We start from the raw sequence: 144,179 nt of genomic DNA, 5'->3' as shown, positions 1-144,179 counted from the left end.
TAACGCTCAATTGTAATTCGATTGATATCAAACGAGTTAAAAATGAATATATGTGATTTTAAAATAAACGGTGATTCGAAAATGAGTTCTATAAATTTTAGGCTTATTAAAAGTGTATTTAGGAACTATTGGTTAAGTTTTGACACTTTTTATATTTTACCCATAAATGAGAGGGACAGTTGATGTAATTTTTTATTTAATAAATTAATGATCGAATTTTACACCATAATGAACAAAATAAATAAATCTACTTAATTTAAAAATATGAAATTTTTCTGAACACTTTTATCCGCCACTAATTAACAGCGGAGTACGAAATCCAGTCCGTAAATGATATCCAAATTAATAATTCAAGGGAGGCTAGTGAGTGGCACATTTTTATTAAATTAATTATATTATAATTATAATTATTAATCATTAAGTTATATTATAATAAAAAATATGAAATGCATAGATATACATACAGGTAATCAACCACTTGTTTTCTATTTTTTTCTTTAAATCGACATCAAAACTATTCTAAATAACTGTATTCCTTTTAGAATTCAATCATCAACATCAATTATATTTTATATTTATATTTATATATAATATATACATATCATATATAGATACATAAATATGCATATATCATAAACCAATCATTCCATCTTAATTTTTCCCATCACCCCCACCTTTCCTCGCCACCTCTACACCATCCTCACCACCACCTCCGCCGGCTACCACCATGACTTCATCACTTTTGTTGAAACACCACCGGAGCCATAACCACCGTGAGCAACCTCCTTCACCTTTCATCTCTCTCTTTTCGTTTCTACTCAACAAACAATCATCATCACAACAATCCAAACCATTGGATTTTAGTTTGATTACAAACCCGAAACCGAAACACATCCGGTTCTTATATTTTTTTTCTTTTCTCCCGGGCACAAACCGTTGAACCCACATCATCTCACACGATCAAACTTTGGTCGATCAAAATGTCGGATCGGTTGCTGCTGCAGCTCGTGGGACTGCACTTGTGATACTTGCATTATTTTGATAAAACTGTTTAATTACTGAGTCGTGGTAATGAGCATGCGGAGATGCTGTTCCATAGGTTTAAAGAGGTAAGTTTGAATTACTGTGTATACGTGTATCTGAATGCTTGTATTGTTATTAGAAGTTTGTATTTATTAATGTTAATCGCATTATGCTACTTTTTTTTTATTAAAGTAGAGATTTATATATCTTTTGTGCAGCATGATGTTAGTGTCTTACTATATAGGGCGTTCATATGATCATATGCCTAGTTAAAAGGATGATTTAGTCTTTGTATAATAAATATTTTTTTTTTTGTATGTAGCAACTTTTACTTGAAACAAAGTGTGATAGACACTACACGTCTACACTTATTAATAATAAATACAACTACAATAAAATATGTCATGTTATATATCTAATTAAGTTACCACTTTCTAAACGTTTATTAGTGATTTTTATTTTAATATACATAATAATATAACTATAAAACTATAATTATTATTATAAATAATTTTAACAGATGATTATCATTAAAGAAAACACTCTGTAATACATTATTATACTAGTAATTAATCTTAATAATATTTAATCTACCATTTAATATAATAATAATAATAAAAAGTTGCACTCTCCATTTTATACGTTTAGGTGATAAGTAAGCCAAAACAAAAAAAAAGGGGCACATAAACAGATAAGACGTGATATGGGCCATTAAAGAAAACAAAATGTGACCAGGTAAATAATATGCTAGTAATATTTGTGGACTGTAAACCCAAAGTTAGTTGAACTGAGAAATAATAAAAGGCTATACTATATTGGACCTATGACTATTTTGGGCCCTTTAAAAAGATAGACCATGTGCTACTGCACAGATTGCACACCCTTAAAACTGGGCATGTATATATTTAAAATTGAAACTTAGTATAAAAACGATTTTTTTTAAATAATAAAAAAATAGTTATAACTCTTAATACGTAAAAATAACTTATAATAAACAAGTAAAAATATTATATTGGTAATATATAGAAACTTGTTTTATTATTTTATGATTGTCATAGTATTTAAAATATATTATTGATATAGGTTCGTGAATCCGAGGACAACCCTGCATTGTTCAATATAGTCATATGTATTTTTACTACAAAATACATTAGGTGAGTTTCATTTGCCTTTTTACCCTTTATATTTTTGGGCTGAGAATACATGCGAAATTTTTATAAATGTTTTACGAAATAGACACAAGTAATCGAAACTACATTATATGGTTGAATTATTGAAATCGAATATGCCCCTTTTTATATAGTCTGGTAATCTAAGAATTAGGGAACAGACACCCTAATTGACGCGAACTCTAAAGATAGATCTATCGGGCCCAACAAGCCCCATCCAAAGTACCGGATGCTTTAGTACTTCGAAATTTATATCATGTCCGAAGGAGGATCCCGGAATGATGGGGATATTCTTATATGCATATTGTGAATGTCGGTTACCAGGTGTTCAATCCATATGAATGATTATTTTGTCTCTATGTATGGGACGTATGTTCATGAGAAATGGAAATATGAAATCTTGTGGTCTATTAAAAGTTATGAAATGATTATTTATGATAAACTAATGTACTCACCAACCTTTTGGTTGACACTTGAAAGCATGTTTATTCTCAGGTACGAAAGAAATCTTCCGCTGTGCATTTGCTCATTTTAGAGATATTACTTGGAGTCATTCATGATATATTTCAAAAGACGTTGCATTCGAGTCGTTGAGTTCATCAAGATTATTATTAAGTCATTCATAGTTAGATATATTACAAAATGGTATGCATGTCGTCAACTTTCGATGTAATGAAAGATTGTCTTTTCAAAAACGAATGCAATGTTTGTAAAATGTATCATATAGAGGTCAAGTACCTCGCGATGTAATCAACTGTTGTGAATCGTTTATAATCGATATGGACTTCGTCTGGATGGATTAGGATGGGTCCTTTCAGTTGGTATCAGAGCGGTGGTCTTAGCGAACCAGGTCTTGCATTAGAGTGTCTAACTGATAGTTGTTTAGATACATTAGTGAGTCTGGACTTTGACCATGTCTGCATGTCAAAAGTTTTGCTTATCATCTAGTGTCGAAAATTAATTACTTATCATCCTTAAAGTCTAGACACGTCTTATTGCCTCTATTGCATAGACAGTGTATAGATAAATTCATATCTTAGCGTATTTGTTACTGTTACCTTTGACTGACAGCTTCCGTTGATTCCTCCGTAACTTATGGGATTTTAGTATTATATATGCATATGTAAATTATGTATTGCAGGGTACTAATCTACATCCTATAATCCATTTCTTATCGAAAAATCCTTCATCTGATCGTACGAGATGAATCCTGCAACCAGTTCGAGTCCCTCAGATTCTGATAGCTATTCCGATAGTTATTCCGACAGCTATTCCTACATAGATGTTCACCTAAGCTCTGAAGACAGCGTCATCGGCATGAATCAACCAATCAGCCATTATCAATTCATCTGATGGGTTCGTAATTGACTTAATTAATGGAAACACGCAGAAGGCAATCCCTTCCATCAACCGAATTCACCTCTTGACAATGAACCTGAAGCGTTTATCGGCGAACCTGTTCGAGACACCATTTTCAGTCTCATTTCCAGGGTAACTCGACAAGATTATATTCTATCCAAAATTCTGAACCCTATTCATCCGCTCGTTCCGACCGACAATCATCCTGGAGTAATAAGTCAACGAACTTCGCGCTCGAATAATCAATTCGGAGAATATGGTGCAAAATGTACTAGCTTCAGCAACATCACCGACACCAACAGTACAATCAATAACAGCACCAGTACCATCAACAATCCATGCTTCAATATCATCATATGTACTTTGAGTATGATCTTCGTTCTACGTATTGTTCTACCTCATTTATCTTCGTTCGACATGGCGAATATGTAATCTCTAAAGTTTTAGAGATTAGTTATTCTAGTTCCAACCGAAAAGCAAATGAGTTTAATATCATATTAACTCATTAAATCCATGAATACATCTGAAAAAAATATATATGTACATATGTTTTCATAAAGATTGTAATTAAAATTCTCTTATACAAACTGTTAATGGTGAAAATATTTTAACGGGTAGGTAATACCCGAGGACTATTTAAATTTCACATTAATAAGTTACATTGTACGTTCTTTGAATCTGATTCAACAGTCATATACTATCCTACTTACATCCACCAATATACAAATCCGTTCACCACAGAATAACCATATTCATCCAACTATATATTTGGATTTTGACCTATCAGAATCCAACAAGTGGCATAATGAAGAAATAATGGACACAATAAAAATTGGTTAGAAACAGATTAATTAACAATATGAAGTTCTATTAAGAATCCACGCTAACAAAATTCTAGCTAACTGATCCTAGCTAACTGTTAATTCCATATTACCATTTAATTATCGCAATTTATTTATCGCAGTTTGTTTATCGCAATTTACATCCTCGCAATTTTATTTATAGTCATTTAATTTCTGTTATTTACTTTACGCACTTTATTTATTGTTATTTAATTTCTGTTATTTATTGTACGCACTTCAATATCGGGACACGTATATAAAGTTTTGACATATCATATCGACGCATTTATATATATTATTTGGAATAACTATAGACACTCTATATGCAGTACTGAACGAGTTCTCTATACAGGGTTGAGGTTGATTCTACAATAATATATATAATTTGAGTTGTGATCGAGTCTGAGACGTATACGGGTCACGACACGTATTAATTAATTCGAAAATTATATATTGCTAACTGTGGACTATCAATTGAGGACCACCAACATTGGACAATTAAAATAAAATAAAATATTCATTATAACATATGAAACTAAATAATTCTTCAAGTTTGCCACTTGATTTCATCTTAAACCTCATTTGTATCTCGTCGATTACAATCTGCATTCAAACCTTTTATAATTCTTGAAAACACCTTAATCGATAGGATGAATCAACCGCACTTCATCTACGTAATTAAAGATTTATGTATATAGTATTGCATCTGAGAAACTCTCGACAACTAAGTAAAAGTTTAACACGTAGCCGTGTCAGATCCTTTGGCATTTATTAGCAAAAATAACTTTGCGATCCCTTTTCAAGGTAGCCAATTTTGTCACAGCTCCAGCAAGTCAACTTCGACTTTTCATTCGAAGTAGCCTTACTATAATCCTGATATATACGATTACCCTTTTGATACCGGAGAATTCTTTTATATTCCACCATATTACCAGCAGACATACCAGCAACCTCGTTACTTCTTGGCTTAAATCTCTCTGACAAATCATTATATTTATTCATTGAAACCCTATCATATACTCATCCGCATCTTGTGATGAGAACTGCCATACCAATTATCGAGAATCAGCAATCAGTACTTTGAAAACTCACAGCATATCTACATCAACAGTTATATGTATTACATTTATCTCTTAGAATTATGATCTCTCCTTCTGAAATTCTGAAAAGTACTCAGTCACAAATCAATACTCTGAATGTTGAAAAAGCTGAATGAAGCAGCAGAAACCATAGACAACCGTACACGACCATAATCATCGAAAGTTTGATGATAAAGAATAGTATGTTGGAAAAGCTCAGAAAAGTTGGAACTGGAAAACGGATTGAGCTAACCATGAAGGAGACCAAGGACAAATACAAGGACCATACCATATATTCAAAGAATCCAGGTAATTCTGGATCCGATGAAACCTTCAACGAATATCTTGCTCTGTACTCATGTTAAAATCTTGCGGAAAATCTTTCTACATCAACCATCGAACTTAGAAATTCCAAAATATCATCATCAATATCTTCGATATTTCTGAGGATATTTTCATAAATATTCTCGTCCGAAATTATATACCTCTTCGTGCTTCCTGTGTATCATTATATTGGAAACATTCAAGAGAAAATTTAGTATCGAAAAGCAGATTATGCGAAACTATGAAGAAAGTTGTGGAAAAATCACAAAGAATAAGTTTGACTTCAAAGAATCCAAATGATTCAATGTCTGCTAAAGTCTTTAGTGAATATCTTGCTCCTTACTCTAAACCTTTGCAGACAATAGTTTCTATCATCCGCTGATCTTAGATATTCCGAGATATTATTGTATCTTTCATTATAAATATCCTCCATATTTCTGGAGATATTTTTATAACTATTCTTATCTGAAATCATTAATCTCTTCGTGCTATCAATATTACATCATATAGAAACTGTTAGTTTCTATATTCTGTAAACTTTCGAGCTAAAAATATAAATGTTATTGAAGTAATGTTGGGAACTGATGCATGGGTTAGTATAATATAATGACACTTGATCAACGTGATTATATTACAGTAAGTCATGCTGAGTTTCAAATGGGACGTGATGATTCACAGATCCTAACGTCATCATGTGCCAAGTTACACGACTCTTACATTCTATCTAATCTCCAAACATATCGAGAACATATCTTCTTGATAAATCTATTTTTTTCAGGATATTCTGAAAATTTGACAAATCAAGATTGTGCCCTTACAATCTCCTTCTTAGAACATTAACTATGCTCATTCCGAAATTAATATTTACGAATTCTGCTGGACCATTATTCGCTTGATTTAAAGTCGGGAAAATAAAACAAAAGCATGAAGCTTCAAAATATCAATGGGGGTATAAATTACAGTAAATTGGAGAGAGTATTAACTATGGATGTCAATGATTATGGAAAGACAGAAGCAGAGACTTCGAAGTATAAGGGAAAATATAAAACCCAACAACAACGCATTACAAACCGTGGATAATAATACGAATAGCAATATAAATACATGGTATAATTGTGATGACCCGAAAATTTTTGACTTATTTAAACCAATTCTCTATACGATTTATTATTTTAACACGCTAAACAAAGTCTGTTAGATTGAGTCTCAAAATTTTAGAACTGTTTCATATATACAATTACCTTTGATTACTCTCGACGATTCATGAACAATTATATGTATGTATATATATATGTACAAGTAAAAACGACTTTCCTACTGTAAAACCCTATTTGCTACAGTAAAAATTACTTTGCTACAGTAAAACACAATTTGCTACAGTAAAACACTATTTGCTATAGTGAAACCGTATTTTGCTACAGTGCTACAGTGAAAACGAGTACAGTGATTTGCTACAGTGAAACACTATTTGCTACAGTAAAACACTATTTGCTACAGTAAACACTATTTGCTACAGTAACACACTATTTGCTACAGTAAACACTATTTGATGTCGACGAACTAGCAAACAAAAACAGAAAAGGCGGCCATGCGATCGCATGGCAAAAACACTGAAAACTCATGCGATCGCATGAGCTACAGTAAATCGAAAAGTACTATAAAAGGTCAGTTTTGCTCGACGAATTTTTCATAATAATTTCTTTACGTAAAATTTTATATTTATAATTATAATTATAATTATAATTTTAAGTTTAATAATAATAAAGTATATTCGAGGGTATTTTTAATTCGGGTTTCAAACCGTTTTAAAATAAGGAAATTTTGGGTATTGTTCGGGGTATTGTTCTTGAATCCAAGACCAACCATACAGTCGTCTACCATCATTACGTCTACGCAATTTGCCTACAATATTGAATCGCAATATTGAACTGTGAGTTATAGTCTCCCTTTTTAAATACTTTAAATATTTTTGGGCTGAGAATACATGCAATTTATTTTAAACGCAATAAGACACAAGTACATACAAAATTCTACACTGAGTTAAACCGAAAATCCCTTAGCTTTGGTAACTAGTAGCTGCCAGTACATAGGATATGGACTGGTGGGTGCGAATAATTGTATATGGATCCATAGGGCTTGACATCCCCGTCCGAGCTAGAGCGCTAGCCTTTTAACGGACGTATGTTATTTGAGTTTAAGACACGTTGGTTTGCGTGTATTAAAACGAATGGGGTAATTATCACTATAGCGTTAAGTTTAGTTACCAGGGTGCTCTGTTACGTAGAATCTATTGATAAACTTTTGATGAAATCTTGTGGTCTATCTTTATACATGTTTATGACTCGAGCAATTAAACCTATAACTCACCAACATTCGTGTTGACTTTTTAGCATGTTTTATTCTCAGGTCCTTAGAATGCTTCCGCTGTGATGTGCTTGTTGCCTGCATGGAGTCTCTCATGCTTTGTACAAAGTTTATTGCATTCAAAATAAAACTGCGTTGTGTAATAAATAATTGGACTGTGATGTCAACCTGTAAATTAAAGACTTATGTATTTCGGGGTTTTGCTTATACCTAAGCACTTGCCCACATGTTTATAACTTTCTATGTTTAGAAAGTCACTTATTTTAATGAATGCAATATTTTATCAAAACGTATCATATAGAGGTCAAAACCTCACTGTGGAATCAATGATTAACGTGCCGCGTCAATAGCGATTTTGACGGGTCGTTACAGTTGGTATCCGAGCTTGAGGTCATAGGGAACCAGAAATTACATTAGTGTATTTAACTGGTAATTGTTAGGATGCATTAGCGAGTCTGGACTATGACCATATCTGTTTTTACTGATTTTTGCTTATTATTTGGTCAAAAACATTATATGTGATATATTTATATGCTAACGTAATTGTTGTTTCAATTATGTGATAGATGACTTCCTCTAATCCTATCATTTTGTACGACTCGGAATCGGACACTGAATCTATTCTATCCACAACTGAAAAGGGCATTCCAATACCTATTAAAGAAGAAATTGTGTTAGCCGGGGAATCTCAACTCCCGGTAAACCCAGAGGAGGTTCCAGCTCCACCCAGCTTTAGTTTTTCGGAGCCACAGTATCGTTGGCATGGACCCATGATCCCTGGAGTAAACGAGGATCGCCCATTTCTAAACAAATATGGACATTGGTCCAGATATACCGCCGACGGGCGGGTTGTGCCGATTACGCCTGGCAGATTTCGGTTCATGACCACCGGTACATATTCTTGCAGTTCGTCATCATATTCTCCTACACATGACTCAGACAGTTCGTCATCAGACGAGATCAGTAAGGAGGAGGATTTCGCTAATGAAATAAAAGAGATCACTAAGGAGAAATTCCAACTTGCTATAGATAATAAAAACAACCACAATAATAAAATGTCCTTAATTATTAAAAAAGAACAGGACCATTCGATCCGTAACCACCCTTATTGTATTAAACCCACTGAGGCAACGGGTACCTCAAAACCCCAACTAAAAATAAAATACACTGCCAGAATGTATGTCGGACCATGTGCACACAAACAATTGGCAGAGAGAACCAAATGGGAAGAAGTTTCTGATAGTTTTGAATAAACGACCTCGCAACCATAAATCTTCCATGCGCTATTTTATTGCTTATGTGTGCTACTCTATCTTGTTATGTAAAATATGCCTATGTAAAATATCGGTATTGTATGGTATTGTATTATTTTGGTTTATTAATAATAAATGCATGGAATGATTATTTGTATTATTACTATTTCTTATTATTATTATTACATAATAATGTAATAACTCGCTATAATTTTTCATAGTGGAATATTATTAGGATTTTAGTAGTTAATTCCTTGTACTAGCTATTATGTATGAACTTAACGGGTAGGTAATGTAGTGACCCGAACTTTTCCATGTTTATATATATTAATTGAGATTGATATTTACATGATTAAATGTTTCCAACATGTTAAGCAATCAAACTTGTTAAGACTTGATTAATTGAAATATGTTTCATATAGACAATTGACCACCCAAGTTGACCGGTGATTCACGAACGTTAAAACTTGTAAAAACTATACGATGACATATATATGGTTATATATATAGTTAACATGTTTTTATTATAAGTATGTATCTCATTAGGTATTTTAACAATGAGTTATATACATAAAAATGAGACTATTAATTTAAGAAACTCGAAAACGATATATATAACGATTATCGTTATAACAACGTCTTACTAGGTACATATGAATCATATTAAGATATTGATACACTTGGTTAATTATGTTAAATGATAAGTAAATATATTATTAAGTGTATTAACAATGAAATACATATGTAAAAATAAGACTACTAACTTAATGATTTCGAAACGAGACATATATGTAACGATTATCGTTGTAACGACATTTAACTGTATATACATCATACTAAGATATATTATATATCATAATATCATGATAATATAATAATTTAACATCTCATTTATTATAATAAACAATGAGTTAACAACATTCAACAAGATCGTTAACCTAAAGGTTTCAAAACAACATTTACATGTAACGACTAACGATGACTTAACGACTCAGTTAAAATGTATATACATGTAGTGTTTTAATATGTATTTATACACTTTTGAAAGACTTCAATACACTTATCAAAATACTTCTACTTAACAAAAATGCTTACAATTACATCCTCGTTCAGTTTCATCAACAATTCTACTCGTATGCACCCGTATTCGTACTCGTACAATACACAGCTTTTAGATGTATGTACTATTGGTATATACACTCCAATGATCAGCTCTTAGCAGCCCATGTGAGTCACCTAACACATGTGGGAACCATCATTTGGCAACTAGCATGAAATATCTCATAAAATTACAAAAATATGAGTAATCATTCATGACTTATTTACATGAAAACAAAATTACATATCCTTTATATCTAATCCATACACCAACGACCAAAAACACCTACAAACACTTTCATTCTTCAATTTTCTTCATCTAATTGATCTCTCTCAAGTTCTATCTTCAAGTTCTAAGTGTTCTTCATAAATTCCAAAAGTTCTAGTTTCATAAAATCAAGAATACTTTCAAGTTTGCTAGCTCACTTCCAATCTTGTAAGGTGATCATCCAACCTCAAGAAATCTTTGTTTCTTACAGTAGGTTATCATTCTAATACAAGGTAATAATCATATTCAAACTTTGGTTCAATTTCTATAACTATAACAATCTTATTTCAAGTGATGATCTTACTTGAACTTGTTTTCGTGTCATGATTCTGCTTCAAGAACTTCGAGCCATCCAAGGATCCATTGAAGCTAGATCCATTTTTATCTTTTCCAGTAGGTTTATCCAAGGAACTTAAGGTAGTAATGATGTTCATAACATCATTTGATTCATACATATAAAGCTATCTTATTCGAAGGTTTAAACTTGTAATCACTAGAACATAGTTTAGTTAATTCTAAACTTGTTCGCAAACAAAAGTTAATCCTTCTAAATTGACTTTTAAAATTAACTACACACATGTTCTATATCTATATGATATGCTAACTTAATGATTTAAAACCTGGAAACACGAAACACACCGTAAAACCGGATTTACGTCGTCGTAGTAACACCGCGGGCTGTTTTTGGTTAGTTAATTAAAAACTATGATAAACTTTGATTTAAAAGTTGTTATTCTGAGAAAATGATTTTTATTATGAACATGAAACTATATCCAAAAATTATGGTTAAACTCAAAGTGGAAGTATGTTTTCTAAAATGGTCATCTAGACGTCGTTCTTTCGACTGAAATGACTACCTTTACAAAAACGACTTGTAACTTATTTTTACGACTATAAACCTATACTTTTCTGTTTAGATTCATAAAATAGAGTTCAATATGAAACCATAGCAATTTGATTCACTCAAAACGGATTTAAAATGAAGAAGTTATGGGTAAAACAAGATTGGATAATTTTTCTCATTTTAGCTACGTGAAAATTGGTAACAAATCTATTCCAACCATAACTTAATCAACTTGTATTGTATATTATGTAATCTTGAGATACCATAGACACGTATACAATGTTTCGACCTATCATGTCGACACATCTATATATATTTCGGAACAACCATAGACACTCTATATGTGAATGTTGGAGTTAGCTATACAGGGTTGAGGTTGATTCCAAAATATATATAGTTTGAGTTGTGATCAATACTGAGATACGTATACACTGGGTCGTGGATTGATTCAAGATAATATTTATCGATTTATTTCTGTACATCTAACTGTGGACAACTAGTTGTAGGTTACTAACGAGGACAGCTGACTTAATAAACTTAAAACATCAAAATATATTAAAAGTGTTGTAAATATATTTTGAACATACTTTGATATATATGTATATATTGTTATAGGTTCGTGAATCAACCAGTGGCCAAGTCTTACTTCCCGACGAAGTAAAAATCTGTGAAAGTGAGTTATAGTCCCACTTTTAAAATCTAATATTTTTGGGATGAGAATACATGCAGGTTTTATAAATGATTTACAAAATAGACACAAGTACGTGAAACTACATTCTATGGTTGAATTATCGAAATCGAATATGCCCCTTTTTATTAAGTCTGGTAATCTATGAATTAGGGAACAGACACCCTAATTGACGCGAATCCTAAAGATAGATCTATTGGGCCTAACAAACCCCATCCAAAGTACTGGATGCTTTAGTACTTCGAAATTTATATCATATCCGAAGGGTGTCCCGGAATGATGGGGATATTCTTATATATGCATCTTGTTAATGTCGGTTACCAGGTGTTCACCATATGAATGATTTTTATCTCTATGTATGGGATGTGTATTGAAATATGAAATCTTGTGGTCTATTATTATGATTTGATATATATAGGTTAAACCTATAACTCACCAACATTTTTGTTGACGTTTTAAGCATGTTTATTCTCAGGTGATTATTAAGAGCTTCCGCTGTCGCATACTTAAATAAGGACGAGATTTGGAGTCCATGCTTGTATGATATTGTGTAAAAACTGCATTCAAGAAACTTATTTTGTTGTAACATATTTGTATTGTAAACCATTATGTAATGGTCGTGTGTAAACAGGATATTTTAAATTATCATTATTTGATAATCTACGTAAAGCTTTTTAAAACCTTTATCTATGAAATAAAGGTTATGGTTTGTTTTAAAAATGAATGCAGTCTTTGAAAAACGTCTCATATAGAGGTCAAAACCTAGCAACGAAATCAATTAATATGGAACGTTTTTAGTCAATAAGAACGGGACATTTCAGTTGGTATCCGAGCGTTGGTCTTAGAGAACCAGAAAATTTGCATTAGTGTGTCTTATCGAGTTTGTTAGGATGCATTAGTGAGTCTGGACTTCGACCGTGTTTTCTTTAAAAATGATTGCTTAACATTTTTGTTGGAAACTATATATTTTTAACATATGAATATTATGTGATATATTAATCTCTTAACGTGTTTGATATTATGTGATAGATGTCTACCTCTAGAACAAGTCCCATTGACTCACCTAATAATAATGAAGAGTCAAATGTAAATTGGAATGATTTGTGGACTGATTCACAAGTTCCCGAAGAGGAACCGGAAGAAGAGTCGGAACCGGAAGAAGAATCGGAACCGGATGAAGAAATAGAACCGGTGGGGGAAATAATAAAACGGTTAAGTAAAAGAAAATCCTCAACCAACCGACCAAAGTTAATTATGGTCAATGGTGTTTCCGCCAAGGAAGCAAAATATTGGGAGGATTACCAATTCTCCGATGAATCGGATTCCGACGAGAATTCCGATGATGTTATAGAAATTACCCCAACTGAATTTAAAAAGACAAAAGAAAATAATAAGGGAAAGGGCATAAAAATAGAGAAATCTAATTCCAACCCCGATGAACTTTATATGTATCGTCAACCCCCGAAGTCCTTAAGTTGTAACAATGACCCGGGAACCTCTAAACCACCAGGTTTTTCTAAACCAATGTGGACAACGACGGCTCGTATTAGGGGAACATCATATATCCCTAGAAACTTGGCAAAACGAACCAAAACCGAAGAAGAAGAAACGAGCGAGTCGGAATAAGATAGTTGTATTCGTGTGGTGTAATATATGTAATATAGTGTTCTTATGCTTTATGATATATGTAAAAATTGCTTGTATTAATAAGTATTTTTTTATGAAACTAACTCTTGTCTATTTTACAGTTTAAAAACACAAAATGGATAGACAACCCAATATTTTAAGAGACCTACCCGGAGACATGATTGATGAAATCTTGTCTAGAGTCGGCCAGAATTCTTCGGCACAACTATTTAAGGCGAGATCAGTTTGTAAGACATTCGAAGAACGTTCCAAGAATGTCTTGGTTTATAAGAGACTTTCGTTTGAAAGATGGGGGATATCACATTGGGAAACCCATAAGTTACGATGTGTTTACTTTGACGCATATATTGCGGGGAACCCAAATGCTATTTTACGCAACGGGTTAAGAAATTATTTTGACTCAATATATCCGAATATTGGACTTCGTGATTTAGAAAAAGCGGCTAACATGCAACATAAAGAAGCATGTTATGCTTACGGATTAGTAATGTTCGCTTCTCACCAAAGTGAGAACAAGAACATCGGGCTACAACTATTAAACAAAACGTTTCCACAAGTGACGGAGTCGGTAATTGGGGTAAGAAATGAGGTTTTTAGATTATTACGGGACTGTTGGACATTACGTAACCCTCGTCCCTTTGATGACGTTACAACACGCTGTCTTATCAACGGCCATAACGGTTATGTTGCACAAGACCAAGGATGGGAAGTAGTCCTAGTAAAACCAGAATGCATGACTTGTTTCTGGACGTATGAATTACGTGTCTTTATTGCCTTTACCGAACGACTTGTGTACTAGCTAGAATTGTCTTCACAACTATCTTGTATCAAAGTTATTGTGTGCTATATTTCATGCTTTATGTAAAATAAGCGGTATTGTAAGTTTGTAAAATATTGTATAAAAGTTTGAACGCGAAATATTATTACAATCAGTTTTTCATATAGAATTGTAGTAGTTGAATTGTATATTAGCTACTAAGTATGAACTTAACGGGTATGTACTACCCGAATTTAAACTTATAAAACGCTAATATGAAGAAAAAGCTTTTATAAATGAGTTCATATTATGCTACGAAATACTATTAACTACTCTTAATATTCTGTATGATTAACTTGTTCCATTTAACTATTTTGAAGGAAATGGCACCGACTACTCGACACACCGTGAATATGAATGAAGAGGAATTCCGTACTTTTCTAGCTTCAAACATAGCCGCAGTACAGGCTGTGCTACATACCAACAATAACCTTGGATCTAGCAGTACAGGAAATCGTGTAGGATGCACCTACAAAGAATTCACTGCCTGCAAACCTTTGGAATTTGATGGAACCGAAGGACCGATCGGATTGAAACGGTGGACCGAGAAGGTTGAATCGGTGTTTGCCATAAGTAAGTGTACTGAAGAGGACAAAGTGAAGTACGCTACGCATACCTTCACAGGTTCTGCGTTAACATGGTGGAATACCTATCTAGAGCAAGTGGGACAAGATGATGCGTACGCACTACCGTGGTCAGCATTCAAGCACTTGATGAACGAGAAGTACCGTCCCAGAACCGAGGTCAATAAGCTCAAGACAGAACTTAGAGGGTTACGAACCCAAGGATTTGATATTACCACATACGAAAGACGATTCACAGAATTGTGCCTATTGTGTCCGGGAGCATTCGAAGATGAGGAAGAGAAGATCGACGCGTTTGTGAAAGGATTACCGGAAAGAATCCAAGAAGATATAAGTTCACACGAGCCCGCCTCCATACAACAGGCATGTAGAATGGCTCACAAACTAGTGAACCAGATTGAAGAAAGAATTAAAGAACAGACTGCTGAAGAGGCCAATGTGAAGCAAGTCAAAAGAAAGTGGGAGGAAAATGGTGATAAGAATCACCAATACAACAACAACAGCAATTACAACAATAATCGCAACAATTATCCCAACAATCGCAACATCAATCGCAACTACAACAAACGGCCCAACAACAACAACAACAGCAACTACAACAATCATCCCAACAACAATAATAACCGCAACAACAACAACAATCAGAAGCAGCTATGCCAAAGGTGTGAAAAGAATCACTCGGGGTTCTGCACCAAATTTTGCAACAAGTGTAAAAGAAATGGTCATAGCGCGGCGAAGTGTGAGGTCTACGGACCAGGGGTTAATAGAACGAAAGGAACAAATGGTGTCGGAACGAGTAATGGCGGAGCAAGTAGTGTCGGAGCAAGTTATGCCAATGTAGTTTGTTATAAATGTGGAAAACCAGGCCACATTATTAGAAATTGCCCGAAACAGGAGAACACGAATGGACAAGGCCGCGGAAGAGTTTTCAATATTAATGCGGCAGAGGCACAGGAAGACCCGGAGCTTGTTACGGGTACGTTTCTTATTGACAATAAATCTGCTTACGTTTTATTTGATTCGGGTGCGGATAGAAGCTATATGAGTAGAGATTTTTGTGCTAAATTAAGTTGTCCATTGACGCCTTTGGATAGTAAATTTTTACTCGAATTAGCAAATGGTAAATTAATTTCAGCAGATAATATATGTCGGAATCGAGAAATTAAACTGGTTAGCGAAACATTTAAGATTGATTTGATACCAGTAGAGTTAGGGAGTTTTGATGTGATAATCGGTATGGACTGGTTGAAAGAAGTGAAAGCAGAGATCGTCTGTTACAAAAATGCAATTCGCATTATACGAGAAAAAGGAAAACCCTTAATGGTGTACGGAGAAAAGGGCAACACGAAGCTACATCTTATTAGTAATTTGAAGGCACAAAAACTAATAAGAAAAGGTTGCTATGCTGTTCTAGCATACGTCGAGAAAGTACAAACTGAAGAAAAGAGCATCAATGATGTTCCCATTGCAAAAGAATTTCCCGATGTATTTCTGAAAGAATTACCGGGATTACCCCCACATCGATCCGTTGAATTTCAAATAGATCTTGTACCAGGAGCTGCACCAATAGCTCGTGCTCCTTACAGACTCGTACCCAGCGAGATGAAAGAACTGCAAAGCCAATTACAAGAACTTTTAGAGCGTGGTTTCATTCGACCAAGCACATCACCGTGGGGAGCTCCTGTTTTGTTTGTCAAGAAGAAAGATGGTACATTCAGGTTGTGTATCGACTACCGAGAGTTGAACAAACTTACCATCAAGAACCGCTACCCACTACCGAGAATCGACGACTTATTTGATCAACTACAAGGCTCGTCTGTTTATTCAAAGATTGACTTACGTTCCGGGTATCATCAAATGCGGGTGAAAGAAGATGATATTCCAAAGACTGCTTTCAGAACACGTTACGGTCATTACGAGTTTATGGTCATGCCGTTTGGTTTAACTAATGCACCAGCTGTGTTCATGGACCTTATGAACCGAGTGTGTGGACCATACCTTGACAAGTTTGTCATTGTTTTCATTGATGACATACTTATTTACTCAAAGAATGACCAAGAACACGGTGAACATTTGAGAAAGGTGTTAGAAGTATTGAGGAAGGAAGAATTGTACGCTAAGTTTTCAAAGTGTGCATTTTGGTTGGAAGAAGTTCAATTCCTCGGTCACATAGTGAACAAAGAAGGTATTAAGGTGGATCCGGCAAAGATAGAAACTGTTGAAAAGTGGGAAACCCCGAAAACTCCGAAACACATACGCCAGTTTTTAGGACTAGCTGGTTACTACAGAAGGTTCATCCAAGACTTTTCCAGAATAGCAAAACCCTTGACTGCATTAACGCATAAAGGGAAGAAATTTGAATGGAATGATGAACAAGAGAAAGCGTTTCAGTTATTGAAGAAAAAGCTAACTACGGCACCTATATTGTCATTGCCTGAAGGGAATGATGATTTTGTGATTTATTGTGATGCATCAAAGCAAGGTCTCGGTTGTGTATTAATGCAACGAACGAAGGTGATTGCTTATGCGTCTAGACAATTGAAGATTCACGAACAAAATTATACGACGCATGATTTGGAATTAGGCGCGGTTGTTTTTGCATTAAAGACTTGGAGGCACTACTTATATGGGGTCAAAAGTATTATATATACCGACCACAAAAGTCTTCAACACATATTTAATCAGAAACAACTGAATATGAGGCAGCGTAGGTGGATTGAATTATTGAATGATTACGACTTTGAGATTCGTTACCACCCGGGGAAGGCAAATGTGGTAGCCGATGCCTTGAGCAGGAAGGACAGAGAACCCATTCGAGTAAAATCTATGAATATAATGATTCATAATAACCTTACTACTCAAATAAAGGAGGCGCAACAAGGAGTTTTAAAAGAGGGAAATTTAAAGGATGAAATACCCAAAGGATCGGAGAAGCATCTTAATATTCAGGAAGACGGAACCCGGTATAGGGCTGAAAGGATTTGGGTACCAAAATTTGGAGATATGAGAGAAATGGTACTTAGAGAAGCTCATAAAACCAGATACTCAATACATCCTAGAACGGGGAAGATGTACAAGGATCTCAAGAAACATTTTTGGTGGCCGGGTATGAAAGCCGATGTTGCTAAATACGTAGGAGAATGTTTGACGTGTTCTAAGGTCAAAGCTGAGCATCAGAAACCATCAGGTCTACTTCAACAACCCGAAATCCCGGAATGGAAATGGGAAAACATTACCATGGATTTCATTACTAAATTGCCAAGGACTGCAAGTGGTTTTGATACTATTTGGGTAATAGTTGATCGTCTCACCAAATCAGCACACTTCCTGCCAATAAGAGAAGATGACAAGATGGAGAAGTTAGCACGACTGTATTTGAAAGAAGTCGTCTCCAGACATGGAATACCAATCTCTATTATCTCTGATAGGGATGGCAGATTTATTTCAAGATTCTGGCAGACATTACAGCAAGCATTAGGAACTCGTCTAGACATGAGTACTGCCTATCATCCACAAACTGATGGGCAGAGCGAAAGGACGATACAAACGCTTGAAGACATGCTACGAGCATGTGTTATTGATTTCGGAAACAGTTGGGATCGACATCTACCGTTAGCATAATTTTCCTACAACAACAGCTACCATTCAAGCATTGAGATGGCGCCGTTTGAAGCACTTTATGGTAGAAAGTGCAGGTCTCCGATTTGTTGGAGTGAAGTGGGGGATAGACAGATTACGGGTCCGGAGATTATACAAGAAACTACCGAGAAGATCATCCAAATTCAACAACGGTTGAAAACCGCCCAAAGTCGACAAAAGAGCTACGCTGACATTAAAAGAAAAGATATAGAATTTGAAATTGGAGAGATGGTCATGCTTACAGTTGCACCTTGGAAAGGCGTTGTTCGATTTGGTAAACGAGGGAAATTAAATCCAAGGTATATTGGACCATTCAAGATTATTGATCGTGTCGGACCAGTAGCTTACCGACTAGAGTTACCTCAACAACTCGCGGCTGTACATAACACTTTCCACGTCTCGAATTTAAAGAAATGTTTTGCTAAAGAAGATCTCACTATTCCATTAGATGAAATCCAAATCAACGAAAAACTTCAATTCATCGAAGAACCCGTCGAAATAATGGATCGTGAGGTTAAAAGACTTAAGCAAAACAAGATACCAATTTTTAAGGTTCGATGGAATGCTCGTAGAGGACCCGAGTTCACCTGGGAGTGTGAAGATCAGATGAAGAAGAAATACCCGCATCTATTTCCAGAAGATTCGTCAACACCTTCAACAGCTTAAAATTTCGGGACGAAATTTATTTAACGGGTAGGTACTGTAGTGACCCGAACTTTTCCATGTTTATATATATTAATTGAGATTGATATTTACATGATTAAATGTTTCCAACATGTTAAGCAATCAAACTTGTTAAGACTTGATTAATTGAAATATGTTTCATATAGACAATTGACCACCCAAGTTGACCGGTGATTCACGAACGTTAAAACTTGTAAAAACTATACGATGACATATATATGGTTATATATATAGTTAACATGTTTTTATTATAAGTATGTATCTCATTAGGTATTTTAACAATGAGTTATATACATAAAAATGAGACTATTAATTTAAGAAACTCGAAAACGATATATATAACGATTATCGTTATAACAACGTCTTACTAGGTACATATGAATCATATTAAGATATTGATACACTTGGTTAATTATGTTAAATGATAAGTAAATATATTATTAAGTGTATTAACAATGAAATACATATGTAAAAATAAGACTACTAACTTAATGATTTCGAAACGAGACATATATGTAACGATTATCGTTGTAACGACATTTAACTGTATATACATCATACTAAGATATATTATATATCATAATATCATGATAATATAATAATTTAACATCTCATTTATTATAATAAACAATGAGTTAACAACATTCAACAAGATCGTTAACCTAAAGGTTTCAAAACAACATTTACATGTAACGACTAACGATGACTTAACGACTCAGTTAAAATGTATATACATGTAGTGTTTTAATATGTATTTATACACTTTTGAAAGACTTCAATACACTTATCAAAATACTTCTACTTAACAAAAATGCTTACAATTACATCCTCGTTCAGTTTCATCAACAATTCTACTCGTATGCACCCGTATTCGTACTCGTACAATACACAGCTTTTAGATGTATGTACTATTGGTATATACACTCCAATGATCAGCTCTTAGTAGCCCATGTGAGTCACCTAACACATGTGGGAACCATCATTTGGCAACTAGCATGAAATATCTCATAAAATTACAAAAATATGAGTAATCATTCATGACTTATTTACATGAAAACAAAATTACATATCCTTTATATCTAATCCATACACCAACGACCAAAAACACCTACAAACACTTTCATTCTTCAATTTTCTTCATCTAATTGATCTCTCTCAAGTTCTATCTTCAAGTTCTAAGTGTTCTTCATAAATTCCAAAAGTTCTAGTTTCATAAAATCAAGAATACTTTCAAGTTTGCTAGCTCACTTCCAATCTTGTAAGGTGATCATCCAACCTCAAGAAATCTTTGTTTCTTACAGTAGGTTATCATTCTAATACAAGGTAATAATCATATTCAAACTTTGGTTCAATTTCTATAACTATAACAATCTTATTTCAAGTGATGATCTTACTTGAACTTGTTTTCGTGTCATGATTCTGCTTCAAGAACTTCGAGCCATCCAAGGATCCATTGAAGCTAGATCCATTTTTATCTTTTCCAGTAGGTTTATCCAAGGAACTTAAGGTAGTAATGATGTTCATAACATCATTTGATTCATACATATAAAGCTATCTTATTCGAAGGTTTAAACTTGTAATCACTAGAACATAGTTTAGTTAATTCTAAACTTGTTCGCAAACAAAAGTTAATCCTTCTAAATTGACTTTTAAAATTAACTACACACATGTTCTATATCTATATGATATGCTAACTTAATGATTTAAAACCTGGAAACACGAAACACACCGTAAAACCGGATTTACGTCGTCGTAGTAACACCGCGGGCTGTTTTTGGTTAGTTAATTAAAAACTATGATAAACTTTGATTTAAAAGTTGTTATTCTGAGAAAATGATTTTTATTATGAACATGAAACTATATCCAAAAATTATGGTTAAACTCAAAGTGGAAGTATGTTTTCTAAAATGGTCATCTAGACGTCGTTCTTTCGACTGAAATGACTACCTTTACAAAAACGACTTGAAACTTATTTTTACGACTATAAACCTATACTTTTCTGTTTAGATTCATAAAATAGAGTTCAATATGAAACCATAGCAATTTGATTCACTCAAAACGGATTTAAAATGAAGAAGTTATGGGTAAAACAAGATTGGATAATTTTTCTCATTTTAGCTACGTGAAAATTGGTAACAAATCTATTCCAACCATAACTTAATCAACTTGTATTGTATATTATGTAATCTTGAGATACCATAGACACGTATACAATGTTTCGACCTATCATGTCGACACATCTATATATATTTCGGAACAACCATAGACACTCTATATGTGAATGTTGGAGTTAGCTATACAGGGTTGAGGTTGATTCCAAAATATATATAGTTTGAGTTGTGATCAATACTGAGATACGTATACACTGGGTCGTGGATTGATTCAAGATAATATTTATCGATTTATTTCTGTACATCTAACTGTGGACAACTAGTTGTAGGTTACTAACGAGGACAGCTGACTTAATAAACTTAAAACATCAAAATATATTAAAAGTGTTGTAAATATATTTTGAACATACTTTGATATATATGTATATATTGTTATAGGTTCGTGAATCAACCAGTGGCCAAGTCTTACTTCCCGACGAAGTAAAAATCTGTGAAAGTGAGTTATAGTCCCACTTTTAAAATCTAATATTTTTGGGATGAGAATACATGCAGGTTTTATAAATGATTTACAAAATAGACACAAGTACGTGAAACTACATTCTATGGTTGAATTATCGAAATCGAATATGCCCCTTTTTATTAAGTCTGGTAATCTATGAATTAGGGAACAGACACCCTAATTGACGCGAATCCTAAAGATAGATCTATTGGGCCTAACAAACCCCATCCAAAGTACTGGATGCTTTAGTACTTCGAAATTTATATCATATCCGAAGGGTGTCCCGGAATGATGGGGATATTCTTATATATGCATCTTGTTAATGTCGGTTACCAGGTGTTCACCATATGAATGATTTTTATCTCTATGTATGGGATGTGTATTGAAATATGAAATCTTGTGGTCTATTATTATGATTTGATATATATAGGTTAAACCTATAACTCACCAACATTTTTGTTGACGTTTTAAGCATGTTTATTCTCAGGTGATTATTAAGAGCTTCCGCTGTCGCATACTTAAATAAGGACGAGATTTGGAGTCCATGCTTGTATGATATTGTGTAAAAACTGCATTCAAGAAACTTATTTTGTTGTAACATATTTGTATTGTAAACCATTATGTAATGGTCGTGTGTAAACAGGATATTTTAGATTATCATTATTTGATAATCTACGTAAAGCTTTTTAAAACCTTTATCTATGAAATAAAGGTTATGGTTTGTTTTAAAAATGAATGCAGTCTTTGAAAAACGTCTCATATAGAGGTCAAAACCTAGCAACGAAATCAATTAATATGGAACGTTTTTAGTCAATAAGAACGGGACATTTCAGGTAATACCCTAGAAATAATTATAAAATGCTAATAAGAAGAAAAGGCTTTTATAATAATCGGTTCATATTATTAATATGCTACGATTAACTATTGACAACTCATTTTACCTATAATATTCTATATGATTAAATTATATCTGTTGTGTTTATTGAAGAAACATGTCTCAAATGTCGGATGCTGAGTTTGAGCAACTAGTCGAGAAACGTGTGAATGAAAGAATTGCTGCAGCCGAGGCAGCAAAAGCAACAGCCGAAGCAGCAGCCAAAGCAGCAGCCGTAAACACAAACTCACGAAACGGATGCTCATACAAAACTTTTCAAGGATGCAAACCACAGACGTTTAGTGGAACCGAGGGACCAGTCGGTCTAACCCGATGGTTTGAAAAGATGGAGTCCGTTTTCAAAATCAGTAATTGTGCGAACGGAGACAAGTCAAAGTATGCTTCGTGCACATTGCAAGATGGTGCACTTACTTGGTGGAACAATTATGCTAAAGCAGAAGGAATAGATACGGCATATGATATCTCTTGGGAAGAACTGAAAAAGATGCTAATCGAGGAGTACTGTCCTCGAAACGAGATCAAAAAAATGGAATCTGAGTTACGTAATCTGAAGGTTATCGGCGCGAATCTCAATAACTATGAAAAGCTTTTCATGGAACTAGCCTTGTTGTGTCCCGAATTGGTGCCAAACGAGAAACGAAAGATAGAAATGTATATTGACGGTTTATCGATCAATATCAAAGGAAATGTTACATCGTCCAAACCGAATACGATGCAGGAAGCCATGACAATGGCACACCAACTCAGGGACCAGATCACAGAGAGTTCGATTAAGGCACCAATTACCGAAGTCAAGACAACTGAAGGAAAGAGGAAATGGGAAGACTATAAGGGCAAAAGTACTCACCTGAAGAAACAAGAAACTTTTAAAGGTAAACAAGATGGGGCAACTGCAAGTCCTAACTATAAGGGACCTCATCCGTTCTGCAAAAGGTGTTACACACATCATGCAGGCTATTGCCAAGTGGTCTGTGATAAGTGCAACAAGAAAGGACATGTGGCGAAAGATTGTTATGCCACCGTTTCTGAAGTAAAGACAAAATTGACCGATGTCAAGAAATGTTATGGATGCGGGAAGTCTGGTCACTTTATAAATCAATGCCCTGATAAGGAGAAGAACAAAGAACCCGCACGAGGGAGGGCATTTAATGTTAGTGCCAGTAAAGCACGAGAGGATCCTAATCTTGTCACGGGTACGTTTACCGTTAATAATCAACTAGCTTCTATTATGTTTGATACGGGTGCTGATAGAAGTTATATGTGTAAAGACTTTAGTTTTAAACTAAAATGTGCATCATTACCTCTAGACGATAAATATACTATTGAATTAGCTAATGGTAAACTGATAAAAGCCGATAAAATTTGCCATGGTTGCGAAATGAATCTCGCTGGTGAAACCTTCAAAATCGATTTGATACCCGTAGAATTAGGAAGTTTTGACGTAATCGTTGGCATGGACTGGATGTCCAAAACAAGAGCGGAAGTTGTTTACGCTGAAAAAGCAATCCGCATCCCTCGTAAGGATGAAACGTCATTAATGATTTATGGGGAGAAGAGCAACTCAAAGCTGAACTTTATCAGCTGTATGAAGGCCCAGAACCTTATAAGAAAAGGTTGTTATGCTATTCTGGCACATGTAAAGAAGATTGATACTGAAGAAAGAAGCATTAATGACATGCCGGTTGTAAGAGAATATCCCGGAGTATTTCCAGAAGAATTACCGGGGCTACCTCCACACAGATGTGTAGAATTCCAGATTGATCTCATACCAGGAGCTGCACCTGTAGCCCGATCTCCATATAGACTTGCACCTTCAGAAATGCAAGAATTACAAGACCAGTTGCAAGAATTATCGGACCGTGGATTTATTCATCCTAGTTTTTCACCTTGGGGTGCTCCTATTCTGTTCGTCAAGAAGAAGGATGGATCTATGAGAATGTGCATAGATTACAGAGAATTAAACAAATTAACGATCAAGAATCGGTACCCATTACCGAGGATTGATGATTTGTTTGATCAATTGCAAGGATCAAGTGTTTATTCTAAGATTGATCTACGCTCCGGATATCATCAACTGAGAGTGAAGGAAGAAGATGTTCCTAAAACCGCGTTCAGAACCCGTTACGGTCACTATGAGTTCCTAGTCATGCCTTTTGGATTAACTAATGCTCCAGCAGTATTCATGGATCTAATGAATCGCATCTGTAGACCGTATTTAGACAAATTTGTTATTGTTTTTATCGACGACATATTGATTTACTCGAAGAATAAGGAAGAACATGAGCAACACTTAAGACTGGTACTAGAGATACTCAAGAAAGAAGAATTGTACGCAAAATTTTCGAAGTGTGATTTCTGGTTATAAGAAGTACAATTTTTGGGCCATGTTGTCAGTAAACATGGAATTAAAGTTGACCCCGCCAAGATCGAAGCCATTAGTAAATGGGAAATCCCGAAGACTCCAACACAAATTCGCCAATTCTTAGGTCTTGCTGGTTACTACCGAAGATTCATTCAAGATTTCTCTAGAATCGCCAAACCCTTAACTGCATTGACTCAAAAGGGAAAGAAGTATGATTGGTCCACAGAACAGGAATCCTCATTCCAGTTATTAAAGAAGAAGTTAACGTCTGCACCCATTTTTGTCATTACCGGAAGGAAATGATGATTTCGTGATCTATTGTGATGCTTCACGCCAAGGTTTAGGATGTGTATTAATGCAACGCACAAAAGTCATCGCATATGCCTCACGACAACTAAAAATTCATGAAAAGAACTATACGACGCATGATTTAGAACTTGGAGCAGTAGTTTTTGCACTCAAAATATGGAGACACTATCTATATGGCACCAAGTGTACAGTGTACAATGACCATAAGAGTCTTCAGCATATTTTTGATCAAAAACAACTCAATATGAGGCAACGTTGCTGGGTAGAGTTGTTAAACGATTACGATTGTGAAATCCGTTACCACCCCGGAAAGGCTAATGTTGTAGCTGATGCCTTAAGTCGAAAAGAAAGAGTAAAACCTCTTAGGGTTCGAGCTTTGAATATTACAATTCGTACTGATCTCACAAAGCAAATTCAAGCAGCACAGTTAGAAGCTTTAAAAGAAGAAAACGAAAAAGGTGAAATGAGCAAAGGGTTAGAAAAACAACTTGAAGTAAAAGCCGATGGAACCCTGTATTTTGCTGGTAGGATATGGGTACCAAAACATGGTAACCTAAGGCAACTAGTACTGGATGAAGCACACAAAACGAGGTACTCAATTCACCCAGGAAACGGGAAAATGTACCACGATCTCAAGAAGTTTTATTGGTGGCCTAATATGAAGACAGAAATTGCTACTTATGTAAGCAAATGTTTGACGTGTGCAAAGGTCAAAGCTGAGCACCAAAAGCCGTCAGGATTACTGCAACAACCAGAAATTCCGCAGTGGAAATGGGAAAGAATAACCATGGATTTCATTACGAAATTTCCAAGGACTGCAAGTAGTCATGATACTATTTGGGTGATAGTTGATCGTCTAACTAAATCAGCTCACTTCTTACCAATAAAGGAGACAGACAGTATGGAGAAATTAGCATGCCTATATTTGAAGGAAGTAGTTTCCAGGCATGGTGTACCCATCTCCATCATATCTGATCGCGACACCCGATTCACATCACGTTTTTGGCAATCATTACAAAAAGCATTGGGAACTCGATTAGATATGAGCACCGCTTATCACCCACAGACAGATGGTTAAAGTGAAAGAACAATACAAACATTGGAAGACATGTTACGGGCATGCGTGATTGACTTTGGAACCAGTTGGGATCGACACTTACCGTTGGCAGAATTTTCATACAATAACAGCTATCATACGAGCATCAACGCAGCACCATTTGAAGCACTTTACGGTAGAAAGTGCAGATCTCCTATCTGTTGGAGTGAAGTAGGAGAAAGACAACTTACTGGACCAGAAATTATTCATGAAACCACCGAAAAGATCATTCAAATACAACAGCGATTGAAAACGGCCATGAGTCGCCAAAAGAGTTATGCTGATGTAAGAAGAAAACCGCTAGAATTTCAAGTGGGCGACAAAGTCATGTTGAAAGTGTCACCCTGGAAAGGCGTTGTACGATTCGGTAAACGAGGAAAGCTAAGTCCTAGGTACGTAGGACCCTTTGAAATCACCGAAAGAATTGGAGCAGTTGCTTATCGATTAAAGCTACCACAAGAACTTAGTAGTGTTCACGACACATTTCACGTGTCAAATTTGAAGAAATGTTTAGCTGAAGAGGATGTCGTAATTCCTCTTGATGAAATACGAATCAATGATAAACTCCATTTTGTCGAAGAACCTGTTAAAATCATGGACCGTGAGGTCAAACAATTAAAACAAAGCAAAATACCGATAGTTAGAGTTCGTTGGAACGCTAGACGAGGACCCGAGTTTACTTGGGAACGTGAAGATCAGATGAAGCAAAAGTATCCACATTTGTTCACTGATATCGCTCATGAAACAGGTACTACTCAAAATTTCGGGACGAAATTTTCTTTAAGGGGGAGGTACTGTGATGACCCGAAAATTTTTGACTTATTTAAACCAATTCTCTATACGATTTATTATTTTAACACGCTAAACAAAGTCTGTTAGATTGAGTCTCAAAATTTTAGAACTGTTTCATATATACAATTACCTTTGATTACTCTCGACGATTCATGAACAATTATATGTATGTATATATATATATATATGTACAAGTAAAAACGACTTTCCTACAGTAAAACCCTATTTGCTACAGTAAAAATTACTTTGCTACAGTAAAACACAATTTGCTACAGTAAAACACTATTTGCTATAGTGCAACCGTATTTTGCTACAGTGCTACAGTGAAAACGAGTACAGTGATTTGCTACAGTGAAACACTATTTGCTACAGTAAAACACTATTTGCTACAGTAAACACTATTTGCTACAGTAACACACTATTTGCTACAGTAAACACTATTTGATGTCGACGAACTAGCAAACAAAAACAGAAAAGGCAGCCATGCGATCGTATGGCAAAAACACTGAAAACTCATGCGATCGCATGAGCTACAGTAAATCGAAAAGTACTATAAAAGGTCAGTTTTGCTCGACGAATTTTTCATAATAATTTCTTTACGTAAAATTTTATATTTATAATTATAATTTTAATTTTAATTTTAAGTTTAATAATAATAAAGTATATTCGAGGGTATTTTTAATTCGGGTTTCAAACCGTTTTAAAATAAGGAAATTTTGGGTATTGTTCGGGGTATTGTTCTTGAATCCAAGACCAACCATACAGTCGTCTACCATCATTACGTCTACGCAATTTGCCTACAATATTGAATCGCAATATTGAACTGTGAGTTATAGTCTCCCTTTTTAAATACTTTAAATATTTTTGGGCTGAGAATACATGCAATTTATTTTAAACGCAATAAGACACAAGTACATACAAAATTCTACACTGAGTTAAACCGAAAATCCCTTAGCTTTGGTAACTAGTAGCTGCCAGTACATAGGATATGGACTGGTGGGCGCGAATAATTGTATATGGATCCATAGGGCTTGACATCCACGTCCGAGCTAGAGCGCTAGCCTTTTAACGGACGTATGTTATTTGAGTTTAAGACACGTTGGTTTGCGTGTATTAAAACAAATGGGGTAATTATCACTATAGCGTTAAGTTTAGTTACCAGGGTGCTCTGTTACGTAGAATCTATTGATAAACTTTTGATGAAATCTTGTGGTCTATCTTTATACATGTTTATGACTCGAGCAATTAAACCTATAACTCACCAACATTCGTGTTGACTTTTTAGCATGTTTTATTCTCAGGTCCTTAGAATGCTTCCGCTGTGATGTGCTTGTTGCCTGCATGGAGTCTCTCATGCTTTGTACAAAGTTTATTGCATTCAAAATAAAACTGCGTTGTGTAATAAATAATTGGACTGTGATGTCAACCTGTAAATTAAAGACTTATGTATTTCGGGGTTTTGCTTATACCTAAGCACTTGCCCACATGTTTATAACTTTCTATGTTTAGAAAGTCACTTATTTTAATGAATGCAATATTTTATCAAAACGTATCATATAGAGGTCAAAACCTCACTGTGGAATCAATGATTAACGTGCCGCGTCAATAGCGATTTTGACGGGTCGTTACAATAATTAAGAATAGTATCACCCCAAGGTAATAGTAGAAGTAAACAGATCTTTCTGGTGGAAGATTGAAAAGAAGGATGACAGAATTGATAATTGGGAAAATATCAAGGATTAGAACTTGATTAAACATTTTCATAATCTTTTGGATGTATGAACTAAGAAAGAAAGTATATGAATAGTGAGGATAATGGAACGGAAGAGTTTAATTTATAATGGAAATATTAGACAGATTAATCGAGGCAGATCACCGTATTTAATTATAGAGATCTTAATCTCCTTATTCGCCGAAGAATCAAATCTCTCAGATTTCGAAGATTTTCTTTAAATCCCTTGAATTTCGGAAATCAACCGTGACTACGACACTGGTTAAGTTGAACCTGCATTTACTTATTTCACTCTTTTGTGATAGCTTCACTCGTACTCTTCACAAAAATAAAATTGCTTTATCTATATTACTTGATGATGATAAAACTCTAAATTTCAGCATGTGTGTGTCATGAAAACATACTTATTGTCATCCATGACCATTTCACTCAAATTTCGGGACGAAATTTCTTTAACGGGTAGGTACTGTGACGACCCGGAAATTTCCGACCGAATTTAAACTTAATCTTTGAATGATTTCGACATGCTAAGCAAAGTCTATTTAATTGAATCTCAAAATGCTTGAACTATTTTTCATGAATTCATTGACCCTCGACTGCTCTCGACGATTCACGAATCACTATTTATAAATAGATACATATATATTTAAATATATGAATTTGAAATATAAATTGAAGTATCGTATGACGTAATTGTTAGAACTAATAATGTAAAATAAAATAATATATAATAACTATTATTTAAAAGGTATCTATATATGTAAATGAAGTATATTGAATATATATATATATATATATATATATATATATATATATATATATATATATATATTTTCGAATTTATTTTATAATCGACAGTAACGCTCAATTGTAATTCGATCGATATCAAACGAGTTAAAAATGAATATATGTGATTTTAAAATAAACGGTGATTCGAAAATGAGTTCTATAAATTTTAGGCTTATTAAAAGTGTATTTAGGAACTATTGGTTAAGTTTTGACACTTTTTATATTTTACCCATAAATGAGAGGGACAGTTGATGTAATTTTTTATTTAATAAATTAATGATCAAATTTTACACCATAATGAACAAAATAAATAAATCTACTTAATTTATAAATATGAAATTTTTCTGAACACTTTTATCCGCCACTAATTAACAGCGGAGTACGAAATCCAGTCCGTAAATGATATCCAAATTAATAATTCAAGGGTGGCTAGTGAGTGGTGTAGTGACCCGAACTTTTCCATGTTTATATATATTAATTGAGATTGATATTTACATGATTAAATGTTTCCAACATGTTAAGCAATCAAACTTGTTAAGACTTGATTAATTGAAATATGTTTCATATAGACAATTGACCACCCAAGTTGACCGGTGATTCACGAACGTTAAAACTTGTAAAAACTATATGATGAAATATATATGGATATATATATAGTTAACATGATACTATGATAAGTAAACATATCATTAAGTATATTAACAATGAACTACATATGTAAAAACAAGACTACTAACTTAATGATTTTTAAACGAGACATATATGTAACGATTATCGTTGTAAAGACATTTAATGTATATATATCATATTAAGAGATATTCATACATGATAATATCATGATAATATAATAATTTAAAATCTCATTTGATATTATAAACATTGGGTTAACAATATTTAACAAGATCGTTAACCTAAAGGTTTCAAAACAACACTTACATGTAACGACTAACGATGACTTAACGACTCAGTTAAAATGTATATACATGTAGTGTTTTAATATGTATTTATACACTTTTGAAAGACTTCAATACACTTATCAAAATACTTCTACTTAACAAAAATGCTTACAATTACATCCTCGTTCAGTTTCATCAACAATTCTACTCGTATGCACCCGTATTCGTACTCGTACAATACACAGCTTTTAGATGTATGTACTATTGGTATATACACTCCAATGATCAGCTCTTAGCAGCCCATGTGAGTCACCTAACACATGTGGGAACCATGATTTGGCAACTAGCATGAAATATCTCATAAAATTACAAAAATATGAGTAATCATTCATGACTTATTTACATGAAAAACACCTACAAACACTTTCATTCTTCAATTTTATTCATCTAATTGATCTCTCTCAAGTTCTATCTTCAAGTTCTAAGTGTTCTTCATATATTCTACAAGTTCTAGTTACATAAAATCAAGAATACTTTCAAGTTTGCTAGCTCACTTCCAATCTTGTAAGGTGATCATCCAACCTCAAGAAATCTTTGTTTCTTACAGTAGGTTATCATTCTAATACAAGGTAATAATCATATTCAAACTTTGGTTCAATTTCTATAACTATAACAATCTTATTTCAAGTGATGATCTTACTTGAACTTGTTTTCGTGTCATGATTCTGCTTCAAGAACTTCGAGCCATCCAAGGATCCGTTGAAGCTAGATCCATTTTTCTCTTTTCCAGTAGGTTTATCCAAGGAACTTAAGGTAGTAATGATGTTCATAACATCATTCGATTCATACATATAAAGCTATCTTATTCGAAGGTTTAAACTTGTAATCACTAGAACATAGTTTAGTTAATTCTAAACTTGTTCGCAAACAAAAGTTAATCCTTCTAACTTGACTTTTAAAATCAACTAAACACATGTTCTATATCTATATGATATGCTAACTTAATGATTTAAAACCTGGAAACACGAAAAACACCGTAAAACCGGATTTACGCCGTCGTAGTAACACCGCGGGCTGTTTTGGGTTAGTTAATTAAAAACTATGATAAACTTTGATTTAAAAGTTGTTATTCTGAGAAAATGATTTTTATTATGAACATGAAACTATATCCAAAAATTATGGTTAAACTCAAAGTGGAAGTATGTTTTCTAAAATGGTCATCTAGACGTTGTTCTTTCGACTGAAATGACTACCTTTACAAAAATGACTTGTAACTTATTTTTCCGACTATAAACCTATACTTTTTCTGTTTAGATTCATAAAATAGAGTTCAATATGAAACCATAGCAATTTGATTCACTCAAAACGGATTTAAAATGAAGAAGTTATGGGTAAAACAAGATTGGATAATTTTTCTCATTTTAGCTACGTGAAAATTGGTAACAAATCTATTCCAACCATAACTTAATCAACTTGTATTGTATATTATGTAATCTTGAGATACCATAGACACGTATACAATGTTTCGACCTATCATGTCGACACATCTATATATATTTCGGAACAACCATAGACACTCTATATGTGAATGTTGGAGTTAGCTATACAGGGTTGAGGTTGATTCCAAAATATATATAGTTTGAGTTGTGATCAATACTGAGATACGTATACACTGGGTCGTGGATTGATTCAAGATAATATTTATCGATTTATTTCTGTACATCTAACTGTGGACAACTAGTTGTAGGTTACTAACGAGGACAGCTGACTTAATAAACTTAAAACATCAAAATATATTAAAAGTGTTGTAAATATATTTTGAACATACTTTGATATATATGTATATATTGTTATAGGTTCGTGAATCAACCAGTGGCCAAGTCTTACTTCCCGACGAAGTAAAAATCTGTGAAAGTGAGTTATAGTCCCACTTTTAAAATCTAATATTTTTGGGATGAGAATATGTAATGACCCGCACTTTTTCGATCGTTCTATACTTATAAGATTAATATTTATATAAATTAAACCTTACCAACATGATAAGCAATCCAAATTGTTGAGATTTATGTCTCTGAAAAGAGTTTTACACAACGTTTGACCGTCTAGTTTGACCGATGATATCACGAACTATACAATATATGATAATTATACGTTTGTGTATATATATGTATATATACATATTTAACATGATTAATGAATGTTTTAATACCTCATTTTGTATTAATAACAATAAGTTATAAGTATGTTTTGAAACTACTAACTTAAGTTTTCAAAACGATAACCATACGTAACGTTATTTGACATAAATACTTATAATCTATAATGTTTATACATATATCGTATAAGTAATGTATTTAATCACTTTTAAGGACTTAAATACATAAAACCATATAAGTGTATTCACAAAAGATAGCTATATTTGAATCCTCATTCCATTTTTCACAAAATTTCTATACGTATATCTAGAGTATAAGTACTCGTATCATACCTAACTCCTATACGTATTTACTATTGGTATATACACATCAAATCACCACCTAACTAGCCCTTGTTACTGCCCTAAGGTAGAGGTAATTGCTTTTGTATGATTGTTTGACAAATACACAAGATTACAAGCTAAAAATTTTGTCCTTGCCCCCCCATATCACGTTTTTAAAGGGTCTTCATGGATCCTCATTTTGATTCATTTTAACTTCAATTATCTTAGCTAAAACACACACTCTTTCTTAACCTTTAAACTCCATAATCATCCAGCAAGTTACCAAGAAGATCTAGCCATAAAAACCTTACTTAATCACCATAAGAAAACTCTTACAACAACACTTCAAGAAATCCTTCCAAGAACACAAACTTACTTCTAATCTTTCATCCAATTCCATCACCCTTTTGGTTCTAGCTTTTTACTCCTCTTTTACAGCAACCTTGTCCAAGGAACTTGAGGTAGTAACTATGTTCATAACCTTATTCGATTCATATATATAGCTATCTTATTTTGTGGTATAAAATTTTAACAACAAGAACATAGTTTGAATGTTTTCAAACTTGTTTGCAAACTAAATAGATCATTCTAACTTAACTTTTAAAATACTTCAAGACCTGTAATATATCTTAAATATATGCTAATTTAACAAGGTTTAACTTGGTTTTTCAAAGAACACCTTAAAAACTGTTTTTACGACGTCGGAGTGTAACCGGGGGCTGTTTTGGGTTGGATAATTAAAAACCATCTTAAACTTTGAATTGGAGGTTTATTTTCTGGAAAAATGATTTTTACTATGAATATGTTAACGCATAAAAATTTTATGATTTAACTCAAAGTATAAGTATTTTTAGAAAAATAATCATTTAAAGTTGTTTACATGATGGAAAATGATTAACTTCATAAGTTTCACCAAAGTTTGACCTATGACCTGTGATATCGAATGCAAACTAAGGTATTTACAGTTCATATTCTTAAAGAGGGACTCGATCCAAGGAAGTGGCAAGTTGAACCAACGAAAACGGAGTTGTAACGAAGAAACTATGACCAAAACGAAATCGGATATCCAAGACTAATTTAGCTACGTAATTAATTGGAAAAAAATTAAATAAATCACATCTTTCTAAAATAACATGATATTTTATATATATGTACTCATAATTTAATTTTATATGGTTCAGGATCACCCGTAAACAATACGAGAAGATTAATCATAAGATCCCATGATTGTACGCAACACGTCATTTGACAACACCGGTACTTTATGTACGCAACACGTCATTTGACAACACCGGTACCGTGGGTCAAGATTAATCTCGACCAATACATATACGATGGGGTTTTTATTTATTTCATTGGGGGTTTATTAATCACCTAAAAATGAACCATTTAAAATTGAATTACTAACATCGAACTGCTAACTACGGACTAAGGAATTATTAAAAGTATTATAAGTATATATATGTGACGATTGTTTAAAAAGAAAAGGTATTGATATATTATATATGGTTAGGTTTGTGATATCAATCGGAGACCAAGTCAAAATTACATATCTTCAAGACGAAAGTGAGTATATAGTCCCACTTTTAAACTCTAAGTATTTCGGGATGAGAATACATGTATTTTATGTTTTACGATATGGACACAAGTAACTGAAAAATATATTCTACGTTGAGTTGTACCACTGGCATACTTCCCTGTAGCTTGGTAACTACTATTTACAGCGGTATTGTAAACGCGAATCCTGTTGATAGATCTATCGGGCCTGACAACCCCAACCGGACTGGACGACCAGTATTCAACGGTTGCACAGTACTTCGTTTCGGTGACTACACTTGGTACGGTGTAGTAAGATTTCATAATAAAGGGAATATGCGACGTGATTAAATGTTAAGTATGGTTACCAAGTGCTCAACCACTTAGAATATTTTTATTAAAACGTTTATATATGAAATCTTGTGGTCTATATATATATTGCTGCCGGCATTAAACCTATATCTCACCAACTTTATGTTGACGTTTTAAACATGTCTATTCTCAGGTGATAATTAGAAGCTTCCGCTGCAACATGTTGAATTTAAACAAGATCTTGAGTATGCATATTTGTGTCAAAAATAAAACTGCATATCGGAGGATTTGTAATGTAAAATATGCTAGAAATCGTATTGTTATCATCACATATAAAGTTTGTAAGTCTAAGATTATCGCTAAACGATAATCATCTTTTTATTGTCTAAAGCTTGTATTAAAATAAGAGTTATGGTTTGTAATGTAAAATAAATGCAGTTGTTCTTTTAAAAATGTCGCATATAGAGGTCAATACCTTGCAATTAAATCATACGTTATCTAACTCGTTCTTATGGTTAAGGACGGGTTATGACATGTGGTATCAGAGCGAGGTTGTCTTAGCGAACCAGGTTTGCATTAGTGTGTCTAACTGATAAGTCGTTAGGATACATTAGTAAGTCTGGACTTTGACCGGATCTGATTTAACAACCATTGCTTATCATTGTTGGTTAAAATTTATATGTAAATATTATGTAGTACTAATGGGTTAGTTGTTGTGTGATAGATGTCGGGCTCAAAACTTGTTATCACATTCAGCGACTCCGAACCAGAATCTTCAGATGGTGTTCCAGTCATTAACCTATCCGATGACGAAAATAATATCTTTGGGGAAGACTCACAAATTCCGGATGAACCGACTATAGAGAACCCGGAAAGTGAACCCGAGGAGGAAAGTGAACCCGAGGAGGAAAGTGAACCCGAGGAAGAAATACAGGAAATTACGAAAGACAAGTTCGAATTAGGAAAGAAACGAAAGGCTAATGAATTAGAAAATTCAAATCCCGAGTTTAGTGAGGATGATGTGGCACCAAATCCACTAAACACTACCACCCCTATTCCCGCTATTCCTATTCGTTCTATCCCGGCATCCAGTTCTTCAGCCCCACAGCCAAAATATAGGCAGACAGCCAGGATAAGCGTTAAGCGATTCTTTGAACCTAAACGTCCTAGAAAATAGACCAAACGATACGCTGCCATATTAAACCATGGGATCATATAATGTTTTGTATAATATTATTAGTGTGGTTTGCTTAATGTTCGATGTAAGATAAGCATATGTAAAATAGTGAAGTGTGAAATGCAATAATTTTCCATGGTTAAGTATTATTTAGATGGTAGTAATTGATTCTGTACTAAGCTATTAAGTATGGACATTAACGGGTAGGTACTACCCTAGATATAATTATAAAAATCTAATAAGAAGAAAAGGCTTTTATAATAATACCTGGTTCATATTATTAATAAGCTATAATGTACTGTAAATATACACTACATCTATAATATTCCATGTGAATAATTATTTTCTTTTCATTCTTATAGAAGAATATGGCGCGATTGAACCGAATGACGGAACAAGAAATCCAGGAACTCATCAATCAGCGAGTGAACGACAGAATGTTATGGGTCGAGGCTGCAAGAGGTGCTGCAGTTAACCCAAATCCTCGTGTGGGGTGCACTTACAAAACTTTTCAAGCTTGCAAGCCCTCATCATTCAGTGGAACAGAAGGACCGATCGGTTTAACCCGATGGATAGAAAAGATGGAGACTGTGTTTAAAATCAGTGGTTGTGTTGAAAAGGACATGACCAAGTATGCATCATGCACTTTACAAGATAGTGTACTCACGTGGTGGAAAAATTATGTGAAGGCTGTAGGAGGAGATGTAGCTTATGATACTCCATGGGAAGAATTCAAAACAATGTTAATCAACGAATATTGTCCAAGGAACGAGGTTAGGAAGTTGGAAGATGAGTTACGAAGTCTGAAGGTTATTGGTACTGAAATCACCAACTACAATCAGCGATTCATGGAATTAGTTTTGCTATGTCCTGAATTGGTTCCAACCGAAGAACGGAAGATTGAAATGTACAAAGATGGTTTGCCCAAAAAGGTCAAGGCAAATGTTACAGCATCGAAACCTAAGACAATTCATGAAGCTATAACCATGGCAAACGAGCTAATGGATCAGGTCATCATGGATAAGAAAGTATCCAATACTAATGTGAAGGTATCAGGTAACAAAAGAAAGTGGAATGGAAATTATGATCGAGGTAACCAACAACAATCTTTTAAGAAACAAGAAAACACGCAAGGTACGGGTAGTGGTTTAAGCTTTGGTTATAAAGGACAAAATCCTTTATGCAACCGATGCCACAAACATCACTCTGGTTACTGTAATGTGGTATGCAACAAATGTAATCGAAAGGGTCATCTTGCTGAAGATTGTAGGGCTCTCGTTACAAATAAAAATGGTACCAAGACTCCTGCCACCAATGCAAATAGAACTGCTTTGGCTACCATTACTTGTTTTGGGTGTGGAAAACAAGGTCACTATAAGAGCCAGTGCCCGAATCCAGAGAAGAATATCGGACCTGCACGTGGGAGAGCATTTGTTATTAATGCTAGAGAGGCATGTGAAGACCCGGAGCTTGTTACGGGTACGTTTACCATTAATAACTTATCCGCATCTATTATATTTGATACTGGTGCTGATAGAAGTTATGTGTGTAGAGACTTTCACGCTAAATTGAATTGTTCATCATTACCTCTAGATGCTAAGTACATGATTGAGTTAGCTAATGGTAAACTAATTAAAGCCGATAAAATTTGCCGTGATTGTAAAATAAATTTAGCCGGAGAAACATTTAAGATTGATTTGATACCCGTAGAATTAGGAAGTTTTGATGTAATAATCGGCATGGACTGGATGTCCAAAATAGGAGCTGAAGTTGTGTGCGCCAAGAAGGCAATTCACATTCCTCGTAAGGATAAAACGCCAGTAATGATTTATGGAGAGAAGGGTAACTCAAAGCTAAAACTCATTAGTTATTTGAAAGCTCAAAAGTGCTTGAAGAAAGGGTGCTATGCTATCTTAGCACATGTTAATAAAGTCAAAAAGAAATAAAAAGAGAAGTGCATCAATGACGTGCCTGTGGCAAGAGATTTTCCTGAAGTATTTCCGGAAGAGTTGCCGGGATTACCTCCATTTAGATCTGTAGAATTTCAAATAGATCTTGTACCAGGAGCTGCACCGGTTGCCCGTGCTCCATATAGACTTGCACCGTCCGAGTTAAAAGAACTTCAGAGTCAGTTAAAAGAATTACTGGATCGTGGATTCATACGACCAAGTACTTCACCGTGGGGAGCTCCAATTTTATTCGTCAAGAAGAAAGACGGATCTTTCCGAATATGTATAGATTATCGTGAATTAAATAAGTTAACTATCAAGAATCGGTATCCACTACCGAGAATTGACGACTTATTTGATCAACTCCAAGGATCATGTGTGTACTCGAAAATTGACCTAAGATCGGGCTATCATCAATTACGTGTCAAAGAAGAAGATATACCGAAAACTGCTTTTCGGACACGCTACGGTCATTACGAATTTTTGGTCATGCCGTTTGGATTGACGAATGCGCCAGCTGTATTCATGGACGTCATGAATCGAGTTTGTAGTCCATATCTAGATAAGTTTGTTATCGTTTTCATTGATGATATTCTTATCTATTCCAAGAGTGAGCAAGAGCATGAGCAGCATTTAAGGTTGATATTAGAGTTGTTAAGAAAAGAACAGCTATATGCTAAATTTTCTAAATGTGCTTTCTGGTTGAAAGAAGTGCAATTTCTTGGCCACGTTGTTAGTAGCAAAGGAATTCAGGTTGATCCAGCAAAAATTGAAGCCATTGAAAAATGGGAGACTCCTAAGACACCAATGCAGATACGCCAATTTTTGGGTTTAGCCGGTTATTATAGAAGGTTTATTCAAGATTTTTCCCGAATAGCTAAGCCGTTGACAGCGTTAATGCAAAAAGGGAAGAAATATGAATGGACTTCTGAGCAGGAGAGTGCATTTCAGTTACTGAAAAAGAAGTTGACTACGGCGCCTATTTTATCGTTACCAGAAGGGAACGATGATTTTGAAATATATTGTGACGCTTCGCGATAAGGTTTTGGTTGCGTTCTTATGCAACGAAAGAAAGTTATTGCATACGCATCCCGACAATTGAAGATTCACGAGCGGAATTATACGACGCATGATCTAGAACTGGGAGCAGTCGTGTTTGCATTGAAGATATGGAGACACTACTTGTATGGGGTTAAATGCACTGTGTTTACTGATCATAAAAGCCTTCAACATATTTTCGATCAAAAACAGCTGAACATGAGGCAACGTAGGTGGGTTGAGTTAATAAATGACTATGATTGTGAAATTCGTTATCATCCCGGGAAAGCAAACGTGGTGGCCGACGCTCTAAGCAGAAAGGAACAAGAACCAATTCGAGTACGAGCGATGAACATAAAAATTCGCATGAATCTCAACTCACAAATCAAAGAAGTTCAACGAGAAGCACTTACTAAAGAAAATATAGGAAATGAAATAATGAAGAAGTATGAGAAGCAACTCGTTATGCGGGAAGATGGAATTCGATATTTTGCAAATCGTATTTGGGTACCGAAGTTGGGTGGATTAAGGAAGTTGATATTGAACGAGGCACATAAGACAAGATATTCGATACATCCTGGAGTTGGAAAGATGTACCAAGATCTTAAGACGCATTATTTGTGGCCTAATTTGAAGACAGACGTTGCAACATATGTTGGGGAATGTTTAACTTGTTCCAAAGTCAAAGCAGAACACCAGAAGCCGTCAGGGTTACTTCAACAACCAGAAATCCCAGAATGGAAATGGGATGGTATTACCATGGATTTCATCACGAAGTTACCAAAGACTGCCTGGGGATACGACACCATTTGGGTGATTGTTGATCGTCTCACCAAGTCTGCACATTTCTTGCCTATAAAGGAAACGGATAGAATGGAGAAACTATTACGATTGTATATAAAGGAAGTTGTTTCAAGGCATGGAATACCTATTTCCATTATATCCGATCGTGATAGTAGATTTACATCAAAGTTCTGGCAATCACTACAGGAGGCACTAGGAACTCGTTTGGATATGAGTACCGCATATCATCCGCAAACGGACGGGCAGAGTGAAAGAACAATTCAGACTCTTGAAGACATGCTCAGGGCATGTGTGATCGATTTTGGAAACGGATGGGATAAGTATCTACCATTAGCAGAATTCTCGTATAATAATAGTTATCATGCGAGCATTAAAGCTGCACCATTCGAAGCATTGTACGGAAGGAAGTTTAGATCTCCTATCTGTTGGAATGAAGTAGGAGATCGACAATTAACTGGTCCCGAGATTATACATGAAACTACTGAAAAGATAGTACAAATCAAGGAGAGATTGAAAACAGCCCGTAGTCGCCAAAAGAGCTACGCCGATGTTCGAAGGAAACCATTAGAGTTTCAGATCGGTGACATGGTTATGTTAAAGGTGTCACCGTGGAAAGGAGTAATACGCTTCGGAAAAAGGGGTAAACTAAACCCAAGATATGTAGGCCCGTTCAAGATTATCGAACGCATTGGACCGGTAGCTTATCGACTCGAGTTACCACAACAACTCACCGGAGTACATAATACATTTCACGTCTCAAACCTTAAGAAGTGTCTTGCAAAGGAAGATCTTACCATTCCTCTTGAAGAAATCCATGTCGACGAGAAACTACAATTCATCGAAGAACCAATCGAAATCATGGATCGTGAAGTTAAACGGCTCAAGCAGAGCAACATACCGATCGTTAAGGTTTGTTGGAATGCTCGAAGGGGTCCCGAGTTTACTTGGGAACGAGAGGATCAAATGAAACAAAAATATCCACACTTGTTTTCCGATGACGCAAAATAGGTACAATTTTAAAATTTCGGGACGAAATTTATTTAACGGGTAGGTGCTGTAATGACCCGCACTTTTTCGATCGTTCTATACTTATAAGATTAATATTTATATAAATTAAACCTTACCAACATGATAAGCAATCCAAATTGTTGAGATTTATGTCTCCGAAAAGAGTTTTACACAACGTTTGACCGTCTAGTTTGACCGATGATATCACGAACTATACAATATATGATAATTATACGTTTGTGTATATATATGTATATATACATATTTAACATGATTAATGAATGTTTTAATACCTCATTTTGTATTAATAACAATAAGTTATAAGTATGTTTTGAAACTACTAACTTAAGTTTTCAAAACGATAACCATACGTAACGTTATTTGACATAAATACTTATAATCTATAATGTTTATACATATATCGTATAAGTAATGTATTTAATCACTTTTAAGGACTTAAATACATAAAACCATATAAGTGTATTCACAAAAGATAGCTATATTTGAATCCTCATTCCATTTTTCACAAAATTTCTATACGTATATCTAGAGTATAAGTACTCGTATCATACCTAGCTCCTATACGTATTTACTATTGGTATATACACATCAAATCACCACCTAACTAGCCCTTGTTACTGCCCTAAGGTAGAGGTAATTGCTTTTGTATGATTGTTTGACAAATACACAAGATTACAAGCTAAAAATTTTGTCCTTGCCCCCCCATATCACGTTTTTAAAGGGTCTTCATGGATCCTCATTTTGATTCATTTTAACTTCAATTATCTTAGCTAAAACACACACTCTTTCTTAACCTTTAAACTCCATAATCATCCAGCAAGTTACCAAGAAGATCTAGCCATAAAAACCTTACTTAATCACCATAAGAAAACTCTTACAACAACACTTCAAGAAATCCTTCCAAGAACACAAACTTACTTCTAATCTTTCATCCAATTCCATCACCCTTTTGGTTCTAGCTTTTTACTCCTCTTTTACAGCAACCTTGTCCAAGGAACTTGAGGTAGTAACTATGTTCATAACCTTATTCGATTCATATATATATAGCTATCTTATTTTGTGGTATAAAATTTTAACAACAAGAACATAGTTTGAATGTTTTCAAACTTGTTTGCAAACTAAATAGATCATTCTAACTTAACTTTTAAAATACTTCAAGACCTGTAATATATCTTAAATATATGCTAATTTAACAAGGTTTAACTTGGTTTTTCAAAGAACACCTTAAAAACTGTTTTTACGACGTCGGAGTGTAACCGGGGGCTGTTTTGGGTTGGATAATTAAAAACCATCTTAAACTTTGAATTGGAGGTTTATTTTCTGGAAAAATGATTTTTACTATGAATATGTTAACGCATAAAAATTTTATGATTTAACTCAAAGTATAAGTATTTTTAGAAAAATAATCATTTAAGGTTGTTTACATGATGGAAAATGATTAACTTCATAAGTTTCACCAAAGTTTGACCTATGACCTGTGATTTTGAATGCAAACTAAGGTATTTACAGTTCATATTCTTAAAGAGGGACTCGATCCAAGGAAGTGGCAAGTTGAACCAACGAAAACGGAGTTGTAACGAAGAAACTATGACCAAAACGAAATCGGATATCCAAGACTAATTTAGCTACGTGATTAATTGGAAAAAAATTAAATAAATCACATCTTTCTAAAATAACATGATATTTTATATATATGTACTCATAATTTAATTTTATATGGTTCAGGATCACCCGTAAACAATACGAGAAGATTAATCATAAGATCCCATGATTGTACGCAACACGTCATTTGACAACACCGGTACTTTATGTACGCAACACGTCATTTGACAACACCGGTACCGTGGTCAAGATTAATCTCGACCAATACATATACGATGGGGTTTTTATTTATTTCATTGGGGGTTTATTAATCACCTAAAAATGAACCATTTAAAATTGAATTACTAACATCGAACTGCTAACTACGGACTAAGGAATTATTAAAAGTATTATAAATATATATATGTGACGATTGTTTAAAAAGAAAAGGTATTGATATATTATATATGGTTAGGTTTGTGATATCAATCGGAGACCAAGTCAAAATTACATATCTTCAAGACGAAAGTGAGTATATAGTCCCACTTTTAAACTCTAAGTATTTCGGGATGAGAATACATGTATTTTATGTTTTACGATATGGACACAAGTAACTGAAAAATATATTCTACGTTGAGTTGTACCACTGGCATACTTCCCTGTAGCTTGGTAACTACTATTTACAGCGGTATTGTAAACGCGAATCCTGTTGATAGATCTATCGGGCCTGACAACCCCAACCGGACTGGACGACCAGTATTCAATGGTTGCACAGTACTTCGTTTCGGTGACTACACTTGGTACGGTGTAGTAAGATTTCATAATAAAGGGAATATGCGACGTGATTAAATGTTAAGTATGGTTACCAAGTGCTCAACCACTTAGAATATTTTTATTAAAACGTTTATATATGAAATCTTGTGGTCTATATATATATTGCTGCCGGCATTAAACCTATATCTCACCAACTTTATGTTGACGTTTTAAACATGTCTATTCTCAGGTGATAATTAGAAGCTTCCGCTGCAACATGTTGAATTTAAACAAGATCTTGAGTATGCATATTTGTGTCAAAAATAAAACTGCATATCGGAGGATTTGTAATGTAAAATATGCTAGAAATCGTATTGTTATCATCACATGTAAAGTTTGTAAGTCTAAGATTATCGCTAAACGATAATCATCTTTTTATTGTCTAAAGCTTGTATTAAAATAAGAGTTATGGTTTGTAATGTAAAATAAATGCAGTTGTTCTTTTAAAAATGTCGCATATAGAGGTCAATACCTCGCAATGAAATCATACGTTATCTAACTCGTTCTTATGGTTAAGGACGGGTTATGACAGAATACATGCAGGTTTTATAAATGATTTACAAAATAGACACAAGTACGTGAAACTACATTCTATGGTTGAATTATCGAAATCGAATATGCCCCTTTTATTAAGTCTGGTAATCTAAGAATTAGGGAACAGACACCCTAATTGACGCGAATCCTAAAGATAGATCTATCGGGCCCAACAAGCCCCATCCAAAGTACCGGATGCTTTAGTACTTCGAAATTTATATCATATCCGAAGGGTGTCCCGGAATGATGGGGATATTCTTATATATGCATCTTGTTAATGTCGGTTACCAGGTGTTCACCATATGAATGATTTTTATCTCTATGTATGGGATGTGTATTGAAATATGAAATCTTGTGGTCTATTATTATGATTTGATATATATAGGTTAAACCTATAACTCACCAACATTTTTGTTGACGTTTTAAGCATGTTTATTCTCAGGTGATTATTAAGAGCTTCCGCTGTCGCATACTTAAATAAGGACGAGATTTGGAGTCCATGCTTGTATGATATTGTGTAAAAACTGCATTCAAGAAACTTATTTTGTTGTAACATATTTGTATTGTAAACCATTATGTAATGGTCGTGTGTAAACAGGATATTTTAGATTATCATTATTTGATAATCTACGTAAAGTTTTTTTTAAAACCTTTATCTATGAAATAAAGGTTATGGTTGTTTTAAAAATGAATGCAGTCTTTGAAAAACGTCTCATATAGAGGTCAAAACCTCGCAACGAAATCAATTAATATGGAACGTTTTTAATCTATAAGAACGGGACATTTCAGTTGGTATCCGAGCGTTGGTCTTAGAGAACCAGAATTTTGCATTAGTGTGTCTTATCGAGTTTGTTAGGATGCATTAGTGAGTCTGGACTTCGACCGTGTTTACTTGAAAAATGATTGCTTAACAAATTTTGTTGGAAACTATATATTTTTAACATGTGAATATTATGTGATATATTAATCTCTTAACGCGTTTGATATTATGTGATAGATGTCTACCTCTAGAACAAGTCCCATTGGCTCACCTAATAATAATGAAGAGTCAAATGTAAATTGGAATGATTCGTGGACTGATTCACAAGTTCCCGAAGAGGAACCGGGAGAAGAGTCAGAACCGGAAGAAGAATCGGAACCGGATGAAGAAATAGAACCGGTGGGGGAGATAATAAAACGGTTAAGTAAAAGAAAATCCTCAACCAACCGACCAAGGTTAATTATGGTCAATGGTGTTTCCGCCAAGGAAGCAAAATATTGGGAGGATTACCAATTCTCCGATGAATCGGATTCCGACGAGAATTCCGATGATGTTATAGAAATTACCCCAACTGAATTTAAAAAGGCAAAAGAAAATAATAAGGGAAAGGGCATAAAAATAGAGAAATCTAATTCCAACCCCGATGAACTTTATATGTATCGTCAACCCCCGAAGTCCTTAAGTTGTAACAATGAGCCGGGAACCTCTAAACCACCAGGTTTTTCTAAACCAATGTGGAAAATAACGGCTCGTATTAGGGGAACATCATATATCCCTAGAAACTTGGCAAAACGAACCAAAACTGAAGAAGAAGAAACAAGCGAGTCGGAATAAGATAGTTGTATTCGTGTGGTGTAATATATGTAATATAGTGTGCTTATGCTTTATGATATATGTAAAAATTGCTTGTATTAATAAGTATATTTTTTTTTTAATCTAACTCTTGTCTATTTTACAGTATAAAAACACAAAATGGATAGACAACCCAATATTTTAAGAGACCTACCCGGAGACATGATTGATGAAATCTTGTCTAGAGTCGGTCAGAATTCTTCGGCACAACTATTTAAGGCGAGATCAGTTTGTAAGACATTCGAAGAACTTTCCAAGAATGCCTTGGTTTATAAAAGGCTTTCGTTCGAAAGATGGGGGATATCACATTGGGAAATCCATAAGTTACGATGTGTTTACTTTGACGCATATATTGCGGGGAACCCAAATGCTATTTTACGCAATGGGTTAAGAAATTATTTTGACTCAATATATCCGAATATTGGACTTCGTGATTTAGAAAAAGCGGCTAACATGCAACATAAAGAAGCATGTTATGCTTACGGATTAGTAATGTTCGCTTCTCACCAAAGTGAGAACAAGAACATCGGGCTACAACTATTAAACAAAACGTTTCCACAAGTGACGGAGTCGGTAATTGGGGTAAGAAATGAGGTTTTTAGATTGTTACGGGACTGTTGGACATTACGTAACCCTCGTCCCTTTGACGACGTTACAACACGCTGTCTTATCAATGGCCATAACGGTTATGTTCCACAAAACCAAGGATGGGAAGTAGTCCTAGTAAAACCAGAATGCATGACTTGTTTCTGGACGTATGAATTACGTGTCTTTATTGCCTTTGCTGAACGACTTGTGTACTAGCTAGAATTATCTTCACAACTATCTTGTATCAAAGTTATTGTGTGCTATATTTCATGCTTTATGTAAAATAAGCGGTATTGTAAGTTTGTAAAATATTGTATAAAAGTTTGAACGCGAAATATTATTATAATCAGTTTTTCATATAGAATTGTAGTAGTTGAATTGTATATTAGCTACTAAGTATGAACTTGACGGGTAGGTACTACCCGAATTTAAACTTATTAAACGCTAATATGAAGAAAAAGCTTTTATAAATGAGTTCATATTATGCTACGAAATACTATTAACTACTCTTAATATTCTGTATGATTAACTTGTTCCATTTGACTATTTTGAAGGAAATGGCACCGACTACTCGACACACCGTGAATATGAATGAAGAAGAATTCCGTACTTTTGTAGCTTCAAACATAGCCGCAGTACAGGCTGCGCTACATACCAACAATAACCTTGGATCTAGCAGTACAGGAAATCGTGTAGGATGCACCTACAAAGAATTCACTGCCTGCAAACCTTTGGAATTTGATGGAACCGAAGGACCGATCGGATTGAAACGGTGGACCGAGAAGGTCGAATCGGTGTTTGCCATAAGTAAGTGTACTGAAGAGGACAAAGTGAAGTACGCTACGCATACCTTCACAGGTTCTGCGTTAACATGGTGGAATACCTATCTAGAACAAGTGGGACAAGACGATGCGTACGCACTACCGTGGTCAGCATTCAAGCACTTGATGAACGAGAAGTACCGTCCCAGAACCGAGGTCAATAAGCTCAAGACAGAACTTAGAGGGTTACGAACCCAAGGATTTGATATTACCACGTACGAAAGACGATTCACAGAATTGTGCCTATTGTGTCCGGGAGCATTCGAAGATGAGGAAGAGAAGATCGACGCGTTTGTGAAAGGATTACCGGAAAGAATCCAAGAAGATATAAGTTCACACGAGCCCGCCTCCATACAACAGGCATGTAGAATGGCTCACAAACTAGTGAACCAGATTGAAGAAAGAATTAAAGAACAGACTGCTGAAGAGGCCAATGTGAAGCAAGTCAAAAGAAAGTGGGAGGAAAACGGTGATAAGAATCACCAATACAACAACAACAGCAATTACAACAATAATCGCAATAATTATCCCAACAATCGCAACATCAATCGCAACTACAACAAACGGCCCAACAACAACAACAACAACAACAACTACAACAATCATCCTAACAACAATAATAACCGCAACAACAACAACAATCAGAAGCAGCTATGCCAAAGGTGTGAAAAGTATCACTCGGGGTTCTGCACTAAATTTTGCAACAAGTGTAAAAGAAATGGTCATAGCGCGGCGAAGTGTGAGGTCTACGGACCAGGGGTTAATAGAACGAAAGGAACAAATGGTGTCGGAACGAGTAATGGCGGAGCAAGTAGTGTCGGAGCAAGTTATGCCAATGTAGTTTGTTATAAATGTGGAAAACCGGGCCACATTATAAGAAATTGCCCGAACCAGGAGAACACGAATGGACAAGGCCGCGGAAGAGTTTTCAATATTAATGTGGCAGAGGCACAGAAAGACCCGGAGCTTGTTACGGGTACGTTTCTTATTGACAATAAATCTGCTTACGTTTTATTTGATTCGGGTGCGGATAGAAGCTATATGAGTAGAGATTTTTGTGCTAAATTAAGTTGTCCATTGACGCCTTTGGATAGTAAATTTTTACTCGAATTAGCAAATGGTAAATTAATTTCAGCAGATAATATATGTCGGAATCGAGAAATTAAACTGGTTAGCGAAACATTTAAGATTGATTTGATACCAGTAGAGTTAGGGAGTTTTGATGTGATAATCGGTATGGACTGGTTGAAAGAAGTGAAAGCAGAGATCGTTTGTTACAAAAATGCAATTCGCATTATACGAGAAAAAGGAAAACCCTTAATGGTGTACGGAGAAAAGGGCAACACGAAGCTACATCTTATTAGTAATTTGAAGGCACAAAAACTAATAAGAAAAGGTTGCTATGCTGTTCTAGCACACGTCGAGAAAGTACAAACTGAAGAAAAGAGCATCAATGATGTTCCCATTGCAAAAGAATTTCCCGATGTATTTCCGAAAGAATTACCGGGATTACCCCCACATCGATCCGTTGAATTTCAAATAGATCTTGTACCAGGAGCTGCACCAATAGCTCGTGCTCCTTACAGACTCGCACCCAGCGAGATGAAAGAACTGCAAAGCTAATTACAAGAACTTTTAGAGCGTGGTTTCATTCGACCAAGCACATCACCGTGGGGAGCTCCTGTTTTGTTTGTCAAGAAGAAAGATGGTACATTCAGGTTGTGTATCGACTACCGAGAGTTGAACAAACTTACCATCAAGAACCGCTACCCACTACCGAGAATCGACGACTTATTTGATCAACTACAAGGCTCGTCTGTTTATTCAAAGATTGACTTACGTTCCGGGTATCATCAAATGCGGGTGAAAGAAGATGATATTCTAAAGACTGCTTTCAGAACACGTTACGGTCATTACGAGTTTATGGTCATGCCGTTTGGTTTAACTAATGCACCAGCTGTGTTCATGGACCTTATGAACCGAGTGTGTGGACCATACCTTGACAAGTTTGTCATTGTTTTCATTGATGACATACTTATTTACTCAAAGAATGACCAAGAACACGGTGAACATTTGAGAAAGGTGTTAGAAGTATTGAGGAAGGAAGAATTGTACGCTAAGTTTTCAAAGTGTGCATTTTGGTTGGAAGAAGTTCAATTCCTCGGTCACATAGTGAACAAAGAAGGTATTAAGGTGGATCCGGCAAAGATAGAAACTGTTGAAAAGTGGGAAACCCCGAAAACTCCGAAACACATACGCCAGTTTTTAGGACTAGCTGGTTACTACAGAAGGTTCATCCAAGACTTTTCCAGAATAGCAAAACCCTTGACTGCATTAACGCATAAAGGGAAGAAATTTGAATGGAATGATGAACAAGAGAAAGCATTTCAGTTATTGAAGAAAAAGCTAACTACGGCACCTATATTGTCATTGCCTGAAGGTAATGATAATTTTGTGATTTATTGTGACGCATCAAAGCAAGGTCTCGGTTGTGTATTAATGCAACGAACGAAGGTGATTGCTTATGCGTCTAGACAATTGAAGATTCACGAACAAAATTATACGACGCATGATTTGGAATTAGGTGCGGTTGTTTTTGCATTAAAGACTTGGAGGCACTACTTATATGGGGTCAAAAGTATTATATATACCGACCACAAAAGTCTTCAACACATATTTAATCAGAAACAACTGAATATGAGGCAGCGTAGGTGGATTGAATTATTGAATGATTACGACTTTGATATTCGTTACCACTCAGGGAAGGCAAATGTGGTAGCCGATGCCTTGAGCAGGAAGGACAGAGAACCCATTCGAGTAAAATCTATGAATATAATGATTCATAATAACCTTACTACTCAAATAAAGGAGGCGCAACAAGGAGTTTTAAAAAAGGGAAATTTAAAGGATGAAATACCCAAAGGATCGGAGAAGCATCTTAATATTCGGGAAGACGGAACCCGGTATAGGGCTGAAAGGATTTGGGTACCAAAATTTGGAGATATGAGAGAAATGGTACTTAGAGAAGCTCATAAAACCAGATACTCAATACATCCTGGAACGGGGAAGATGTACAAGGATCTCAAGAAACATTTTTGGTGGCCGGGTATGAAAGCCGATGTTGCTAAATACGTAGGAGAATGTTTGACGTGTTCTAAGGTCAAAGCTGAGCATCAGAAACCATCAGGTCTACTTCAAAAACCCGAAATCCCAGAATGGAAATGGGAAAACATTACCATGGATTTCATCACTAAATTGCCAAGGACTGCAAGTGGTTTTGATACTATTTGGGTAATAGTGGATCGTCTCACCAAATCAGCACACTTCCTGCCAATAAGAGAAGATGACAAGATGGAGAAGTTAGCACGACTGTATTTGAAGGAAGTCGTCTCCAGACATGGAATACCAATCTCTATTATCTCTGATAGGGATGGCAGATTTATTTCAAGATTCTGGCAGACATTACAACAAGCATTAGGAACTCGTCTAGACATGAGTACTGCCTATCATCCACAAACTGATGGGCAGAGCGAAAGAACGATACAAACGCTTGAAGACATGCTATGAGCATGTGTTATTGATTTCGGAAACAGTTGGGATCGACATCTACCGTTAGCAGAATTTTCCTACAACAACAGCTACCATTCAAGCATTGAGATGGCGCCATTTGAAGCACTTTATGGTAGAAAGTGCAGGTCTCCGATTTGTTGGAGTGAAGTGGGGGATAGACAGATTACGGGTCCGGAGATTATACAAGAAACTACCGAGAAGATCATCCAAATTCAACAACGGTTGAAAACCGCCCAAAGTCGACAAAAGAGCTACGCTGACATTAAAAGAAAAGATATAGAATTTGAAATTGGAGAGATGGTCATGCTTAAAGTTGCACCTTGGAAAGGCATTGTTCGATTTGGTAAACGAGGGAAATTAAATCCAAGGTATATTGGACCATTCAAGATTATTGATCGTGTCGGACCAGTAGCTTACCGACTTGAGTTACCTCAACAACTCGCGGCTGTACATAACACTTTCCACGTCTCGAATTTGAAGAAATGTTTTGCTAAAGAAGATCTCACTATTCCGTTAGATGAAATCCAAATCAACGAAAAACTCCAATTCATCGAAGAACCCGTCGAAATAATGGATCGTGAGGTTAAAAGACTTAAGCAAAACAAGATACCAATTGTTAAGGTTCGATGGAATGCTTGTAGAGGACCCGAGTTCACCTGGGAGCGTGAAGATCAGATGAAGAAGAAATACCCGCATCTATTTCCAGAAGATTCGTCAACACCTTCAACAGCTTAAAATTTCGGGACGAAATTTATTTAACGGGTAGGTACTGTAGTGACCCGAACTTTTCCATGTTTATATATATTAATTGAGATTGATATTTACATGATTAAATGTTTCCAACATGTTAAGCAATCAAACTTGTTAAGACTTGATTAATTGAAATATGTTTCATATAGACAATTGACCACCCAAGTTGACCGGTGATTCACGAACGTTAAAACTTGTAAAAACTATATGATGAAATATATATATGGATATATATATAGTTAACATGATACTATGATAAGTAAACATATCATTAAGTATATTAACAATGAACTACATATGTAAAAACAAGACTACTAACTTAATGATTTTTAAACGAGACATATATGTAACGATTATCGTTGTAAAGACATTTAATGTATATATATCATATTAAGAGATATTCATACATGATAATATCATGATAATATAATAATTTAAAATCTCATTTGATATTATAAACATTGGGTTAACAACATTTAACAAGATCGTTAACCTAAAGGTTTCAAAACAACACTTACATGTAACGACTAACGATGACTTAACGACTCAGTTAAAATGTATATACATGTAGTGTTTTAATATGTATTTATACACTTTTGAAAGACTTCAATACACTTATCAAAATACTTCTACTTAACAAAAATGCTTACAATTACATCCTCGTTCAGTTTCATCAACAATTCTACTCGTATGCACCCGTATTCGTACTCGTACAATACACAGCTTTTAGATGTATGTACTATTGGTATATACACTCCAATGATCAGCTCTTAGCAGCCCATGTGAGTCACCTAACACATGTGGGAACCATCATTTGGCAACTAGCATGAAATATCTCATAAAATTACAAAAATATGAGTAATCATTCATGACTTATTTACATGAAAACAAAATTACATATCCTTTATATCTAATCCATACACCAACGACCAAAAACACCTACAAACACTTTCATTCTTCAATTTTATTCATCTAATTTATCTCTCTCAAGTTCTATCTTCAAGTTCTAAGTGTTCTTCATATATTCTACAAGTTCTAGTTACATAAAATCAAGAATACTTTCAAGTTTGCTAGCTCACTTCCAATCTTGTAAGGTGATCATCCAACCTCAAGAAATCTTTGTTTCTTACAGTAGGTTATCATTCTAATACAAGGTAATAATCATATTCAAACTTTGGTTCAATTTCTATAACTATAACAATCTTATTTCAAGTGATGATCTTACTTGAACTTGTTTTCGTGTCATGATTCTGCTTCAAGAACTTCGAGCCATCCAAGGATCCGTTGAAGCTAGATCCATTTTTCTCTTTTCCAGTAGGTTTATCCAAGGAACTTAAGGTAGTAATGATGTTCATAACATCATTCGATTCATACATATAAAGCTATCTTATTCGAAGGTTTAAACTTGTAATCACTAGAACATAGTTTAGTTAATTCTAAACTTGTTCGCAAACAAAAGTTAATCCTTCTAACTTGACTTTTAAAATCAACTAAACACATGTTCTATATCTATATGATATGATAACTTAATGATTTAAAACCTGGAAACACGAAAAACACCGTAAAACCGGATTTACGCCGTCGTAGTAACACCGCGGGCTGTTTTGGGTTAGTTAATTAAAAACTATGATAAACTTTGATTTAAAAGTTGTTATTCTGAGAAAATGATTTTTATTATGAACATGAAACTATATCCAAAAATTATGGTTAAACTCAAAGTGGAAGTATGTTTTCTAAAATGGTCATCTAGACGTCGTTCTTTCGACTGAAATGACTACCTTTACAAAAACGACTTGTAACTTATTTTTCCGACTATAAACCTATACTTTTTCTGTTTAGATTCATAAAATAGAGTTCAATATGAAACCATAGCAATTTTATTCACTCAAAACGGATTTAAAATGAAGAAGTTATGGGTAAAACAAGATTGGATAATTTTTCTCATTTTAGCTACGTGAAAATTGGTAACAAATCTATTCCAACCATAACTTAATCAACTTGTATTGTATATTATGTAATCTTGAGATACCATAGACACGTATACAATGTTTCGACCTATCATGTCGACACATCTATATATATTTCGGAACAACCATAGACACTCTATATGTGAATGTTGGAGTTAGCTATACAGGGTTGAGGTTGATTCCAAAATATATATAGTTTGAGTTGTGATCAATACTGAGATACGTATACACTGGGTCGTGGATTGATTCAAGATAATATTTATCGATTTATTTCTGTACATCTAACTGTGGACAACTAGTTGTAGGTTACTAACGAGGACAGCTGACTTAATAAACTTAAAACATCAAAATATATTAAAAGTGTTGTAAATATATTTTGAACATACTTTGATATATATGTATATATTGTTATAGGTTCGTGAATCAACCAGTGGCCAAGTCTTACTTTCCGACGAAGTAAAAATCTGTAAAAGTGAGTTATAGTCCCACTTTTAAAATCTAATATTTTTGGGATGAGAATACATGCAGGTTTTATAAATGATTTACAAAATAGACACAAGTACGTGAAACTACATTCTATGGTTGAATTATCGAAATCGAATATGCCCCTTTTTATTAAGTCTGGTAATCTAAGAATTAGGGAACAGACACCCTAATTGACGCGAATCCTAAAGATAGATCTATCGGGCCCAACAAGCCCCATCCAAAGTACCGGATGCTTTAGTACTTCGAAATTTATATCATATCCGAAGGGTGTCCCGGAATGATGGGGATATTCTTATATATGCATCTTGTTAATGTCGGTTACCAGGTGTTCACCATATGAATGATTTTTATCTCTATGTATGGGATGTGTATTGAAATATGAAATCTTGTGGTCTATTATTATGATTTGATATATATAGGTTAAACCTATAACTCACCAACATTTTTGTTGACGTTTTAAGCATGTTTATTCTCAGGTGATTATTAAGAGCTTCCGCTGTCGCATACTTAAATAAGGACGAGATTTGGAGTCCATGCTTGTATGATATTGTGTAAAAACTGCATTCAAGAAACTTATTTTGTTGTAACATATTTGTATTGTAAACCATTATGTAATGGTCGTGTGTAAACAGGATATTTTAGATTATCATTATTTGATAATCTACGTAAAGTTTTTTTTAAAACCTTTATCTATGAAATAAAGGTTATGGTTGTTTTAAAAATGAATGCAGTCTTTGAAAAACGTCTCATATAGAGGTCAAAACCTCGCAACGAAATCAATTAATATGGAACGTTTTTAATCTATAAGAACGGGACATTTCAAGTGGCACGTTTTTATTAAATTAATTATATTATAATTATTATTATTAATCATTAAGTTATATTATAATAAAAAATATGAAATGCATAGATATACATACAGGTAATCAACCACTTGTTTTCTATTTTTTTCTTTAAATCGACATCAAAACTATTCTAAATAACTGTATTCCTTTTAGAATTCAATCATCAACATCAATTATATTTTATATTTATATTTATATATAATATATACATATCATATATAGATACATAAATATGCATATATCATAAACCAATCATTCCATCTTAATTTTTCCCATCACCCCCACCTTTCCTCGCCACCTCTACACCATCCTCACCACCACCTCCGCCGGCTACCACCATGACTTCATCACTTTTGTTGAAACACCACAGGAGCCATAACCACCGTGAGCAACCTCCTTCACCTTTCATCTCTCTCTTTTCTTTTCTACTCAACAAACAATCATCATCACAACAATCAAAACCATTGGATTTTAGTTTAATTACAAACCCGAAACCGAAACACATCCGGTTCTTATATTTTTTTCTTTTCTCCCGGGCACAAACTGTTGAACCCACATCATCTCACACGATCAAACTTTGGTCGATCAAAATGTCAGATCGGTTGCTGCTGCAGCCCGTGGGACTGCACTTGTGATACTTGCATTATTTTGATAAAACTGTTTAATTACTGAGTCGTGGTAATGAGCATGCGGAGATGCTGTTCCATAGGTTTAAAGAGGTAAGTTTGAATTACTGTGTATACGTGTATCTGAATGCTTGTATTGTTATTAGAAGTTTGTATTTATTAATGTTAATCGCATTATGCTACTTTTTTTTATTAAAGTAGAGATTTATATATCTTTTGTGCAGCATGATGTTAGTGTCTTACTATATAGGACGTTCATATGATCATATGCCTAGTTAAAAGGATGATTTAGTCTTTGTATAATAAATATTTTTTTTTTGTATGTAGCAACTTTTACTCGAAACAAAGTGTGATAGACACTACACGTCTACACTTATTAATAATAAATACAACTACAATAAAATATGTCATGTTATATATCTAATTAAGTTACCACTTTCTAAACGTTTATTAGTGATTTTTATTTTAATATACATAATAATATAACTATAAAACTATAATTATTATTATAAATAATTTTAACAGATGATTATCATTAAAGAAAACACTCTGTAATACATTATTATACTAGTAATTAATCTTAATAATATTTAATCTACCATTTAATATAATAATAATAAAAAAAAGTTGCACTCTCCATTTTATACGTTTAGGTGATAAGTAAGCCAAAAAAAAAAGGGGCACATAAACAGATAAGACGTGATATGGGCCATTAAAAAAAAATGTGACCAGGTAAATAATATGCTAGTAATATTTGTGGACTGTAAACCCAAAGTTAGTTGAACTGAGAAATAATAAAAGGCTATACTATATTGGACCTATGACTATTTTGAGCCCTTTAAAAAGATAGACCATGTGCTACTGCACAGATTGCACACCCTTAAAACCGGGCATGTATATATTTAAAATTGAAACTTAGTATAAAAACGATTTTTTTTAAATAATAAAAAAAATAGTTATAACTCTTAATACGTAAAAATAACTTATAATAAACAAGTAAAAATATTATATAGGTAATATATAGAAACTTGTTTTATTATTTTATAATTGTCATAGTATTTAAAATATATTATTGATATAGGTTCGTGAATCCGAGGACAACCCTGCATTGTTCAATATAGTCATATGTATTTTTACTACAAAATACACTATGTGAGTTTCATTTGCCTTTTTACCCTTTATATTTTTGGGCTGAGAGTACATGCGAAATTTTTATAAATGTTTTACGAAATAGACACAAGTAATCGAAACTACATTATATGGTTGAATTATCGAAATCGAATATGCCCCTTTTTATATAGTCTGGTAATCTAAGAATTAGGGAACAGACACCCTAATTGACGCGAACTCTAAAGATAGATCTATCGGGCCCAACAAGCCCCATCCAAAGTACCGGATGCTTTAGTACTTCGAAATTTATATCATGTCCGAAGGAGGATCCCGGAATGATGGGGATATTCTTATATGCATATTGTGAATGTCGGTTACCAGGTGTTCAATCCATATGAATGATTATTTTGTCTCTATGTATGGGACGTATGTTCATGAAAAATGGAAATATGAAATCTTGTGGTCTATTAAAAGTTATGAAATGATTATTTATGATAAACTAATGAACTCACCAACCTTTTGGTTGACACTTGAAAGCATGTTTATTCTCAGGTACGAAAGAAATCTTCCGCTGTGCATTTGCTCATTTTAGAGATATTACTTGGAGTCATTCATGATATATTTCAAAAGACGTTGCATTCGAGTCATTGAGTTCATCAAGATTATTATTAAGTCATTCATAGTTAGATATATTACAAAATGGTATGCATGTCGTCAACTTTCGATGTAATGAAAGATTGTCTTTTCAAAAACGAATGCAATGTTTGTAAAATGTATCATATAGAGGTCAAGTACCTCGCGATGTAATCAACTGTTGTGAATCGTTTATAATCGATATGGACTTCGTCCGGATGGATTAGGACGGGTCCTTTCACGAATGCCCTTACCCTTGTCCACGCCGGAGCCTATAAAAAGGTAAACAACGAGAGGGTAAGCAAAATGCTTAGTGAATGCAATAATTATACACATACATATATAATACACCTACTTGCAAACACTTACACAAATACCTCATACCCCTAGAATTTTTAAATTAGCATACCATTTCAAGTAAAATGCTAAATCCACGATATCACGAGCTAGCACAAACAATAGCACATAACACGAACGATATAATATGCTATTCTACAACACATAACCATGGTTAACCAATCGTACAACGGACGGTACTCGAATTTCCCATCGGTGTTCATAACAACCATTAGAATACTTAACACGTCGTACTCTAATCCCACGGGTGATATCTTAACACGTCGATACTTCACCCCGGGTGGCGTCTTAGCACGTCGACACTTCACCCGTCAAAGTTCTTACTTAGAGTGGCATCTTAACACGTCGATGCTTCACCCCGAGTGGTGTCTTAACACGCCGACACTTCACTCTTCATATTACTTGGGTGGCATCTTAACACTTCGATAATTCACCCCGGAAGGCATCTTAACACGTCGACACTTCATCCGTTACTTTCTTAGAGTGGCATCTTAGCACATCGATACTTCACTCCGGGTGGTGTCTTAACACATCGACACTTCACTCGTCACGTGAAATGTGGTGTCTTAGCACATCGGCACTTCACATCTCACGCAACAATAAATAAATACATTATATACCTACGTATATAATAATTCCACTCACCTTAACGATTCAGTGACGGTTTTATACTTTCGCAAGCTTCAAAGAAAAGTACCTAATACAATAAGTACTCAATCAACACACAAACTAGTTGGACTAAACACCAACCATTTACTCATGTGCATTTAATGACTTAAATGCATTAAATGCCCCATTTTCACCAAAATCATCCATTTAAGGTCAAGACCATCACATATCACTAAAAGCTAGTGACTAAGGTCCAACAACACTAACTATTACACAATTAGGGTATTTCATACTCATTTTTCCCAACTAGGTCAATTATTACCCATTTAACCATTTTAAGTCACACACCCATTTCGGGTCATCCACTAACCCCATTAATACCCATTTACTTAATGACTAGGTGTGCTAGTAATTAACTAACCAATTATGACTCATAAGTCCATTTAACATTTCCAAAACCCTAGGTTAGTTATCCTTGGGTCCTCATGACCCAATCTTACCCAAGAACACCCAAAATCACCAAATATGAGTTTTATGTTCATCACTAACCCAAACCCTAACCCTTAAACAAATTAAAATAAGGAAATCAAAGTTAGAGCTCACCACCATAATCACAATGTAGCTAGTGATTAGATGAATAACTTTAACACACGCGGTTTGGCCCGCAATCAACTTCTTCCTCCTTGATTTGAGCTTTCTCTCTCTCAAATGAGTTTCTCTCTCTAAACTTGAAGTAGAAAGATGAAGGTGGTTGAAAGTGGAGTTATGACACTCCATCCACTGATCTTGTGGCCCTTTACTCGGCCCTAAGTGAATTTACCAAAAAGCCCTTCCAAAATATCAATTAAAAGAAACAGAATCCGGCTACAGTATCTGATCTCTGTTTAACTGCACAATATAACCCTCACTTCAAGTACCCTATTTACACCACTGTACAATAATTATTCGGGTCTTACAGAAATATATTCACAGCATATTTTATTATGTTTTAACGATTTAAATTTGTTAAGTTAACAGTCCAACATTAGTAGTCCACAATTAGTTGTCCATAGTTAGTAGTACATAAATAAATCAATATATATTATCTCGAATAAATCCACGACCCAGTGTATACAAGTCTCAGACTCGATCACAAATCAATGTATATATATTATTTTGGAATCAACCTCAACCCTGTATAGCTAACTCGAGCATTATCGCATATAGAGTGTCTATGGTTATTCCAAATAATATATATAGATGACGTCGATATGATATGTCAAAACATTGTATGCGTGTCTATGGTCTATCATGATTACATAATATATGTTAGAATACATGTATAATACATTATAACACTACTACAGAAAAGGGGATTCCAAACCTGTTTTTAGGGGATTGCAAACCGGTTTTAAAACCGGTTTGTAATCATAGGGGTTTATAAAGCCTAGACCGGTTTTATAACCGGTTTCCAATCCACACCTTCGAGACCGGTTTCATACAAAAAACTGGTTTCGTATGTTGTGTATAGAGACCCCTTTTTGGCTAAAAACCGGTTTGGATGCTATTTTTTTAAAAAAAAAATAATTATTTGTTTTCTTGCAGCTGTTTAACAAGAACTAGATCGATGTTGTATCTTCTAAACCAAACCAGATACTAGCGATAAAAATAAAATCATACCAAACTGCAATTAAAATCACAAACTTATATTACCAACAATTCCTTGAGGTACAAAATTATTCTCAATCAAATTAATACATTAAGTTGAGTTTAATTAATCTATACAAAGTAGTAACAAGTAAATAACTACAACAAGATACCCATTACATCTAATATTTTAATTCTAATGAAAATATCACTACTCAAGAACCTCGTGAAAGGGCTATAATGCACTAGCAGATGAAGCGTCCCAATAACACTAATCGAACCTGTTTACAAATCCAATCGAATTAACCTGTTTATAAATAAGCAAAATAAAACTATGGATTGATGAATCTGAACGAACTGATGATGAATCTGAATAACCTGTTTACTTCACATGAATTGATGAATTCGAATTGAAAGAATAGATCGAATATGGCCAGTAGTGAATAAAGATGGTGGCGGTGACGATGAGGTTTTGTGTTTGAAAGTGTTTGAATTTTGAAAGCGTTTGAAAATTTTCAAAAGTTTGATATACATATATGCAGCTTCGGAATATGCACGAAAAATGGGAAATTGGAACTACAATTGGAACCGGTTTTTAATGCAAAGGGGTTTCAAAGGGAGATTTTTTTAGGGGAAATTGGAACCGGTTTTGGTAAAAAAGAGGTTTCGAAGGGTCGGAACCGGTTTTCTTAAAAAATGGGTTTCGAAAGTATACTTTGGAGGCCGGTTTTTTTAAAAAACCGGTTCCGGATTTCCACCCAAATTGAAAACCGGTCTCTTTCATCCTTTGAAACCGGTTTTTTCAGCTTTTTTTAAAACCAGGTTTGCATTAGGGGTTTAGAATGTCAAATGTGTAGTAGTGTAAGTTAGTTAAATTATGGTTAGTATAGATTTGTTATAAAATTTTCGTAGCTAAACTAGTAAATCTAACCAATTTTGTTTTACCCATAATTTCTTCGTTATAAATCTGTTTTGAGTGAATCAAGTTGCTATGGTTTCATAATGAACTGAAATTTATGAAAATAAACAGAAAAAGTATAAGTTTGTAGTCGGAAATACAGGTTACAAGTCGTTTTTGAAAGAGGTAGTCATTTCCGTCGAAAAAACGACATCTTGATGACCATTTTAAAAAACACACCTCCACTTTGAGTTTAACCATAATTTTTGGATATAGTTTCATGTTCATAAGAAAAATTTTTTTGCCATAAGAACAACTTTTAAATCAAAGTTTATCATAGTTTTTTAATTATCTAACCCAAAACAGCCCCCGGTTTCACTATGACGGCGTATGTCCGGTTTTACGGTGTTATTCGTGTTTCCAGGTTTTAAATCATTAAGTTAGCATATCATATAGATATAGAACATGTGTTTAGTTGATTTTAAAAGCTAAGTTAGAAGGATTAACTCTGTTTGCAAACAAGTTTAGAATTAACTAAACTATGTTCTAGTGATTACAAGTTTAAATCTTCGAATAAGATAGTTTTATATATATGAATTGAATGATGTTATGAACATCATTTCTACCTCAAGTATAGTAGGTAAACCTACTGGAAATGACAAGAAATGATCTAGAGCTTTAAAGGATCTTGGATGGCTTGAATGTTCTTGAAGTAGAATCATGACACGAAAACAAGTTCAAGTAAGATATCTACTCGAATTAAGATTGTTATAGTTATAGAAATCGAATCAAAGTTTGAATATGAATATTACCTTTAATAAGAAAGATAACCTACTGTAAATAACCAAGGTTTCTTGATCTTAGATGATTACTTGGAATGGATTTGAAAGCTTGGAAGTAAACTAGTAAACTTGAAAGTGTTATTGAAGTGTTCTTGAGTAGTTGTTTTGTAGGTTGATCAAAGGTTGGATTTATGAGCTAGATTAATGTAGATTTTGATGAATATGATGAAGAACACTTAAAACATCATCATAGAATGAGAGAGAGAGAGAGAGATCAAATGGATAAAAGAAAATTGAAAAATGCAAGTGTATGTGATGGGTAAAAAAAAACGTGAACTAGCATGTCATTATATGCTCCATTTAGTTTGTAATTTTGTTAGATATTTCATGCTAGTTGCCAAATGGTTAGTTCCGCATATTTGTTGACTAAATGAGGGCTTGTAAGAGCTGATCATTAATGTGTATATACCAATAGTATATACATCTAGGAGCTATGTATTGTACAAGTACGAATACGGATTGAATACGAGTAAATAGTGTTTACTGTAGCATATAGTATTTACTGTAGCAAATAGTATTTTACTGTACATCTCTTATTTAATTGTATTTCTTATATATATATATATATATATATATATATATATATATATATATAAAATAAAAACTTACATCATAAAATAAATAAAACGATCATATAATTATCACAAGTTTTGACGTTCGTGAATCATCAGGCAAACTGGGTGGTCAAACGTTAACACTAAATCCGTTTCAGTTAATCAAGTCTTAATAAGTTTGATTGCTTAACATGTTAGAAACATTTGTTCATGTAAATATTAATCTCATATAATATATAATCATGGAAAGGTTCGGGTCACTACATTTGTCATACCGGGAACCAAGTCAAAACACGTCTTACCGCCACATGTACTATCTATTTAGGTTCCTTACTCGACAAGTCTATTCATCTGTCATCTTATCATCCAATCTCATCAATTTCGAAAACTCACTGCCACAGAGTTATGTACCCACTATCCCGTTACAACTACCATTAAATGGTCAAATTTCGATTTAAGATGATCCACTAGTTCTAAATACAGAACTCACCAGTCAGACTATTTATTACACACTTGTCTATAGTTTCACACTCGTTACTTGTAGAAGTAAGCAAGTACCAACAATATGTCATATACCCAAAAACTGTGCAAGTCATTTCCATCCGATTTTTAAATTAAAAAGGATCACGATCCATCAATTCAATGCCACATACACTTTACCTCCTTTCAAACCTGAGACAACCCATAATCAAAACATCGATTCGTCATCGATCTAATGAAATTTCAAAAATGAATCATATCAAGTTTCTATATACACACTATACTCTCAAATCATGGATAACAACCTACCATTTAGCTCATCTATCCACACCAAAGACCTGATTTCTATGGTTTTTCATGAAAAGTTCCACATCAAAACTGACATTGCACACTAATTCTCATAGATACCTACTGTAATTCACCTTTAAATTCATCGAATCAAACCATTTCATCAGGATTTGAGATTATCCACAAGATAACTCCATCGAATTTTCGAGTTCAATTCATTCCATATCATCAATTCGTTGTCATAGAATCACATGAAGACACAGGCACAGTCAATTTACACAATCATCGTACCACAAAGTTAACATTGGTTTCACTGAAATTACCCAAATTTGTAATCACATACCCATTACCAACCCGGTATTTTAAGAAATTCGTCATACATTTGTATCAACATCGTTACACACGCGATATTCCATCGACTAAAACATATCTCAGGTCATATAGTTAATAGTAAGAATTATCACGAACACAATTCTCAAATCAATTTTATTCATACCATTAATGATTTATAATCAACAGATATTCACTAAAATAGTTCTGACTCAATTATCAATACGTTATTTCCATCAATTAACATCGACACATGAATCTGGCACTTCATACACTAGATCAGGAAAGTTATCACTTGGTTAAAACTTCATCAGGACTCGCAATTTAACCATGTTTAACCAATAAAGAACCAACAACTAGATCCAGCACAACTATCATTACCATTTCGAAAAGGTCAACTTCCGGTCAAAATCCTTCGAAAATCGCAATAAACCGACATTAAGGATGATTTCACAAATAAACATATGTCATTTCTTATCAAGTTTCCCTCGAGAAGATAATATCGATCTCAACACCATTCGAAGTTTTACAATCCATCGAAACACTGTTTTCCAATCAGGATATCCAATCCCGCATGATCATATCATATAACCCAATCATTCGACACCTGATTCATCACTAACTACATCTTCTACGACTTTCGATACAACTATATGATTTACTACAATGTATTCTCGTTGGCCAGACGCAATATACTATCTTAAATCATACTTTCATTTCGAATATCTCAGAACAAGATCCTAATCAAGTTCACCAATCCATTAAGATCTATTACTCACTGGTCACTGATAGTTACAATCCACTAAGAATAAGCAAATTCCAAAGAACGCAAGGTTGGCAAACACAAACTTTAACACCCAATTACAACACTGACTGATTGTCGCCACATCAATCACTATCACACCATTCAGTCCCATTTATATACCAATCACAAACCCCGAGCCTCGTCTAACCACTTTCTCTCTCTTTCTAACATAAATCAGGTACAACTACCCATTCAAATCAAAGGGTCCACAAATATCTAAAGACACTACATAGAGCACCACTCACACTCTTACATTCTAAGGATCACACAAAAGGTCACGTCATTCTATAGTAGGAAAACAATCCCTTAAGACAACACTATAGGTCCTACACAACTAGTCCAATCTTACGACAATACAATAGGGCCTGTCAACTGTAAGGGAACAACACTTCACACCAGTCCTACCCAATTTTATCAGGTCATGCAGAACATATATCATGTCTAGACTAATGGACGAATCACTAACAGCATAGCAACATGTCACAAAATAGATCTTATGACTAACTACACAACATGGCAAGGATCACGTATCACAGCTCAGTTTTGACCTACATAACATGCAATCATATATAACATAGCAACTGAACACCATGTTCAAGTCATTTGTCAATAACAAATGCACTACCCCATATCCCAAACCCTAAGGGCCACTACATGTGTTGTGACACCCCGTACAAAATTAACGTGTACGGATCATCAACAACAGGATCATTACAAGGTCAAACACTATATGCTATTTTAAAATAAGTTTGCATTCATAAGAAAAAGTGATGTCTTAACCAACATCAAATGTTTTACAACGAAAGTATGCTTCTATGAATAGAAGCAATTAACGATAGTACGTGACCCAATGGTCGTTACGAATACATTGTTCAAAAGTAATAAAGTTTGAATGCAACATAAACGTTTCATGCGAAGACATCTCTAATAAGCAGCGGGTGTCTACAGCAAGACTACAATAGCGAAAGCAAACAAACCTCTTAAGCACCTGAGAAAAACATGTTTAAAAACGTCAACACAAAGGTTGGTGAGCTATAGTTTAAGTATAACAGTAATGTAAGGTAGGCCACGAGATTTCAGTGTTTCAAAATAGTATGAAAAGTATATGTATAACCGTGGGCACTTGGTAACTAACTTAACGTAAATAACACCCCCTAAAATTACACTTGGCGAGTGCGAAAGTTTACGAAGTATTAAACACCCATTAAATGCTAGCGCGACTAGCCCGAGTGGGGATGTCAAACCCTATGGATCCATATCTAAGATTCGCGTTCACCGGTTCAAAGACCAATGACTAAACGTTACCGAGCTAAGGGGAAAGTTTATGTCGTTGTATAACCCACACATATATAAAGTTTAAGTACTCGTGCCTAGTATGTAAAATGTAAAACGCGCAAGTATTCTCAGTCCTAAAATAGTTAAAGTAAAAAGGGATGCTATAACTCACAGTGAAAAGTAGTAAAAGTCGATACGCGAGAAAGTAAGCAAGTAGTTTGTCCAAAAGGTCCTCAACCTAAGTTAAAAGTTACTAAGTAAGTAAATCATTTCCAAAGGTTTAAAAGTATGTAAATTAGGTCTTAAGTATCATCATCATTCATCATTAATCAAAAAGGGTAAAGTAAGTTTCAATCAAGAATAGAGTTTGAAATAAGGGCTGACTTCGTTCAGTCTCCACGACCTCTATACAAACTGAAATGAGGTGAGACCAGTGTCCATGGCTCCGTATATGAGTCCCCTAGAGGCTGACCAATTTCCAGAACAAAACTCGTCTTCGTTTGACTGTGGCGATGGTTTAAGTGTGAGTAGGTCAAAAATTTCAGCACAACGTTAAAAGGGTGTAGTGACTTTCGGATGGCCATAAATCCTAAACCGTAACTCGGATTAAGACGAGGTCTAAACGGAAAATCATCTACTCGAACCAAACTAGCTGGAAATATACTTTTCCAGTAGTCCAGGTTATTGAACAGACCCAGAAAACAGTAGGTAAGGTGCTCCGATGGGTTCTTGGTGCTTGATGCTCATCACGGTTCTCATCCTTGATGCTTACAGCTTCAAGTGTACAACTCGTTGATGTGTTTGCATCATCTTAACAAAGTTTTGACCATAATAACACTAGTGTAAGTCTAAGAAATGTAGCACAACTCAATTAAGGGTTGTAAGTAGTTTGATGAACCAAAGTTGCATCAAGATCTTAGATCCGACACATACATGAGTTCTAATAGTAATATTAAGCTACAAACTTGAAAGTAAACTAAATAAACGAGATCTCAAGTTGTAGAACTTAGATCTTAGCTAGATCTTAAAGATCCTAGACTAGAAAGTCTAGATCTAGTGTTCTTAAGTTAGATCCTAAGTTATAGAACTTGGATCTTCACTTTAATAAAACCATAAGTTATGAAACTTAGATTTTCATCTTGTAAAATGTATGTAAGCTTATAAGCTCTTATTTACAATAAAATTAGAAGATCATAAGCTATAGAAATTTAGATTCCACATAAGTGTGTGAAATTATAACTAGAAAGTTATACTTCCATGTTCTTGAACTTATAAAGTTAACTTTAGTTTCAAGAAATATGAGATCAAGTTTAACTAGTAATACTTGACCCAATTAACAACATCACAACTTTAAAGTACTTACAAAAGAAAGAAATAAACTAAAGTTACAAGTATTATGTTCATGTTTGTTTCATACTTAAGAAGATTCAAGTCAAGCTTGGATCTTAAGAATTTAAGTCTACAAAACATGAACACAAGTATGATTATAAAGTTTATGAACTTTAAATCTTATAACATTTAAGTGTAGAACCATAAACTAACAAGTTTAGATTCTTGTTCTTGGTTCTTCATCAAACAAAAGATGGAAGTAACCAAGATTACATGAAGATACAAGTTAGAAAACTTGATCTTTAACAACAACAAACAACAAGTAACAAAACAAGTAAGAATGATGATGATAGATGTCGATTTTAATGGAAGAAAAAGAAAGAAAATAAAGCTTTGTTACTTACAATATTGAGAGAAAAAGATGAGAGAAAGAGAAGTGTAAAATGAAGTGTGTGTAAAATGAAGGAATACTAGTGAATAAGTAACAAAAAAATTGAAAATGAACTCCCTCCCCCCATAGATGGCCGACGGTTTTTGGGGATCAAAGAGGCAAGGTCAAAAGCTACTTTCATGCATGAGGAGATGGTGTAAGCTCAAAATAGTTTAAAGTTAAATTGCATGGGAGCTTGGTGCTAGCATGCTTGTGATAAGTCTCTTCATATCACTAATTAATCTAGTTCTTAACCTTAATGAGTCATTAGCATAATGGTGGGCTTACTAGTAGTCCATTAAGAAAAGTAGGATGGGCTTCCAAGTCCAAATCCATTAACAAAAGCCCATGTGTAAGTATGTAACAAATAAATAAACAAAGCCCAAGTAATTAACTAGTTACATTAGTTAATTGAAAATGATTAATAATAATTAATCATGAATGTAAATAATATTCAAAATATTATTCGTGAAAAGTACGTGTGTCACAAAGACGAGTCGGGACATGTAAAGTCAAATACGGTAACAATTAAATGTATAAAAATATATTTATTAACACGCAAGTATTAATAATAAATATTAATAAATATAAGTCAGAAAATCCAGGGTCGTTACATGTGTCCCGCCTAACAAAGGGAAAAATACATGACATATCAACCTAACACTACATTATCCAACCATCGGCTCTATCTTTAGGTCAAAACCTAAATTTGATATTAATTACTACTCAAGTCAATGGTTTCACTATCTTTTATAAGACCATACATGGAATACTACCCATAATTCCTTTCTAAGGTCGCCACAATTCACGTAAGTCTAAGGAAGTAAAACAATTCATTAAGGCCTTACTAAGATCTCACTAATCATGGCAAACAATCAAATGAAATAAGATCCCATGCATTATTGAAAAAGAAAACTACACTTAAATCATCTAAGGCAGTTTTATACATACCGAAGATCAATAGATAGCACAACATTGTCCACACAATACAAATCACAAAAGGTAATAATGAACTACAATTGTAATAAAGATTTACCGTCGATCAAGTCGCCAATTGCATGATCAATATCTACCCTCGTCTGAAGTGCTCTAACTGTAGACACTGAAGGGTTCTTTCTCTTCTGTCCTGCCACAGAAGCAGAAGATCCTTCCACTAGCATCAACTGCGCCCCTGACCCTGCCCCAGAACTCACACTCTTGGAAGAGGACATTGTAATGAACGGTGACCTACTTGATAACAATTCCAACAGACATTTCCTAGAAAAGAACATGTTTGAGACTCGTGCCCACTCACACCACACCTCAAACACCTTCTTGTTAGCACTGAGCATGGTCCATCATGTGAGGATTTACAATTTCAATAAAATTTCTTTCTTCCTGACTCAGACACAGATCCGCTTTGACCACTATTACTCTTTCTTGCACTCGGACACTGTGCGGCTCTATGCCCTGCACACTGGCAGTTCCAACATACATCCTCGCTGAACGAGCATATATAGATCTCGTGCCCTACTATACCACATCGTAAACATCTTTTAGTTATGTCTGAGCACAGTCCACTATGTGACGCCTTACAACCATAACACCACAAAATTCTTACTCGACTCAGATCTACCTTGCTTTGACTTTCCCTTCCGATCCTTCTCCAATGATTTCTTCGACTTAGAGCTTGTCTGACCTACCTCTTGATTCTGTTACGGTCTAACATATCCTACCATTTTGTTTCTAGAAGCCATCGGATAAGGGTACAACAAATTATTAGGGAACTGCGGGTTGGATGGAGGTAGCATTTGATATTGTTTGGAGGAACAAGATACCTACATATCACTGGCGGAATAGTCTGTCTAGAAACAGTAATACTCGAGTTCTCTTGAACTTGTTGTTGTTCCAATCTCCGAATTCGATCTAGGACCTTTTGTAGTTGACTCTGTAAACCCAATATTTATACATGCGGACCTTTATTTAACTCATGTCCTTCACTTGGAGCTCTACATGTTCTAGGGGCATTGGGGCCAGTTGTGTTTCCATCTTGATCTGTCATACATGTTCTACAAAATATCTCACATAAAAGCTTAGTGGATAACGGTTAGTTCAATCACAACTAACGCATATTGAATCCTACATTCACTTAGCCCCTCCCCACAAACATGTTTGACGCAACTCAAGGTTTGGGAACAATAAATACGCGTATACTTGCTGCCAAACCTATGCTCTGATACCAACTTATAACACCCCTGATTTTTTTTTTAAATCACAGAGGAAGACCTAGATGTGTAATATAAATATTTATGTATATATTCAAAAGTCTAGTTAATAATAAATACATTAATAAATAAGTGACCGGGTGTTATATTAAAACATTGACGTAACTTTAATATAAAAGACACGACATCAGAGTTTCTGGCTTTGTCAAACATATCTTCTAGAATCTCATCTTCACCCTGATAACTAGCATACAACGAATCAATAACATGCAAGGAAGATGTGGGGGTTAGCACAAGTCTAAGTGAATGAGCTAACTACCAACAATAGCATACGTAATCTGTTACACCACATGTCATACAGGTAAACACACAAAACCACTAGTGCCATCAAAGAGACTCCGGCAGCTTGCCTAGCCTGCAACCATCGGTTGATCGGACTGAGGTCTAACCGGAAGTTCCTCATGTATAAGTCATCCACACTCAGGAGATGCGTCCTTCCAACTTATAAAAATAGGCCACCTCACGAGGAACCAACCGCAGTTGATCTCTCCTACCAAAATTAGGCCACCTCACGGTAGGGACACACTAGGGTTTATCACATAATAGCACACAAGTTCCTACCAAATCAGGAAACCACACGGTAGGAATCCATTCAACATATAACTAGTATTAAGTAACAGTATGTACAATAAGAATTGATATCTAACAAGAGTAGCAGAGCATTCCTACTAGCATGGCATAAAGAGTAACAAGCTACTCTATACTACAGTCTATAGTTAGACCCACTCACCGATACCCGCAAAACTCGATAGTCTAATGTCACCGAGTCTTCTCCTCGTCCGTATCACCTGAGAACAAATACTTAACAAGTTAGTAAATCACATCTAATTTACTAACAATATCACACTATACACATATATATTCTATATACATATAATCCATATATACATCTGATACATATATATACATACCATAAAACATCTGTATACATAATATGGGTTAATATTATACCCTACCCCGTTTATCAACATTACACATATGCGTGTAAATATGATATATGTGCTATTAAGCCTTTTTCGATTTCAATTTTAGTTTCTTAAATGTTTACCATTGGAAAGTACTCTTAATTACATTTCCAACGATATTTGATTCGACTACCCTGTAGCAAATAGTGTTTTCGTACACTGTAGCAAATAGTGTTTCCGTACACTGTATCAAATAGTGTTTCGTACACTGTAGCAACAAGTGTTACGTACACTGTAGCAAATAGTGTTTCGTACACAGTAGCAAATAGTGTATCGTATACTGTAGCAAATAGTGTTTCGTATACTGTAGGCAAATAATGTTTCATATATTGTAGCAAATAGTGTTTTCGTACACTGTAGCAAATAGTGTTTCCGTGTACACTGTAGCAAATAGTATTTCATACATTGTAGTAAATAGTGTTTCGTATACGATAGCAAATAGTGTTTCGTACACTGTAGCAAAATAGTATTCTGTACACTGTAGCAAATAGTGTTTCGTATACTATAGCAAATAGTGTTTCGTACACTGTAGCAATACTGTAGCGAAACTGGGTTTCGAACAAGTTCAATGATTTTTGGCATTTTTGCCCAAAAACTCGATTTCTAAGTGTTTTTGACCAAATTTTAAGCACAAGAAAGTTACTAAACATATATACAACCTATTTCTAACATCAATTGAGCATATCTAACACATAATCATAAGATTCAAGCTCATATTCATCAAAAACCCATTTATACCCAAAACCTAATTTCTATGAATTAAAGTAGGAATTCAAGCAAACAAACCTGGATAAATGCTTACAATGATGCAAGAAATCAGTCTCTTAAGCTTATTGATTCAATTCCACACTTGAATCAAGTTAGGGTTTGTTAGAGAGTGAAAGTTAGGTACCGGGTGTTCTTGATTTAATTTGGGAAAATGAGGAGAAGTATCCAGATACAAACACATAAATGGGTTGTAAACCCATACCTCGTATCACACGGGTATTTACCAGTATCTTACTTTCCTCGTTAGAAGGTCCTAACGGAGTCCAAATTAAATAAACAAACCATTTATGTGACCCTTGTCACAAACTGGTCTTAACCACATAGTCAACTAATTATAAACATATAATTAAATTAAAAGCATAATTAAATATAAATATAAACCTAGGGGCAATTAAGTAATCTTACTTCTAACCCCAGTTTCAGTCTGTTACACACGGCTTGGTGAGGGTTTCTGAAATGTTGTGGCGGTCCAAAACCGTGAAACCACCTTGTGGCGTTCCATAACTAGCAAATCCGCCTTGAGGAGGTACGAAACTGCCTTGTGGTGGTCCGTAACCAAAATTGAAATTTTGTTGTGAATAAATTTGTTGTGGATAATTGGTAGGGAAATTTTGTTGGGGATTAGAAGATGATACCGACATCGGAATGCTAATGTTGTTTTGCGCACTATCTTGAAGTAACGAATTACACATATCGTTACCGACGTTGTTTGAAGGTTGTTGGGTAGTTTTTTTTTCCCGGTGTTTTTATGACATTTTTGAGGGTTGAGTTGAGTTTGAAATGAGATAGTGTTTTTGTTTGGTGTTTGTAAATGAACGAGATAGTGTTTATATAGGAATAATAAGTTAAAAAAAACTGTTGGCAACGGCTCTATTTTATTTTTAATTTTTTTTATTTCCAAATGTAATATTCCAACGTCATTTAACCCGTCAAAGTTGGGCATAATCGCCCACGGCCTTTCAACGGCGGGCTCAACGGCGGCCGCTAGCATCGGCGCCGTTAAACCACGCTTACATCGGCGCCCCAACCACTTGCCCGATATTAGCAGTCTTACTTTTTCTTTTTTTGTTAATAAGGTTTTTTAAATACTTTTATTTAAACATTATAAATATAAATACTAATACTCCCAACTCATTTTTCACACTTCTAATACCCAATTCATCTTAAATTATTATAAAACTTTCTTTAGTTCGAAATGCCTAAAAAACTAAATAAATCACAACCCAAACCATACAATTAAATTCACTTCTCAACCAAAGATATGTTCCTAACATTACTATATTCACAAAATATTTTTCAATCACCATCCGGGTCATTTTTCAACCCGCAACAACCTACGAGTTTTGCAACATTTCAACAACAATCGCACCGCGCGTTAATCATTTCTCAATCCCACCCGACGACCCAAAAAGACAAATGTGTATGAATATGTGTTATCAATCTCAAGAACAAAATCGTGGTTTCCTTAATCTGCTTTATTACCCGAACGTTCAATCACCTTATATACCTGAAGAAGAGGTGGAAGAAACTCGAAGATCCAAAAGGTATAAAAGTCCACCGAAAACAACCTTGGACCGATATTGAAAGTCGCATTTTGGTTGAACGTTGAGTTCAGGTTTCTTATAATCCGACATAGTCAAGGGAATCATTTTGGGGCGCTGTAAGAAGTAATAACAATGCTCTAATTAAGCGAGCCCCAACGAGCGAACAAATAATTGGAAAATGGAGTAAAATTTCAAAAGACATTAAACATTTTATTGGAATTTCCTTCAAATTTGAAAAACACTAATAAAGCGGGGCATCAGTTGCATCCATGCACGTAGGTACTTCAAGCAACAAGCTAACCGTCCATTTGTATACGAGGAAGCATGATGCATTTTACAGGATTTTATGAAGTTTTTATCAATTAAAGGTGTCCCAAATTTATTGTCAATTATTTTGTTTTGGAATTTTTTAAATTAATTATCCACGTCGATATATAGATAAGCCTAATTTTAATGTTCTTCATGTATTCTTACCTAGTTTGTTAAGTCTTTCTGTTTGAGCTTATCTTAGGGATGACAATGGACGAGAAAAAAATCCATGACCCGTGGGTACCCGATCTAGATCTGTGATGGCAGGTAAAATCATTAAATCTTACCCGCGGGTACGGGTACGGATAAAACATTATACCTGCCGACGGGTCGTGGGTATATATTTTTCCGTCGCGGGTAAAACCCGGTCCGCTAATCCATGAGACTATTTTTCATTTACCCGCGAGTTTACACATACAATATTTTTAAATTAAAAAGTGATTTTACTTGTAATGAAATAATAACTATTAAATTAAATATATGACATTACATATGAGTAATAAACTTAATTTTCAGGTCATTTTACATGTAGCTTGAACATATGTATATAATTAACAAAATTATTTGGCTTGTTGATTTTTTTTTAACTAAGTTGTATATTTTTATTACCTGCGGGTTACGGGTATCTGCGGTTCACGAGCATGGAAAAACTATTTTACCCGCAGGCGGGTAACTGGTCCCAACGACCAAAAAAAAATCCGACGGGGGGGTCGCGTGTATATATGATCCGTGTCCGTCGCTCGCGGGCGCCAATCCCTAGTTTATCTTTTAGATGAACTTAGGTCTAGGTTGGAGTTTTGTTGGTTTTGTTTCTAGCTTATTAGTTGGTTTAGTGCAACTATTATTCGGGTTGTTACAATGGTGTTTGACTTAGCGATTAAAAAATAATTATTTGATTATTAAGTTTTCAAATCGTAATTATTAATTTATAGTGTTTGGCAAATTCAACTTAAAAATTAATTAGTTGCGATTTTAGAGTCACAACACATGAAAATAAAAGAACAGGTCGTCCCTTACTACATCATAACGTGATTATTAGTTTGTCTGATTCTTCCCTTCTATTTTTCTTCTTAATTTATGTTAAATTATCAACATATTTGATTTACCAGACACTTGCAAAACTGAGTATTCGATTATTGAGTTATCATATAAAATAATCTAATTCGAACACTATTAATGTCTAACACGTTTTGTTACAGTTGATTATTTGATTATTAATTATTAAGTATTTAAAACACATAATTAATCTTCATAACAAAAATACAAAACACCCCTATATGTTCTTGTGAGTTATGTTATGAGTGCACGTGATTTACTTCTAACTAGTTAAATGACCCGTGAAATTACGGGTTTGTTGGAAAAACAAAAATGTTTGAATGATATATTTATAAATGACAAATGTTATAAAATAAACATATATATGTTATATAAAATTAAATGGGTGCCAATTACTATATAAAAACAATATGTGTTTTATTGAGACAATCGGATTTAGGCATTAACATTATGAATAATTATAGGTGTCAATGACAAATAATGATCCAATATTCATTCCGTAATTCATCACATAATCCAGAGACTAATTTCAACATATAGGACACACTGAATTCAATTTTGACTAACTAAATTGACTCCAAAGAGTCAAAGAGGTCATTCAATAACCAAATTCTAAATCGAAGAACTTCCATATTTGGTGAAATCAAGCCTTACAAAAAGAAACATACTCAAAGTTGTGAATCCCAGTATTGCAATAATGGTGCTCATAGTCATAATATAAAAGACATTAAGATGTTTCTTTGCATTAAGATTGTTCTATATTTTCATAACATATAGACACTATTTTCATGCGTAGATAGCTCAAGTATCAACAAATTATCATGGGTGGTGATGTAATCAAATAACATAAGATTCTCATATGGACTTCTGTATATATTTGGTGAACACATGCACCAAATGATTTTCTTCATACAAACCTCGGTTTCGAAACTCTGAATTTGGATAGCCTTCTTGTCTCTTTATTCATCATCATCCAAATACTTAAATTTAGATATACCACTTTCAAGCTTCTAAAACAAACAATTTTCTATTTTTGTTTGATGATAAATCTTCACCTCAAAGCACTGATTAATATCGCCCCTGTTATAGAATCACAAAACATCCAATTATTACAAAAATCCTTTTTTCCAAATGCAACTTTCCATTTACTAATTTGAACTATTTTCATACAAAAATCCTTTTTTCCCATGAAGAATCTAATGCATTTAAGTATGCAAAGTATGTAAAGTTCAAAGTTAAGGTGAAAGAAAAAAAAAGTTCAAAGTTAAGCTATGACTTATATCAAGCCTGTATAAATCATGCAATGCATAGCGGCCCACAATCATTTGCAACATTGCCATCACTCAAATTAGGTTATTCTTTCACATATTCGATGTTTTTTTTTTTTTTTTGTTGTTAAACGGTTTACACCCGGTGAAAATATTGATAATCAATACAAGTTACAAATCGAAACAATGTTGCGGGCACATTTCGTCCACAACCGAACAAACATCCCAACTAACGACCTTGAAACGACAAGTGCCATAACACAAACGAAAAACAAAACAACCATGCACAAAAAGGGAAAATAACATGGCTTTACAAATTCCATTGAGACCTTATCCTACACACATGATGCGTTTTCTTGAACTTCAGGGACATCAATTTCAATCGAACCGTAGCATAGATGACTTTAAAAAGTTGTTCCGGGCTACGTGTCTTCTTTAAAAACAAACTTGCATTCCTTTCCTGCCAAATAAAATATACCGAAGCTGCAAATAGAAGTTTCATTATCACTACACGGGCAGTCCTATGCGCAATTGGATAAAGAAGGTTAATTACTTCCTTCCATCTAATAACACTAGAAGGGAATAAGAAAATTCACCACACCTCCTTCCACACCTGTTGCGAAAAAGGACATTCAAAATACAGATGAACATGAGAGTCTGACCGAGTATTACATAGAGAGCAAAGCATCGTCTGCAGCGGATTTACTTCCCAATGATTTAATTTGTCTTGTGTTTTGAGCTTTTCTCCCATCAGAAGCCAAACTGTACAAGCATGACGTGGAATATTTTGGCCAAACCAGACCACCGAGAACCACGGGACTATTGGGGCTTTCGGACGAAGCGACTCCCAAGCAATTCTAGACGAAAAATCCGCCAGGCTCCCATCTGCAAGTTTCCAATATACATTATCGTTCTGAGACAAATCCGGGCATTCAATAGCATCAAGCGGCGGGTATTTTTGAACCCATGTAATTGGCCAGTTCCATCCCGTGGATATCAGTAAGTTACTCACCTTAGATGCAACATTAAAACCTTCTCTGGTGATCTCCCGAAACGATATAACCTTACTAAGATTGCCAAAATCGCACCACGAGTCATACCAAGCCGAAGTGCTTTCACCATTTCCAAGTTTGTGAATAATGAAAGGTCTAAGGATATTCCTGATGGTAAGCAATTTCGGCCAAACATAGCTCGAAGGATTACCGTTGTCCACCTCCCAAATACTTCGGTCACGAAGTTTATAAGAGTGAATCCATTTAGCCCACGTCGACTCTTTGCTAGTAACAAGACTCCAAAAGTGGAAAGCCATAAGAGATATATTCCAAATTTTCAAGTTTCTTATGCCCAAACCGCCTTCCTGTTTTGGGAGACAAACCTCCATCCACTTTAAAAGGTAAAAGGTAAAAGGTAGAAGGTTTTCCCTGTTCGGGCTACCCGGGAGGGCGAGTAATCCGACCCCATACTCTAATGTACGCAGCCCAGCAGGATTACTCCCTGGCTGTTTCCAACCCTTCCCTGGTCGCCACTAAATATTCATCCCAGACGGGATTCGAACCTGAGACCTCTTGCAAGGAACTCAGGGCCCCAACCACTGGGCTATCTAGTGATGGTTATAAACCTCCATCCACTTTACTTTAGCTTTTCCTCGTTTCAACTCACCTTGACACCATAAGAACCCACTCAAGATTTTCTCAATATCCATAACGATAGTGTCCGGTAAAAGGAATAACTTTGGTAGCCATAACCTTTTTAACATTTCCAACTTGCGAACCCTAATACAATAACAGAGGCATGATATTTGGAAACCGGATAAATTAAATCTTACACGATAAGGTTTCGAGTTTCAAGATACACGTATAACATGAAACTAGTATTAAAAACTGAAGTTACTCTAAAAGTTAGGTAAATACCTCGAGTAATCTGGATAAGTCAAGTAAAAACCCCTAAAATAACCAAATCAAAAAGGCATCTTGAATTGATAACTAAGAAATATAGAATCCACATCCACAAAAGATTAAAAAGTACAGTCCCAATTACAAATTTGCATATTTAAACCTATATTTTTCGTTGCAATAATTGTAAAAAAAGAGAAACGATAGTTTGAAAAAGTAAATAGAAACTAAAACGTGAAAATAAAAGTATTACCTCAATCATGATTTAACCCTTCTTTTTGATCGAATTTGATTAAGACGAAGGGATCGCAGGGGTGAGTGTCGAAGAAGATGGAGAAATATGTAGTTTGAAAGATGAGAGTACGTTTTTAAATTCCTGATAGTAGAGATATACAGAGTAATTTTAAAAATCATCGGTGCGTATTAAAGCTTCTTGCGTAAGTTTATTTTATGGATAAGATTACGAAGTAATGATACCGCAACCCGCAGGCGCACCGCAAATGTATGCGGACAATCACTATTGTGCGTATGCGTGTTCTTGTGTGCGGTATGCGGCGTGCGAATGCCTTTGTTCCCGGTACGGCGGTTGCTTAGCTGTCAAGTAAATATCTTTTTCATAATTATATCCGTGATTTGGGGGAGTCAGTTATGGATAAGATTAACGTGATCTGGGACGGTTCTAGAATTAGGGTTTGCCTATAAATACAAACCCTAATCATCATTTACCGGACACAGCACATTACGTAACCATCACATACGATACACATTACGTAAAACAGCATCATTCAGCATCTTTTCAAGGTTAACAGGTTAGTCTTTTGTAAGCTAGTACCTACGACCTTATTTGGGGCCTCTTGATCGACGACCGTTATCGGAGGTGGACTTAATCACTTGGCCACCCCGCCGACATCATCATGTCGGCCAGGGTTATTCACGGTAGCCGGACCGGAGAGCCACGTTCTAAGATCCTTAAACCCCTCTTTACGTATTGAGCAGGCATATTAAACCCCGCGGTTAAAATATGCATGATCAAGTTGTGCTTTCATTGAGAGTCGAATTAATTCAAGACTGTTTAATTGCTTTTTCTTTTAAGGTTTTGAATTGTATGACTCGTTATTTACAAAATTTTTGAATTTTTTCTTTAACAGTATCATGACTTCCGAGGAATCATCGGAACATACCCAAACAGATGTTCAGAACGCACCATCTGGTAGTCAACATACACCGGTTATGACTACGGGGGCCGCTATTCAGGCGGGGTACACGATATACCCTCCACCTATATCCGGCGAACCCTTTCAGAGGTACAAGCCGATATATTCAGACGGGGTTACACCGCCAAGAGCAAACTCACCAGTCACAACCACGCGGCTGGACTATTCGTCAGTGGATCCAAGGGTCATCTTTGCAGGCACTAGCGGTGGAACAACGGGGCCGCATGTGGTTTGCTGCGGCCAGGTACCTATTTACAGTACCACTGTTTCAATACCTCTGCATACTTAGAGCATTCAGCAGAATTCGTCATTTACACCGTTGCAACCTTGGCAACCACCGCGCCCAGTTTCACAATTTTTAACTCCTGCGGATGCGCAGGCGTTACTTAATAGTTGGGGATTTGGTGTCATCCCAGATGCAAACTCTCATTGGGCGCCGATAACAGCGCAGCAGCAAAGCACAGCGCATACAGTTGGGCTTTTAAGTGTGTATCCTCAAGTTTCGCAGATATCTGCGCCACAGGTTTCGCTTCCTTTACAGCCACCTGTGTACTCTGCATCTTCAAGTTATCCCTCTTTTCCAACGCAGCAGCCTTGGTTATATCCGCAGACGCAGGGTCAACCTTGGCAAAATGTTCAAGGGCAGGCAAATCTTGCAAGTCAATTCATGTAGGCCGCACCTCCTGATATGGTTCACTTATTTTCACAACCTGACTTTGTTCAGGACATGATGAAGCGTTTCTTTGAAAACTTGAAAGGGGATCCTGTTAAATCACCCTTCGAGCTACCGACTACCTTTGACAAGTTTCCTCCGCATATATCCGCATACCCGTTTCCATCAGCACCAAAGATACCTAGCACGTTGGGTACTTACAATGGCCTGACCGATCCAGATGATTTTTTACAGCGCTTCGAAGGCGCAATGCGCACTCAAGGCTGGGTGGATCCGGTTGCGTGTCAGATATTTCCTATGACACTACAGGGTATTGCTCGTGAGTGGTTTAATAAGTTGCCGGCGGGTAGTATTGCCGGGTTTATGGATCTGCGGACAAAGTTTTTGCCGCAATATCAGAATCAGAGACCACGCAAGCGCTGTAGCGACCCGACCAAATCATGTTTGACGGCGCCGGCTACTTCGGTCCCGTAGCGTGGTCATAAGTCTTTATCATGACGTTTGACCAAAATATGTCGCATCTATTTCATAAGTAAAAGGATGTTTCAAGTTTACAAATGTAGTTCAAAGACTAGTTACATTACAATGTTTAACGTACGAATGAAACTTATGCGACACAATTTAAAGTAGTCAAAAGACGCTCCAACTATGCATGTATACTCGACATCCAAGCAAGTATCAAAAAGAGTGCGGAAGCATGTATCAAGTAGCTTTCAAGGACCTGAGAAAACATATAGAAAACTGTCAACGAAAACGTTGGTGAAATCATAGGTGTTTTAGTAAACGTTGCATTTGAACCACAAGATTTAATATAATATGATTATCAAAATCATTTGCATTCCAAAGTTGTTACATTGTTTCGCGGGCACCCAATTATCAAACTTAACTGTTTTGCACCCTTTGCGTAGTGTTAGAACATACACTAGACCCGAAAATATATTTCATCCGCTAACGGTAGCGAACCGTCCGAATGAGGCTCGTCAAGCCCATGTGATCACATAATATAAGTTCACGTTTACACCCTGCAAGTGTAACTAATGATAATTGAATTGAGGCTTTTTGTTCAAACCCGTACGTGGAATGTTCGTTTTCGTACTTGTGTTCAATGTATAAAAGTATGATACGTATATGTTTCTCATCCCATAGTTTAAAGCATAAAAGTTGTTTGAAAGATGGGACTATGATCTCACCTTGAGTGCACGTATGAAAAGTACTTCACAAAGTAACGTGTGCGAAGGATAGTGCTAGTCTTGACCTAAACAAATAGGTCGTATCAATAACGGTAAACACGATAGGTCAAAGATGTTCAATTAGTCCTACGGCTCGTTACGACTCGATTATGTAGCATGTGAAATCAAATTGTCAAGTTTCATGCAAGATACAAGTATAGAAACAAGTTAGGAAGGTTGCATAATCATTTGGTTAAGTTTGACAAAAAGTCAAACTTTGGTCGGTCAAAGTCAACGAAAAAGTCAACACGTTCGGGTCGGGTCCCGAACTATTTTTCTGAGGTTTTTAATCATGTATGAGCATGTTAGAACAAGTTACGTGTGAATCGGAGGTGCGTAGCATAGCAAACATTATTCAAAAATTGACAAAGTTGGACAGACCACTTTGGCGCGCCGCGCGGGTATATGGCGCGCCGCGCCATTACCTGTGCAGAGAATTCTGGCAGTTTTTAAGTTTTATGCACGAACCTAACTTCAACCAATCACCATTTATGACTCGCAAACAACCAAAGTATGTATCTTATATCATCGGAAAGGTATTTTGACAAGGAAAACAACTAAACACATTTCATCCATCACATTTACTTTTACAACAACCAAAACCACATTCAAAGCTCCTCATTAAATGCACTCAAGTTCATAAATGAAATTCGATGATTCGGCAACCAATTTACATGAATGATATGCCGTTTCGAAGGTGATCAAGCATACAATACAACCTAACACTTACAAATAACATTTCATGTCATTCAAAGCATCAAAAGTTCATTTCAAGTTCATCAAACCCTAACCCAAATCCACCAAAACCAATAATCAAGTTTATGAAGTTTTCTAAAACAACCTACACATCAAATTGAAGCTAGTGCTACTAGTAACACATTTAATACTTGCACTTTACCATAACAACAACATTTAAGCAACCAAATTTCCAAATCAAACACACCAAAGTTTATGTTCATGCTAGTTATTTCAAATAACGAAATCGAGCATATAAATCATATAATCATGTTAGACTTGAGCCATAGACACTAATTAACAACATTATAAGTTAAAAACATCAAGAACACAAAATCTAGTGATTTTAGAAAGTTACCCAAACTTGATGAAATCGGTATGGAATCGAAGAGGAAGATGAGAGGATTCCGAATATGCAATTTGTTTAGATGGATGCTTGCTCGATTTGATTTGGATGATGAATCCTTGAAGTGGTGTTTGAGAGATTTGGTGAAAGTATTAGAGGAAATGGAAAAAGAAAAGAAATAAATGAATGGATGAGAGTGAAGGGTTGACTAGTTGACCTAGTCACCTCTTTGCTCTCTTGGCAACAATGGTCCCTCTAGTTCGGTTGCGGGTGCGTGAATTACCTAAACGAGATATTTTAAAACGCGTATTAACGAGGGATGTCATAATCATATAACGGACTTTAAATAGTTAAACGGAAAAGTAAACGGAAAAAGGCGGGATGTTACATTACCTACTCCTTAAAAGAAATTTCGTCCCGAAATTTAAGTAGGCGTAGTAGTCGTTGTTTCTTCCTCGGGATCTTGCGTTTCCGGAGCCGGGAATAAATGAGGGTATTTCTTTTGCATTTGATCTTGCCTTTCCCAAGTAAACTCGGGTCCCCTTTTGGCATTCCAACGGACTTTAACAATCGGGATTCGGCTTTGTTTCAATGTCTTGACGGAGGTGTCCACAATTTCAACCGGTTCCTCCACAAAATGAAGTTTGTCATCAATAGTAAGTTCCTCGAGAGGGATGACGATATCGGGTTCGGCAAGACACTTTTTCAAGTTAGATACATGGAAGGTAGGATGAACGGAGTTCAATTGAGGCGGAAGATCTAAACGATAAGCAACGGTTTCAATACGCTCCAAGATTTCGAAAGGACCAATATACCGCGAATTTAGCTTCCCGCGTTTCCCAAAACGGATTACACATTTCCAAGGTGCGACTTTTAGCATGACACGGTCACCGACTTGAAATTCAAGGTCGTTGCGTCTTTTGTCGGTATAGCACTTTTGACGACTCCGGGCCGTCCGAAGCCTATCTCGGATTTGAACGATCTTTTGGGTGGTTTCGTGAATGAGTTCGGGTCCGGTGATTTGTACGTCGCCTACTTCGGCCCAACAAAGAGGAGAACGGCATTTTCGGCCATATAATGCTTCGAATGGGGCGGCTTTTATACTCGCGTGATAACTATTGTTGTAAGAGAACTCGGCGAGAGGTAAGTGCTTGTCCCAAGCTTTTCCAAAATCAACCACGCAAGCTCGTAACATGTCCTCTAAGGTTTGAATTGTACGTTCGCTTTGTCCATCGGTTTGAGGATGATATGCGGTGCTCATGTCTAAACGCGTTCCCAACGCTTCTTGCAAGGTACGCCAAAATCTAGAAACAAAACAGCCATCTCGGTCGGAGATAATCGATAAAGGTACACCGTGTCGGGCTACGATCTCCTTGATATAAAGTCGTGCAAGTTTCTCCATTTTGTCGGTCTCCTTCATGGCGAGAAAGTATGCGGATTTGGTGAGACGGTCAACAATAACCCAAATGGTATCATAACCGCCCGTCGTTTTTGGTAGTTTGGTGATAAAATCCATTGTTATTCTTTCCCACTTCCATTGCGGGATTTCGGGTTGTTGAAGTAATCCGGACGGTCTTTGGTGTTCGGCTTTGACTTTGGAACATGTCAAACACTTGGAAACATAAGTAGCTACGTCCCTTTTGATGTTCGGCCACCAATATAGTTGTTTAAGGTCGTGGTACATCTTATTGGCACTGGGGTGAATCGAGTATCGTGACTTATGGGCTTCATCTAAAATAAGGCTTCGTAGGTCCCCATAACTAGGCACCCAAATCCTTCCGGCGTAATATCGGAGTCCGGTCTCCCTAATTTCGAATCGAGAGACGAGAATGTTCAAGAGCTCGTGTGAAAGGTTTTCATCCTTGAGAGCCTCATCTTGGGCTAGCCGAATTTGGCTATTAAGGTTTGTGTGGATGGTGATGTTTAAGGCTCGGACACGAAGAGGCACCGCTCTTTCTTTTCGACTTAAGGCATCGGCTACTACATTTGCCTTCCCGGGATGGTAACGAAGCTCGCAATCGTAATCGTTTAAGGTTTCAATCTACCTTCGTTGTCTCATGTTTAGTTGCTTTTGGTCGAAGATGTGTTGGAGACTTTTGTGATCGGTAAAGATAGTACTCTTGGTTCCATAAAGATAGTGTCTCCACATTTTAAGTGCAAAGACAACGGCTCCGAGTTCGAGATCATGTGTCGTGTAGTTTCGTTCATGAATTTTGAGTTGTCGAGAAGCATAAGAAATGACTTTCGTTCGTTGCATCAACACACACCCAAAACCATGTTTCGAGGCGTCGCAATACACAACAAAATCGTCATTGCCTTCGGGAAGTGACAAGATAGGAGCGGTGATTAGCTTTGTTTTCAAGATTTGAAATGCGGATTCTTGTTCGGTCGCCCAATTGAATTTCTTTCCCTTGTGAGTTAAAGCGGTTAGAGGATGAGCAAGCAAAGAAAAATCCTTGATGAATCTACGGTAGTATCCGGCGAGACCCAAGAATTGACGAATGTGAGTAGGAGTAGTGGGAGTCTCCCATTTACTAATGGCTTCGATTTTCGTTGGATCCACTTTAATACCTTGGTCACTTACAACATGACCAAGAAATTGAACTTCCTTTAACCAAAATTCACACTTGGAGAATTTGGCATAGAGTTGTTCTTGTCTTAAAAGTTCAAGCACAAGTCGGAGGTGTTCCTCGTGTTCTTCTTCGCTTTTTGAATAGACAAAAATATCATCGATGAACACGATAACGAATTTGTCAAGATACGGTTTGCACACGCGGTTCATAAGATCCATAAACACCGCCGGTGTGTTAGTGAGACCAAATGGCATTACAAGAAATTCATAACTACCATAACGAGTTCAGAAAGCGGTTTTGGAGACATCTTCCCCCTTAACCCTCAATTGATGATAACCCGAGCGGAGATCGATTTTTGAATATACACAAGACCCTTGTAGTTGATCAAAGAGGTCATCGATGCGAGGAAGAGGATATCGGTTTTTAACCGTCAATTTGTTTAGTTCACGATAATCAATGCACATTCGTAGGGATCCGTCTTTCTTTTTAACAAAAAAAATCGGAGCGCCCCAAGGTGAATGGCTAGGTTGGATAAAACCACGATCAAGTAGTTCTTGGATTTGACTTTGCAATTCTTGCATTTCGGATGGAGCGAGTCTATATGGTGCACGTGCTACGGGTGCGGCTCCCGGAATAAGATCGATTTGGAATTCAACCGGTCGATGAGGTGGAAGACCCGGCAATTCGTCGGGAAATACATCGGAATAGTCACTAACAATTGGCACATCATCGATGTGCTTCTCATCAGACTCGATTTTCTTAACGTGAGCAAGGATCGCAAAACAACCCTTATAGAGTAGTTTTCTAACTTTAATGCATGAAACGAGGTTGAGTCCGGTGCAACTCTTATCGCCACAGACGATCAAAGGTTCACCATTCTCGATAGGAATTCGAATTGCGTTAAGATCACAAAGGATGTGAGATTTCGTTTTGGCTAGCCAATTCATACCGATTATTACATCGAAACTTCCTAGTTCCATGGGTATCAAGTCAATTTTAAACTCATTACCCAAAATGTTTAACGTACACCCCCGGTAATATGTGTCGGCACTCAATAGTTTTCCGTTGGCCACTTCAATGGTATAAGTGGTATCTAGTGGAAGTGGTGGAGTATTAAAAGAATGAGTCAAAGTCTTGGATACAAAACTCTTATCGGCACCCGAATCGAATAAACAAGTAACATAAGTGTTGTTGAGGAGAAACGTACCCGTGACTAATTCATTGTCATCTCGGGCTTCCTCGGTGTTGATGTTAAAAGCTCGTCCGCGCGTGTTGGTGTTGGTTTTCTTCTTCGAACACGCATTTCTAAAATGACCCGTTTGGCCACATTCATAACAAGTACCCGATTTTGGTGCATTGGGCACCTTTTGAGCGACGGGGGCGGCACTTCTACAATCGTTGGCCACATGACCACCCCTTTGGCACCGGTGGCAAAATAGATTGCTACATTCACCATAGTGGTGTTTGTGGCATTTGTTGCAAAATGGTTTATTTCCGCCATAACTTTTCTTGGCGTCGGAGGTGAAAGGCTTTTTGGTGAAGTTGTTGTAGTTGTTGCTTGATTGGGGGTGATAATGCTAAAAACGAACATATATTTCATAGCATTATTCCTCAAGAAAGACAAGCTTTTAGTTGCAATTGTTCTATTTACAAGTGATATTCGTTTAAATAATAAAAGGTGAAGACAAAAGACAGATTCGACAAATTGAAGACAAAAAGGTCCAAAGAGCTAAAAAGTACAAGATACAACTAAAAAGGTTCAAAATATTGATGAGGAACGTCTCAAAATGACAAGAGTACAAGTTGCGGAACACAAAGTACGCGATTTAAAATAATACGCGAGGACGTCCGAAAATCCGGAACCGGGACCTGAGCCAAGAAGAAACGCCCGACGCAACGGACCAAAAATATCTAGTCTACTATGCACAAGAATATAATATAATATATATATAATTATATATAATTATATATTATATATATTATTATTATTATATTACGTCGGCAAGAAGAAAACAAAAGTAGTTGGCTGAATCCAGGGTGGCCATGCGACTCGCATGGCCAGAGGCACAAAACCATGCGAGTCGCATGGTGTGAGATTGCTGGTCAGGTCCTATAAAAAGCCAGTTTTGTGCCGAGTTTTAAACATCCTTTTTCTCTTCCTCTTCAACGTAAATATATTTATATTTATAATTTATATTTTAATTTTAATTATAATTCTAATAATAAGGGTATGTTAGCGAATGTTGTAAGGGTGTAAGTCGAAATTCTGTCCGTGTAACGCTACGCTATTTTTAATCATTGTAAGTTATGTTCAACCTTTTTATATTAATGTCTCGTAGCTAAGTTATTATTATGCTTATTTAAAACGAGGTAATCATGATGTTGGGCTAATTACTAAAATTGGGTAATTGGGCTTTGTACCATAATTGGGGTTTGGACAAAAGAACGACACTTGTGGAAACTAGACTATGGGCTATTAATGGGCTTTATATTTGTTTAACTAAATGAAAGTTTGTTAATGTTAATATAAAGATTTACAATTGGGCGTCCCTATAAATTACCATATACACTCGATCGGACACGATGGGCTGGGTATTTATATGTACGAATAATCGTTCATTTAACCGGACACGGGAATGGATTAATAGCCACTAGAATAATTAAAACAGGGGTGAAATTACATTCAAGGGTAATTGGTGTAATTGTTAACAAAGTAGTAAAACCTTGGTTTACACGCAGTCGATAACCTGGTGTATTCATTAAACAAAGTATTAAAACCTTGTTACAATTCGAATCCCCAATTAGTTGGAATATTTATCTTCGGGTATAATAATAATTTGACAAGGACACTTGCAATTTATATTTATGACTGATGGACTGTTATGGACAAAAACCAGACGGACATATTGAATAATCCAGGACAAAGGACAATTAACCCATGGGCATAAAACTAAAATCAACACGTCAAACATCATGATTACGGAAGTTTAAATAAGCATAATTCTTTTATTTCATATTTTATTTCTTTTATTTTATATTTAATTGCACTTCTAATTATCGCACTTTTATTGTTATTTAAACGCACTTTTAATTATCGTACTTTTAATTATCGCAATTTAATTTTATCGCATTTTTATTATTTGCAATTTCATTATCGTTATTTACTTTATGCTTTAATTTAAAGTCTTGTATTTATTTTACATTAGGTTTTAACTGCGACTAAAGTTTTAAAATCGACAAACCGGTCATTAAACGGTAAAAACCCCCCTTTATAATAATAATATTACTTATATATATATTTGTATTTTTATAAAAGTAAACTAATATAGCGTTGAGCTTTGTTTAAAGATTTCCCTGTGGAACGAACCGGACTTACTAAAAACTACACTACTGTACGATTAGGTACACTGCCTATAAGTGTTGTAGCAAGGTTTAAGTATATCCATTCTATAAATAAATAAATATCTTGTGTAAAATTGTATCGTATTTAATAGTATTTTCCTATAAAATTTAATAGTATTTTATACCCCTCTGCTTTGACATCAAGTATTTTTGGCGCCGCTGCCGGGGACATTTTCGCCAAAGCGAAACGCCATATTTTTAATTTTTAAGTTATAATTAGTTTTTGTAAAATTTATATTTTTGTTTAAAAATTAAAAAGATATAAAAAAAAAAAAAAAAAAAAGTATTTTAGGTATATTTTTAAGTTTTTCTTTTATTTTTACAAAATTATAAAGTATTTTAAGTTTATTTTTAGTTTTTAAAATTAAGTTTTATTTTAATTATATATATATTTATATTTTAAATATAAAACAGAAAAAAAAGAAAAAAAATATTAAATAAAACGTGACCTGTCAAATTGGACCTGTCCAGTTGAACCGGTCCAGTTCAGTCATGCGACTCGCATGACCCCCCGGCTTAAATCATGCGACTCGCATGAGGGGTCTGACAGGGCCACATCCAACCCTAATTTCGCATTTATTACGGATTATATTATATTATTATTATAACTAAACCCTAATTCTATTATTATTATTATAATTAAGTTTAATTTATTTAGTTATTTTTACTTTTATTTAGTTTTATTATTTATTTACTTAATACTTTTATTATAAAATATGAAAATAATATTTTTATAAAATCTAATATTTTTATAACTTTTTATAACTTTTAATATTTTGTCCCTTTTTAATCGTTGTAGCGTAATATTTGTATTTTTAGCTCATATTTAATTTTAAACTTAGTTTTCGCTATAGTCATTTTTACTCCTAGATTTTTAGGCTTTGCCGTAGAATTCCTTAAGTGCTTTTTCTTTAGACTAAGATTTAGGTGCTTTAGAATTTTGCGACGCCCTTTTTAAATTTTAGTTTCTTTTTAAGTTATTTCCATTTGGGATTTAGTTTTTCCTGTAAGCTTTAATATTTTTAGACCTTTTACTATGTATCAATTATCATTCCAATTAGTAATTTCAATTTGCGATTATAATTTTAAGTTAGTTGTAGTAATAAGGTTAAATTAGTTAAGTATTTTTAAGTTTTTATAAGTTTCTTTTATTTTTCCGTCACCTTTTAATTTTTCAACCATTTTTCTTTTTCGACCTTTTGCGACAAACTCTTTGTCTTTCTTATTTCTCGCCATTCTAGTTTTTAGGACTTAGAATTTTATTCTACTTCTTATCTAAATTTCTTAAAATTACGAAAACTTATTTTAAGTAGTTAAATTAATAGACATCAAAATTTTCTGGTTCGTAGTAATAGTTGGATTTGTACGTGGACCGGGTTATTGGAGCCAAACAGTCCTCAATTATATTGAGACCAAACGAATCCTGCCCCTCTGCTGCATCTTTTGGCTATTCGAAACGTGGGCAAAATCAGAAAAGTCTATTAATTGGATAACTTATTATAATTTTTCTTTCCTTTTAAAAACTAATAGGATATTCAGTGAATGCACCGAGCAAGACGTTCATCACCTTTTGTACGTTCACCACCTGTAACTCGATCAAGACATCGTTTAACAAATATAACCGCCGTTGATTTTTCTTTAGAATCGTCATCCAGTCGACCAAGTACTTCAGTTCAAATTTCCGATAATCCATTTTTTAAACCCAACCTCACAATTGAGAATCCAGAAAATATTCAGGAACGGTTCATAGATCCTGAACCATTAAACTTTCCTCCGGAACCACCAATCATCCAAACAGAGATTGTTGAGGAACGAACTATTAAATCAGAATCATTCAGTGATACCGAGTCAACAAATTCAATTATGGAGAATCTGGAACCTTTAAGTATGGAAGACCGAATGAGAGCTAAACGCACTGGCCAAGGTCACGCAATTACTCATCCAGACATTAATGCGCCCGATTATGAAATCAAAGGACAAATTCTACACATGGTGACTAATCAATGCCAATTTAGTGGTGCGCCGAAGGAAGATCCAAATGAACATCTACGTACCTTTAATAGGATCTGCACACTATTTAAAATTCGAGAAGTGGAGGATGAACAGATATATCTCATGTTATTTCCCTGGACTTTAAAGGGAGAAGCCAAAGATTGGTTGGAATCGTTACCCGAAGGGGCGATTGATACATGGGACGTTTTAATTGACAAATTTCTTAAACAATTCTTTCCTGCATCTAAAGCCGTAAGACTTCAAGCAGAAATTGTTACGTTCACACAGAAGCCAAATGAAACTCTATATGAGGCGTGGACAAGATATGGAAAGTTATTAAGAGGATGTCCGCAACATGGTTTAGACACCTGTCAAATAGTACAAATATTCTACCAAGGATGCGACATCACTACAAGAAAAGACATAGATATAGCAGCTGGTGGTTCTATTATGAAGAAAACCGAAACTGATGCTTACAAAATTATTGATAACACTGCTTCCCACTCACATGAGTGGCACCAAGAAAAAGACATCATTAGATCATCTAAAGCAGCTAGAGCCGATTCTAGCCATGACTTAGATTCCATTTCCGCAAAGATAGATGCTTTCGAGAGACGAATGGAAAAGATGACTAAAGATATTCATGCTATACGAATTAGTTGTGAGCAGTGTGGAGGACCACATTTGACAAAAGATTGTCTCAGTATTGAATTAACAATGGAACAAAGAGAGAATATTTCATACATAAACCAAAGGCCTGGAAATAATTATCAGAATAATTATCAACCGCCAAGACCGATTTACAATCAAAACCAGAATTATAACCGAAATATTCCATACAATAACCAACAAGGTCCTAGCAATCCACAATTATCCAATAATACTTATAATCAGCAAAGACCGAATTTTCAAAACAAACCACCACAACAAACCGATGATAAAAAGCCGAATTTAGAAGATATGATGACGAAGCTAGTTGAAACTCAAACGCAGTTTTTCACATCTCAGAAACAAACCAATGAACAAAATGCTCAAGCATTTAGAAATCAACAAGCTTCTATTCAAAATCTGGAACAAGAAGTAAGTAACCTAGCAAGGTTAATAGGTGAAAGAAAACCGGGAAGTTTACCTAGTGATACAAATGCTAACCCCCGGAATGAAACAGCTAAAGCTATTACCACAAGAAGTGGTACAACACTTAAACCACCTGAAATACCTGTAACTTCTGATGAAACTATTCCTACTACACAAGAACCACAACCTGATCAGGATAAGGAAAAAGAACCGGTAGTTGAAAAGGTTAATAAAGATAACACAGTTAAGGATAAACCTTATGTTAAACCATATCAACCACCACTTCCTTATCCGAGTAAAATGAAGAAAGAAAAACTTGAAGCCGAGCAATCCAAATTCTTGGATATGTTTAAACAGATAAATGTAAATCTTCCTTTCATTGATGTGATTTCAGGAATGCCAAGGTATGCTAAATTCTTGAAAGATCTAATCACGAATAGAAAGAAAATGGAAGAACTCTCGGCTGTTACTATGAATGCTAATTGTTCAGCAGTGCTGTTGAATAAGATACCAGAAAAACTATCTGATCCAGGAAGTTTCACAATTCCATGTTTTCTGGGTAGTCTTAGTTCAATAGAAGCATTAGCAGATTTAGGTGCTAGTATAAATCTAATGCCGTATTCACTATACGCTAAACTAGACCTTGGAGAATTGAAACCAACCAGAATAAGCATACAACTAGCCGATAGATCAATAAAATATCCTAGAGGGATAATGGAGAACATGCTAGTTAAAGTTGGTACTTTAGTATTCCCAGTAGATTTTGTTGTTTTGGACATGGAAGAAGATTCTCAAGTTCCTCTCATATTAGGAAGACCATTCTTAAACACGGCTAAAGCAATGATAGACGTGTTCGGTAAGAAACTGACCCTAAGTATAGAGGATGAGAGTGTTACCTTTTCAGTTGATAGAGCAATGCAACAACCACAATCTGCAGATGATACATGTTATTATATTCAAACTATAGATGCACATGCAGAATTATTAGAAGAATTTCCAGAATTACAAGGAACAGGAGAATGTTCTTTAGGAGAAGGTAATGAACCAATTGATGAAGCTGAAATGTTAGCTACACTTATAGCTAATGGATATGAACCAACAACAGAAGAAATTCAAATGCTAAAAGAAGAAGACAGATATCGATATAAATCATCGATAGAAGAACCTCCAAAATTAGAGTTAAAGCCACTTCCAAACCATTTGGAATACGCTTATTTACATGGTGAATCTGAATTACCTGTAATAATATCGTCTTCTCTTACTGAAAATGAGAAATCACAGCTCATTTCTGTGTTGAAAGCTCATAAACCAGCCATTGCATGGAAAATTCATGATATTAAAGGAATAAGTCCTTCGTATTGCACACATAAAATCCTTATGGAAGAAGGTCATAAAACGTATGTGCAACGCCAACGAAGACTAAATCCTAATATGCAAGATGTAGTTAAGAAAGAGATTATTAAGCTGCTAGATGCAGGTTTGATATATCCAATTTCTGATAGTCCATGGGTAAGCCCAGTTCAATGCGTACCTAAGAAGGGTGGTATGACTGTCATTATAAATGAGAAAAATGAGCTTATTCCTACTAGGACTGTAACAGGATGGCGTGTATGTATTGATTATAGAAAATTAAATGACGCCACCAGAAAAGATCACTTTCCCTTACCTTTCATAGATCAAATGTTGGAAAGATTAGCCGGAAATAGTTACTATTGTTTTCTAGATGGATTTTCCGGATATTTTCAAATTCCAATAGCACCCGAGGACCAAGAGAAAACCACATTCACGTGCCCTTATGGTACTTTTGCTTACAAACGCATGCCATTTGGACTTTGTAACGCCCCTGCAACCTTTCAAAGGTGTATGATGGCGATTTTTCACGACATGATAGAAGAATGCATGGAAGTATTCATGGATGACTTTTCAGTCTTCGGTGATACATTTAAATCATGTCTAGTTAATCTGGAACGAATGCTAATTAGATGCGAAAAATCAAATCTAGTACTTAATTGGGAGAAATGCCATTTCATGGTTAAAGAAGGCATCGTTCTTGGACATAAAATTTCAAAAGAAGGAATTGAAGTGGATAGAGCTAAAGTAGATGTAATTGCTAAACTTCCACATCCCACAAATGTTAGAGGAGTTAGGAGTTTTCTAGGGCATGCCGGTTTTTACCGACGTTTCATAAAAGATTTTTCTAAAATTGCCACTCCTATGAATAAACTTCTAGAAAAGGATGCGCCATTCATCTTTTCAGATGAGTGTATCAAATCTTTTAATATTCTTAAAGAAAAACTCACTAATGCACCGATCATGATAACACCAAATTGGAATCTACCATTTGAACTAATGTGCGATGCAAGTGATTTTGCAATAGGAGCCGTTTTAGGACAAAGGATTGAAAAACGATTTCAACCTATATATTATGCTAGTAAGACATTACAAGGAGCACAAACGAACTATACAACTACTGAAAAAGAACTCCTTGCTATTGTCTTTGCTTTTGACAAATTCCGATCATATCTCGTTCTAGCAAAAACGGTGGTCTATACCGACCATTCTGCTCTTAGATACCTATTTTTAAAACAAGATGCTAAACCAAGATTAATCCGTTGGATCTTACTCTTACAAGAGTTTGATATTGAAATCCGAGATAAAAAAGGAGCAGAAAATCTCGCCGCTGATCATCTTTCTCGTCTTGAAAATCCCGAATTAGAAGTTCTAAATGAATCGACCATACAAGACAACTTTCCTGATGAATATCTATTGAAGATAGATTATAAAGAAATCCCATGGTTTGCAGACTATGCAAACTACTTAGTTTGTGGATTCCTTGAAAAAGGATTATCGTACCAAAGACGAAAGAAATTCTTCAGTGATATAAAACACTATTTCTGGGAAGATCCACATTTGTTTAAAAGTTGTCCCGATGGAATAATACGCCGATGTGTATTTGGAGATGAAGCTAGTAGAATTTTAAACCATTGTCACACAGGACCAACAGGAGGGCATTATGGGCCTCAACTAACAGCAAGAAAAGTTTATGAAGCTGGATTCTATTGGCCTACAATTTACAAAGACGCACACCTTCTTTGCAAATCCTGTGATGCATGTCAAAGGGCCGGAAGAATAAGTCAACGTGATGAAATGCCACAAAATGTCATCCAAGTATGTGAAGTATTTGACATTTGGGGTATTGACTTTATGGGTCCATTTCCAAAATCTCATAATAATCTATATATACTCGTAGCCATTGATTATGTATCTAAATGGGCGGAAGCACAAGCTCTCCCAACTAACGATGCACGAGTTGTAGTCAACTTTTTAAAACGTCTTTTTGCAAGGTTTGGAACACCGAAAGCTTTAATAAGTGATCGGGGTACTCATTTCTGTAATAATCAACTTGAGAAAGTTCTTAAAAGATATGGAGTAACTCATAAAATCTCCACCGCATATCATCCACAAACAAGTGGACAAGTTGAAAATACCAACCGAGCTTTAAAACGTATTCTAGAGAAAACCGTAGGATCAAATCCGAAGGAATGGTCCATTAAATTGGAGGATGCACTCTGGGCTTTTAGAACAGCCTACAAAACTCCAATTGGAACCACACCTTTTAGACTTGTTTATGGAAAAGCATGTCATCTTCCAGTAGAAATTGAACACAAAGCATTTTGGGCTTTGAAAACATGTAATCTTGATTTACATGAAGCCGGACGTCTACGATTAAGTCAACTAAACGAATTAGAAGAATTAAGACATGAAGCATACGAAAATTCGTTAATCTATAAAGAAAGAACGAAGAAATGGCATGATAAAAGAATCAGAAGTTCAAAAGAATTCAAAGAAGGAGACAGAGTTCTTCTTTTCAATTCACGATTCAAGCTATTTCCTGGAAAATTGAAATCAAGATGGTCTGGACCATTCATAGTCAAAAGAGTTTTCCCATACGGAACGATAGAATTGATAAATTCAAATGGGATTGAATTTAAAGTTAATGGTCACAGAGTTAAACATTACATACAGGGTCCGATGGAAGTCGACAACGAAGTTAATCACAATTTCGACACCACAGCTAACTAAGTGTGGGGAGAATCAAGTCTTTAAAGGATAATATGTATTTCTGTTAGAGTTAGATTGTCTGTTTTCGTGTAGTTCTCGAAAATGGAACACGTATGGTCTTTCCCTAGCAGACCCTAAAGAACTAGTCTTCTCCCCCCATTCTGAATTTTTATTTTTTTTAGGTTTTTACAAAATGAAGACTGCCTGTGAACTAAACCATGGTCTAATGCTACACGCTTTGATCACTAAACGTAATAATGACATACTCCCGAGTGAAATAGTATCAGTAATCAGAGAAAGAATGGACGGAGTTAGAAAAGGATCCAGATGCGAAGATAATAAGTTACAATTTGGTAAAGGAAAATCAAAATCCGCAGCGAAAAGAAGAGCACGACACCTAGAAAGATGTCACAAATGCGGAAAATGGTCACATGGAGGTAAATGTTCAAATAATCAAACCTATTCAAATACCGAATTTGTTACTTTATGCAGAGACGGACCGTTCATATGTTTAGAAGAAAAGACAATGAATGCTCGAGGTTACGCCTATGCAGCCATGGAAGACCAATTAAACCGACTATCTTATGAATATAATAGATCATATAACTAAGAAATCTATTTCACAGGTATGTCTGTACAGTTTTTATTTTATTTTTATTTTTTAACCTTTTGATAATAAACGCTAATTTGTTCGCTAAAAAGTATTAAATTGGTATTAAATAAAATTAGGTTTGGCGACCGAAATTATTGATATTGTTCAAAAATTTATTACATCACTGCGAAATTTAACGTTTATTCTTAAGGTATAAATATCTTTAATCAATCAACCCAAAATATTTCAAAAATTCGTCATGAGTTAAATTAGGTCTTGGAACCGAAATTACTTTACCGAAAAGAGGGGGGCATATTTTTGATAATATTTGATTGATTAAAGTGGGATAAAAAGACAAAAAGATTTTTAATTTTATTTTTACCATGTTTTTAAAATTAATATTTAAATCCTAAATTAATAATGTAAACTTTGTAAAAACAATATATTTAAAATTGTAAAATATTTGAAAAATTAATATAAGTTTGGTGTGAATTTATAATATACATTTTTAAAATAAGTTTGATGTGAATTTATAATATGAATTTTTAAATTAAGTTTGGTGTGAATTTTTAATTTTTAAAATATGAATTTTTAATTTTATGCATTTCAAATTTTAAGTTTGGTGTGATTTTTTTTTTTTAATTTTGAATTTTATATTTAAGTTGTGTGAATTTAAAAACAAAAATTTACTTTATCTCATTAAGTTAAGAATATGATTTTTAAAATTCGTCGTAAGTTGAAGACTAGGTCTTTGAACCGAAATTGCTTTACCCGAGGGAGGGACGAGAACTTTTATTATCATTATTTTTAATCTTTTTGATTTAAAGTATGCCAAAAAAAATTAAAAAATCCAAAAATCTAAGCTTTTAAAACAATCGCTACAGAAAGACAAATTTTAAAATTTTGTCGAGGGACGGACTAGGGCATCGTCCCGAAACGACCTCGTCTTAAAAAGAAACAAAATTTTTAAAATTTTATTAATTCTATGTTTTAAAAGTATAAGGTTTTAAAAAAAAAAAAAAAAAAAAAAAAAAAAAAAAATATTAAATCCTGGAAAATACCCCCATGCGACTCGCATGGGGGTAAGAGTAAAACCATGCGAGTCGCATGGCGGCCAAAAACTGGCCAGGAACAAAATCCAGCCGAGAGCTGCTCTATCTCTCACAATAACACACACATACACGAAAACTCTCCAAACTCTCTCAATTTTTCACCAATTTTCACCAAATTTCTTGCAAAAATTTCACAATAATCATGCCTAGATTCAGTAGTCTCAACCCCTTCAGGAGAAAGGTAAAGATTTCACCCCTAATCTCTTTAAATTCGAATTTTTGTGTTCTTGAGCTAGAAAATTTATATTTTGATTTTGTTAAATTTAGGTGTAATTAGAGCTAAATTGTTGTTATATTATGCATGTATATCCTAGATAGAAGCTATTTAACATGATTTGAAGCTAAAAACTTCAAATTTTTAAGAATCTAGGGTTTGTGTTCTTGAGCAATTTGGGGCTTTTTGATATAAACAGGTTATGGCCGATTTTTGTCATGAATTGTTGCTAAATTAAGTAGTGTAACATGTTTAGGTAGTTAATTGATCCAAACTTTGAGCCTAAACATGTTTTTGAGAATTAAAGTAGACTTTTTAAGTCTAAAAATTCATGAACTTGGATAATTTGATATAAAGGCAATTTGAAACTTGTCTCATTGCTAGAAGTGATTATTTTGGCATGTTATTTGAGATAAATGCTTATGAACTTGATGTACATTTTTCGTATATGCTTATTTGACAAAGTATAGACTTGACAAAAATATGAAAATGAGCACTAGTTTGATTTGAATACCATGTAACAAGTGTTTAATTGTTATAATAATTATTGTTGACATGTTTAAGAGTTTAAATGTGATAAAACATTGTACACATTTTCGTATGTAAAAGTGTAGAATTGTTATTGTTAAGAAAATGTGTATAAAATGTGTTATGAATTGAACATGTCATCATAATTGTTTCAAGTTATTATTTTGCTAACACTAATGCATATTTGGATGCACAAATTTTGTGTTTAATGTGTTTTGCAGAAAGCCGATACTGGAGGTTCAGGAGCATCATCATCCAGGCAACCAGAGCCCGAACCGGAAATGTTTCATGAACAAGAACAGCATATGCAACAAGAAGAAGAAGAACAGGAGGAGCAACATATTCCATATCACGATCAAGATCAGTTATTCATGAATCAGTTTCGTCAATTCGCTCCACATCAAAGGATTCTAAGCTTAGACATTAATGAAGATCAGTTACACCCAAATCTAAGATTTGATCGATGTTGGATAGAGTATCCAGATTATCAAAAGAACATGCACATTCTCTACTTTAAGGTTGTTGAAATGCCAAGGGCAATTGACTGGGTACCTTTGGAAACAGTTGACCTTGCCGAACCGATTCGGGAATTATTGGTGCAAAGGTATGGTAATTCTCAGTTTAACGATTGGATGCGCCTATTTTCCATTCGTAGAACCATATATAGGGAATGGTGTATAGAATTACTTAGTACTATTAAGTTAAACAGTAATGTTAGGAGGATAGATGATAGAAGCTTTATTAGATTTCTGTTAGGTGGACGCATGTACAGAATGTCCATGATAGATTTAGCCAGGGCCTTACAGATTTACACCCCTGCTGAACTTTTGAGCCCCGACTGTAATAGCCTGATTGCCCAAGGAGAAAGGGTAGATAGGGAATTTGATGTTAACGCTGTCTGGAGGCGTATGTCCCACTTTAATGAATTTCACGCCAGTGGAAATCATACATACTTAGATATAGACAGAGCTGAACTCCGGGTGATTCATAGATTCTTAGCAAACACAATTACACAAAGGGGTAGGAATAAGGAGAAATTGACCGTAAACGATTTGTTCTACCTCAAGTGTATTAGAGACCCGAGGAGTTTCGTTAACATTCCCTATTGTGTTGGTTATTATCTCGCTAATGTAGTTTCGGGGATGAAATCGGGGAGTATTATAGGTGGTGGTATTTTCATTACTCTCATTGGAGAGTATTTAGGTGTAGATAAGCACCAAGGGGGTCCAATGAACGAAATAGAGGACGGAGGTGAAACTATAAGTTCAAACCTTTATCACGGTGCAAGGGTATTATTGATGAGACGTGGTCGGGTACATCGATACGAGGGACCTCAGCGACAGGTAGAGAGAGGTTCGGATGACGAGATGGAGGAGGCGAACAACATTATAGGAGTTGTTCGGGAGACTGCTCTTGATTTAGGCGTTCGTATGGAGGATGAATACATGACGAACTATGATAGGCATATGCAGTATGAGGCATGGCAACGCCGGAATGACTACGAGCATTCCCGGCAACGAGAGCATGGCCGATGGGATTATCATCAGCGCCAAATTATAAGCCAGTTGCAGCCTGGCGAGATGTATTATCCGACCCGACCCGCATACTATCCCGCACATCAGCCAGAGATGAGACCACCCTATGATTCATATGATTATGACGCAGCATACCAGTACACCTATAATCAGCCATGGAACCCGGACGCGAACATGAATTGGGATCCATATCCTAATTTTCCTCCTAACCCACCTCCTGATCAGTAGAGATAAGTGGTAATTTCTATTTTTATTTTAAACACTTAACATTTTATTATGTAATGTTTGATATTTTATTATTATTGTGTACTAATATTTTTCTTATAGTTTGAAAGTGGGATGCCAAAGTTCCATTTCAAATTGCATGTATGATTATATTTGTATTGTATGTATTCTCTTTTATGCACAAAACAGGGTAAAACAACGCGTTTTCAAAGACTGGCATTAAGTTCAGCAAAAGCAAGTAATTTTGACGACAATGATGCAAAATATATGTGAAATAACAACAAGACGGAATGAACAAATGACGTGCACCATTTATCATTCAGCAAACAAACGCCAATATATTTGGAAACTTTGGTAAAAATTTAATCATTTTCACACAAATCACCCTCAATAATTTAAATTGTTACTGATTTCTTGCAAATGAGGGCATTGCAAGATCTTAAGTGTGGGAAGGGATTAAATTCTTTCGGATTTTAAAATTTTTATATTAAACACTTGGTTACCATTAAAAATACTAGTAAAGCAGTAGTTGTATTAGAATCTAGTGCTCTCTGATAAAAAAGAACAGCCCTAGTCTTATATACTGACTACCCAATTCTAGTAAAATTTTTCAAAATTTGCAATTAAATGAATTCAAATCATGTTTATACATATTTATGAACGATAAAACTAGGTTTTAACACCGAAATTATTGTTACCTCGGAAAGGACATAAATTGAGAAACAAACTAAAATGTTAAAATTCATTTAAAATGGAATAGAGGACGATAAAAAGAAAAATAAAAAGCCAAGTGTGGGAAAATTTACCAAGTTATTTTAAACATATGTCACATATATCTGTAACAAATAACTGAAAATACTTTTGCTTTGGACTAAACTAAACTGTTTTACCCGATGAAAGAAAAGAAGAGATGGATCTACACGATGAATCAATTCCATCATTAAAAGGAAGTAAAGTCTTCCGAAAAAGACACGCGCTTCTTGATTTAGGTCATGAAGTTGTCGTTCAGACCAGCTGTAGGTTGACGAAAAATCTAGAAAAGTCATCACTAAAATCAGCAGGAAATCCACGGACCTCAGCATTAAACAGGGTCGCCAAGTGGTCAGATTTATCCTAACCATGAGAAGGATTTATCAAGTACAATGGGGGGGCACCATGCAAATTAGCTGGATAAGACTAATGAATCAGATCCCCAGAAAGGATAATCTCCTTAAAGATTAAAAAGTCAGCTTTTAAGACTGATATTACTCAATCCTAGAGATTGACCTTAAAGATTGAGAATTCAAACTCATGGAATTCAATGATATCTAAACTCGAGCTTGAACGAGAAAATATTTTGATCAAAAATACAAACCGATTTGTTTTCTAAAAACCCTATTTTCAATACGTTCATTACCATTGAACGTAAAATCCTAGGAATTCACCTGGAATTCATTAGGTCACCTGAACTAAATCGGGTGTCAACCGTAAGAACGGTGGTTGCATAACATGGTCAAAGACAGGACTTTGTGCCAAACCGACAAATTATAAGGGTGAGCTTTACTATTGCTCCTACCAAGGATAGTAATTGCGTCCGACACGTTATAGACCATAATCAAAAGCATGTCACGGGACATTGCCTTAACAGTTGCTTGTTCAACGCTTTCCTTTACAACCGGACGGTAGTTTGCCGAAAGGTAATATACGGGACAAGTAAACTGGACGTGTTGCTTTCCTAATACAAGGTTAGCAAGTGGGTGACACAAAACCGCAAGTTTTGAGCTAAAATTTTCAAATCTGAAACCCACCAAACCCACAAAAATATTTTGCAAACACCGGTAAAGGGTTATTCCGGAAAACTTATCTAGGGTAAAAACTAGATTTCAAAAGATCAAATGTTTTCATAAAAATCCAATTTCCTTAATGGATCTAAATTTTTATAGTCATGTGGGACTGTAAACCATATCGTTACTACCATTGTTTATACCGCCGTATAGAAATCACTGATGTACAAAGTGCGAAGAATAAAGAAGTGATTCTAGTATTTCAAGACAATATTGCTTGAGGACAAGCAACGCTCAAGTGTGGGAATATTTGATAATGCTAAAAACGAACATATATTTCATAGCATTATTCCTCAAGAAAGACAAGCTTTTAGTTGCAATTGTTCTATTTACAAGTGATATTCGTTTAAATAATAAAAGGTGAAGACAAAAGACAGATTCGACAAATTGAAGACAAAAAGGTCCAAAGAGCTAAAAAGTACAAGATACAACTAAAAAGGTTCAAAATATTGATGAGGAACGTCTCAAAATGACAAGAGTACAAGTTGCGGAACACAAAGTACGCGATTTAAAATAATACGCGAGGACGTCCGAAAATCCGGAACCGGGACCTGAGCCAAGAAGAAACGCCCGACGCAACGGACCAAAAATATCTAGTCTACTATGCACAAGAATATAATATAATATATATATAATTATATATAATTATATATTATATATATTATTATTATTATATTACGTCGGCAAGAAGAAAACAAAAGTAGTTGGCTGAATCCAGGGTGGCCATGCGACTCGCATGGCCAGAGGCACAAAACCATGCGAGTCGCATGGTGTGAGATTGCTGGTCAGGTCCTATAAAAAGCCAGTTTTGTGCCGAGTTTTAAACATCCTTTTTCTCTTCCTCTTCAACGTAAATATATTTATATTTATAATTTATATTTTAATTTTAATTATAATTCTAATAATAAGGGTATGTTAGCGAATGTTGTAAGGGTGTAAGTCGAAATTCTGTCCGTGTAACGCTACGCTATTTTTAATCATTGTAAGTTATGTTCAACCTTTTTATATTAATGTCTCGTAGCTAAGTTATTATTATGCTTATTTAAAACGAGGTAATCATGATGTTGGGCTAATTACTAAAATTGGGTAATTGGGCTTTGTACCATAATTGGGGTTTGGACAAAAGAACGACACTTGTGGAAACTAGACTATGGGCTATTAATGGGCTTTATATTTGTTTAACTAAATGAAAGTTTGTTAATGTTAATATAAAGATTTACAATTGGGCGTCCCTATAAATTACCATATACACTCGATCGGACACGATGGGCTGGGTATTTATATGTACGAATAATCGTTCATTTAACCGGACACGGGAATGGATTAATAGCCACTAGAATAATTAAAACAGGGGTGAAATTACATTCAAGGGTAATTGGTGTAATTGTTAACAAAGTAGTAAAACCTTGGTTTACACGCAGTCGATAACCTGGTGTATTCATTAAACAAAGTATTAAAACCTTGTTACAATTCGAATCCCCAATTAGTTGGAATATTTATCTTCGGGTATAATAATAATTTGACAAGGACACTTGCAATTTATATTTATGACTGATGGACTGTTATGGACAAAAACCAGACGGACATATTGAATAATCCAGGACAAAGGACAATTAACCCATGGGCATAAAACTAAAATCAACACGTCAAACATCATGATTACGGAAGTTTAAATAAGCATAATTCTTTTATTTCATATTTTATTTCTTTTATTTTATATTTAATTGCACTTCTAATTATCGCACTTTTATTGTTATTTAAACGCACTTTTAATTATCGTACTTTTAATTATCGCAATTTAATTTTATCGCATTTTTATTATTTGCAATTTCATTATCGTTATTTACTTTATGCTTTAATTTAAAGTCTTGTATTTATTTTACATTAGGTTTTAACTGCGACTAAAGTTTTAAAATCGACAAACCGGTCATTAAACGGTAAAAACCCCCCTTTATAATAATAATATTACTTATATATATATTTGTATTTTTATAAAAGTAAACTAATATAGCGTTGAGCTTTGTTTAAAGATTTCCCTGTGGAACGAACCGGACTTACTAAAAACTACACTACTGTACGATTAGGTACACTGCCTATAAGTGTTGTAGCAAGGTTTAAGTATATCCATTCTATAAATAAATAAATATCTTGTGTAAAATTGTATCGTATTTAATAGTATTTTCCTATAAAATTTAATAGTATTTTATACCCCTCTGCTTTGACATCAGGGGGGCTTCCCATTTTCTTTTGTTGCCGCCCGATTTATCCTCGGCCTTAGGTGCCGGAACTACGATTTCGTCAACCATTTCGATCAATTGGCGGGCCATGTTCAAAGCTTGTTGTAGGTTAGCGGGTTTGGATGACATCACTCCTTGTTTGATGCTCTTTGGAAGACCATCCATATAGAGTTCAACCCTTTGAGATTCGGGGTTCACGAGGTTGGGACACATCAAGGATAGCTCAGCGTATCGTTGATTGTAGGCCTTGAGATCGTTTCCGACCGCCTTTAAAGTCCTTAGCTCTTGTTCGAGCTTTCGGGTTTCTTCACGAGGGAAAAATTCGATGATCATTCTCTCTCTCAAATCGGCCCAAGAGAGGGCGTGAGCTTCATCGGTACCCACCGATTGTACATACGTGTTCCACCACGTGAGGGCGATACCGGTAAAGGTGTGGGTGGAATATTTGACCTTGTCTTGGTCTCGACAACCGCTTATGCTAAAGACGGCTTCTGTTTGCTCAAACCATCGGGTGAGCACGACCAGTCCCCCGGTTCCATCAAAAGTGTGAGGTTTGCACCCCATGAAGGATTTGTAGGAGCACCCTTCGTTTGAGTTACCGGCTCCATTGTTGTTGTTGTTGTGGTTGTTGTTATTGTTGGAGGAGTGATCGGCCATGGCCGCTTCCACGGCGGTGGCTATCATTCGTTGTAGAGCTTGTTCGGGAGTCTCATGGCGTGGCACACGACGAGGAGGCATTGTTCCTTCAAAACACAAGAATACCGTTGATTAGTATTCTTAATAATACTAACCGTGATATGGAATAAGGATAGAGAAAAATTTTCCTTGACTCGCCTTAAATTCTTTATGTCATAATGTCGGAATGTTCATATGAGTCACCGTAATATAATCCCGGAAATCATATTACCCTAATTCATATGTGCATTCGACACTAATTCATATAGTGAAGGTGGCGCGTCAATTAAATTAAGTAACGTGAGATTAAGATTGAATAAGAATTTGATGTGATAGACGAGTTCGAGTAAGATGCACAAGTAGTCAAGTAATTCCTACTTCAAGTATATATGCCGGTTGTAGTCTAGACTCACCAATGTACCCTATGACTCGGGGTTGACACCAATGAACTCTAAATCCCTACAACCAACGCTCTGATACCATCTGTAGCGACCCGACCAAATCATGTTTGACGGCGCCGACTACTTCGGTCCCGTAGCGTGGTCATAAGTCTTTATCATGACGTTTGACCAAAATATGTCGCATCTATTTCATAAGTAAAAGGATGTTTCAAGTTTACAAATGTAGTTCAAAGACTAGTTACATTACAATGTTTAACGTACGAATGAAACCTATGCGACACAATTTAAAGTAGTCAAAAGACGCTCCAACTATGCATGTATACTCGACATCCAAGCAAGTATCAAAAAGAGTGCGGAAGCATGTATCAAGTAGCTTTCAAGGACCTGAGAAAACATATAGAAAACTGTCAACGAAAACGTTGGTGAAATCATAGGTGTTTTAGTAAACGTTGCATTTGAACCACAAGATTTAATATAATATGATTATCAAAATCATTTGCATTTCAAAGTTGTTATATTGTTTCGCGGGCACCCAATTATCAAACTTAACTGTTTTGCACCCTTTGCGTAGTGTTAGAACATACACTAGACCCGAAAATATATTTCATCCGCTAACGGTAGCGAACCGTCCGAATGAGGCTCGTCAAGCCCATGTGATCACATAATATAAGTTCACGTTTACACCCTGCAAGTGTAACTAATGATAATTGAATTGAGGCTTTTTGTTCAAACCCGTACGTGGAATGTTCGTTTTCGTACTTGTGTTCAATGTATAAAAGTATGATACGTATATGTTTCTCATCCCATAGTTTAAAGCATAAAAGTTGTTTGAAAGATGGGACTATGATCTCACCTTGAGTGCACGTATGAAAAGTACTTCACAAAGTAACGTGTGCGAAGGATAGTGCTAGTCTTGACCTAAACAAATAGGTCTTATCAATAACGGTAAACACGATAGGTCAAAGATGTTCAATTAGTCCTACGGCTCGTTACGACTCGATTATGTAGCATGTGAAATCAAATTGTCAAGTTTCATGCAAGATACAAGTATAGAAACAAGTTAGGAAGGTTGCATAATCATTTGGTTAAGTTTGACAAAAAGTCAAACTTTGGTCGGTCAAAGTCAACGAAAAAGTCAACACGTTCGGGTCGGGTCCCGAACTATTTTTCTGAGGTTTTTAATCATGTATGAGCATGTTAGAACAAGTTACATGTGAATCGGAGGTGCGTAGCATAGCAAACATTATTCAAAAATTGACAAAGTTGGACAGACCACTTTGGCGCGCCGCGCGGGTATATGGCGCGCCGCGCCATTACCTGTGCAGAGAATTCTGGCAGTTTTTAAGTTTTATGCACGAACCTAACTTCAACCAATCACCATTTATGACTCGCAAACAACCAAAGTATGTATCTTATATCATCAGAAAGGTATTTTGACAAGGAAAACAACTAAACACATTTCATCCATCACATTTACTTTTACAACAACCAAAACCACATTCAAAGCTCCTCATTAAATGCACTCAAGTTCATAAATGAAATTCGATGATTCGGCAACCAATTTACATGAATGATATGCCGTTTCGAAGGTGATCAAGCATACAATACAACCTAACACTTACAAATAACATTTCATGTCATTCAAAGCATCAAAAGTTCATTTCAAGTTCATCAAACCCTAACCCAAATCCACCAAAACCAATAATCAAGTTTATGAAGTTTTCTAAAACAACCTACACATCAAATTGAAGCTAGTGCTACTAGTAACACATTTAATACTTGCACTTTACCATAACAACAACATTTAAGCAACCAAATTTCCAAATCAAACACACCAAAGTTTATGTTCATGCTAGTTATTTCAAATAACGAAATCGAGCATATAAATCATATAATCATGTTAGACTGGAGCCATAGACACTAATTAACAACTTTATAAGTTAAAAACATCAAGAACACAAAATCTAGTGATTTTAGAAAGTTACCCAAACTTGATGAAATCGGTATGGAATCGAAGAGGAAGATGAGAGGATTCCGAATATGCAATTTTTTTAGATGGATGCTTGCTCGATTTGATTTGGATGATGAATCCTTGAAGTGGTGTTTGAGAGATTTGGTGAAAGTATTAGAGGAAATGGAAAAAGAAAAGGAAATAAATGAATGGATGAGAGTGAAGGGTTGACAAGTTGACCTAGTCACCTCTTTGCTCTCTTGGCAACAATGGTCCATCTAGTTCGGTTGCGGGTGCGTGAATTACCTAAACGAGATATTTTAAAACGCGTATTAACGAGGGATGTCATAATCATATAACGGACTTTAAATAGTTAAACGGAAAAGTAAACGGAAAAAGGCGGGATGTTACAAGCGCACTCACATTGAATGTCATGACATCGTGCAGAAGTCCAAGGAATCTTTGGGCGAATTTCTCACAAGGTATACTAATGAGTGCCTGCGTATACCAGATCTCAAACCAGAGCAACAGATTTCCGGACTCATACATGGTATAAACTCAGAACGTCATCCAACACTGGTAAGGCGTCTGCGCCATACAGTCCCAACAACTTATGCTGAGGCACTTAATGAATGCCACGACTATATGCGGAGTGGCGAAGATAATGACATCCCAACAGCTAGCTCACGCAACGAGAGGAAGGACGATGATGATCGTTCGCGCGATCAAAATCGTGGTAACAACTCTCGCGGAAGGTATCCTAGCGGTGGTCCTATCAGGAATGATAAAGGGAAATCAAGTGGCAATTATCGAAACAATAATCAGCGCGGCATCAATAATCAGAACTATGCGCTACTCAAAAGTTTGTCCAAAACGCCCAAGGAAATTTTGGCAACGGAGCCAGTATGCGCGACCTTCGCGGTTCCAACTCCGCTTACAGAATTTGGCAAGCGGGACAAAACAAAGTATTGTGAATTTCATGACGATTATGGTCACGACACCAATCGGTGTAAAAACTTGATGGAACGGGTTCTGGAGGCGCTTCGCGCGGGCAAATTGGATCATCTAAAACCACCTAAAAAGGACAAGGGAAAGGCCGCAGAAGAGGCTTCGAAGTCTAAGACTTTCGCGTGGCAGAAAGTTGACAAAGCAAAAAATGCCGACTTAACCATTAACATGGTTGACGCAGAGAAAATCAGCCAGCGGAGAAAGTACAATGATCACCAAGATTGGGAGCTTCTCCCAATCACTTTCCCTCCTGTAATGTCAATTGATTCTATTAATGAGCCCATTATCATCAAGTGTCGCATCCCTGATTGCGGAATCCAGGTTAAGCGCATGCATGTTGACACTGGCAGCAGTGTCGATATTATGTATGAGCATTGTTACCGTTTCCTTCCGGCAGAAGTCAAAGCGCAGTTACGCCAGCCTGATATTACGCTATCAGGGTTTTCCGGAGAAAACTCGTGGCCGCTAGGCCGAATAGAATTAATGGTAGAGCTTGCGGATGACAGGAACCCGCGGATGATCAGGCATGAATTGGTCGATTTTTATGTGGTTCGTTCAACTTCACGATATAATGCACTGCTAGGGAGAAACTTCATACGGCGTTTCAACATCATACCATCGGTAGTGCATGGTTTGATCAAGTTTCCCACAGTAGGAGGCGTTGCCACGGTTGCGTCACATCAAACAACCGAGTTATGTGGCTCAGTTGCGCCTATAAGCACTCCTAGCGTGGGAGAGCAACTTGCAAACTGTGCAGTAATAGCAAATCGCTTGCATCCGGATAAGAGAATTAAAATCGGCGCAGGCTTGTCAGCCGAAACGAAGGGCAAGTTGCTTGGAATCCTGTCAGCTAACGCAGATATTTTCGCATGGCGCGAGTCAGACATAACAGGGGTTCCGCGGGATATTGCGGAACATAAGTTAAACGTTAATCCATCATTGACACCCGTTAGGCAAAAGAAGCGGCATATGGCCCTAGACCGCAGTGATTGGTTGTGCGCAGAGGTGGACAACCTTGTCAAAGCAAACATTCTGCGGGAAGTGCGTTATCAGACGTGGGTTGCAAATCCTGTGTTGGTCAAAAAGGCTGACGGTAACTGGCGAATGTGCGTTGATTTCAAGGACATTAATAAGGCATGTCCCAAGGACAACTACCCTCTCCCGGAGATAGACTGGAAGGTAGAATCACTATCGGGATTTAGGTACAAGTGTTTTCTGGACGCGTACAAGGGTTATCACCAAATCTTAATGGCTGTGGAAGATGAGGACAAGACTGCTTTTCATACACCGCAGGGTATTTATTGTTACACGAAGATGCCTTTCGGTTTAAAGAATGCTGGCGCGACCTATCAGCGTGTAATTGACGCAGCATTCAAGCACCAAATCGGTAGAAATCTTGAAGCGTACGTCGACGACTTGGTAATTAAAAGTAACACCGAGAAAGACATGCTCGCAAACATCCTGGAAACGTTTGCATCTCTGCGCAGGATCAACATGAAGCTTAACCCGCTAAAATGTAGTTTTGGGGAAGAGGAAGGCAAGTTTTTAGGTCATGTGGTGACAGCGCGGGGTATCAAGGCCAATCCCAAAAAGATTGAAGCCATTGATAATTTGCCATCTCCGAAGACAAAGAAAGATGTGCAGAGTCTAACAGGGAAGCTTGCGGCTATCACACGGTTTCTGTCGAAAGCCGCAGAACGACAGTTGCCATTCTTCAATACTTTGAAAAATTGTTTGAAGAAAAAAGACTTCGTATGGACTCAGGAAGTGGAATCAGCCTTTCAGGAGATGAAAAAGGTGCTTGCAGAATTACCAACACTTATTGCGCCAGTATCAGGAGAAACGCTAACGCTGTACCTCGCAGCATCGAAGGAAGCTGTCAGCTCAGTCCTCATCGCCGATCGCGGAAAGGTAATCCATTAATTTACATGCTTTATTTATATCGCAGAAACTTAACGACTGAGATTTTTCTCAGACGCAAATGCCGGTCTACTTCGTAAGCAAGACGCTGACATCAAGCGAAGTAAACTACTCACCGATAGAAAAGCTTGTATATGCGCTGGTGCATACGGCGCGGCGTTTGCGCCGATATTTTCAAGCACATCCAATCGTGGTCCTAACTGATCAACCAATCAAACAGGTTGGTAAACGCCTACTTTGCGGCAATGACCGGGGTTAACGCATTAACTAACGCAATCATTTTTCTTTCAGGTGTTATACAAGCCTGAGATTTCTGGCCGAATGGCTAAGTGGGCAGTTGAATTAGGTGAACATGAAATAAATTTTTCTTCGCGCAGTGCGGTTAAGGGTCAAATACTTGCTGATTACCTAGCAGAATTACCTGCGGATGTCGAGGCATCAGCAGAACATCAGGATCCACCTGCACCAACTTTGTCACCATGGGAATTGTACACCGATGGTGCGTGCAGCGCATCTGGTGCAGGTGCGGGTGTAATTTTAACAAGCCCGGATGGCGAAGAGCATACATACGCACTGCGGTTTAATTTTGTTGTTACAAACAACGAAGCTGAGTATGAGGCTCTGTTAGCAGGTATGCGCATTGCGCATAAGTTAAATGTTAAAATTTTGCACGCTTATGTGGATTCAAAGCTAGTATGCAGTCAAGTCAGCGGAGATTTCGAAGCGCATGACATAGCCATGCAGCAATATCTATCGCTTGTTCACAACCTCGCTGACCAGTTTGAAGCTTTTCAAATCTCCCACGTAATGCGGGGGCAAAATAAGAAAGCGGATGCGCTAAGCAAACTGGCTGCCTTGGCTTTTGATCATATGGGGAAGAAAGTTCTAATAGAAGAACTCAATGCGAAATCCATTGTTATGATGCCTTTAGTGGCACCAGTTGAGGAATCAAGCTCAACATGGATGATGCCCATCGTGGCTTTTCTGCGGGATGGCACTTCTCCTGCAGATTTCGCTGACGCAAAGAAAGTCCGCGTTAAGGCACCGCTGTATGCCCTTGAGGGTAACGTCCTATATCGAAAGAATTATTTGGGACCGCACTTAAGGTGCATTGGCCCGAAAGAGGCGGAGGAAATTGTACGCGAGGTGCATGAGGGTGCATGCGCACTCCATTCGGGGCACAGGTCCATTGTGTCAAAAATAATGCGGCTAGGATATTATTAGCCCACCATGTACGCGGATACTGCGCGCATAGTTAAGCAATGTGAATCATGCCAAATACATGCACCTATTAGCAGAGCACCTGCGCATCCGATGATACCAGTCTCCTCACCGTGGCCATTCTGCAAATGGACAATCGACATAGTCGGACCATTCCCAAAAGGCCGAGGAAACATCAAATTCTTGATTGTTGCAATCGACTATTTCACAAAGTGGGTCGAAGCGAGACCGCTGGCAGCAATCTCAGGAAAAAGGGTGCGAAATTTTGTATGGGAAGACATCGTCTTTCGATTTGGTATACCAAACGAAATTGTTAGTGATAACGGTACGCAGTTCGCGGGTGACCCTTTTCGCAGCTGGTGCGCAGAGCTTAATATTAAGCAAACTTTTACATCTGTTGCGCATCCGCAGGCGAATGGCCAGTGCGAAGTGACCAACCGGGATATAGTAGCTGGAATCAAAGCTAGGTTGGGTCATGGTCGCGTTGGTTGGGTGGATGAACTACCGAAGGTTTTATGGGCGCATAGAACAACACCCAAAGCAAGCACTGGTGAGACCCCGTTCAGTTTAGTCTATGGATCAGAAGCTGTTGTACTCGCAGAAATTGGGGTACCAACGTTCCGCATACAAAATTTTGATGAGCAAAATAACTCTGAAGCTTTGCGGGAAAATCTTAATTTGCTGGAAGAGCGCAGACTCTCTGCGGCTGTCAACGAAGCAAATAACAAGCAAAAAATTGCAAAGTACTATAATCAGCGTGTGCGTTCGCGCTCTTACAAGTGCGATGACTTGGTTTGGCGTCAGAACGACGCAAGTCATGCGGAGGATACTGGGAAACTGGGCCCCCGTTGGGAAGGTCCATACAGGGTAGCGAAGGCAAACAATACCGGGGCGTACCATCTCGAGACATTAGATGGAAAACCTGTGAAACGCACTTGGCATGCGACGTTATTGAAAAAATGTTATATGTAGCTAGGTGGACCTGATCACTCCAGTTTATTGTAGCACATTATTTTTTCTATGTATTTTCCGTCCGTTTGGATGTGTCGCGGTTGTAATTGTGATTAATGCCAATTAAATATTTACTCGCGCATACTTTTGTTGTTTAAATCTTTTTTGTATGCGGTTCCTGCCTACTTAAGGGGTGTCCTCTAGCCCCCGTGCGGCAGAAGCCTGTTTGGTTATAAGGCTAGACGCTAACGGCAGGCAAAGGGAATTGGTTTTCCCCTAGCCAAACGCCACGCAGACTAGATGGCTGCAAAGTCGACTTAAAAAATTACAAGCATTGGTTTGCTTGTGCGTAATTACTCTCGCATTGGTTTGCTTAAGGAACTCAAAGCATAAAGACATTGGCTTGTTTTTAGTTGCATTGCTTACCATACAGCTATAGTGCACCTCTAGTACATGACAAAGCGATAACGCAGTAGCTTTCGAGTCTAAATTATTAAAGGGTAATTGTTATTGGTTTATTTTACGCAGTAATACCCGCATACGCATGAGTTTTGGTTAACTATGCGCATGGGCATGCGGTTCACCTTTTGTTTTGAGTCGCGATATATAAACAAACAAACTACGCATGCATAACAGTAAGATACATATACATTGAATTAAGTTATTACATAAGTGGTAATTGTTTCAAATGCCTGCCCATCACGGGACCTATGGCTCAAAAATTGTATTTACAATTGCCTGCCTAAGCATAGGACTTACGGCGCAAACTATTACAACAAACTAAAACTCCTCCTTGAGGAACCCATCAATCGACATATTAGGGTCCGTGGAAAACGCATTAATTAGGGGGATCGGGATGGCAGTGATGGCTTCTTCCGCTTCCATGAGCACCGCAGCCGTACCCTCCTTCAATTTTTTTTGCACGACGTCGGGGTACGGCGGTGTGATTCCGCAGGCTTGGATCACCTCTAGCACTGCCTTGTTGATTTCATGGTCTTTAACCGCGTCAACATAGGCATTAAACTTGTCGGACACAGGCTCGGAATCCATTACTTTCTGCGCAATGGTGGGAAGAGCGGTGCGGAGTTTTGTCAAGTCCGCCTCCGCTAGCTCGCGACCTGTAACTACGTCATCCTTTTCCCTCGTCACCCTTTCCAGCTCCACCCGCAGACGCTCCGCCTCCCCCTTGGACTGGTCAACCGCACCAACCAGCTCACGGTTTTTCTTTCTCTCTTCAATCTGTGCAGTTTTGGTTTTCGACGCGGTTAACTCCACCGCCTTGCGCGCTTCTTCTGCAGCGTCCCTGTCTTTCTTCACCTGATCAACCCCCGCTTGCAGCAGCCCTAGCTCTGTTTCTTTCCGCAAGGCCACTTGATACAAGTTAGTCGAACGGCGGGCTTGATCTGCAACCATGCCAAAAAAGACAAGGCCGTTTTGGACGAAGGCGTTGAGCGCCTGATTAAAAGGCAGTGCGGCTAGTTGGTTGCGGAACTCAGCCGGAAAGATTTGTTGGAGGAAGGCGGACTGCTCTGCGGCGTTTTCCGCCGATAACTGGGTTAGCTGCGCCAGGTTTGCCAATCGGAAGTTACCGTGTGGCGGAGTTGGTGTGGACTCGGAGTCCAGGTGTATCGTCTTATCCTTTGACTCGGCAGTAGCTTCGAGGTCCAGATTGACCCGCGGTGGGGTGTGATGAGTTTCTTCCACATGCCCTGCGTGTTAATAAGTGGTTATATAAATGCAAACTTAAATGTGCAGTATGCGCGAAAGCTGAACTCTTACCAGAGGATGGGGGAGGTAGATCCGCAGAACGGGGTTTGATGGGAACGAAGTTATCGTTCCGCTTGTCCTCCCTCTGTTTGGGAGTGAGTTTCTTCTTCTTCTGTTGGGATTGGGAGGCTTCGGCGGCCTTGCGCTTATTGCGTGAGGTGGCAGGTGCATTCTCGCCAGTCTTCTCCTGCTCTAACGACTGGTTCACATTCTGTTTACGGAAGGTGATGCCCGCAATCTCCTCCACAGTCAGTACTCTCTTCATCTTCATCTCTGCAAACATGCACGCATGCATTAGAACACATAAATAGCAAACTTTTGTTAGTACGTGATTATACTATTCCTACCCTTTCCATCCGGTCTGACTATGGCTGGACGCACATCCTCCCATGGCCAGTGTGCGGATATCTTCCCTAGCCGCAACATCACGTTCCCGTATGACCGGTGCACCAGCTGTGCGTTAGCGCACTCCGCTAACTGCTTTGTCTCCTCGTCATCAAGGACCGGGGTTTTGTTCACATCCTTTTCCACCTTCTCGCACCATATAAGCGTTTGCGGAAAAGCGGTACCAACTACAGTTTGGTCAATGAAAAAGAAAGTTTCTTTCCAGTTACCCGCATTCGACTTTGGGGTTTTGGTGAAATTTTGTCGGGCGAAGAAGGTGAACCAGGATTTGTGGTGATTGGCTAGGCGGTATAGATGACAGAAAACTTTAACCAACGGTACCCTGTCGATTGCGGCGCACCACATTTCAAACAGAACTATTTTGCCTATGGCGTACGGGTGTAGTTGCCCTAATCCCACTCTGAAGTGATCTAATATGCCTAAGAAGAAGTCAGAGGGAGGAACCCTAAAGTTACCATGCTTGAACGCATGTTCATAGATGGCCACTTTCTTCTCCGGTGGCTCGTGAGCACGCTGATGGGGTAGGGGTGGCACCGGATTGTACTTGGCTAAGGGAGGATACTGTTTCACTAAGTAATCTATGTGCTTCTACTCTATAACAGACTCTACGCTATCTACATACGTCTCGTTAGCTTTAGTCATTTTCTAGGAGTAATCGGATGAATACTAACCTTTAAATGGTGGCCGAAATGTTCGATTTTTGATCGGAATTCAAATTGGCAGCGTAACGAGGAAGCTTGAAGCAGGAAAGTGGAAATGAGCTGCAAAATGGGGTATTTATAGGGAAGATTGGATGGAGTGGTGTGATCGTGGCTGTACACGTGTTACGCAATCGACGGCCAGCACTTTATTTATGCGCGTGGATGCCAGTTGGGTATGATTACATGTACGCGCGTGGTTGGCACCCGCCTGACACACTGCCACTTTATGTCATGTTCGCCGAATGGGCTTCTGCGATTGTGACAGGAATTTAATGGCATCGAGGCGCACACGGAATATTAAATGCTAGCCGTTTTCTTGTTTTTTTCTTTCGCTTAATAGTTTGATATCATACGCCTCGCGCCATATAACATCAAACTGGGGGGACATAATGATACCGCAACCCGCAGGTGCACCGCAAATGTATGCGGACAATCACTATTGTGCGTATGCGTGTTCTTGTGTGCGGTATGCGGCGTGCGAATGCCTTTGTTCCCGGTACGGCGGTTGCTTAGCTGTCAAGTAAATATCTTTTCCATAATTATATCCGTGATTTGGGGGAGTCAGTTATGGATAAGATTAACGTGATCTGGGACGGTTCAAGAATTAGGGTTTGCCTATAAATACAAACCCTAATCATCATTTACCGGACACAGCACATTACGTAACCATCACATACGATACACATTACGTAAAACAGCATCATTCAGCATCTTTTCAAGGTTAACAGGTTAGTCTTTTGTAAGCTAGTACCTACGACCTTATTTGGGGCCTCTTGATCGACGACCGTTATCGGAGGTGGACTTAATCACTTGGCCACCCCGCCGACATCATCATGTCGGCCAGGGTTATTCACGGTAGCCGGACCGGAGAGCCACGTTCTAAGATCCTTAAACCCCTCTTTACGTATTGAGCAGGCATATTAAACCCCGCGGTTAAAATATGCATGATCATGAAGAACGAAACAGAGAAGATCATCATCTTCATTTTTGAAACTCCCATTGCTCTTCAGATTCCCCCTAAAAATTGGTATGTTGGTGAAGCAATAAAAGCGAAGATAAGCACAAAATAACAAATACAAACAGAACTTTAATTACAAATAGATTGAAATTCAAATAATAACTTTGATTAAGCGAGATTCAAAAAAGCCCTAAAAGACACATACGAAGTGTTGGGAAAATTACCGTCTCACTAATTCCCACTACTCAACCCAACAATAACAGTAAAGAAATAAGAACAATTCACAACACAAGATTTAATGTGGAAACTCCAAAACAGGAGAAAAACCACGGGCCTCCAAAGAGAAAAATACATTATATCACAAATTGTTACAATGATATAGACGGCTCTCTTAAGCCAACTACACTCTCCAAAGTATTTAACTAACACAACTCTCAAACAAGGGTAAAAAAAAGAAATAATCAAATACGTAATGTGTATTGATTGGTGCAAGTTGTAATGAATCTCATGAGCTCCTTTTATAACCAAGTCACCACCTCCAACTTCTTCCTCCCACCGATGTGGGACAACTTCATTTTATATTCAAGAGGTTACTCCTATTTTCTTACATCCATCAATGTAGGACAAGTAACCATATCATTTTTCAATCAAAAATAAACCAACAAATCTCCACCTTTTTTATAGAAAAAGATAACCATACTTCCACATTGCAAAGATAACCGACGCAAATGCTTCCTCAACGACAACTTCAAGATCCTCAATCTTCATGCCGCTGACATTATCTCTAACCCAAGAAATAAAATTTGCATCCATGTCGAACATTGTCTAAACCGACAATCATTATCATCACAGACAATCATTATTCTTAACAGAATTATCATACTCCACCATAAAGAGTATAGCACTTAGAATATCATATTCCAAGCATTTCACATCGGCACATGTTGTATACCCAGCTGAACTGTTATGGTACAACTTTCTCGTTTGGCTTTCCCGGAAGTTTCATCAGCTACAACATCAGTTTTCACCACACAACCTACACCAATGCCAAACTAGTGCCCATGTGCAATTGTGGAACCGCTAACGAACATCCCTTTCCATGGTGGCGCAGACACACCATGAGGATGACGTGACTTCAGAGGAATTTGTCACTCTCCGTAACAACGGAGACATCATTAGCGTCTTTGGAGCCATTTGCCGAATTAGCTCCACCTGGACAATTAACCCTTACATGTCCAGTCTTCCCGCACCTAAGGAGCCATGGAATCGTAGTCTGTTATGGAGTCATGAGGAGTCTCTACAAGTGTTGAAACGAAAAAAGGTAACAGGCCATGTATACTTGTTAGTAGTCATGCATGTTCTAATTATTTTAACTTGTTATAAAGACACACACACACACACACACAAAATTTTCAGCTTTTCTCAATCGTTCTTTTGTAGGGTACCGAAAAAATACAAGGCCTCATCCTTTACAAGAAAATGCTTCGGATGAGAAGTTACGTGGATCGTTTCAACTTCAAACAGATGCATTGAGTGTGATGGATAATGTAACGACCCTGGTTTTTCCAACGTTTATTATTAATATTTATTATTAATACTTGTGATTTAATAAAGGTATTTTTTTATACATTTACTTGTTACCGTACTTGACTTTACATGCCCGACTCGTCTTTGTGACACACGTACTTTTAACTAATAATATTTTCGAATATTATTTACATTCATGATTATTTATTATTAATCATTTTTTTTAATTAACTAAGGTTAGTAGTTAATTACTTGGGCTTTATTTGATTAATTGCATACTTACTTGGACTTGGGCTTTTATTATTTGAACATGGACTTGGAAGCCCACCCTACACACTTAATGGACTATTTACCCCATCTTTCATGTAAGTATTACATTAAGACTTAAACTAGTTTAGTTGGTGAATGAAAGACTAGTTACAAGAATACTTACAACACTTTCCCACACCATTCAACCTTACTACCATTTTGAGCTAAATACATGCAAGAAACTAGTGGACTTTTTCCCTTTTTGACACCCCTTGGAGCCGTCGGTTTTGGTATGGGTAAAGGGGGGTTCCAAATTTTTTTTTGAGTTACTTATTCACTTGTATCTCATTTCATTTCACACACACACAAAAATACTTGCAACTTTCTCTCATCTTTTCTTTCCATTCTTGTAAGTAACAAGGCTTCTTTTTCTTTCTTTTTCCTTCATGAAAACCGTAGCCTAAACTCACATCATCATCATCATCATTTGCTTGTTTAAGTTACTTGTTGTTTATTGTTGTTTAATTACTTGTCGTTGTTTGTTGTTGTTAAGAATCAAACTTTCTAGTTTGTTCTTCATATCATCTTGTTCATACAAGAACATACAAGGACTAAGGAGAATCGAGTTCATAGTTTGATTTCTCCATAAAACTTGTTAAAAGAAAGTTCATGAGTTAGAATCATACTTGTATTCATGTTTGTAAACTTAAGGTTTACTTTCTTAAAGATCAAAGCCTTGGCTTGAATCTTTAAAGTATGAACAACCATGAACTTGTTACTTGTAGATTTAACTTATTTCTTCATTTTATGTACTTTAAAGTTGTGATGTTGTTAATTTGGTCAAGTATTACTAGTTAATCTTGATCTCATATTTCTTGAAACTAAAAGTTAACTTTATAAGTTCAAGAACATGGAAGTATAACTTTCTAGTTATAACTTCAAATACTTATGTTGGATCTAAGTTTATATAACTTATGGTCTTCTAATTTTGTTGTAAATAAGAGCTTACAAGCTTACATACATTATTCAAGTTGAAAATCTAAGTTTCATAACTTATGGTTTCATTAAAGTGTAGATCCAAGTTTTGTAACTTAGGATCTAACTTAAGAACACTAGATCTAGACTTTCTAGTCTAGGATCTTTAAGATCTAGCTAATATCTAAGTTCTACAACTTATGATCTTGATTATTTAGTTTACTTTCAAGTTTGTAGCTTAATATTACTTTTAGAGTTCATGTATGTGTCGGATCTAAGATCTTGATGTAACTTTGGTTCATCAAACTACATACAACTCTTAAGTGAGTTGTGCAACTTATCTTAGACCTACACAAGTGTTATGATGGTCAAACCTTGGTTAAGATGATGCAAACCCATCAACGAGTTGTACACTTGAAGCTATACGTATCAAAGATGGGAACCGTGATGAGCATCAAGCACCAAGAACCCACCGGAACACCTTTAGCTACTATTTATGGAACTGATCAGACTACCTGTGTAGTGACCCGAACTTTTCCATGTTTATATATATATATATTAAATGAAATTGTTATTTACATGATTAAGTGTTTCCAACATGTTAAGCAATCAAACTTGTTAAGACTTGATTAATTGAAATAGGTTTCATATAGACAATTGACCACCCAAGTTGACCGATGATTCACGAATGTTAAAACTTGTAAAAACTATATGATGACATATATATGGATACATATATATTTAACATGATATTATGATAATTAAACATATCATTAAGTATATTAACAATGAACTACATATGTAAAAACAAGACTACTAACTTAATGATTTTGAAACGAGACATATATGTAACGATTATCGTTGTAACGACATTTAATGTATATATATCATATTAAGAGATATTCATACATCATAATATCATGATAATATAATAATTTAAAATATCATTTGATATTATAAACATTGGGTTAACAACATTTAACAAGATCGTTAACCTAAAGGTTTCAAAACAACACTTACATGTAACGACTAACGATGACTTAACGACTCAGTTAAAATGTATATACATGTAGTGTTTTAATATGTATTCATACACTTTTGAAAGACTTCAAGACACTTATCAAAATAATTCTACTTAACAAAAATGCTTACAATTATATCCTCGTTCAGTTTCATCAACAATTCTACTCGTACGCACCCGTATTCGTACCCGTACAATACACAGCTTTTAGATGTATGTACTATTGGTATATACACTCCAATGATCAGCTCTTAGCAACCCATGTGAGTCACCTAACACATGTGGGAACCATCATTTGGCAACTAGCATGAAATATCTCATAAAATTACAAAAATATGAGTAATCATTCATGACTTATTTACATGAAAACAAAATTACATATCCTTTATATCTAATCCATACACCAACGACCAAAAACACCTACAAACACTTTCATTCTTCAATTTTCTTCATCTAATTGATCTCTCTCAAGTTCTATCTTCAAGTTCTAAGTGTTCTTCATAAATTCCAAAAGTTCTAGTTTCATAAAATCAAGAATACTTCCAAGATTGCAAGTTTACTTCCAAGTTTTCTAAATCCATTCCAAGTAATCATCCAAGATCAAGAAACCTTTGTTACTTATAGTAGGTTATCTTTATAATACAAGGTAATAATCATATTCAAACTTTAATTCAATTTCTATAACTATAACAATCTTATTTCGAGTGAAAATCTTACTTGAACTGTTTTCGTGTCATGATTCTGCTTCAAGAACTTTCAAGCCATCCAAGGATCCTTTGAAGCTAGATCTATTTTTCTCATTTCCATTAGGTTTATCCAAGGAACTTGAGGTAGTAATGATGTTCATAACATCATTCGATTCATACATATAAAGCTATCTTATTCGAAGGTTTAAACTTGTAATCACTAGAACATAGTTTAGTTAATTCTAAACTTGTTCGCAAATAAAAGTTAATCCTTCTAACTTGACTTTTAAAATCAACTAAACACATGTTCTATATCTATATGATATGCTAACTTAATGATTTAAAACCTGGAAACACGAAAAACACCGTAAAACCGGATTTACGCCGTCGTAGTAACACCGCGGACTGTTTTGGGTTAGTTAATTAAAAACTATGATAAACTTTGATTTAAAAGTTTTTATTCTGGGAAAATGATTTTTATTATGAACATGAAACTATATCCAAAAATCATGGTTAAACTCAAAGTGGAAGTATGTTTTCTAAAATGGTCATCTAGACGTCGTTTTTTCGACTGAAATGACTACCTTTACAAAAACGACTTGTAACATATTTTTCCGACTATAAACCTATACTTTTTCTATTTAGATTCATAAAATAGAGTTCAATATGAAACCATAGCAATTTGATTCACTCAAAACGGATTTAAAATGAAGAAGTTATGGGTAAAACAATATTGGATAATTTTTCTCATTTTAGCTACGTGAAAATTGGTAACAAATCTATTCCAGCCATAACTTAATCAACTTGTATTGTATATTATGTAATCTTGAGATACCATAGACACGTATACAATATTTCGACCTATCATGTCGACACATCTATATATATTTCGGAACAACCATAGACACTCTATATGTGAATGTTGAAGTTAGCTATACATGGTTGAGGTTGATTCCAAAATATATATAGTTTGAGTTGTGATCAATACTGAGATATGTATACACTGGGTCATGGATTGATTCAAGATAATATATATCGATTTATTTCTGTACATCTAACTGTGGACAACTAGTTGTAGGTTACTAAGCAGGACAGCTGACTTAATAAACTTAAAACATCAAAATGTATTAAAAGTGTTGTAAATATATTTTGAACATACTTTGATATATATGTATATATTGTTATAGGTTCGTGAATCAACCAGTGGCCAAGTCTTACTTCCCGACGAAGTAAAAATCTGTGAAAGTGAGTTATAGTCCCACTTTTAAAATCTAATATTTTTGGGATGAGAATACATGCAGGTTTTATAAATGATTTACAAAATAGACACAAGTACGTGAAACTACATTCAATGGTTGAATTATCGAAATCGAATATGCCCCTTTTTATTAAGTCTGGTAATCTAAGAATTAGGGAACAGACACCCTAATTGACGCGAATTCTAAAGATAGATCTATTGGGCCTAACAAACCCCATCCAAAGTACCGGATGTTTTAGTACTTCGAAATTTATATCATATCCGAAGGGTGTCCCGGAATGATGGGGATATTCTTATATATGCATCTTGTTAATGTCGGTTACCAGGTGTTCACCATATGAATGATTTTTATCTCTATGTATGGGATGTTTATTGAAATATGAAATCTTGTGGTCTATTGTTACGATTTGATATATATATAGGTTAAACCTATAACTCACCAACATTTTTGTTGACGTTTAAAGCATGTTTATTCTCAGGTGAATACTAAGAGCTTCAGCTGTTGCATACTAAAATAAGGACAAGATTTGGAGTCCGTGTTTGTATGATATTGTGTAAAAACTGCATTCAAGAAACTGATTTCGATGTAACATATTTGTATTGTAAACCATTATGTAATGGTCGTGTGTAAACAGGATATTTTAGATTATCATTATTTGATAATCTACGTAAAGCTTTTTAAACCTTTATTTATGAAATAAAGGTTATGGTTTGTTTTAAAAATGAATGCAGTCTTTGAAAAACGCCTCATATAGAGGTCAAAACCTCGCAACGAAATCAATTAATATGGAACGTTTTTAATCAATAAGAACGGGACATTTCAGTTGGTATCCGAGCGTTGGTCTTAGAGAACCAGAAAATTTGCATTGGTGTGTCTTATCGAGTTTGTTAGGATGCATTAGTGAGTCTGGACTTCGACCGTGTTTTCTTTAAAAATGATTGCTTAACATTTTTGTTGAAAACTATATATTATTAACATGTATATATTATGTGATATATTAATCTCTTAACATGTTTGATATTGTGTGATAGATGTCTACCTCTAGCACAAATCCCATTGACTCACCTAATAATAACGAAGAGTCGAATATATATTGGACTGATTCACAAGTTCCCGAAGAGGAACCGGAAGAAGAATCAGAACAGGAAGAAGAATCAGAACCGGAAGAGGAGGAACCGGAGGAGGAAATAGAACCAGTGGGGGAAATAATAAAACGGTTAAGTAAAAGAAAATCCTCAACCAACCGACCAAGGTTAATTATGGTCAATGGTGTTTCCGCCAAGGAAGCAAAATATTGGGAGGATTACCAATTCTCCGATGAATCGGATTCTGACGAGAATTCCGATGATGTTATAGAAATTACCCCAACTGAATTTAAAAAGGGAAAAGAAAATAATAAGGGAAAGGGCATAAAAATAGAGAAATCTAATTCCAACCCCGATGAACTTTATATGTATCGTCAACCCCCAAAGTCCTTAAGTTGTAACAATGACCCGGGAACCTCTAAACCACCAGGTTTTTCTAAACCGTTGTGTAAAACGACAGCTATTATTAGGGAAACATCATATATCCCTAGAAACTTGGCAAAACGAACCAAAACCGAAGAAGAAGAAACGAGCGAGTCGGAATAAGATAGTTGTATTCGTGTGGTGTAATATATGTAATATAGTGTGCTTATGCTTTATGATATATGTAAAAATTGCTTGTATTAATAAGTATTTTTTTATGAATCTAACTCTTGTCTATTTTACAGTATAAAAACACAAAATGGATAGACAACCCAATATTTTAAGAGACCTACCCGGTGACATGATTGATGAAATCTTGTCTAGAGTCGGTCAGAATTCTTCGGCACAACTATTTACGGCGAAATCAGTTTGTAAGACATTCGAAGAACGTTCCAAGAATGCCTTGGTTTATAAGAGACTTTCGTTTGAAAGATGGGGGATATCACATTGGGAAACCCATAAGTTACGATGTGTTTACTTTGACACATATATTGCGGGGAACCCAAATGCTATTTTACGCAACGGGTTAAAAAATTATTTTGACTCAATGTATCCGAATATAGGACTTCATGATTTAGAAAAAGTGGCTAACATGCAACATAAAGAAGCATGCTATGCTTACGGGTTAGTAATGTTCGCTTCTCACCAAAGTGATAAAAAGAACATCGGGCTACAACTATTAAACAAAACGTTTCCACAAGTGACGGAGTCGGTAATTGGGGTAAGAAATGAGGTTTTTAGGTTATTACGAGACTGTTGGTCATTACGTAACCCTCGTCCCTTTGACGACGTTACAACATACTGTCTTATCAACGGCCATAATGGTTATGTTCCACAAGACCAAGGATGGGAAGTAGTCCTAGTAAAACCAGAATGCATGACTTGTTTCTGGACGTATGAATTACGTGTCTTTATTGCCTTTGCTGAACGACTTGTGTACTAGCTAGAATTATCTTCACAACTATCTTGTATCAAAGCTATTGTGTGCTATATTTCATGCTTTATGTAAAATAAGCGGTATTGTAAGTTTGTAAAATATTGTATAAAAGTTTGAACGCGAAATATTATTATAATCAGTTTTTCATATAGAATTGTAGTAGTTGAATTGTATATTAGCTATTAAGTATGAACTTAACGGGTAGGTACTACCCGAATTTAAACTTATAAAACGCTAATATGAAGAAAAAGCTTTTATAAATGAGTTCATATTATGCTACGAAATACTATTAACTACTCTTAATATTCTGTATGATTAACTTGTTCCATTTGACTATTTTGAAGGAAATGGCACCGACTACTCGACACACCGTGAATATGAATGAAGAAGAATTCCGTACTTTTCTAGCTTCAAACATAGCCGCAGTACAGGCTGCGCTACATACCAATAATAACCTTGGATCTAGCAGTACAGGAAATCGTGTAGGATGCACCTACAAAGAATTCACTGCCTGCAAACCTTTGGAATTTGATGGAACCGAAGGACCGATCGAATTGAAACGGTAGACCGAGAAGGTCGAATCGGTGTTTGCCATAAGTAAGTGTACTGAAGAGGACAAAGTGAAGTACGCTACGCATACCTTCACAGGTTCAGCGTTAACATGGTGGAATACCTATCTAGAGCAAGTGGGACAAGATGATGCTTACGCACTACCGTGGTCAGCATTCAAGCACTTGATGAACGAGAAGTACCGTCCCAGAACCGAGGTCAATAAGCTCAAGACAGAACTTAGAGGGTTACGAACCCAAGGATTTGATATTACCATGTACGAAAGACGATTCACAGAATTATGCCTATTGTGTCCGGGAGCGTTTGAAAGTGAAGGAAGAGAAGATCGACGCGTTTGTGAAAGGATTACCGAAAAGAATCCAAGAAGATATAAGTTCACACGAGCCCGCCTCCATACAACAGGCATGTAGAATGGCTCACAAACTAGTGAACCAGATTGAGGAAAGAATTAAAGAACAGACGGCTGAAGAGGCCAATGTGAAGCAAGTCAAAAGAAAGTGGGAGGAAAACGGTGATAAGAATCACCAATACAACAACAACAGCAATTACAACAATAATCGCAACAATTATCCCAACAATCGCAACATCAATCGCAACTACAACAAACGGCCCAACAACAACAATAACAACAACAACAACAACAACAACAGCAACAACAACAACAACAACAACAACAACTACAACAATCATCCCAACAACAATAACAACCGCAACAACAACAACAATCAGAAGCAGCTATGCCAAAGGTGTGAAAAGTATCACTCGGGGTTCTGCACCAAATTTTACAACAAGTGTAAAAGAAATGGTCATAGCGCGGCGAAGTGTGAGGTCTACTGAAAGGATCCGAAACTAATCATCCGGACGATGTCCATATTGATTACAAACGAATTACAACAGTTGATAACATTGCGAGGTACTTGACCTCTATATGATACATTTTACAAACGTTGCATTTATTCTTAAAAGGCAATCTATCTTTACATAAAAAAATTAATAAATCGTCAAACATTTCTCGATATCCAAATGACCTAAACTGTCATTTACTTAATAAATGTCTTTAATGATCTTCAATGACTCGAATGCAACGTTCTTGTATCATGGCTTAAATGGTCCCAACTAGTATCCTTAATATGAGCTAACGCACAGCGGAAGTCTTAATTCATACCTGAGAATAACATGCTTTAAAACGTCAACATAAAGTTGGTGAGATATATAGGTTTGATGCTAGCAGCGATATAACGATGGACCACAAGATTTCATATATAAACATTTTAATAAAAATATTCTAAGTGGTTGAGCACTTGGTAACCATACTTAACAATTAATCACGTCGCATATTCCCTTTAATATGAAATCTTACTACACTGTACCAAGTGTAGTCACGAAACGAAGTACTGTGCAACCGTTGAATACTGGTCGTCCAGTCCGGTTGGGGTTGTCAGGCCCGATAGATCTATCAACAGGATTCGCGTTTACAATACCGCTGTAAATATTAGTTACCAAGCTACAGGGAAGTATGCCAGTGGTACAACTCAACGTAGAATATATTTTTCAGTTACTTGTGTCCATAATGTAAAACATAAAATACATGTATTCTCATCCCGAAATATTTAGAGTTTAAAAGTGGGACTATATACTCACTTTCGTCTTGAAGATATATATATAATTTGACTTGGTCTCCGGTTGATATCACGAACCTATCCATATATAATATATCAATACCTTTTCTTTTTTAAACAAACGTCACATATATATACTTGTTATACTTTTAATACTTTGAATAATTCCTTAGTCCGTAGTTAGCAGTTCGTTGTTAGTAATTCAATTTTAATGGTTCATATTTAGATGTTTAATAAACCCCCAATGAAATAAATAAAACCCTCATCGTATATGTATTGGTCGAGATTAATCTTGACCCACGGTACCGGTGTTGTCAAATGACGTGTTGCGTACATAAAGTACCGGTGTTGTCAAATGACGTGTTGCGTACAATCATGAGATCTTATGATTAATCTTCTCGTATTGTTTACGGGTGATCCTGAACCATATAAAATTGAATTATGAGTACATATATATAAAATATCATGTTATTTTAGAAAGATGTGATTTTATTTAATTTTTCCCAATTAATCCCGAAGTTAAACAAGTCTTGGATAACCAATTTTGTTTCGGTCATAGTTTCTTCGTTACAAATCCGTTTTCGTTGATTCAACTTTCCATCTCCTTGGATCGAGTCCCTCTTTAAGACTATGAACTGAAAATACCTTGGTTTGTATTCAAAATCACACGGCATAGGTGAAACTTTAGTGAAACTTATGAAGTTAAACATTTTCCTTTATTTAAACAACCTTAAATGATTATTTTTCTAAAAATACTTATACTTTGAATTAAATCATGAAATTTTTATGTGTTATCATATTCATAGTAAAAATCATTTTTCCAGAACATAAACCTCCAACTCAAAGTTTAAGATAGTTTTTAATTATCCAACCCAAAACAGTCTCCGGTGGCACTCCGACGTCGTAAAAACAGTTTTTAAGATATTCTTTGAAAAACCAAATTATACCTTGTTAAATTAGCATATATTTAAGTTATATTACAGGTCTTGAAGTATTTTAAAAGTTAAGTTAGAAGGATCTATTTAGTTTGCAAACAAGTTTGAAAACATTCAAACTATGTTCTTGTTGTTAAACTTTTATACCACAAAATAAGATAGCTATATATATATAAATCGAATAAGGTTATGAACATAGATACTACCTCAAGTTCCTTGGACAAGGTTGCTGTAAAAGAGGAGTAAGAAGCTAGAATCAAAAGGGTGATGGAAGTGGATGAAAGATTGGAAGTAAGTTTGTGTTCTTGGAAGGATTTCTTGAAGTGTTTTTGTATGGTTTTCTTATGGTGTTTAAGTAAGGTTTTTGAAGCTAGATCTTCATGGAACTTTGCTGAATGTTTATGGAGTTTAATGTTCTTGAGAGTGTGGGTGTTTTTAGCTAGAGAATGGAAGTAAAAATGAAACAAAATGAGGATACATATATACTCCTAAAAAAATGTTTATGTAGTAGACATGGACAAATTTTTAGTTTGTATTTTTGTAATTAGTCTTACAATCATTCAAAAGTAATTACCTTATACATAAGGCATGAACAAGGGCTGGTTAGGTGGTGATTTGATGTGTATATACCAATAGTAAATACGTATAGAAGCTAGGTATGATACGAGTACAAATACTCTAGATATACGTATAGAAATTTTGTGAAAAATGGAATGAGGATTCAAATATAGCTATCTTTTGTGAATACACTTATATGATTTTATGTATTTAAGTCTTTAAAAGTGATTAAATACATTACTTATACGATATATGTATAAACATTATAAGTCTTAAGTATTTATGTCAAATAACGTTACGTATAGTTATCGTTTTGAAAACTTAAGTTAGTAGTTTCAAAATATACTTATAACTTATTGTTATTAATACAAAATGAGATATTAAAACATTCATTAATCATGTTAAATATGTATATATACATATATATACACAAACGTATAATTATCATATATTGTATAGTTCGTGATATCATCGGTCAAACTAGACGGTCAAACGTTGTGTAAAACTCTTTTCGGAAACATAAATCTCAACAATTTGGATTGCTTATCATGTTGGTAAGGTTTAATTTATGTAAATATTAATCTTATAAGTATAGAATGATCGAAAAAGTGCGGGTCAACTTTAGGGTTTTTGCTTATCGTGTCGGAACCATATAGAGATTAGAGTTTAAATTTGGTCGGAAATTTCCGGGTCGTTACAGTACCCATCCGTTAAAGAAATTTCGTCCTCGAAATTTGGTAGAGGTTGTCATAAACAACAATAGGAATGTTTTCATGACGAATATGAGGTAATAATGAAATTTTATCATTATTGAAAGATTTAGATAAAACGATTTGGTTATGTGAGACGCACGAGCGAAGCTATCACAAAAGAGTGAAATGAGTAAATATAGAATTGTTGTAACCGATGACGTGATTATGATCGATTTCCGGGATTTAAGGGTTTTAAAGAAAATCTTATGTAATAAGATTTAGTTTTGCGGCGATCAGGATCTTCTTTGATTTAACGCGGCAATCTGTTTTGATTTCTTTGTCGAATATTTCACTATAAATTTACCTCCTTCCCTTTCTTTCTTCCCACATCTTCTATTCTTTCTCTTTAGTTCCTACTTTAAGACATTCGCTAATATGCTCCATCCCATTCTAACCCTTGTTATATTTCTAACTTTCATATCTTTCATTATTCTTTTTCATCTATCACCAGAAGAATCTATTCTCTTTTATCCTTTCCTTGGAATTATAATGTTTTTAATTCTCCCGTGCCTTTACGTTGCAATACGTATTGATATGCACGGTTTGTAGTTTCGGGGTTGTTGTTAGGTTTTATACCTTCCCTTATATTTCGATGTTCCTACTCCCGTCCCTTAAAATCATTGTCATCCACAGTTAATGCTCTCTCTTATTTGCTGTGGTTTATGTTCCTATTTCTATTCTGAAGTTTTGTCCCTTCATTTCTTCTTCCCGTCCTCGAGCCAAGCGAACAATGGTCCGAAATTCGTAGGTAGGAAATTTGGAATGAACCTTGCTATTGGTTTTAGAATGAAATTGTAATGGCACGATCTTGATTCGTTAAATTACTCGAATATTCCGAAAAAAAAAATAGAACTATCAAGGTGATACGTTCTAATATGTTTGAAGACTTGATAGAATGTAAGAGCCGTGTAACATGGCACATGATGACGGTACTGTGAATCATCACATTCCATTAGAAACTTAACATGACTTACTGTAATATAATGAAGTTGATCAAGTTTCATTATATTATACTAATTCATGTATCAGTTCCCAACACTACTTCAAAACATTCATATTTTTAAACTTAGAGATTTCAGAATTTAGAAACTAACACAGTTTCTTTTATATTGTAGCGCAGATGTTACGGAGAGTTAAATGATCGCAGATAGGAATAGTTGTAAAAATATCTCCAGAAATATGAAAAATATGTATAACGAATGAAGATATCTTATAATATCTAAGATAAAATGATGGTGAAGAATATCATCTTGAAAAGTTTAGAATAAGGAGCAGTGTTCTTACTAACGGTTTCAGCAGGCACTGGATCATTTGGATCCTTTGAAGGCAGGTTCTGTTTTCATGATTTGTTCACGGCCTCCTTCATACTTTGCTCAATCCGTTTTCCAGTTCCAAACCTTCTCTTTTTCTCAGCTTTACCACCATACCATTCTTTATCATCAATCTTTTGATTGTTAAAGTCGTTTACAGTTTTTGCTGCTTCATCAGCATTTCAAGAGCTACTTCATAGTTCAGGGTGTTTTCAGAAATCATGAAAGGATTTGAATGCGAATTGTAATCGTCAAGTTACGAATGAGGTTTAAGATAAAATCAAGTGGCAAACTTGAAGAATTGTTTAGTTTCATATGTTACAATCAACATTTTAATTCATTTTAATTGTCCAATGTTTTCTTCTTTATGCCACTTGTTGGATTCTGGTAGGTCAAAATCCGAATATGAAATTTGATTGAAAATGGTTATTCTGGGGTGAGCGGATACGAATATCGGTGGTTGTAAGTAAGATAATAGATAACCGTTGAATCAGATTCAAGAATGTACAATATAACTTATTAATGTGAATTCTAAATATTCCTCGGGTACTACCCACCCGTTAAAATATTTTCATCATTAATAGTTTGTACGAAGGAATTTTTAATTACTATCTTTATGAAAATATACTTGCATATATATTTTCTTCAAAGATAATCATAGATTTAATGAGTCAATAAGATATTAAACTCATTTGATTTATCGTTAATTCTAGATTACATAATCTCTAAGACTTTAGAAATTACATAATCGTCATACGATACGTAAAGCGAAGATAATCGATGTAGAACGATATATAGAACGAAGATCATACTCGAAGTACAGATATTGAGTCGTGTGATGTTGATATTCGAGATACAGATTGTGATGTTGAGATTGTGATTGGGGTGATAAAGGTACTGTCGGCGTTGACGATGGTAGTACGGATTATGCTGCTGGTGCTGCTGTTGGTGTTTGTAACCTTCGCACCATATTCTCCAAAACCACTACCCGAGCACGGAGTTCGTTGACTTCTTCTATTATACCGGGATGATTGACGGTTGGAACGAGCGAATGAACAAGATTTGAAATATGGGATAGTATGTAATCATGACGAGATACTCTAGAAATGAGCGAGAAAATGGTGTTTCGAATGGGTTCGCCGGTAAGTGCTTCAGGTTCATCGTTAAGAGGGCAATTTGGTGGATGAAATGGATCACCTTCTTCTTGCCTCCAGAAATTTAGTATATTACGAACCCATCCCCAGTTCATCCAGAATAGATGATGGGAAATTGGTTGATCCATTCCGGTGACGCTGTTCTCGGAGCTCGAATGGAAATCCATGTCGGCGTAGCTATCGAAGTCGGAGGAATTCGAACTGGATGAAGAATTCATCTTGTATAGTTGGAGAAATGAATTTTTTTCGTTTGGAATAGATTATAGGAGTTGGGTTTGGTACTCTTCAATACATAATTTTCATATGTATATATAATACCGAAATCCCGTGAATTACGGAGAATCTTTGAAATTCGTCGGGCAATGTTTATAGTAATAGATACGCTAGGATATGAATTTTGTCTATACACTATCGATGCACTAGATGCAGTAAGACGTGTCTAGACTAAAGAATGATAAGCAGGCAACTCCCTAAGGATGATAAGCAGATGGTTTCCGACTAGAAATGATAAGCAAAACTTTTTAGCAGGTAGATACGGTCAAAGTCCAGACTCACTAATGTATCCTAACAACTACCAGTTAGACACACTAATGCAAGGCCTGGTTCGCTAAGACCAACGCTCTGATACCAACTGAAAGGATCCGAAACTAATCATCCGGACGATGTCCATATTGATTACAAACGAATTACAACAGTTGATAACATTGCGAGGTACTTGACCTCTATATGATACATTTTACAAACGTTGCATTTATTCTTAAAAGGCAATCTATCTTTACATAAAAAAATTAATAAACTCGTCAAACATTTCTCGATATCCAAATGACCTAAACTGTCATTTACTTAATAAATGTCTTTAATGATCTTCAATGACTCGAATGCAACGTTCTTGTATCATGGCTTAAATGGTCCCAACTAGTATCCTTAATATGAGCTAACGCACAGCGGAAGTCTTAATTCATACCTGAGAATAACATGCTTTAAAACGTCAACATAAAGTTGGTGAGATATATAGGTTTGATGCTAGCAGCGATATAACGATGGACCACAAGATTTCATATATAAACATTTTAATAAAAATATTCTAAGTGGTTGAGCACTTGGTAACCATACTTAACAATTAATCACGTCGCATATTCCCTTTAATATGAAATCTTACTACACTGTACCAAGTGTAGTCACGAAACGAAGTACTGTGCAACCGTTGAATACTGGTCGTCCAGTCCGGTTGGGGTTGTCAGGCCCGATAGATCTATCAACAGGATTCGCGTTTACAATACCGCTGTAAATATTAGTTACCAAGCTACAGGGAAGTATGCCAGTGGTACAACTCAACGTAGAATATATTTTTCAGTTACTTGTGTCCATAATGTAAAACATAAAATACATGTATTCTCATCCCGAAATATTTAGAGTTTAAAAGTGGGACTATATACTCACTTTCGTCTTGAAGATATATATATAATTTGACTTGGTCTCCGGTTGATATCACGAACCTATCCATATATAATATATCAATACCTTTTCTTTTTTAAACAAACGTCACATATATATACTTGTTATACTTTTAATACTTTGAATAATTCCTTAGTCCGTAGTTAGCAGTTCGTTGTTAGTAATTCAATTTTAATGGTTCATATTTAGATGTTTAATAAACCCCCAATGAAATAAATAAAACCCTCATCGTATATGTATTGGTCGAGATTAATCTTGACCCACGGTACCGGTGTTGTCAAATGACGTGTTGCGTACATAAAGTACCGGTGTTGTCAAATGACGTGTTGCGTACAATCATGAGATCTTATGATTAATCTTCTCGTATTGTTTACGGGTGATCCTGAACCATATAAAATTGAATTATGAGTACATATATATAAAATATCATGTTATTTTAGAAAGATGTGATTTTATTTAATTTTTCCCAATTAATCCCGAAGTTAAACAAGTCTTGGATAACCAATTTTGTTTCGGTCATAGTTTCTTCGTTACAAATCCGTTTTCGTTGATTCAACTTTCCATCTCCTTGGATCGAGTCCCTCTTTAAGACTATGAACTGAAAATACCTTGGTTTGTATTCAAAATCACACGGCATAGGTGAAACTTTAGTGAAACTTATGAAGTTAAACATTTTCCTTTATTTAAACAACCTTAAATGATTATTTTTCTAAAAATACTTATACTTTGAATTAAATCATGAAATTTTTATGTGTTATCATATTCATAGTAAAAATCATTTTTCCAGAACATAAACCTCCAACTCAAAGTTTAAGATAGTTTTTAATTATCCAACCCAAAACAGTCTCCGGTGGCACTCCGACGTCGTAAAAACAGTTTTTAAGATATTCTTTGAAAAACCAAATTATACCTTGTTAAATTAGCATATATTTAAGTTATATTACAGGTCTTGAAGTATTTTAAAAGTTAAGTTAGAAGGATCTATTTAGTTTGCAAACAAGTTTGAAAACATTCAAACTATGTTCTTGTTGTTAAACTTTTATACCACAAAATAAGATAGCTATATATATATAAATCGAATAAGGTTATGAACATAGATACTACCTCAAGTTCCTTGGACAAGGTTGCTGTAAAAGAGGAGTAAGAAGCTAGAATCAAAAGGGTGATGGAAGTGGATGAAAGATTGGAAGTAAGTTTGTGTTCTTGGAAGGATTTCTTGAAGTGTTTTTGTATGGTTTTCTTATGGTGTTTAAGTAAGGTTTTTGAAGCTAGATCTTCATGGAACTTTGCTGAATGTTTATGGAGTTTAATGTTCTTGAGAGTGTGGGTGTTTTTAGCTAGAGAATGGAAGTAAAAATGAAACAAAATGAGGATACATATATACTCCTAAAAAAATGTTTATGTAGTAGACATGGACAAATTTTTAGTTTGTATTTTTGTAATTAGTCTTACAATCATTCAAAAGTAATTACCTTATACATAAGGCATGAACAAGGGCTGGTTAGGTGGTGATTTGATGTGTATATACCAATAGTAAATACGTATAGAAGCTAGGTATGATACGAGTACAAATACTCTAGATATACGTATAGAAATTTTGTGAAAAATGGAATGAGGATTCAAATATAGCTATCTTTTGTGAATACACTTATATGATTTTATGTATTTAAGTCTTTAAAAGTGATTAAATACATTACTTATACGATATATGTATAAACATTATAAGTCTTAAGTATTTATGTCAAATAACGTTACGTATAGTTATCGTTTTGAAAACTTAAGTTAGTAGTTTCAAAATATACTTATAACTTATTGTTATTAATACAAAATGAGATATTAAAACATTCATTAATCATGTTAAATATGTATATATACATATATATACACAAACGTATAATTATCATATATTGTATAGTTCGTGATATCATCGGTCAAACTAGACGGTCAAACGTTGTGTAAAACTATTTTCGGAAACATAAATCTCAACAATTTGGATTGCTTATCATGTTGGTAAGGTTTAATTTATGTAAATATTAATCTTATAAGTATAGAATGATCGAAAAAGTGCGGGTCAACTTTAGGGTTTTTGCTTATCGTGTCGGAACCATATAGAGATTAGAGTTTAAATTTGGTCGGAAATTTCCGGGTCGTTACATCTACGGACCAGGGGTTAACAGAACGAAAGGAACAAATAGTGTCGGAACGAGTAATGGCGGAGCAAGTTATGCCAATGTAGTTTGTTATAAATGTGGAAAACCGGGCCACATTATTAGAAATTGCCCGAACCAGGAGAACACGAATGGACAAGGTCGCGGAAGAGTTTTTAATATTAATGCGGCTGAGGTACAGGAAGACCCGGAGCTTATTACGGGTACGTTTCTTATTGACAATAAATCTGCTTACGTTTTATTTTATTCAGGTGCGGATAGAAGCTATATGAGTAGAGATTTTTGTGCTAAATTAAGTTGTCCATTGACGCCATTGGATAGTAAATTTTTACTCGAATTAGCAAACGGTAAATTAATTTCAGCAGATAATATATGTCGGAATCGAGAAATTAAACTGGTTAGCGAAACATTTAAGATTGACTTGATACCAGTAGAGTTAGGGAGTTTTGATGTGATAATCGGTATGGACTGGTTGAAAGAAGTGAAAGCAGAGATCGTTTGTTACAAAAATGCAATTCGCATTATACGAGAAAAAGGAAAACCCTTAATGGTGTACGGAGAAAAGGGCAACATGAAGCTACATCTTATTAGTAATTTGAAGGCACAAAAACTAATAAGAAAAGGTTGCTATGCTGTTCTAGCACACGTCGAGAAAGTACAAACTGAAGAAAAGAGCATCAATGATGTTCCCGTCGCAAAAGAATTTCCCGATGTATTTCCGAAAGAATTACCGGGATTACCTCCACATCGATCTGTTGAATTTCAAATAGATCTTGTACCAGGAGCTGCACCAATAGCTCGTGCTCCTTATAGACTGGCACCCAGCGAGATGAAAGAACTGCAAAGCCAACTGCAAGAACTATTAGAACGTAGTTTCATTCGACCAAGCACATCACCATGGGGAGCTCCTATTTTGTTTGTCAAGAAGAAGGATGGTACATTTAGGTTGTGTATTGACTACAGAGAGTTGAACAAACTTACCATCAAAAACCGTTATCCACTGCCGAGAATTGACGACTTATTTGATCAACTACAAGGCTCGTCGGTTTATTCGAAGATCGATTTACTTTCTGGATATCATCAAATGCGAGTAAAGGAGGATGATATTTCAAAAACTGCTTTTAGGACGCGTTATGGTCATTACGAGTTTATGGTTATGCCGTTTGGATTGACTAACGCACCAGCTGTGTTCATGGACCTTATGAACCGAGTGTGTGGGCCATATCTTGACAAGTTTTTCATTGTTTTCATCGATGACATACTTATTTACTCAAAGAATGATCAAGAGCACGAAGAACATTTGAGAAAAGTGCTAGAAGTATCGAGGAAAGAAAAACTGTACGCTAAGTTTTCAAAGTGTGCATTTTGGTTGGAAGAAGTTCAATTCCTCGGTCACATAGTGAACAAAGAAGGTATTCAGGTGGATCCAGCAAAGATCGAAACCGTTGAAAAGTGGGAAACCCCGAAAACTCCGAAACACATACGCCAGTTTTTAGGACTAGCTGGTTACTACAGAAGGTTCATCCAAGACTTTTCCAGAATAGCAAAACCCTTGACTGCATTAACGCATAAAAGGAAGAAATTTGAATGGAAGGATGAACAAGAGAAAGCGTTTCAGTTATTGAAGAAAAAGTTAACTACGGCACCTATATTGTCATTACCTGAAGGGAATGATGATTTTGTGATATATTGTGACGCCTCAAAGCAAGGTCTCGGTTGTGTATTAATGCAACGGACGAAGGTGATTGCTTATGCGTCTAGACAATTGAAGATTCACGAGCAAAATTATACGACGCATGATTTGGAATTAGGCGCGGTTGTTTTTGCATTAAAGACTTGGAGGCACTACTTATATGGGGTCAAAAGTATTATATATACCGACCACAAAAGTTTTCAACACATATTTAATCAGAAACAACTGAATATGAGGCAGCGTAGGTGGATTGAATTGTTGAATGACTACGACTTTGAGATTTGTTACCACCCGGGGAAGGCAAATGTGGTAGCCGACGCCTTGAGCAGAAAGGACAGAGAACCCATTCGAGTAAAATCTATGAATATAATGATTCACACTAACCTTACTACTCAAATAAAGGAGGCGCAACAAGGAGTTTTAAAAGAGGAAAATTTAAAGGATGAAATACCCAAAGGATCGGAGAAGCATCTTAATATTCGGGAAGACGGAACCCGGTATAGGGCTGAAAGAATTTGGGTACCAAAATTTGGAGATAGGAGAGAAATGGTACTTAGAGAAGCTCATAAAACCAGATACTCAATACATCCTGGAACGGGGAAGATGTACAAGGATCTTAAGAAACATTTTTGGTGGCCAGGTATGAAAGCCGATATTGCTAAATATGTAGGAGAATGTTTGACGTGTTCTAAGGTCAAAGCTGAACATCAGAAACCATCAGGTCTACTACAACAACCTGAAATCCCGGAATGGAAATGGGAAAACAATACCATGGATTTCATTACTAAATTGCCAAGGACTGCAAGTGGTTATGATACTATTTGGGTAATAGTTGATCGTCTCACTAAGTCAGCACACTTCCTGCCAATAAGAGAAGATGACAAGATGGAGAAGTTAGCACGACTGTATTTGAAGGAAGTCATCTCCAGATATGGAATACCAATCTCTATTATCTCTGATAGGGATGGCAGATTTAGCATTACGGGTCCGGAGATAATAAAAGAAACTACCGAGAAGATCAGATGAAGAAGAAATACCCGCATTTATTTCCAGAAGATACGTCAACACCTCCAACTGCTTAAAATTTCGGGACAAAATTTATTTAACGGGTAGGTACTGTAGTGACCCGAACTTTTCCATGTTTATATATATATTAAATGAAATTTTTATTTACATGATTAAGTGTTTCCAACATGTTAAGCAATCAAACTTGTTAAGACTTGATTAATTGAAATAGGTTTCATATAGACAATTGACCACCCAAGTTGACCGGTGATTCACGAACGTTAAAACTTGTAAAAACTATATGATGACATATATATGGATACATATATAGTTAACATGATATTATAATAATTAAACATATCATTAAGTATATTAACAATGAACTACATATGTAAAAACAAGACTACTAACTTAATGATTTTGAAACGAGACATATATGTAACGATTATCGTTGTAACGACATTTAATGTATATATATCATATTAAGAGATATTCATACATCATAATATCATGATAATATAATAATTTAAAATCTCATTTGATATTATAAACATTGGGTTAACAACATTTAACAAGATCGTTAACCTAAAGGTTTCAAAACAACACTTACATGTAACGACTAACGATGACTTAACGACTCAGTTAAAATGTATATACATGTAGTGTTTTAATATGTATTCATACACTTTTTAAAGACTTCAAGACACTTATCAAAATACTTCTACTTAACAAAAATGCATACAATTACATCCTCGTTCAGTTTCATCAACAATTCTACTCGTATGCACCCGTATTCGTACTCGTACAATACACAGCTTTTAGATGTATGTACTATTGGTATATACACTCCAATGATCAGCTCTTAGCAGCCCATGTAAGTCACCTAAAACATGTGGGAACCATCATTTGGCAACTAGCATGAAATATCTCATAAAATTACAAAAATATGAGTAATCATTCATGACTTATTTACATGAAAACAAAATTACATATCCTTTATATCTAATCCATACACCAACGACCAAAAACACCTACAAACACTTTCATTCTTCAATTTTATTCATCTAATTGATCTCTCTCAAGTTCTATCTTCAAGTTCTAAGTGTTCTTCATAAATTCCAAAAGTTCTAGTTTCATAAAATCAAGAATACTTCCAAGATTGCAAGTTTACTTCCAAGTTTTCTAAATCCATTCCAAGTAATCATCCAAGATCAAGAAACCTTTGTTACTTACAGTAGGTTATCTTTATAATACAAGGTAATAATCATATTCAAACTTTAATTCAATTTCTATAACTATAACAATCTTATTTCGAGTGAAAATCTTACTTGAACTGTTTTCGTGTCATGATTCTGCTTCAAGAACTTTCAAGCCATCCAAGGATCCTTTGAAGCTAGATCCATTTTTCTAATTTCTAGTAGGTTTATCCAAGGAACTTGAGGTAGTAATAATGTTCATAACATCATTCGATTCATACATATAAAGCTATCTTATTCGAAGGTTTAAACTTGTAATCACTAGAACATAGTTTTAGTTAATTCTAAACTTGTTCGCAAATAAAAGTTAATCCTTCTAACTTGACTTTTAAAATCAACTAAACACATGTTCTATATCCATATGATATGCTAACTTAATGATTTAAAACCTGGAAACACAAAAAACACCGTAAAACCGGATTTACGCCGTCGTAGTAACACCGCGGGCTGTTTTGGGTTAGTTAATTAAAAACTATGATAAACTTTGATTTAAAAGTTGTTATTCTGGGAAAATGATTTTTATTATGAACATGAAACTATATCCAAAAATCATGGTTAAACTCAAAGTGGAAGTATGTTTTCTAAAATGGTCATCTAGACGTCGTTCTTTCGACTGAAATGACTACCTTTACAAAAATGACTTGTAACTTATTTTTCTGACTATAAACCTATACTTTTTCTGTTTATATTCATAAAATATAGTTCAATATGAAACCATAGCAATTTGATTCACTCAAAACGGATTTAAAATGAAGAAGTTATGGGTAAAACAAGATTGGATAATTTTTCTCATTTTAGCTACGTGAAAATTGGTAACAAATCTATTCCAACCATAACTTAATCAACTTGTATTGTATATTATGTAATATTGAGATACCATAGACACGTATACAATATTTTGACCTATCATGTCGACACATCTATATATGTGATGCCCCGTACAAAACCATCGTGTACGAATCATCAACAACAGGATCATTACAAGGTTAAGTACTATATGCGTTTTCAAAAAGAGTTTGCATTCAATAATAAAGTGATGTCTAAACTGATATTACTCAAAATAGACATATCATTAGTCACAATATCAAGTCCTATCGTCGGTTATTTCATACGAATTTGTAATATTTCCATTATTATTCCGTTGTATTGTAATTAAGCATAGAATCATTGAATACTTGAAGAAATGTTGAAGATAATGAATGAAACAACTCAAAGATCAAAACCAGAACAAGAAACGAAGAAACAGAAAAATGAAAGCTACAGTGCGCGCCGCGCACTAGCCGCGCACTATCCGCGCACACCACCGCGCACTCAAGACTTTGATCAGAACATTTGATTAAAATGGAAACCAGAGAGCGCCCCGCGCAAGTTCAACAGAGCGCGCCGCGCACAACAGAGAGCGCCGCGCACTTTGCCACGCACAAGTACCTGAAACGTCCAAATTGAAGTGCGATCGTGAACTGGAAAGTAAAAGAGTGGTAGGTGAGTAGTACGCTCCACGCACCCCTTATGTGCGTGCCGCGCACAGTGCTTTCCAGCTACTTTTCAGCCTTTTTAAACCTCTTTCCAGCTTCATTCCAAGTGTGCCAGTTTTCTTTCTGTTCAGAGACGAAAACATATCATTCAAAACAGTTCTTGAGCTTATCAAAGTGCATCTAAACACTAAAATCATTGAAGATTCAAGGATCATTCAAGGGCTTCATCCAAGATTACTCTAAAAAGGTCATTCTTGTATTTACAATGAATTCTATCTTTGTTACTGTTATGTTTAAGTTTTCTAGCATGATTGTTGGCTAGTTCCTTTTATGTTCATCTAGATAAATAACCGAGATGTTGAATGTTTACTTTTGATTGATAGTTACCATGCACGATAGTTTGATGTTTGAATACAAAAACCATTCTTGTTAAGTTTAATCTTTTCGATTCAACTAGTTAGTATACTTGTTCAACTAAGAAACACCATCTTGCTGATTTAGTATATTGATTTACACCTAGTGACAAGTGTTTGCCCGTCTTTTACCAAAAGGGGTAAGTTGCGTTCAAACGGTTAATCTATATAGGAATGTAAGAACGACTCTTGTAGATACTCTCAGATAGCTTAATTGATATGTGTAGTTGTCTAGGTGAACGATCAATTCCCTAGAATCTGTCATGCATATTTTCACTAATCAATTCCATATAACTAATAGGTGTTAGTAATTTGCCTTATCTAGTGACGTTTATAGGGATCTTATTACCACACTTAATTGATTACTTGGGTTGGGTGAATTGAACATTTAACCAGACCAAGGGAATGAACTAAGCTAAACCATTAGTTGACATAGGAGTGGATCATGATCAACACACCATTGACTTGATCATTCTTCAAGTCTTTAGACTAGTTGAATTAGTTGATTACAAATAGGAGGTCTTAGATGACAAGAACATCACTTGCGTCGTGTAATCCCGTTTGAGTGTTTATTCAAGACTACTCTTGGTAAACCGATCAATTAGTTCTCGTGCATAACCAATCAATCCGATCTTAATCCTAAATAAACATTCACATCGAGGGTAAAAAGTCTAGATGAGCATATTTCATCTCTTTGATATCAAAACTATCTTAATTGCTTTCCTTGCACTTATAAACTTAAAAGACCAAAAATATTGTTTTTACTTTTACTCTTCTCTGATTTGGCTAATCGTTAAATAAGCCACAAAACATAAATCTTGTACCTTTAAATTTCATTTACTTAGTTAATCATAATATAGTTTATAATTCTAGTTTGACTAATACAACTGTCCTTGGAACGATACACGGAACAAAACTAGTTACTATACTACTACACGATCGGGTACACTGCCCGTTAGTGTGTAGCAATCTTTAATCGGTATTTTTCCATATTATTTTATACGACAATTCATATACCACTTTACAACACATCAAGTTTTTGGCGCCGCTGCCGGGGACAGTTTTGGGTCAAAATAGAATTATTAACTAATTTGTGATTAAGTAGTTTCTTAATTATTTTAAATTATTAATAGTCTTTGATTTTTAAACTTATAGAATCGGTATGTTTAATAGTTTTTGTTAGTTGTGTGATTGACAGTTTATAGGTCGCATATGCCACATACCCGAAGTTCAGAATCTCCATTACTTACACCGTTTACAGAACCTGATAGAAAGCTTGGTAGGATTCCAAAAGAAGTACTTTAAATTTTTGAATCTTCATCAAAGCAAGAAACCTTTGATTCAGAATCAAGTATGACCAAGCCTCGATATTCAGACTTTGGTAAACCCGTTCAACCCCCAAATTTTGAAATGGAAGGAGAAAGACCGTTGGTACCACGACAATCAATGGCAGCAAAGATGAAAGCAACCCGGACCGGACAAGGTAGTGCTATTACTCTGCCTACTGGTGAGGTAACTTTTGAAATAAAAGGACCTATTCTTCAAATGATTAATAACAGGTGTCAATTTGGTGGTGGTCCGAATGAAGATGCAAACGAACATATTCGTCTCTTTCAAGAGATATGTCTTCTTTTTAAACTTAAACCAGAAACTGACCAGGTCATATTATTAAGACTTTTCCCTTGGATACTCCAAGGGGAAGCACGAAGTTGGTTAGATTCATTGGCCGAGGCTACGATAGAAACGTGGGATGGTATGTTGGAAAAATTTCTTAAGAAATATTTTCCAGCATCCAAGTCCGCGAGACTCCAACACGAAATTACCCAATTCTGTCAAAAGCCGATGGAAACCCTGTACGAAGCATGGAGTCGATTTTCCAAAATGCTAAGAGGTTGTCCAAACCATGGTTTGGATACCTTTCAAAAGGTCCAAATCTTTTACAAAGGTTGTGATGTAGCAATCCGAATTTCAATTGACCAAGTGGCCGGTGGTTCTCTTATGGACAAAACCGAGCAAGAGGCTTATGAAATAATCGAGAAGCTAGCCTATTATTCTCATGAATGGCATCAAGAACGCCCAATTACTCGTAATGCTCAAGTCCAAAGCGCCGGCGCCTATGATGACCTTAGTTCCCTAAGTGTTAAAATAGACGGTGTTGCTCGAACCATGGATAAAATCACCAAGGAAATTCATAGTATGAAAGTAGGTTGTGAATACTGTGGTGGTCTTCATTTAGGAAAAGATTGTGATGCTGGTTTAACAATGGCTCAAAAAGAAGAAGTGGCTTTCATAAGCCAAAGAAATAACAATCAATTTCAAGGAAGAGCCCAATTTAACCGGAACTTTAACAACCCCTACAACCCTCAAGGTCAAAATTCCAATTACCAACAAGGGTCAAGTAGTGGGTTCCAACAACAAACTCCGGGTTTTTATCAAAAACCCCAACAGGAAGAAAAAAAGTCAAATTTGGAGAGTATGTTGGAAAAGTTGATTGCATCACAAACTCAGCTTGTCACAAATATAAACCAAACCAACGAGAAAAACGAACACCAGTTTTGAAATCAACAAGCCTCAATTCAGAATTTGGAGAAACAAATGAGTGGTTTAGCTAATTTACTTAGTGAGAGAAAACCAGGTAGTTTACCGGGTGATACAAATAAGAACCCTCGAAATGAGCACGCCAATGTTATCACCACACAGAGTGATTTAGCATACGATGCTCCAAAAATGCCCGAAAATTCTGATTTTAGTGTTCCGTTGAACCGAAATGATGAACCGGTTAAGGAGCCGGAAAAAGTGGTTGAAAAGGAAGAACGGGAAAGACCCGTAGTGAAACCATATCAACCACCGCTCCCATACCCAAGAAAACAACAACAAGAAAGGCTAGAGGCCGAAAGGTCAAAATTTCTAGATATGTTTAAACAAATTAACATAAATATGCCTTTCATTTATGTAATCTCAGGTATGCCCAAGTATGCTAAGTTCTTAAAAGACTTACTTACTAATCATAAGAAAATGGAGGAACTTTCATCCGTCACCATGAATGCTAATTGTTCAGCAATTTTGATGAACAAAATACCAAAGAAATTAGCAGATCCTGGAAGTTTTACCATACCATGTCTCCTGGGAGATTTGGAATGCATTAAAGAATTAGCGAATTTAGGGGCTAGCATAAATTTAATGCCTTATTCATTATATGTTAAGCTAAACCCCGGGGTACTAAAACCAACCCGAATGGCAATTCAACTAGCGGACCGCTCTGTTAAATTCCCTCGTGGAATTTTAGAGAATATGTTGGTAAAAGTAGGTACCCTAGTATTTCCGGCTGACTTTGTAATTTTGGACATGGAGGAGGACACACGTGTGCCTCTTATATTAGGTCGACCTTTCCTCAATACCGCTAGAGCTATGATAGATGTTCATGGATAGAAATTGACCCTTAGTATTGAGGATATGAAGGTTACCTTTTCCGTTGACCATGCCCTACAATACCCCGAGTCTACTGATGATCAATGTTATTATTTGCAAACCGTAGACACATATTCGGAGTTGTTGCAGGAATTTCCAGAATTGCAAGGTACGAGAGAATGCATTTTTGCAGAAGGTGATGAAGAGAATATGGTGGAAGAAGTGGAGATGTTGACCACCTTGATGGCTAACGGTTATGAGCCAAATGATGAAGAATACAGAAAGTTGGATTTAGGAAATGAGTACCGATGTAAAACATCGATTGAAGAACCTCCCGTTTTAGAACTCAAGCCACTTCCAAAACCCTTGGAATATGCTTACCTACAAGAAGGTTCTACTCTCCCGGTTATCATTTCATCCGAACTCTCTATAAGTGAGAAGTCTAAACTTGTTTACATGTTAAAAGCCCATAAAACGGCTCTAGCATGGAAAATTCATGACATCAAGGGTATAAGTCCCTCTTATTGTACGCATAAGATATTAATGGAAGATAACTATAAGCCATGTGTACAAAAGACAAAGGCGACTCAACCCTAATATGCAAGAAGTTGTTAAAAAGGAGATTGTCAAACTCCTAGATGCAGGTATCATTTATCCAATTTCGGATAGCCCTTGGGTGAGTCCGGTCCAATGTGTGCCCAAAAAGGGTGGCATGACCGTTGTCACAAATGAAGACGACCAATTAATTTCTACCAGGACTATCACGGGTTGGAGGGTATGTATTGATTACAGAAAATTAAATGATGCTACCCGAAAAGACCATTTTCCTCTTCCTTACATTGATCAAATGTTGGAAAGGTTGGCAGGAAAGAACTTTTATTGTTTTCTTGACGGTTTCTCGGGATATTTCCAAATCCCTATAGCACCCGAGGACCAAGAGAAAACGACCTTTACATGCCCTTATGGTACTTTCTCCTATCGACGTATGCCCTTTGGCTTATGCAATGCTCCTGCTACCTTTCAAAGGTGTATGGTAGCTATTTTTCATGATATGATTGAAGACTTTATGGAAGTATTCATGGATGACTTTTCAGTCTTCGGTGATTCTTTTGACTCATGTCTTCATAATCTTGAGCGTATGCTGATTAGGTGTGAAGAATCAAATCTTGTGCTAAACTGGGAAAAATGCCATTTTATGGTAAAAGAGGGCATTGTATTGGGTCATACAATTTCTTGTGCAGGTCTGGAGGTGGATAGAGCTAAAGTGGAAGTCATAGCCAAATTACCACCACCGTCAAATGTAAAAGGCGTAAGAAGTTTTCTGGGGCACGCCGGTTTTTACCGGCGGTTCATTAAAGATTTTTCCGAAATTGCAACCCCCATGAACAAACTTCTTGAGAAAGACGCTCC

This window comes from Rutidosis leptorrhynchoides, chromosome 11 (genome assembly GCF_046630445.1).
Source record: "Rutidosis leptorrhynchoides isolate AG116_Rl617_1_P2 chromosome 11, CSIRO_AGI_Rlap_v1, whole genome shotgun sequence".
NCBI lineage: Eukaryota > Viridiplantae > Streptophyta > Magnoliopsida > Asterales > Asteraceae > Rutidosis > Rutidosis leptorrhynchoides.
This window is presented reverse-complemented; position numbering follows the sequence as displayed.